At 45.5% G+C, this 144,179-nt stretch overlaps 1 protein-coding gene across 2 annotated transcripts; it reads left to right on the top strand.

Annotated features, from left to right (window-relative positions):
* Positions 1 to 63,988: 63,988 nt before the first annotated feature.
* On the top strand, positions 63,989 to 125,209 carry CDX1 (caudal type homeobox 1). Of its 2 annotated transcripts, XM_075342232.1 has the most exons (4): positions 63,989 to 64,473; positions 77,618 to 77,662; positions 121,575 to 121,720; positions 124,517 to 125,209. In XM_075342232.1, the coding sequence occupies exons 1-4, from the start codon at positions 64,041 to 64,043 to the stop codon at positions 124,727 to 124,729; spliced, it is 837 nt and encodes a 278-aa protein (XP_075198347.1). In that variant the 5' UTR covers positions 63,989 to 64,040; the 3' UTR covers positions 124,730 to 125,209. The 2 variants fall into 2 exon arrangements, with proteins under 2 accessions (XP_075198347.1, XP_075198348.1); XM_075342233.1 differs by lacking the exon at positions 77,618 to 77,662.
* The last annotated feature ends 18,970 nt before the right edge of the window (positions 125,210 to 144,179 follow it).

The following is a 144,179-nucleotide window of genomic DNA, read 5'->3' as shown; positions in this document are numbered from 1 at the left end:
AGAAGAGTACTTAAAAGAACCAACTACCAGGTTTTTGCCTTCTAAACTAGAGGCAGTGCCATAATGGCGCTAGGCTACTGATTAAAATGATACCTTTAGTTGAGAAATCCGAGGCTTTATTGTAGAGCAATCTTTGTCCAAACTTTCCAAAATGATGTCATTAGTACAGTGACTTGAGCATTGGGGTGGGACTTTGTGTGTCGGGTCCTCTGTTATCATTTCTCCTCCTGCCTTGCCTCCTTTTCTTTATTTAAATTTCTATTGTGATGTTGTCTTCAATAAAGTGGCACTGGAATCAACATATGCATCATGCATGTACCATGGTCTCCGGCGGCATTTTACTGAAGACACTGTAGAGATGACTATGAGCAGCAGTGGCACATGCGCCGCCACCACTAATATTCGTATCCACAGGGTGTTGAATAAATTGGTGCCGGAGGTTGCGGTACATGCAACCGAATTTTCCGGCGCAATTATATTGAAGACAATGTCACAATAGCAATGCGCACTTGTCGCCAACAGCAATAATGGCGGCGGTGGCGCGAAATTTAAAAATAAAAAGAAAAGGAGGCAAGGCAGGAGGTGGAATAATAACAGAGGGCCCAACGCACAAAGTCCCGCATCAATGCTCAAGCCATTGCACCAAATGACGTCATTTTCGGATGTTTAGACAAAGATTGCTCTACAATAAAACCTCAGATTTCTAAACTAAAGGTATCATTTTAGTAAGCATTAGGGATGATCAAATAGCACAAATTTTCGGCAATATTCGGCTTCGCGAATATTCGACAAATAGGTCACCGCTATGTGAATATTCGATGAGCAATGTAAGTCTATGGGAAGCCCGAATAGTTGCTATTCGTCAACTATTCAGGTTTCCCATAGACTTACATTGCGCATCGAATATTCGCAAATAGTCGAATAGCGGCGACCTATTCGTCGAATATGGGCGTAGCCAAATATTTGAGGTATTCGATCATCCTTAGTAAGCATCCTAGCACAATTATGGCACTGCCTCTAGTTTATAGGGCAAAAACCTGCTGGTTGGTTCCCTTTAGGCCCTGTGCGCACGCTGCGGATTTACCGCGGATTTTGCCATAGATTTGCCGTGTAATTGCTGCAGAAAATGTGTCTAACATTGCTGCAGTCATTCCCCAGCAAATCCTATGGGTTTTAAAATATGCTATACGCATAGTGCGTTTTTTTATACCCGCGGATTTACCCGGGGATTTTCCGCTGCGGAATTAATGAGCATGTCACTTCTTTTCCGCAGGTATCTGCTGTTTTTGCCATAGATAATGGTAAAAATCCGCGGGGACCAACTTGCGGAAAATCCGTGGTAAATCCGTGGCAAACCGCGGCAAATTGCGGCAAAAACGCGGGTGCGGTTTTACCGCGGTTTTTACCGCAGGTGCGGGATTCTTTCAGAGGGTCCGTTTTTTTCTTAAGAAAAAGTCACTTTCTAGTGTGCACATAGCCTCAAGGGGTTTTATTTTCCCTGAAGAGGTTTTGAATAATGCCTGTTAGAAAAAAAAAATAATTCACTTTTTGAAGGTGATTCTAATGGAAACCGCTCCAAGCTAGGCACCATCCAAAAGTCTGCAAAATATGCTTCATGATAAAAACTTCATCCGAAATGCTTCAAAAACTCTTCAGGAAACACACAAGGAAAAGAAAATCTGCAAAATATCAGTATTTCCTAAAATGGTCTCTGACTTGACGTATCTAAAAGGGATAATTGGGTCTCCCATGTACCAAAACACCTCTTAACCACTCTACTTGAAATAAAGACATAACAACTTTTTGGGCGAATGGCCACAGCTTTTATTTAACAGTATACATGTATCAAAACTTGTGGCTCAGCATGCCACCCTCTTTAAACATAACCGATACATGTATACCCTCCCAACTGGCAAACAACCGATAGGTCCGTCCAAGAAGCCACTAATCATCCTTATCCCCTGGCCGTAACATACCACTGGCCCAGAGGACCACCTCGGCTGTGTCCAACCAACCCAAGGTGTGGGGTACTAACGTTCCATCGTTAAAATACCCCTCCCCAGAACCTGCAGGACCTACGCCCACAAGTTCCCAATCCTGTCTGAAGCCACTACCCCTGAGTGACTTCATACTCCCCACCGACTATCGGTGCTCCCAGCCTCTAGGAACGGACCTATCCCCCCGCTGCGACAAACAAAGAAAACCACCATATAAACCTTTGCAATTTTTTTTTTTTTTTTTTTTTTTGAATTTTTCATTTTTTTTTTTTTTATATAATTTTTACATTCTTTTTTTTTTTTTTTTTTTATTTTTATATTAAGGGCGGGTGGGCGGGCCAAACACGACTGGCACCAACGGCAAAGAGGAGGTACTGCCCCTAACTGCCCCTTATAAACCCCCCCTTTTCTCCCCACCCCTCATGACCTCTGGCCCAATCCTCGCCGCTCACCAAACCACCAATCCCTTAATCCCTTACACAGCCCTATTCCCTCAACATTAACCCCTTCCTACCCTATACCCTCCCGATAGTCATGGGCTCATTCACCCCTATGGGGCTCATTGCCCATCTTGACGTATCTAAAAGGGATAATTGGGTCTCCCATGTACCAAAACACCTCTTAACCACTCTACTTGAAATAAAGACATAACAACTTTTTGGGCGAATGGCCACAGCTTTTATTTAACAGTATACATGTATCAAAACTTGTGGCTCAGCATGCCACCCTCTTTAAACATAACCGATACATGTATACCCTCCCAACTGGCAAACAACCGATAGGTCCGTCCAAGAAGCCACTAATCATCCTTATCCCCTGGCCGTAACATACCACTGGCCCAGAGGACCACCTCGGCTGTGTCCAACCAACCCAAGGTGTGGGGTACTAACGTTCCATCGTTAAAATACCCCTCCCCAGAACCTGCAGGACCTACGCCCACAAGTTCCCAATCCTGTCTGAAGCCACTACCCCTGAGTGACTTCATACTCCCCACCGACTATCGGTGCTCCCAGCCTCTAGGAACGGACCTATCCCCCCGCCACAGACCGGCCGCGTGACTCCTTACGGGGCCCGGGCCCCCCACACCCCTATGGCTTGCTCCAGACCATCCCGCAAACCAAGCATCCACAAGTCCAAGCCGATATCTGTGAGATGCACCCCATCTCTCCTCAAATATTGACCTGCCGACTCCTCCAATTCCTTATGTCGCACCACCAAGCCCCCATTCCGCGCCACAAAACGGCCAATCGCCCTATTCAATTTAATTCGTGCCCTATTAATACGGTCGACCGACCTCCCAAAACGCCAATTTTCCCTAGCCACAATATCCGACCATACGATAATAATACCCGGGAACGCTCTCCACAGGTGCAAAAGATCCAGCTTAATGTCCCTTTTTAGTTCCCTTGCTGTCCTCACCCCTAAATCATTCCCCCCCACATGCAAAATGAGAACATTAGGATCCTGGTCGATCCTACTATAGTAAGCCACCTCTGGCCGAACTCTCCCCCAGGTCATGCCCCGAATCCCGATCCATTTGACCCGTGCATCCGTCCTCGCCACTCCAAGTTGCCGACCGTCGGGACGCACATCCGCCCGCAACGCTCCCCAGTGAACAAAGGAATGCCCGAGAATCCACACCAGGCACACACCTAAAAAATATAAAACCAAGAGTAAACAGCAACTGAACGAAAACCATGCCTCACAATAAACACCTATTAACCCCTGTAATTCCAAACCAGCTGAGTCACTCCCCCTCACCCCTCAGCAGGTGAGGCCGTATGTACAAACGGAACCTGGACGACTCCCATCTCCCAATACGCCGGATACAATCATCACTCAAGCCCCACTTGGCCGCCTCTGTCGCTGCCCCAATCCGAAAGGAGTGTGACCCATAGTCACCTGGCACCTCCCCTACTCGTGCCAACACCGTTTTTAAAACCGCAATAACTGGAATCTGGACAGCGCAGAACCCTCCATGTGTCTCAAGAAAACCCCAGGATAACCTCCCCTTATCTTCAAAAACTCCGTCACCTGCCCAACCGGGCACAATGGGTGTCCAGGTATCCCATACAAAACCACCAGGCGCCCACGCCCCACCTGGTCCGTTTTGGAAAAACGTAATCGACATTCCACTCGATCAACTCCAAGCGTTACGTCTTCCAACAACAAACCTCCTACTACCTGCTTCGCCGGACTAACCAACTCGCCAATCCGAAAGGCCCCGAAAAAGGCCAACACAAATGCCACTGCAAACAGCCTCTGCTCGTAAGGGGACACACATACTTCCCCCAAGCAGCCCACTAAACGCACCAACAATGGTAGCGATATCGGCCGCCTAGAGTCCCGCGACCGCACCCCTCTCCTAAAACCCTTCATGGCCTGCCGTACTAGAAAATCCTTCGTGGCATCCCGCAAACCTTGCAACTTGAATAAAAAGGCCAAGGCTGACAAACGGTAACTCATTACCGATACGGACCGCCCCGCTGAAAAATCGCCACTAATCACCGCCAAAACCCCCACCACTCGGCCATTATAACCCGGCCCCATGAACTCCGATCCGCCTAACTCTTCCCACTCCTTCCACACTGCCTGGTATCGGCACCAAGTAGCCTCAGACACCGATCTCCTAATGCCCTCCCAAGCTACGCCAAGGCTAGATCCCACAACCATTCCGGACATAGTGCTCCATCGTCGTCTGCTCCCGGCACCAGCCTTCTGAACCTGCGAAACTGAAACCGAGACAGCGCATCAGCCACTTCATTCTGAACCCCCGGCACATGCCTCGCCACAACACAAATGTTCAGTGCCAAGCAACGGAGCACAAGATGCCTCAGATACCCCACCACCGGGGGAGATTTTGCTGACAACGAATTGATCGAATGAACCACCGCCATATTATCACAATGCATGCAAACCTTTTTTCCCGAAAATTCAGAGCCCCACAGTTCGAGCGCCACTATGATCGGGAACAATTCCAGCAAAGCCAAATTCTTCACCAGCCCTTTCTCCTTCCATGCTTGTGGCCACTGTGCCACGCACCAATGAGTCTGGAAAATCGCTCCAAAACCCGTCGCCCCTGCCGCATCCGTAAACAGCTCAATCTGACTATTGGACATTGCCTTGCTCATCCACAGTGTCCTACCATTATACTTGTCTAAAAAAGAATCCCAAACCAGCAGATCCCCTTTCATCAACCTCGTCACTCTGACAAAATGATTCGGCGCTGTCACCCCAGCAGTCGCGCTCGCCAATCTCCTATTAAATATGCGCCCCATCGGCATGATGCGACAGGCGAAATTCAATTTTCCCAAAACTGACTGCAGCTCTCTCAGCTTCACCTTTTTAGCCTGGTACAATGACCGCACTGACGCTTTTAAATCCACCAACTTCCCTTCCGGCAAGCGGCATTCCATTGCCATCGTGTCGATTTCTATGCCCAAAAAGCATAAAGCAGTCACTGGCCCTTCCGTTTTGTCTTTCGCCAAAGGAATACCCAAACTCTGCGCTATCCGCTGCAACGTAAACAACAACAATGAACAAACCGAGGACCCTGCCGGCCCAACACAAAGGAAATCGTCCAAGTAATGTATCACGGAGTGCACCCCCGCCATGTCCCGGACTACCCATTCCACAAAAGAACTAAACGCCTCGAAATAAGAACAAGAAATAGAACATCCCATGGGCAGGCATCGGTCCACATAAAACTCTCCCTCCCACATACATCCCAACAGATGCTGACTGTCCGGATGCACTGGGAGCAAGCGAAACGCTGCCTCCACATCCGCTTTTGCCATCAGGGCCCCACGTCCGGCTGCCCGCACCAAATCCAAAGCTCTGTCAAAAGACACATAACAAACCGCTGACAGCTCAGGTGATATCCCATCATTCACCGACAACCCAGCCGGGTAGGATAAATGATGTATGAGCCGAAATTTCTTCGGCTCTTTTTTGGGAATCACCCCCAATGGCGAAATCCGAAGATTGGAAATTGGTGGGTCCTGAAAGGGGCCCGCCATCCTCCCTAATTCAACCTCCTTGTCCAGCTTCTCTTTCACAACCTCCGGATGTTCCCTTGCAGACCTCAAGTTACCCGGGCGAAAAACTGGGGCCCCAGATTCAAACGGAATCCGAAAACCCTCCGTAAAACCCTTCCTCAATAACTCGGCCGCCCGTACATCCGGATACCTACTTAAATAGGGAAGCATCGCCTCTACCCTCACCGGCGTCCTCCCTTTTTCCAGCCCCTTCCCCGGGCTTACCCTTCCCTTTCTTAAAGCACCTGGACACAGGATGGGAACCTCCACATCCGGAACACTCGTGCTTGAAACGGCACGAGGCCCCAAATTTACACTGTCCCTCATTGAATTGCCAGCAAGCTCCCTTTCTCTGACCCGCCGAAGACCCGTTGCTTGTACCCGAACCCCCGGCAGCCCCACGAAAGGGCTGAGCCGGGGCTGTCATTAACCTCATCCACAAGGAGATGTCCTTGTGGTCCCATTTTAGTCCGGCCCGCAAAGCCTTGCGCTGCCGAAACTGTTCATCGTACCTCAACCAACCTAAACCGCCGTACACTCTATACGCCTCCCCAATCGAATCCATATACCCGAAAAGTGCGGAACAATGTTCCGGCTCCTTTTCCCCAATGACACTGGCTAAAATCGCAAAGGCCTGTAACCAGTTGGTAAATGTCCTGGGAATAAGCCTATACCTCCTCTTTTCCTCATCCTCCTTCTCCTTTTTTGAGTCGCTTGGCTTCACCTTATCCAAGTTAAATTTCTCAAGGGGAAGCAGGGAAAAAATTTCCACATACTCCCCTTTCCATATCTTCTCCCTCACCTCCTTTTTTAAATGCACCCCCAGCGGACTCTCGAAGCAAACGTATACCTCGCTCCGCGCCCTATCATCTAGCCGCACCAGCTCATCCTCTTTCTCCTTTTCCTTCTCTTTTCCCCCGTCCTTCACCGCGTCCGACCCGGCCGCTACTCCTGCCACCTGCCCTGCTTCTGTCGCCACTGCAGCTCCCTGCGTAACAACACTCTGCGCCGCCACCCCCGGCGGCACGCCACCCGAGGGACCCACCCAAGCCCCCGCCGGAGAACCCGACCCGCTCGCACCTGCTCGCTCAGCCGACAGCCCCTGCAACACCCCCAATAACTGCCCCCAAAACTCTGCCCCCGGTAACGCCGCCGGCTCCCGAACCCCAGAGCCCTGCGCACTCGCCGACACCGAAGACACCCCCCCCACACTACCCGCAACATTAAGCATACTCGTCGTTCGCTCACCGGGCTGCCTCTGAATCGGATCCGGAACAGCCGTATCACGAGTCTCCTGACGCTCCATCCGTCTCGCTGTGTTGTCGCTTCCGTCCTCGTCACCAGAGTCCGAATCGCCGCTGAGGACCTCAGGGGGGACCAGCAAGGGGACAGCTCGCGATTGGCGGCCGTCAACCCCCACGGTCACCGCACCCTGCTCCTCCAATCGCCTCCTGCTGGACCTTTTTCGTGTCGCCCGACGCGGCGTCCTGCCGCCGTCCACCCACGATGATCCCGAGGTCGGCTGCTGCACTTCGGCTCCACTTGCCATCCCCACTGGTCTCCCTCCCTGCCGACTGCAGGAAGGCCGTCCGGCCTCCGATATCCGCTGAGTCCTCCCCCCAGCACGATCCACGCTGGGGGGGACCGTCACCACCGACAGCCTGCTGTGGCCCTGCCGGCTGCTGGACCCATCCCCCGCAGCCCTGTGTCTGGCGATCTGCAGCTCCTGTGCTGCACTATCCGCATGCCTCCCCTGCCGTCTGCAGGGAGTCCCCGACGCTACCTCGGTCTGCAGGGCTCTGCCCCCGGCCGGCACATCACCGGGGGCTGCCGTTAATCTGGTCCGGGGCCTTGCCGCCCGCGGACCGGAAGTAGGCCGCAAACAAGCTCCGCCCACCTCCGGCCCGCAGGATCTCCGATGAGGATTCCTCCCGGAGGCCGGCAAAGCTCCTGCAGGCTGGTGAGGGCTCCCCTGCCCCGGAGGGTCCCGTAAGGGGCTCCTGGATCTTGCTCCCCTCCCGCTGGGGGAGTAACGCTCCGGCGGCCGCGACCGCCGAGCACGCAGCACAGGTCCGGGTGCTGCAGCCGCAGCCACAGCTGAGGGCACCATCGCTCCGTCCCCACAGGCTGCGCGCAGCTGCTCCCGCACCACATCGACTCCCAGGACTTCAGAGGCTCCACGGACCCACTCCAAAAGCGCAGCTAGGTCAGCCATCCTGGAACCGGCGATGCTGACCAAACACGACTGGCACCAACGGCAAAGAGGAGGTACTGCCCCTAACTGCCCCTTATAAACCCCCCCTTTTCTCCCCACCCCTCATGACCTCTGGCCCAATCCTCGCCGCTCACCAAACCACCAATCCCTTAATCCCTTACACAGCCCTATTCCCTCAACATTAACCCCTTCCTACCCTATACCCTCCCGATAGTCATGGGCTCATTCACCCCTATGGGGCTCATTGCCCATCTATATGCATGTAACAAGTTTTAAACTCAGGCGATCTGGTGGCTTTTTCAAGCAGAAGACGCTCCAGGAATCTTTTGAGATTTTTTCCCTGAAGTGGATTTTGTGTACTTTTTCTTAATTCGTTCCTTGCGCATTTTTCAAATTTTTTTTTTCGGACAGATTTTTCTATGGTTTTTGTAAGTCCTTTTTTTACTGTCATACTCGGGCAGTTATTTTTCACTCTATTTTGGGTTTTTTTAAGCAAAAATGATAAAGAAAGATTCAAAAAAACATCTTATCGTCTTCAAGGTGTTTTTCGAGCTTTCTCATTGACTTGCATTATAAAGTATAGTGGAAAACGTCAAAAGAATGGACAGTGTATTTCTTTTTCACTGCTTGGCATAGTCCTTTTTAGATAGATAAGCTTATGTTCTTTCTTTTGAATATTTTTTAATAGTTTTTCCATGGCTCAGTTCACCTGAAAAAGACGTTGTGTGCACAATGTCCATGCTTAAAAAAAATTAATCGTTTTTGAACACCTCAAAAAATTCCGTATGGACATAACCCTAGAATCTCGTCAATGAAACTCAGTACTTTTCTTTATACCACAATATACTAGAAGGAAAGCCATGAATGGAGGGGATGGGAAATATTTAGCATTTTATGATATAGAGGAAAGCAATTGGCTCTTTGTTTTTATTATTTGACTATCCCAGTTCCTGAAAACCCTGGAACAATAGCAGACAAGCTGCTCAAGAGACGGAGGTGTGAGGTGGAACCAGGGATGAAAGGATGTCCTAGAGGAATAAGGGCTGGACCTCTTTGTCTGCCATGCTAGATTCAGATATCTAGGAGCCTGATAGTCTATGAAGGTGAAACAGCTGGAGGGGGCAGGGGGGTCTTGAGAAAGGTGGAGGTGGGGTGTATTGGCTAGAAAAACAGGATGGACAATAATGCGGCACATGCCAAATCATTCACTTAAGACAGATCAGCATTTGGGATCATTTGTCTTGGGTCTATTCAGTTAAAATGTTCTCTTTTTTGACCCTGTAAATGCATTTAGTGATGCACATGTTATTAAGGCCGGAGTCACACTTGCGAGTGACTCACATTGCATTACCCAGCAGGGCCTGCTGCTCACCTGACAGGAGCGGGTTGACTACATGTTTTTCTATGCAGCCGACCTGCTCCTGTCAGGAGAGTGTGCAGCCGTGCCAAGTGATGCGATGCCTAAGGCCAGGGCCACACGGGGCACTAGTGTGATGCTCGTGTCGCGGGCGGAGGAGGGGACGCTGCGCTCTCCCACTGCTCGGGTCCAGCTGCTGCTGCTGCTCGGTGGTGGCTCGAGCGGTGGGCCGGATCCCGGGGACTCGAGCGGTGTTCCTCGCCCGTGAGTGAAAAGGGGGGGGAATTGATTGTGGGGATTTGATATTGTCCGTGACGCCACCCGCGGTTGTGGTGAGATTGGTGACACCACCGCTGCTCTGGACGGGGATCCCGGGAGCGATGACAGGGAGCAGCCTGGATGTTAGTTCTCCCCTCCGTGGGTAGGGGGTTGGTTGTCCCGGGGCCCGGTGAGGGGGTAGGGATGGATTGCAGGCGGCCCTCGGGGCCTGGTGAGGTGCAGGGTCACGGGGGCAGCGCTGTGCCGCACGGCACAGTGGTACTCACTCAGCCAATGATGTACACAGAGTCTCTGATGAAACAAACGGCTGGATGGACGGGTCCCACTGACGGCTGCGGTGTTTCTCCTCCCGGCAGGTTGATGGTGACTGCCTTTCCCTGCACCTGTGTAGTGTAAACGGTTCCAATGGGTTCCCACCGGTAACCCGCTCCCCAGCTTGGATATGGGCTGAAGTAGCCCCTTTTGCCCGCAGGCTCTGGCCCTGGGAACTTTAGCCTTGGCGGTGACTGTGTTTCCCTATCTCGGTTGGACTGTTGCCAGGAGGTTCCCTTCGCTAACGGATTTGACAAATTGCACGGCAACTCCAAGCCTTGCCGGGGTCCGTAAGCCCCTGCCGGATGGTGCTGGCTTCTCTTTTCGTACCGGTCCGGTACCGCCGGGCCACCGCCCATCCACGGTCCTTACGGCTAGTTCCAATAGGCCACTCCTGCAGTCGGTCACCACCGTCTGCCAACCTTGCTGATCCGTCCGGGCCACACACCCGGACCACTTTCTGTCTGCTCCTTTACCAATTTCCTTCCTCTCACTTTCAACTCTCACTCTCAACTGACTCTTTTCCCGCCTCCAGGACTGTGAACTCCTCGGTCGGCGGGACCAACCACCTGGCCCACCCCCTGGTGTGGACATCAGCCCCTGGAGGAAGGCAACAAGGGTTTTTGTCTGACTTTGGTGTGCCTGACCGGGAGTGTGGGATGTGTTGGTGTAGTTCTTGTGACGTCCTGGCTTGCCCAGGGCGCCACATTCCCCCTTAGTAAAATGCAGACCACATCGGGAGGCATATTTACTTAAACGTTGCTAACGGTAACGGCTTCCGCTCTCTCCCACCCAAGCAACCTGTCCCTGATGCTGCCCTAAGCAAATGGGCAGCACCCCTTGACCCCAGTCCAGCACAAGTTACCCGTGCGGGTTCTGTCCTTTTCAGGGGACCCACGTCCATGGGAACCCCTGAAACCCCCAGAGGATCGCCACCGGTTGCGGTAGTGGCGGGCCTGGGCCATCACTTCCCTCCAGGCCCATCCTCCAAATCAGCCTCTCCGGAGGCGGTAACGGTTTAGCCATAAAACATATTTTTATTTACAGACCACAAGTTCGTGGTTGCCCTGCCAGTTCTCGGGCTTGTCCGTAGTAGTTTCTATGCATAACTTGTAAGGGGTCCCAACGGGGACCAGTTGCCGGCAACGACCGGTTCAATCAAGTTGCAAATCAGGTGAACTTCTTCGGTTAATTATTTTTACTTATCATCTGTTAACACTTTCAAACGGTACTTTTAACACACACACAAAGTTCCCCCTCTAAAGAGTAGTTTCCCTGTACCTAAGTGGGGGTCTACCTAGGTTGGGACGAGTGGACCTCCGGGGCCCGGTGTCAGTGGTGACAGGCAGTGTGGCAGAGGGAACCATCAGTTCCTCTTCTCTGCTATCGTGTGGGGCAGGCGGAGGCATAGGGGAGCTGGGTACAGGTTCATCCCTGGGCACTGGCTCATGGATGACTACTTCCATCACTTCCTCATCCACGGGTTGTGGGAACAGTATCACTGGAAGAATCACCGCGCCGTTCTGCGTAGGCCAGTCCGCTGGAAAATCACCCATCATGGTGTGGATTACCTCTTTTGCCTTCTCTGCCGGTCTGGGCATCGGAACTTCAGCCGCCACCCTCAATGCTGGTGGGCACCTCTTTAGATGGTCCCGGGAAACCGTGGCCAGAGTTCCCCCCTGGTCACGACTGATTTGGTAAGCCTTCCCATTCTCCCATCCTGTGGGCTGTATGACATATGGGGTTTGCTCCCACTGATCATCCAGCTTGTGGGTCCTCCTTTTTCGCTTCAGCACCACATCTCCAGGCTGGAAAGGACCGGCAGACACCTTCTGGTTGAAGCGCTGCTCCTGCTGTTCCCGACTCCGACTCAAGTTCTTTTCAACATACTCCTGGATTTGTCGGTACTGCACCATCCGCCGAGTGTCCCATTCAGCTGTCGAAGGGAGTGCTTCTGGGGCTTCCAACCCCATGTCCAGATCCACCGGTAGCCGGCCGGGGCGAGCCCTCATCAGGTATGCTGGGGTGCATTTCGTTGAGCTGGAAGGGATATTGTTGTACATATCGACCAGGTCAGGTAGCTTTTCTGGCCACAGGTTCTGCTCTTCTAGCGGCAACGTCTTAAGGAGGCCCAGGACCAGGTGGTTCATCTTTTCACACATGCCGTTGTTTTGGGCGTGGTAAGGCGTGGTCCGGATTTTCTTGCAGCCGTACAACTGGCAAAATTCTTGGAATACCTTTGCTTCAAAGGCCGGGCCTTGGTCAGTAAGCACCTTCTCAGGGTATCCATGTGGTCGGCAGAAATAAGCCTGGAACGCTCTAGCGGCGGTACGGCCGGTTAGGTCTTTGACTGGGACAACCACCATGAACCTTGAATAGTGGTCTACAATGATTATAGCGTAGGTGTACCCACTTCGGCTGGGGGTGAGCTTTACACGGTCCAGGGCAACCAGCTCCAGCGGTTGATGTGTAATGATCGGGTGTAGAGGCACCTTCTGGCTGGCCTCGTCCTTCCTTCTCAGCGTGCAAGGGCCACATTCCCGGCACCAGGCTTCTACAGATTCCCGCATTCCACTCCAATAGAACCGCTCTCTCAACAGCATCTCTAGTTTCTTCCATCCGAAGTGTCCAGCACCATCATGGTATGCTTTTAGGACGGTGGGCACATTAGCTTGGGGAATCACCAACTGGCGGATCTTCTCATGGGTCTTTGGGTTAATCAGCTCACGGTACAACTTCCCCTGGTGTAGATACAGCTGGGTCTGTTCTCGCCACAGGCATTGAGCTTCGGCTGGGGCGGCGGGGTCTATCCCAACAGCGCCTTGTTCCACTAGAATCTTGACTAGGCGGACAGCGGGTGCCTGGTCCTGAGCTTCTTGCACTCCTGGCTGGGCAGCGGGTCCAGGTTTACCCGTTGTTGATGGACATGCACCTTCTCAGTTGGCGGCCGATGAAATGCGGGCAACTCAATCTCCTCGAGGTCGTCATCCTCGGGCCCTTCTTCCGACAGGTGGATCATCCAAGAGAGTGCATCGGCATTAACGTTGGCACGGCCGGCCCTGTACTTGATGGTGAAATCGTAATTGGCTAGCCTGGCCACCCACCGCTGCTCCAACGCGCCCAGCTTGGCTGTGTCCAGGTGGGTCAGCGGGTTATTATCCGTGAAAGCGGTGAACTTAGCTGTGGCTAGGTAATAGCGGAACCGCTCGGTGATAGCCCACACCAGTGCCAGGAGCTCAAGCTTGAAAGAGCTGTAGTTCTTAGGGTTCCTCTCAGTCGGTTGGAGCTTTCGGCTAGCATAAGCAATCACTTTTTCTTTTCCGTCTTGGACCTGGGATAGGACTGCCCCCAAGCCTACATTGCTGGCATCGGTGTAGAGGATGAAGGGGTGGCTGTAATCAGGGTAGGCTAGGATTTCTTCTCCGGTCAGGGCCGCTCTCAGCTGGCGGAAGGATTCCTCATGCCTTTCTTCCCACACCAGTGTGGCTCCTAGGGGTTTACCACCTTTGGTCTGTCCCACGAGGAGGTCTTGCATGGGGGCAGCCATCTTCAAGTACCCCTTGATGAAGCGACGGTAATACCCCACCAGGCCCAGGAACTGGCTCACTTCCCTCACCGTGGTCGGCATCGGCCAGTCCTGGATGGCGGTGATTTTCTCAGGGTCAGGGGCGACACCTTCTGCACCAACCACATGCCCTAGGTACTGCACTCTGGGTTTCCGCAGATGACACTTGGAGGGCTTCAACTTCATCCCATATTTAGCAAGGGATGCGAACACCTCGGCTAGGTGCTCCAGGTGGGCTTCATATGTCTGGGAGTACACAATCACATCATCCAGGTACAGCAAGACGGTCTCGAAATTTAGATGCCCCAGACAGCATTCCATCAGCCGTTGGAAGGTTCCAGGGGCATTGCACAACCCGAACGGCATGCTATTAAACTCGCAGAGTCCCATAGGGGTGGCAAATGCAGTCTTCTCTCGGTCTTCTGGTGCCACAGCCACCTGCCAGTACCCACTGGTGAGGTCAAGGGTGGAAAAGTAGTTAGCGGTTCTCAGCGCAGCCAGGGACTCCTCAATGCGGGGCAGAGGGTAAGCGTCCTTATGCGTTATCTGGTTAATTTTTCGGTAATCCACACACATCCACATGGTGCCATCCTTCTTCTTAACCAGTACCAACGGGGCGGCCCAGGGACTACAGCTGTCCCTAATAACCCCTGCCTCCTTCATGTTCCTCAACATGTCCATAGCACATTGGTAGTGTGCAGGGGGAATAGGCCTGTACATCTCTTTGATAGGGTGGTGCTCACCAGTGGGGATATGGTGTTGGACCCCTTTAATCTGCCCAAAGTCTAGGGGGTGTTTGCTAAAAACTCACTCGTACTCCCGTACCACCCGGTATACCCCTTCTTTGTGATGTGTAGGGGTATCGTCAGTGCCTATGTGTAGCTGTCGGCACCACTCGTCTAACTCCCCTGGGGATGGGTGAGTGCTAGCAGTAGGCGGTGAGGTTGGGGAACGGTCTTATGGATGGTGTGAGGATCCAGAGTGAGCAACTTAGCAAGGGTAGCATACCGGGGAAGCCTGACTTCTTCCTCCCCGCAGTTCAGCACCCTTACGGGCACTCTCCCCTTCTTTACGTCTACCACCCCTCGGGCGGCCATTACTGTGGGCCAGTGTTCAGAGGGCATGGGTTCTATCATGGCGGGGTAGTCACGCCCCTGTGGCCCTACCGCTGCCCTGCACCAAATCATCATCTCACTCCGGGGAGGTACAATCAAAGGGGCAACATCCATCACTCTCACCCCACCAATCTCTCCTCCTTTCGAGTTCACATGTTGGCGGTACATCAGGGCTCGGTTCTCACGCTGCACAGCTCTCTGTCAGCTCCCCGCCGCCGTGGCGGCCAGCTGCTGCAGTAGGGTCAGCACGTCACTCATACAGTGCTCCATCACGTTAGTCCCTAGCACTACCTTCGGGTTATGATCACTGGGTTCATTCATTATCACAAACATGCCCTGGTGTTGCAGTTCAGCTCGTCCCACAGTCATGGCCACTTGTTTGTACCCCACTTGGGTCAATGGGAGTCCATCAGCAGCAATCAGTGTTATACTGGCGTCTGGGGGAGCCAGTTCGTCTTTTCCCCAATACCGTTGATACAGTGTGTATGGTATAGTGGTTACCTGTGATCCAGTGTCCAGGAGAGCCATCACCGGTATGCCATCCACGGCCACAGGGATAATGGGCCGGGCCCTGATGTACCGGTCCCGCCAGTCTGGGTGGCCATGGGGTTCTACTCCTGAGGATTGGCCCGTGGCCCCAGGGGTTGCTCGTTTAACGGACACCGTCGGGAGTAGTGGCCGGGTTTGCTGCACCTGTAACAGATTGGGGGTCCATACCGTGAGTAATTGGCCCTTCTCCGCTGCATCCAGGGGACGTCCTCAGGGCTGTCGGCGAGCTGCATCTTCACCGGGGCATGGGATCTGGTCGGAGGCTGGAGTGCGGCGAAGATCTTAGCGAGGTCCCCATCCATGCGGCGAACCTGAGCAGCGAGTTCTTCCATCGTTCCGCTTGGGGCTGCAGGTACTAGAGGTGCTGGTGGGTTAGGGGCCACCACGACGGGAGCAGTCTCAACCGGCCATGGGGCTGGCTCATGGGCTTCAGATGCGGGGGGTTGCAGAGCTTTGATGGCCCATTCTTTTAACACGGCAAAGTCCACATCAGGGTGTTCTAGGGCCCACAGCCGAAGTTGTTTGCGGTCCTCTGAGGACCTCATCCCCTGCACAAACTGCTCACTTAACATTTTGTTACTGTCCGCACTGTTGATGGTGTCCACCCGCTTCAGTGTGCGGAGTGCGGTTTGCAGGCACAAGGCATAGTCTCGAATGCTATCTGCGGGCCGTTGCCGGCATTGATAGAACTGCATCCGCAACTCTGCCTCGGTACGGGTCTCAAAGGCAGTCTGCAGCTTCTCGAAGATGGTGGCTACAGAGGACCGGTCCCCCTCGGCCCAGGTCTCCGCCTCTTGCTCAGCCGCGCCGGTTAGCTGCCCCAGCACTAGTGCTACATGTTGCTTATCAGTCAGGGGGTACAGTTCCAGTAACGGACTAAGCCTCTTCCGGAAGACCTGCAAGGCATCAGGTTTCCCATCGTACTGCGGTAGCCAGGCAGCTCTGGGCACATAGGGCAAGGAGAACGGCATCACGTGAGCGAGAGCTGGGGCCGCGGCGCCCCCCGCCAGCGCGGCCGGGACCTGGGCAGGCCCATTCCCATCTACGGGTGCCCCCGCGACTGCGACCGCCGCGTCTCCAGCGGCTTCGTCGGGCGCAGACATCTTGTTTCCGTCCCCCTTAGTCTCTTTCCGGCTCCTCCTCTACAGAGGCGGGGTTTGGGCCCTCGCGCCTCGAGAAGACGCTCGAGCGGGAACTTTTCGCGCCCAAAATGGCGGCTTCTGCAAATTTTCGGCCGGACACCTCCGGCGGTAACAAGGCGCACCTCTACCAGACGGCAGAGCGGTAAGATCCTGTTCGTGATGCCAAGTTGTCGCGGGCGGAGGAGGGGACGCTGCGCTCTCCCACTGCTCGGGTCCGGCTGCTGCTGCTGCTGCTCAGTGGTGGCTCGAGCGGTGTGCCGGATCCCAGGGACTCGAGCGGCGTTCATCGCCCGTGAGTGAAAAGGGGGGGGAATTGATTGTGGGGATTTGATATTGTCCGTGACGCCACCCACGGTTGTGGTGAGATTGGTGACACCACCGCTGCTCTGGACGGGGATCCCGGGAGCGATGACAGGGAGCAGCCTGGATGTTAGTTCTCCCCTTCGTGGGTAGGGGGTTGGTTGTCCCGGGGCCCGGTGAGGGGGTAGGGATGGATTGCAGGCGACCCTCGGGGCCTGGTGAGGTGCAGGGTCGTGGGGGCAGCGCTGTGCCGCACGGCACAGTGGTACTCACTCAGCCAATGATGTACACAGAGTCTCTGATGAAACAAACGGCTGGATGGACGGGTCCCACTGACGGCTGCGGTGTTTCTCCTCCCGGCAGGTTGATGGTGACTGCCTTTCCCTGCACCTGTGTAGTGTAAATGGTTCCAATGGGTTCCCACCGGTAACCCGCTCCCCAGCTTGGATATGGGCTGAAGGAGCCCCTTTTGCCCGCAGGCTCTGGCCCTGGGAACTTTAGCCTTGGCGGTGACTGTGTTTCCCTATCTCGGTTGGACTGTTGCCTTCTGTCGGGACTTGGCTGCTGGGAAACCCAGGAGATTCCCTTCGCTAACGGATTTGACAAATTGCACGGCGACTCCAAGCCTTGCCGGGGTCCGTAAGCCCCTGCCGGATGGTGCTGGCTTCTCTTTGCGTACCGGTCCGGTACCGCCGGGCCACCGCCTATCCACGGTTTTTACAGCTAGCTCCAATAGGCCACTCCTGCAGACGGTCACCACCGTCTGCCAACCTTGCTGATCCGTCCGGGCCACACACCCGGACCACTTTCTGTCTGCTCCTTTACCACTTTCCTTCCTCTCACTTTCAACTCTCACTCTCAACTGACTCTTTTCCCGCCTCCAGGACTGTGAACTCCTCGGTGGGCAGGACCAACCGCCTGGCACACCCCCTGGTGTGGACATCAGCTTCTGGAGGAAGGCAACAAGGGTTTTTGTCTGACTTTGGTGTGCCTGACTGGGAGTGTGGGGTGTGTTGGTGTAGTTCTTGTGACGTCCTGGCTTGCCCAGGGCGTCACACTCGCATGACACTGGGCTCGCGGTGGCAGCACAGCAGAGCCGAGTGTAATGCTAGTATCCCTGCGACTGCGGTCCGACTGTGTGAGCGGACCTCAGCTGCAGGGGGCAGGCCGGATCTCAGGAGGAGCGGGCCAGCTCTGCGGGGGGGCTGGCTGGCACAGAGGAGGGGAGGGATTTCTCTCCCTCTCTCCTCCGTAGCCGGCTATTGCGATTCTCGCTCTGCACGGGCGGTAAACCGGAGTACCAAGAGTGCAGTACGATTTTTCTCTCGCCCCATTCACTTGAATGGGTGAGAGAGAAAAGAGTCTTGCATTACAATCGCAGCATGCTGCGATTGTTTTCTCGGTCCAATTAGGGCTGAGAAAATAATCGCTTATGGGTGCTGACACAGAGGCTAGAATTGGTCCGAGTGGAATGCGATGTTTTATCGCACTCCACTTGCACTGATTTTCTCGCTGTGTGGCTTAGGCCTTATACTGCAAATCAGAACTAAAAATGTAATGACACTTCCAAAAGTTGGAAACCACAGTGTATTAGGTTGGCTTTCTCGGGCCACGTGCACACCTTGAGTATTGGGTGAGGGTTTTTTTACCTCAGTATTTGTAGCCTAGGAGAGGGTAATAAATACACAAGTGGTGCCAGTGTTTCTATTATACTTTTCCTCTGATTGTTCCACTCCCGGTTTTGGCTACAAATCCTGAGGTAAAAAATTCACCGAATACTCAATGTGTGAATGTGGCCTTATTAGAGCTGTTCTCCATGCTAACCTACACTTTCTCAGATATGTCTGCTGTGTTTACCTAGGCCATGTGCACACATTGAGTATTTAGTGAGTTTTTTAACCTCAGGATTTGTAGCCAAAACCAGGAGTGGGTAAAAAAACAAAAGTGGTGCCCGTGTTTTTGGTTACAAATACTGAGGTAAAAAACTCACCAAATACTCAGTGTGTGCACGTGGCCTAGGTAAACACAGCAGACATATCTGAGAAAGTGTAACTTAGCATGGAGATCAGCTCTAATAAAGCCTTGTGCACACGTTGAGTATTTAGTGAGTTTTTTACCTCAGTATTTGTAGCCAAAACCAGGAGTGGGTGATAAATCCAGCAATGTTGCCCGTGTTTCTATTAGACTTTTCCTCTGATTGGCCCACTCCTGGTTTTGGCTACAAATACTGAGGTAAAAACTCACCAAATACTCAATGTCTGCACGTGGCTTTGAGCTATGTTCACAAGTTGCATTTTTGCTGCCTTTATTGTATAGGTTTTTTTTTTCATTGGTTTTATGTAAATAACTGCAAATTAAGGCTATGTGCGCACGTTGCGTAAATACATGCAGTTACGCTGCGCTTTGTAGCGCAGCATAACTGCATGCGTCCTGCGTCCCCTGCACAGTCTATGGAGATTGTGCAGGGGCCGTGCGCACGTGTCGTTTTAGAGCGCAGCGCTTCGGCTACTGCCGAAGCGCTGCGTAAAAAGAAGTGACATGTCACTTCTTTCCTGCGCTTTGCCGGCAGCTCCTGCTTTGTCTATGGCAGGAGCTGCAGGCAGAGCGCATGGAATCGGCTTCACTACGGATATTTCTGCACCGATTTAAAGTGCACATGTGCTCTTCAGATCGCTGCAGAAATTTCTGCAGTGAACTGTACGCAACGTGCGCACATAAAGCTGTTATTTACAGTACCAGTAAAACCTATGAGATTCCAGAAATATCATGCTCCCAGAGACAATTGCTTTTTTTCCTGACTGAAATGGAAAACTGCTGCCTTTTTTGAAAGAAAGAAAGAAAGAAGCATGTCGATTCTTTCAGCGTTTTTGCTTCTTTTTTCACCATAGAAAGCATTGAGAGTGAAAGAAAAACACAGCTACATTTTTTGTCGTGTTTTTTTGCTGCTTTTGCGTTGAATGAAACTAACTTTATTTAAACATGTAATGTAGACAAACGACACACCAAAAATGTGACAAAAAAATCAGAAAAAAAGCATCAAAAAACGCAGCTTTTTTTTCTGCCAAGAAATCAGGTTTAGCTGCAGAAACAAATTTAGCAAAAAAATGCAACATATGAACATAGCCTTATGGTGCCCATCTAGACGTCAGTTGACTGGTAATTGACCCTACTCCCCCAAACACAGGGGCACATAGACAATTAAGCCATGTTCACACGTTGAGTATTTGGAGAGTTTTTTTTACCTCAGTTTTGTAGCCAAAACAAGGAGTGGGTGATAAATCCAGCAGTGGTGCCCATGTTTTTATTGTACTTTGCCTCTGATTATTCCACTACTGGTTTTGGCTTTAAATACTGAGGTAAAAAACTCACCAAATACTCAACATGTGCACGTGGCCTTAGTACACAAGATGGCGACTAGCACTGTAGGTTTGGACAACTAATGTATAAGGCTCCTTTCACATTGCGTTTCAGTGGGGGCATACATCTGAAATCCCGCCCCTTCCCCCACAAAAAGTGTTTCGGACGTATGCGCCGACAGGGCCATTGAGTATAATGTAGCAGACAGAGCAAGCCAATGCTTTGTCTTGCACCATTTTCGGGTTTATACACTTTTTGCAGGCGGACACCCGAACGTAGTCTGCTACGTCTGGGCATCTGCCTGCAGAAAGCGTATAGACCCGAAAATAGTGCAAGACAGAGCATATGCTTGCTCTGTCTGCTCCATTATACTCAATGGCCCTGTCGGCGCATATGTCCGAAACACGTTTTGTGGGGGTAGGGGCGGGATTTCGGACGTATACCCCGACGGAGCCACTGAAACGCAATGTGAAAGGGGCCTAAGGCTCTATTGGTCCTTTCAGTATATTTTCAGCCTTAATGGAAACTATACAATAAGGCTGACTACCCAGACAATTACGCTGGAGTCACACTTGTGAGAGACTTGTGCATAACTCGCACATGTCTCGCAACGCATCACCCGGGGCAAACGCACACTCTCTGGACATGAGAATCTCAGCTGTATAGAAATACATGCAGCCAACCTGCTCCTGTCAGGAGAGTGTGCGGCCGTGCCGGGTGATGCGTTACGAGACTCGCGCAAGTTATGCAGGAGTCACTCGCAAGTTCAAGTTCAGGTTTAGAAAAAAAATGTGGCTGCTTTCTTCTAATAACAGCGCCACACTCGTCTACAGACGGTGAGCGGTACTGCAGATTAGCCTGAAGGCCGCTTTACACGCAGCGACATCGCTAACGAGATGTTGTTGGGGGTCACGGAATTCTTGACGCACATCCGGCCTCGTTAGCGACGTCGTTGCGTGTAAAACGCACAAACGATCGTTGATGATCAAAAATACTTACCTAATCGTTGATCGTTGACAAGTCATTCCATTCCTGATTATCGTTGCTGTTGCAGAACACAGGTTGTTCATCGTTCCTGCGGCAGCACACATCGCTACGTGTGACACCGCAGGAACGAGGAACATCACCTTACCTGCGGCCGCCCGTAATGAGGAAGGGTTGTTCGTCCCGCTCATCTCCGCCCCTCCGCTTCAATTGGGCGGCCGCTTAGTGATGCCACTGTGACACCGAATGAACCGCTTCCTTAGAAAGGAGGCAGCCACAGCGACGTCTCTAAGCAGGTAAGTACGTGTGAGGGGTGTAAGCGATGTTGTGCGCCACGGGCAAATCGCGATTTGCCCGTAACTCACAACCGATGGGGGCGGGTACGCTCGCTAGCAATATCTTTAGCGATACCGCTGTATGTAAAGTGCCCTTAAGTGAAGGTAATCTGTAATAGCAGACACAACCTTTGGACAGATGTGGCACTTTTTCTGGGAGAGGGAAGCCATGTTTGGATAAATATGGAGCTCAGCTCAGCTTGAAAGATGGTGAAATTCATTGTTCTGTATACAGTATATGGGAGAAAAATAGTGCAAAAAGTTGCACCTATTGAATGGCACAAAAATAACTTGGTCCATTAGTGAATCAAAAAATACAATTACTATGTCCCTGGTAGCACAGGGTACAAGTCTGTGTTGGTCTACTTGTATAAAGGTTCCATTCACACCTTGGAGAAGTGGCCATTTTATCAGGGGGAGGGCAGTGTTTCACCTTCATATTTCTTATTTGTCTTCCAAGAGACATAATGTTTATTTTTCCATAAAAAATATTTTTTTTTCCGTTGTACAGGTTGTAGTTTTAATTGACACCATTGATTTTATTTTATATGTTATGTCATCCTAAAAAAAAATAATAATTCTGACGTACTCTTGGGATTTTTTCATTTTTTTATTTTCCTTTTTTCACCTTTGATATTTCTTATTTGTCTTCTAAAAGAAATAACATTTATTTTTTATTTTTCCATATTTTTTTTTCCATTGGACAGGTTGTAGTTTTGATTGACACCATTTTATCTTAAAATGTACTGAAAAAAAAACAGTAATTCTGACGTACTTTTTTTTTTTTTTTTGTGCACACGTTGGAAAACCATAATACATCACTATTTGATCCATTTCTACAGCCCATAATTCTGACATTGAGACATCAGCTGCATTCACTTTTTAATGATAATTAAAATCATAATAGTTTTTGTAAATTTCTTCAGCTTAAAAAAGAAAATCAGCGACGTCTTAAATTTTTTTTTATGGACAAGGCACAAAAACTTCCTTATTTTTACAAACTGGAATTTCTGGATGGTTGGCAGCCCAGTGATAGAGTTATATAAGGGCTTGGTTTCACCCGCGCAAGCTGTAGTTTTTATATCATTATACAACTTTCCGATCTTACGTCATTTTTTATATTTTTTGGGGAGGGTGGAAACGAGGTGACATGACCAAAAAAAACAGAAATTTTAAGATTTTTTTTTTACATTTCAGCATTCGCTATATGTGATAAAGAATTTTTTTTAACCCCTTCACCATCCGTCAATTTTCCATTTTTCGTTTTTTCCTCCCCTTCTTCCAAGAGCCATAACTATTTTTATTTTTCTGTCAAAATAGCCATATGAGGGCTTGTTTTTTTGCAGGACGACTTGCACTTTGGAATGACTCCATTCATTCTGCCACATATTTTTTATGGAAACCGTGAAAAAAATTCCAAGTGTGGTGAAAATACAAAAACAAAGTGCAATTGCATGATTGTTTTAGGTTTTTTTTATTTCTCATATTCACTATATGGTAAAGCTGTCTTTTCTATATTATTTCCCAAGTCAGTACGAGTTCTTAAATACCAAACATGTAGAATTTTTTTTTTTATTTAAGTGGTGAAAAAAAGTTCAGAAATTAGTCAAAAAAAGCATTGCGCCTTTGTCGCCATTTTCTGAGACCTGAAGGGTTCTCATCTTTAAGGATCTGGGGCTCAGTGATGGCTTATTTTTTGTGTCCTGCCCTGATATTTTTAATTATACAACTTTTTGGTAGATATGTTTTTTAATTGCCTCTTATTGCAATGTCGCAGCGACCATAAAACCGTAAATTTTGGCGTTTTGATTTTTTCTTCTCTAAGCCCTTTACCGATCAGATTAATTTATTTTATATTTTGTGTATTTTTTATTTACTTTTAATGGTTTTATTTTCAATGGGGCAAAAGGCTGGGGTGATTTGAAATTTTGGGCTTGTGTTTTTTTTATTTTTTCACATTTTTTAAAACTTTTATTTTTTCACTTTTTATTGTTTTTACTAGCGCCCTTAGGGGACTTGAAGCTGCAATACTCTGATCACTTCTGCTGTTCATAGCGATGTTTCAGTACAGTACAACAGAGATGCTGCTCTCCCTCTGAATTCCAGTGCTCAGTCGACGTTCACAGGAACTACGCCATGACAGTGACAGGGGTCATCAACTGACACCCAGCTGTCATGATAACTCTTCAGCACCTAGTGATAATGTCATGGGGCCGCCGATGGTGGCATTGAATGACGCACTCCCCACCAGCACGCGTAAATCAAAGACTGACAGTAGTATTTACCTAGTTAACAGGCGTGGGTGGATCTCTGATCCACCTGTGTCTGTTAAGGTGGCTTTACACACTGCAACATCGCAAACGACATCGCTGTAACGTCACCGGTTTTGTGACGTAATAGCGACCTCCCCAGCGACATTGCAGTGTGTGAAACACATCAGCGACCTGGCCCCTGCTGTGAAGTTGCTGATCGCTACAAATCGTTCAGGACTATTCTTTGGTCCTTTGTTTCCCGCTGTGCAGCATGATCGCTAGACAGTCTCAGTGTGTAAAGGGGACTTTACAGCGACTTCGTTAGCGACTTCCCTTTCAAAAAGCTGCTTTACAACGTCCCCAATGACTAGCTAGGTCGTTCTGCAGGTCCGGATCGCTGTTGCGTAGTTTTCCAGGTATGCCTGTTTGACAGCTCACCAGCGACCCACCAGAGACTTTGTAGCGATCCCGGCCAGGTTGGGATCGCTGGTGGGATCGCTAGAAAGTCTCAGTGTGTAAAGGGGCCTTTAGCTAGTTGCACCTGCCAGCTGATCAGATTAGCAAACATGTGCGGGGAAACATGCAGGCTCACCCCATGAGCCAGCATTAAAGGGACATATATGACCTTGGACGTACCAGAACATCCAAGCTCATGAAGGAGTTCATTAATTGCTATTTACATATTGTGAAAAAGTGGCAGATTTGATCATTCATGTTTTTATAATCGCCAGTTTTCTTGAACCTGTGAGCACCATGTACTTGGCCAGCAGAAGTCAGAAGTTGTCATCTAGCTCTAGCCTAAAGACTATTCAGCAGAATATTGCACCTAGTTTACAGTCCTGTATAAATCATTTGAAGCAATCTGTACATAACAAGAGATTTCTTACCTGGAATTTCCCCAATGTTATTTATAGAATTTATGGATCATGATTAAATATTGTATATTGTTCCACTCAAGTTCCACGTGTCATCTATGCTGTCTACACCTGTCTAACCCTTCCTCTATCTGTACAGATACTCCCAGCACTAAAAAGTCCAGCAATTACCGAAAACAAACCGGCGGCTCCACTGATCTATAAGCCATCCTAGCTGCCCTACTTAGCGGAAACGCTGTAAATTTTCCATCTTGATTTATGAGTGAGAAATCCATAACGTATTACAGTAGCAGCAAAGTGGACGATGTTTTATCAAGTCTCATCCACACGTAGTGAAAAAAGTTATCGGCAGAAATTGATGAATTTCACACTGATTGCAACACATGCAGAGTCATTTTGCAGCTTAAAATTTGTATTTGTAAGCGTAGCACACTAAATGTCTTTAAAATGCCAGTGGAGCAGCCAATGTCTTCCAAGGAAAGTTTTTCAGGAAAAAGCCAGTAGTCTTTTCCCTAAATCGGCTTTGTTAACGATCTTGTCGTGTGCAAACTAAGGGTACCGTCACACTTTAGCGACGCTCCAGCGATCCCACCAGCGATCTGACCTGGTCGCTGGTGAGCTGTCAATCAGGAAGATCTAACCAGCGACCAGTGACCAGCCCCCAGCCAGCAGCGACGCGCGGAAGCGATGCTGCGCTTGGTAACTAAGGTAAATATCGGGTAACCAAGCGCTTGGTTAGCCGATATTTACCATGGTTAACAGCGCACACCGCTTAGCGCTGGCTCCCTGCACTCGTAGCCAGAGTACACATCGGGTTAATAAGCAAACCGCTTTGCTTATTTACCCCATGTGTACTCCGGCTACTTGTGCAGGGAGCCGGCACTGACAGCATGAGAGCGGAGGACGCTAGTAACCAAGGTAAATATCGGGTAACCAAGCAAAGGGCTTTGCTTGGTTACCCGATATTTACCTTGGTTACAGCTTACCGCAGGCTGCCAGACGCCAGCTCCCTGCTCCCTGCACATTCAGATCGTTGCTCTCTTGCTGTCAAACACGCCCCGATGTGTGCTTCACAGAGGGAGAGCAACGTCCAAAAAATGAACCAGCACTGTGTGTAACGAGCAGCGATCTCACAGCAGGGGCAGATCGCTGCTATGTGTCACACACAGCGAGATCGCTAATGAGGTCACTGGTGCGTCACAAAAAGTATGACTCAGCAGCGATCTCGCTAGCGATCTCGCTATGTGAGAAGTACCCCTAAGCCACCTGAAGAACAAATATCTTACTTTTTTTAACCACTTCACAGATTCTGAACCTTGAAGCAGTTAAATTAAGTAGCAAAAATCTAAACATATGCACACCAATATATATATATACATATATATATATATATATATATATATATATATATACATACATACAGTATATATTGATCTAAGATCAGACTGTCCGCAATGCATGGACTGACCGGAGGGTCTCCCATAGAGATTATATGAAGCTGTCATGCTCAGGTTGGGAGACCCGCCGGCCAGTTTATGCATTGTGGTCTGATCTTGGACTCATTGTCACTCCTATCTCTCTGTATTATAGGATTAGTGACCCATTCAAGACTTGAGAGTCATTTCCAAGCTCAATATTGGCAGTCGCAAGGTTAATGGCAGTTTAATTTCCAGCAGCTTCTGAATTCCGGTCAGGTGTTTCCGGTTTGGGACCACTCCCAGTCCCTTTATATGCACTCTGCTACCAGCAGAGGGTGCTGGTTATTCTTTGCCATTTGGATGCTTGGCCAAGAGGTGGAAGGAGCTGCTGTAACCCTCTGTTGAAGTTGCTGTGGTGGCTGCAGTCTTGGTGCTGATTTGAGCAGTTCATTGTTGTCTTTTCTCCCTGTCTGTCTTCCTTCCCTGGTGTTTTGTTTTAGTGCAGCGGTGGGGCTAGCATCACTTACCTGCCCACTCACTAGCCAAGACTACTTTAGGGTCACTCATGGCTTCAGGTTCCTGCTCGGAGACAGGCTGGGAGTGCAGGGTACAGTGGCAGCTAAGTGGAGGAGGTGTCTATCTTCCCTCTCACTAGCATCAGAACCCACTATTGTTAAAGTGTCCCTCGTGTACCCCTTGTTTGTCTTGTAACCACTGTCAGTTATGTGTTTGGCCTCACACTGAACCTTCCCTAAGTCTATGCCATGACACTGATTTCATCTGCATGCTCCCTCAATTTCAGGGCCTTGGACACATGAGATGGCTTTGTTAGCTTCAGAGTTTGCTGCAAAACCTTGCTGAATACTAAATGTGTTATATTTGGCTTTTGTCATGAATTTCGCTGTAGCGTTGCCCCAGTTTTCCCCTATACATTTTAGAGTCCAGGCTCAGAACTAATCTGCTGTGGATTTTAAAATCCACACCACGTGTCACTTTCTGTTTGCAATGATTCTTCAATGTGGAAAAAATCTAATCTACATAAGTGATATTGTATTATTCTGCTGATTTTCATCATGGATTTGTGTCCTGAAAATTCAAATATATGCACTTACTTTAAGCTCGGGTTTAGACGAGTGTATGAAAACTTGGCTGAATTTTTTATACAGAAAATTCAGACAATTTTCATGCCAAGGCCATCCACGTGTCCATAATTTACATCTGTATATATGCATCAACGGTTTAAAGGGATTGTCCACTACCAGGACAACTCACATCTGATTCCACTTGTTTACCCCAGTTAAAATAAAAGACCCTGTACTCACCTCTCGTTCTGGTGACATGTCCGCGCTGTCAGTAATCGTGGTTCGAGGCTCACGTGACATTGTGACATCACGTGAGCCCTTCATCCAAATACTGCCGGCTGCTTCTCTAATTAGTGCTCTCCTTGCCCAGGATGTCAGTTTAGGTAGATGGCCATGTCTTTGTAGGTCTGCAGTTGTCTCATATTCCTTCCATTTTTAGATGATATTCAGAGCTTGGACTATATTTTTTATAATCTGACCCTGCTTTACTCTTCTCCACAACTTTATCCCTGACCTGTCTGGTGTGATCTTTGGTTTTCATGATGCTGTTTGGTCCCTAATGTTCTCAAACAAACCTGTGAGGCCTTCACAGAACAAATGTAGTTGTACTGAGAATACATTACACACAGGTGGACCCAAAATACTATGTGACTTCTGGAGGCAATTGATCACTCAGGATTTTATTTTGGGGTATCAGATTACAGGGGGCTGAATACAAATGCACGTCACAACTTTCAGATTCATATTTTTTTAGCATTTAGAAAACCATGTATCATTCCCATTACACATCACAAATACTTGCTACTTAGTGTTGGTATAGCACATAATATCACAATGAAATACATTTTAGTTTGTGGGTGTAATGTGAAAAAAGGTAGAAAAGCTCACGGGGTATAAATACTTTTTTAAGGCACTGTAGCTGCCAGCGGAACCACAGTTTGGATGGCGACCATCTAAAGTGTATGAGGGGCTTTAGAAATTTGCACACAGGGTAATGGCTCATGTGTTCCCTATTCTCTTCAAGGCTGTTGTCATTTTATGCCATTTTATGGCTCGATTATTGCATGGAGCAATTATTATACTGTCCCGTACATAAGTCCGAGAGATGGCAGATCGAGCTGTTGCTATTTCCCGGGGAAACCCTATCTTGGTTCCAAGGAACCCCTGGAGGATGTTATTTTCTTCTCTGGGAATTTCTTTCTTGGTGTTGTATTGTAAAAGTATTACCTGTACTAGCAAAGACAATACTACTAACCATACGACTGATGGTAATAATAGCAGAGTGCAGCCATCGATTTAGGAATCACCGTCTTTTAATAACTTGATCACCATAAATCTCGGAGCAATTATCCCTGTATCTGAAGTCATCCTGTATATTGCACCAATTGTATTGATTAAAGCAAGTCTCTGGTGTTATATTTATGGTTATAGTCAGTAATTATGGCAGTTTATGCTGATGATTCTGATCTTTATGTCATAGAAGAGGAAACGACAAATAAACAAGGGCTATAATTAACTGGAATGATATAATAATAATAATAATAATAATAATAATAATAATAATAATGATAACAATAGTATAATATAATACAATATAAGGATGAATTGTACTGAATTAACTGAAAAACGGCTTCATCTTGAACAAACAGCCTGAAGTGAATATGAGGGGAAATGAGAATGATATAGTATTATTGTGGTTGTTTCTATTATTATTACTATTATTATCATCATCATCAATATTCTTATATTGTTTATTATTATTATCAAAATTTTTATATTGTTTATTATTATTATTATTATTATTATTATTATTATTATTATTATTAAAAAATATATAAAAATATTGATAATAATAATAGAAACAACTACAATAATATTATATCATTCTCATTTCCCCTCATATTCACTTCAGGCTGCTTGTTAAAGATGAAGCCATTTTTCAGTTAATTCAGTACAATTCATCCTTATATGGTATTATATTGTTTTTTATTATTATTATTAATTATTATTATTATTATTATCATCATCATGTTAATAATAATCATAAAATATATTATTATAAAATTTAATAATAACATTCTAATATATTGTTATTATTAATAATATTATTAACAGTAATAATAATATAACAAAATATCTTATAATAAATAAAATAATAAAAATAATAACACTATTATATACTATCAATATTATTATTATTTTTATAATAAGATATTTTGTTATATTATTATTACTATTGTTAATATTATTAATAACACTATTTTCTAATGTTATTATTTTTATTGAATATTATTTCTAACAATAACAATATTATATTTAGCTATTATTACTATTATTATTTTTATTATTTTATATTGTTACTAGTATTGTTCTTATTAATAATAATAATAATAATAACAACACTATTATAGAATTATATTATTATAACTTATTATTATTATTAATAACACTATTTTATCATTTTTTTATTTTTTTATTAATTATTTATAATAATAACAATGTGATATTTTGATATTATTTATTGTTACTATTATCATTGTTAATATTAATAAAAATATTATTAATAAAAATAACAACACTATTATATGATATTGTTATTATTTTTGTTATTTATAATAAGAAGAACAATATGATATATTGTTACTATTATAATTATAATAATTATTATCATTATTATTATTATTATTATTATCATCATCATCATTTTCCGCATTAGTCATTGGGAACAGTGTTCTTTCTTTTCATATTATGGGTCTCATAGATGAACGTCTAAACTGCTGTACCCACTGATATCCAGTGTAGACTCTAATAAAAGGATTGTCCACAATAAGGACTTCACCTTTCTAAACCTGAGGTTTCATACAGATATCGGATTTTCATTTACGCGCTTCATCGTGTTTTGCTCGGATAGAAGATGTGCCCATTATAGTCTGTTGGATTTTTAACATCTGTTCTTTTGCTGACAGATTCACAGATCATACCTGTCTTTTCAAATCCATGTGTCTAAAAAAAAAAAAAAAAGAAAAAGAATACAGGGACCATCCATGTGTCATCCAAGCTTTGTCCGTCTGGTAATATAGATCAAAAATAGATAAAAATCTGTTCCAGCACACTGATGGAAAACGACGCTGAAAAAAATGGATATATGAATGAAAAATGAATTAGTCCCTTTTTGTTGTCCCCAAAAAGTAAATACTACTGCAAAGGGGCCCACCGGAGGATTCTCTGGTTCCCCTGTGGGCCAGTCCGAGCCTGACCGCTCTGGATCTTAGAAGCTAGACATTTATTGCTTTTCTTTTTTCAAAATTTCCCATCCTCAGAATTTTGTGCCCACTTTACTTTGGCGCATTTAAGTCTGGTACCGGAGAAAAATCCTCAATTGTATGGTTGGATTTTCCAGGTTTTAATTCTGTTTTATAAAAAAAATTTTTGGACACTTTTTTTTTTTAACTTTTGCCTCTCGTTTTATTCTAGTCGCATAGGTAAATCGCCTGTATATTATTTGGTCATTATGGGCCTATTATAATTTATAACGCAATGATGCTGCACTAAAGCTTCCTTCGACCTTCATTATTTGCACAGCTCCTCAGAATAGAGGCAGACAGACTCCATACAACACGTAATTTCCATAAAGATGATGTGGTTAAGCCTTTTCACAGATTTTGGAGAATAACTTAATGGGCCGTGTCTTTACTTAGAATGTTTATGGTCAATTTGCACACTTCATGGCGCCACTTTATACTCCGTAGCTCAATAAGCGTACCCTTAATGAGGGCCATATATCAAAGAGATACCAGGTTACAAGTCACTTGGTTTTGGTAGGTGTCACATTTGGACCTTCAGGGTTGTTGGCGGTATTTAAAAAAGCAAAAATGAATTCTGTAGAGTAATTTTTTTTATACATGTGATCTTTTTAGTACAGCTACAAAGTACAATGATATGTACTATCTGAAAGCAAGAAAGCCGTTCACAGCTTATAGTGTAAATGCCCGATTACAACAAGTGATCGTCAATCAGTGATTACAGATTAGCAATATTGTTTGTGCATTGTTCACGTGTGTACAGGAAATATAAGGCGGCCATACACATGAGATAGCTTTTGGCCAAAAGATGCTTCAGCCGATAAGCCAGCCAGAAGCCATTTTGGTCGGCTCTCCCATATACAGGTGCGGTTGTTCGGCCTAATGCTCCTATGTTCTCTAACAGAGAACTATGTCTGGTGGCAATTTAGTGTCACTTTGTGACTATGGGTATAGCAGTGTTCGGGGGTTCATAGACTGGCCTTCAGTCTAGAGGGGGCCTGGCTATCCCTGATCTCAGAGATACCCATGAAGGTGGAGATGTCTGAGCCGCCTACCTGGCCCTGCTCCTGATTAGCCCTGATCTTGTACCAAGGAGGGGACTGGGACAGGAGTGTGATAAAACCAACACAGATAGTTTTGGTTTCCCCTGTATATCTCACAGCACTCTCACATAAAGGTATAAGACAATAAGAGGTTAGGGGGAAAATAAGAGCAGGAAGGAAACAACAAGATGATGAGAGAATTCCACAACAACTCCAAGCACCGCACAATATAATCACCAACAGGACTGGGATACAGCAGCACTCAGACCCACACAGCAGTAAGCTATGGTCGGCATGGGAAGACAGATTCCACCATCTTAAAAAGGTGGGGAGTAAATGTTATTTTCAACAACATGTGATCCTAGAGACTAATGCGGGCATCACACGAGATGATCTATCGTGCGATGCATCGTCGGGGTCATGGTTTTCGTGACGCACATCTGGCATCATTTGCGACACCTCCAAGCGATGCTGAATCGGTCACAAATTGTGAGTCGTGTACACATCGCTTATTTTTTAAAAATCGTTTATTCTTCATGGCGCCACATTGCACACCCCGGGAACGATGAACACAGCTTACCTGTGTCCCGCGGCACCCGCCGGCTATGCGGAAGGAAGGAGGTGGGCGGGATGTTTACGTCCCGCTCATCTCCGCCCTTCCGCTTCTATTGGCCGGCGACTGTGTGACGTCGCTGTGAGGCCGAACCTCACGCCCCCTTCAGGAAGAGGATGTTCGCTGCCCACAGTAAGGTCGCTCAGCAGGTAAGTACGTGTGACGGCGGTTTAACAACTTTGTGCGACACGGGCAGCGATTTGCCCGTGACGCACAAACGACGGGGGCGGGTACGATTGCTCGTGCAATCGCACGATAGATCGTATCGTGTGAAGCCCGCATAACTCTTACTGTCCTGACCATTAATGAGCACACAGCTGATCGATGCCCGAGCCTGCCTGTGTAACACAGAAGCACCAGAGAAACAATAGTGTGGAGTGCCAGAATCTGTGGTGTGAACAGCGTTTGATGCCACCATGGCACTCTGTGAGTTTTGAGCAAAACTCAGTGTGACACTTAGCTTCATGCCAGGTTCAGGGCTCTCATGTATATTAGTGTCAGCCAAACTTGTCTATATAGTCGGGTTCAGTGGATATTTTCTAATGTATATGGGAGCAATTAGGGTGCATGTAACTATTAGCTATATGCAAGCAGATCGGGGGTCATTTATTAGGTGGTTTAGATAGAGCAACTATCATTATTTTCATCAGCATGTGTGTGACGCCCTGGCAAAACCAGGTAGTCACAGATAGGCCCCCGTATAACAGCTCCCTCACCTAGGTGACACACAGCCAACCTGAAACCCTAGTCACCCCCCTTAGGGAAAAATAGGCATACCAGTGGGCGGGACCAGGTGGTTGGACACGCCCACCCCAGGGTCTAGACAGCCCGGGGCGGGAAAACAAGCAGAAAGAGTTTGTAGTTCAAGTTGAGAGGAGTGTGGGCTGGAGCTAGATGTAGCTTCAGCAGAGGAAGTTCAAGTTGAACTGTGCCTGGGTCGGAGCCCTGATGCCTTTGGCTAGGTGGCAGATGGTGGTCTCCGTCAGCAGGAGATGGGAAGATGGCTCCGCAGATCCGAGGTGGACCGGGACAGGGTTGTAGCCTGCCTGTACTTGTGGCGCCCCTGACCTGGTCAGGCACCACTGAGTACTGCACCCATGCTGGGGACAGTACAATACAGGTAATCCAGAAGGCTGACCGGGGTGTGGTACACAGGCGCATAGTGATCAGGTCTCACACATGTACCTATGAGAGGACCCCTGGGGATTCCAGGAGGGGGTGAAGCATGAGCACGGCCTCCATCTCCTCTCAAGGGGTGTGGTAAGAGAGTCTGGTTGCTAGGTGGCGTAGGCAAGAACAGGAGAGGAGGGGCAGTGAGTCAGTTAGAGCAGAACTCCATAGGGCTCAGTGAGGAGCAGACCTGTGGGGCTGTTGCTGTCTAACAGCGCCCGCGCAGTGGCTACTGACGGGGGAGAACGGTCAACTAGGAGTGCTACCCGAAATCCATCTTCAGCTAAAGAGAGGGCACGGAGTGGGAAGTAAGGAGACTGCTAGAGAGTACCAGGCCCAAACGGGCGGCAGATCCCGGAGCGGAGATAGATCCAACTTTCTTTTGCTAAACCTGCCGGTGTGGGGCTCTCAAAGCCCACGCCACAACATTACCAAAAGCCGCAGCCACGTAGCCACAGTTAGGGCCCATAGGTCACAGGAGGCAAGCAGCTGGAGTGGCCTGGTCCAGGCGACAAGCACACGGCAAACGAAGGGGAGAGAGGCTGCAGCATCTTCCCTGGGTGACCCCCATAGGGACTAAAAGTCGGGGTTACCCCAAACCACCAAGGGCTAAGGAAGGCGAGTTAGTAGTCACCCTCACAAGTCAGCCTGAAGGACACCTGGTTCCCACTTGGTTCATCCCAGCTACGCCCGGGTCACTCACCCTGCCATCAACTGTGAGTAAAAACCCTGAAAGACATCCTGCTTGTGTGGAGTCATTCTGCGCCTTGTAGTTCTACACATCTACACAGGGCCCTGGGGCTTGCCTCACTCTCAGGAGGCTACTACATCCGACTGCACCCACCATCAGCCCCAGGCAGCCCTTAACCTGCAGTGGCGGTCCCCACTGACCGCAATTCTGAGAGTGGCGTCACGACAAATAGAAGATTCCCTACCAGTGACGAGATCCAGCTGCGTGGAGTCCCTGAAGGTAATGCACCGACACAATACTTGCGGGGCTTCACATCTGGCGTCACGAACAGGATAAGGACTAGACCTGTTCAGACAGGTGACCATGTGCCTGGGCGGTCCGCTTGAAAAATTGGAAGCGCCGCCATATTGCCACCATGAAAAGCGCGCTGAAAAACAACAGCAGCCCGCGCTGGAAGAAGTTACCGCCCACGAAGAGGTGTGGCTACCCAGAGATCCCCTGCAGGGTTCTGACCTCGCTTGTGAAGAGAGCGGAAGCGTCCGGAGACGGCGGAGCAGAGAAGAAGCCAGTAGCGTGCTAGAAGAAATGGAGTCCAGACACGGATACCCAGAGCCAGGCTCTGCTGCCTGGTGGTGCCGGGAGCTTGCCATCTTCTGCGACCAGCTGGAGGCCAGGATTGTGCGACGGCTCAGAGAAGAACGCAAGGAGCTTCTGGAGATGGCGGCGGCGGTTCGGACCTACGAGGAGGGAGCCGCGCGACGCCTGCCAGACCGAGCGGCGACGACTCAGACCCCGATGGTGCCACCGATGGGTGAGTCCAGAGATGCCCCAGCCAGCGCAAGTGCCCCGACCCCTGCTGCCACGCCCGCGGTCCCAGAAGAGGCGCCCGGCGCGGCGCCACCGAACCCGGCCGCAGCCACGCTAGATGCGGCCCGCCAAATCCAGGCCGCCGCAGCCATGCCCCGCCTGGCCCGCAAAGGTCCGACCACCACTGCGATACTGATCCGTGCCGCAGGTGTGACGCTGACCCAGGCTGCCACCCTGCTGAGCCCAGTCCGCCAAGACCCCACCGCAGCAGCGACGCTCGTCCGCGCCGCAAGTGAGATGCTGAACCAGGCCGCAGCCCCGCCAGGTGCGGCCCGTCAAGCCCCGATCACAGCAGCGACGCCCAGCTCAGCCTGCACAGAGCCCTCTGCAACAGCGACGCTGATCCAGGCCGCCGCCATGCCAGGCGCGGCCCGCCAAGACCAGGCCGCCGCCATGCCAGGCGCGGCCCGCCAAGACCAGGCCGCCGCAGCGATGCCCTGCCCGGCCCGCCAAGACCAGGCCGCCGCCATACAGGGCGCGGCCCGCCAAGAGATTGCATCATCATTTTCCCCGGCCTGCAAGGCCAGAGCAGATACCGCTCCCCGGTCTGAGGAAGTCCCTACTAGGAAATCCCTGATAGGTGAAGACTCCGCATACTGGCAGCTGAAGGCTGACCTGGAGGCCAAGTTCCCACAGGAGATGGTGGATAGATACATGCTCCCTCCGCACACCCCTAAGGCAACCCCTGCAGCAACCATGCTGAAGAGTCCACCGCCTGGGCCAGCTGAGGAACACTCATCCCCAGCGCTGCCACAACCAGAGTGCAGCGAAGAACTAAGGGGGAGAGGAGGCCAGGAAGCTGAGGAGCTGACTCCGGAGCCACCAGCAGTGGATCTATACTCAGAGCCGGAGATGTTGCCCTATTCCCGTTGGGATGAGGAAGACCTGACACCGTCCGCTGACGAAGATCTGCCTAAAAGTCTCACCTGGGAGCTTGCAAGCTGTACCACGCAGAGTTCAGGCCGCAAGACAAGGCGTCGCAACAGAACAACGCTGTCCCTTGCACCGCCATCTCCAGAACAGAGAGAAGTCACGGCCAGAGACCTACAAGAAAAAAGGTTCCTGAGAAGAGCCCAAGCACAGGTCAGAGGACCCCTTTGTAGAGGAGTTGTGGAAGACTTTAACTTGAAAAGCGGATACGGCTTTATTGTGGCACCGGGTATGAAAGAGGGCATTTTCGTTAATAGGAGGGATGTGAGAGCCCACTTGCCCAGAGGACACCCTGGCAGAAACTTGAAAATGGGCGACACAGTGCAGTTCACCATGCACCAAGGAGAAAGAGGCTGGTATGCCTTAGATGTAGCACCATGTCCCAAGGAAGAAAGAAAAGACAGAGATAAAGAAACAGATGCAGCAAAGGAAACAGATGAAGATCAAGAAAGAAAAGACAAGGAACCTACAGATGAGACTACCTCCGACGACGACAAAGAGCAAGAAAGCAGCAGGTGCCGCAGCCCAACAGGCCCAAGCCCTGGTAAAGAGGAGTAAAGGAAAGTAAGAAGTTCAGCAGTTAGAAAGTTAAAGTTTTGAAAAGTTTGTTTTGCAACGTTTACGTTTAAGCATGTGCCCACATAAACTATTGTGAGAAATAAACCTTAAGGCTATGAACTGGCTATAGCCACAAACTCTCGCAGTGTAAATAGTTACACTAGTGGCACCACCACCACCAGAGTCAGCCTGTTTAGGGGCTTGGCTCGTCTGCAACCAGGAGGAGTCCGTCCGTATATAGGGCCTTGGCTCGCCTGCGACCAGAGAGCATGCCTGTTTATGGGGCCTGGCTCTCCACCACAAAGAGGGTACCTGGTCAGCACCAACTGTGGAGGCCGCCTCTGCATCCTGCCAGAAGAGGCTGAAGGCGCGGATCCACCAGGCCAGGTATACCCTGAAAACCACCAGCCCATGAAAGCCGCCTCTACATCCTGCCAGAAGTGGCTGAAGTCGCGGCCAACGGGAGAGGAAGATTGGAGGAAAGGTCTGGGGAAGTGGATGGCCCAGACCTGGTTACCAAAAGAAACCGGTGACCTGCCTCCTGAGAGGGTTTTTGGGTGGGTTAACGGACTTGTGGGTGGAGGGTGGTGATGTATGGTACCTGGTGCTTTTAAATGTTTTACATGTTTTAATGTTTTATGCATTTTAAAATGTTGTCTTGCAGCCCGAGGACGTGCTGGTGATAACTAAGGGGGAATGTGGCGCCCCTGACCTGGTCAGGCACCACTGAGTACTGCACCTATGCTGGGGACAGTACAATACAGGTAATCCAGAAGGCTGACCGGGGTGTGGTACACAGGCGCATAGTGATCAGGTCTCACACATGTACCTATGAGAGGACCCCTGGGGATTCCAGGAGGGGGTGAAGCATGAGCACGGCCTCCATCTCCTCTCAAGGGGTGTGGTAAGAGAGTCTGGTTGCTAGGTGGCGTAGGCAAGAACAGGAGAGGAGGGGCAGTGAGTCAGTTAGAGCAGAACTCCATAGGGCTCAGTGAGGAGCAGACCTGTGGGGCTGTTGCTGTCTAACAGCGCCCGCGCAGTGGCTACTGACGGGGGAGAACGGTCAACTAGGAGTGCTACCCGAAATCCATCTTCAGCTAAAGAGAGGGCACGGAGTGGGAAGTAAGGAGACTGCTAGAGAGTACCAGGCCCAAACGGGCGGCAGATCCCGGAGCGGAGATAGATCCAACTTTCTTTTGCTAAACCTGCCGGTGTGGGGCTCTCAAAGCCCACGCCACAACATTACCAAAAGCCGCAGCCACGTAGCCACAGTTAGGGCCCATAGGTCACAGGAGGCAAGCAGCTGGAGTGGCCTGGTCCAGGCGACAAGCACACGGCAAACGAAGGGGAGAGAGGCTGCAGCATCTTCCCTGGGTGACCCCCATAGGGACTAAAAGTCGGGGTTACCCCAAACCACCAAGGGCTAAGGAAGGCGAGTTAGTAGTCACCCTCACAAGTCAGCCTGAAGGACACCTGGTTCCCACTTGGTTCATCCCAGCTACGCCCGGGTCACTCACCCTGCCATCAACTGTGAGTAAAAACCCTGAAAGACATCCTGCTTGTGTGGAGTCATTCTGCGCCTTGTAGTTCTACACATCTACACAGGGCCCTGGGGCTTGCCTCACTCTCAGGAGGCTACTACATCCGACTGCACCCACCATCAGCCCCAGGCAGCCCTTAACCTGCAGTGGCGGTCCCCACTGACCGCAATTCTGAGAGTGGCGTCACGACAAATAGAAGATTCCCTACCAGTGACGAGATCCAGCTGCGTGGAGTCCCTGAAGGTAATGCACCGACACAATACTTGCGGGGCTTCACATACTGACACGGAGAACTGACCCGGAAACCGTAGCACAGAGGGGGTACTCGGACCCTGAAGCCAGGACCGTAACCAGCGGCCTAGCTAATTAACCGATTGAGGGCAGGATTAAAGGTCCTGTCCCACCCAAAGTCAAAAAAAGAAGACAACAGCCCACCAATAGGGATAAGGCCACTGCCAGGGCCCATAGATCCCATGGGCCAGTGTCTGCGGGCACGGCTCCTTAGGCCACAGCCAGCCGGGAGCGGACTCCTGAATTCCAGACCAGGCAGTCCACCATACACAAAACAAGTGCAGAGGAAAAGGACAATGACCACCAGCCCGGGTGGGGGACCTGAATGCAACCGGCCACGGCGGCCGGCCACTAGCACCTTGGTTTACCAAAAGACTCATGTGATTCCTTTACTGTGAGTAACCAAACGTCCCCCCTGCTTGCTCGGGCACGCTGGTCCTTGCCGTCGCCATACCCTGCACGAAGACACTGGGCCCCGGGGCAACCATCCCTACCCGCGGAGGGGTTAACATCCAGCTGCCACTACATCTCCCCCGGGTGCCCCACAACAGCAGCGGTGGTGTCTCACTTCACCACACACCGTGGCTGGCGTCACGAACTTAAGACGGCCTAGCCCGTACATAAACATCCCCCCTTTTTATTCGGTGTGTCCGTAAGACCCCCGGGTCCAGAGGATCCCTCGAGCCACAGACACACACAGTGGGTCTGGACCCGAGCAGCGGTGGCTGCTGGCATGGGGGCGGCACACCCCGAAACTTGGCGTCACGAAGAGGATGGTTACCCCATCTGGGACCTGGATGACATGCGCCTTGTAATCCGTGAACTGTTTGAAAATTTTGATCCGCCGCCATCTTGCCCGCCATTTTTGGTGCCAAAACAACAGCACAATCATTTTCTTCTCCAAAAATGGCGCAATCCGCCCGGCCGCAACAGAGATGACGTCGGCTCTGGCAGTCCGCCCAGCAGCAACGACGGCAGCACCCATCCTGAAATCTCCCCCAGCTGCACCGCCAGCCGCTCCCAAATGGCCCGTCCCGGGTGTGGGACAGTGGGAGTGCACCTGCCGAGAGGAGGAGCAGGCCACTGAGCGTTGGGGCTCTCGGCAGTTAGCGAGGCCAGTTGAAGACAGTGCCGAGGGCATCCGAGTGGGCCTGGCTTCTAAGAAGGAGGCAGAGCACGGAACCCGTGCCCCATACTGGGAGTGGCGGCAGCAGTGGTAGCGGAACATGGACAGCTACCCGCAAGTTTAAAGAATGACTGTTTTATGGACTGTTGCCCCTGTTGAATGTCCTCATGTTCCCGGAGGAGGCCATCTGCACAGCAGGTGGGGGGTGGCAAGACAGTTAAAGGTTAAGCAAAAGTACCTCCCGATGTGGGAAGATGTATGATTGGGATGTGTTAACTTTTTCTTTTCCCGTTAAAAAAAACGTCAGTGGCCGGACAGCCCGCGGACTGGCTGTATTCAACCAAGGGGGAATGTGATGCCCTGGCAAAACCAGGTAGTCACAGAAAAAGTTAATTCTCCTTAGCAGCTACACAATCCCCACACAGATGTACACCAGCCAATCAGGCCCTACTCACCCCCTCCCCAGGAAAAAGGGAGGGGGCAAGAGAAGTTAAGTTCAGTTTGTGCTGTAGTCAGGAGATAGCTGACAGGGGAAGCTTGGAGCTCCCTGGAGAAAGTGGTAGTCGGGGTTGGAGCCCTGGACTACCAGGCTAGGTGGCAGTGAGGGCCACAGGCGATGGAGATCCGGTCGCAGGGAAACTGAGGTGACTGGGACAGGGTTGTAGCCCGCTGGTGCCGGGAGAGGGGACCCAGTCCGGAGGCTATTCAAGCGGACTAGTCCAGACACGAGGGAGACAGACAGAAAGAGTGGAAGGAAGGGCCCTGGCTGTACATCTGGCTGTGGGACCCGAAGACACCCACCAAAGGTGACCGGCCATTTGGCAAGTTGGTTGACAAAACAGACTGTGTGTTTACTGACCCTCCACATCAATACAGCCTCATCCAGCACCACGACTACCAACTGTAAGTGCTCTACTTCCTGCCTTCTAAAGACTGCTCCCTGCATCCTCTCACATTACCCTGGGCCCCGGGACTACACCTCCCCTACCCGTGGAGGTGATCCCACCTTGCTGCCCTGCTCCATCAGCACCGGGCACCCCCATATCTAGGCAGCGGCGGTGTCACCATCCATCACCGCAATCCACGGGTGGCATCACAGACAATTTCCCTTGTAAATAACCTCTTTTCACTTGTGGGTGGTGGACCGCTGCTCGAGCCCGGGTCCGGTTCCCACTCGAGCCACAGTAAAGCCCCGGATCCGAGCATGCCCGAGCAGCCCCTTACCTATGGTCTGGCCCTCGCCCGCAACATGTGTACTTTTCAAACAGGATGATTTGCTGCCGAGAACCATAATTTTGAGGCAGGATAATTTTTAAGTTTAGACAACCTCCTTCTCGACTATTGTTTTTTTTTTCTTTTTTCCCCCATGCCTTCAATTAGCTTAAAACGGGTTCTGCTGAGCCCCATCTTGAGTGGAGCGGAGGAGTGTATGCTCAACCTCACCCTCCACTCTATTAATTATCTACGGGACAAACAGAAAAAGCCAAGTACAGTTCCATAGACAATGAATGTAGTGGAGATCGAGCATCCCAGTTTCCAGAGCCCCATTTTTATGACTGTTGGGGTTTTAAGCTGTTGGACCCAAAACGATTCAATGTAAAGGGGAAAATGTACTATTTTGGGGAATAACTAACATTATAAGCTAAGAACATTGCTTTGCAGGGAATAGTGCCTTCATAAAATTCACACTTTTATGTTATAACTGCAGTCTTCATTTTCCATAAAATGAAGTTTAAACAAATATGCTAATTAAGATGCTTGGTGCCACCTTGACACAGCCAACAGACTCAGTGCTCAGTGGTGAATAGGATGCTTGGTGCACCCTGGGTGTGGCCAAGTGGTTCAGTGCACCATTCCAGTGCACCCTTCTGTTCACTCTTTCATGCCTTCGCGTTTCTCACTGATGATTGACACCACTGGCTGGTCTGCAGAGAGCATTTTTATCAGTGAGGGACGCGCAAACAAAAGTAGTTGGCAGAGTGGTGCACGAATCTCTTGGCCACACCAAGGGTGCACTGAGCAGACTAATTAGCATATTTGATTAAACTTCAGGGTTTTACAGAATGGACTCAGCAACTGGAACACTAAAAGTGTTATTTTTCTTGCAAGAGTTATATCCTGTACAGTGTTGTGTACTTAGTTTATACCAACAGTTTGGGCTGCAGCTGCTTTTTAAATGGAATCTACACCAGATTTTTGCTCCCCCATCTAAGAGCAGCATAATATAGAGACAGACACCCTGATTCCAGCGATGTGTCACTTACTGAGCTCTTTGATGCCATTTTGATAAAAACAATGTTTTCTCTGCTGCACATCTAGCAGTTATACAGAGCTCATGAATATGCTGGACTACCTGCAGCACGCCAAGTAGTCCTGTAATGATAATTTCCTGCTGATTAAACTATGATTATTTTCAAAACGACACTAAGCAGCCCAGTAAGTGACACATCACTGGAATCAGGGTCTCCACCCCTACATTATGCTCCTCTCAGATTAGGTGGCAAAATCCTGGTGACAGATTCCCTTTAGTTAAAAAAATAATAATTTTCAGACAAAAATGTTGATGTAGAAAGTATTACTACGAGTAAATTTATCTTACCCAGTGACTGGCATATTATTGTAGCCTCAGTCCCTCCTCTTAGTCATGTACATACTGTACGGATTTGCAGTTCCTTTTATTATTATATTTTTGTACATCGTGTACATATATTGTACTTTGGACTGACCAATGTTACATAAATCCAAGTAGACATTGAGCAATGCAGCTACAGATGACTTGATGTCCTTTGTTCTTCAATCTGCCCACATGTTGGAGACCAAATGGGACTGGATCCCTCCTTTCACAAGTGGTCAGATCTCTGCTGGCTCCCAGTAGTCTGCAGTTGACCATGCAGATATCTCCATTAAGCAAACCGAATTTTCCAAAAGAGGCGTAACTTCAAGCAGCTGGGACCAAAATCAAAGTCTAACCAGAGCCCCCACCTCCTATGTGTTATTTATATCACTATCACATAGGAATCTTCTTTCCTATTATTCTTTTTTCATTATTTCTTATAAAGCACCATTAATCCCAGGGAGCTTTACATGTGAAGGAGAAAGAAGTACAATAATTATGAACTAACACTATACTTACAATATAGAAGCTATAGGGGAAGGAATCATCTCAGGTAATAAGGTGGCAGCGGTGATGTTGAAGGTTGCGAGCATTTACAAAGAGCTTCCCTTATTTTTTCGTTTTATAAGACGCATCGGATTATAAGACGCACCCCAAATTTAGAGTTAGAAAAAAGGTAAAAAAAAAATATGGGGTTCGTTTTATAATCTGGTAGAGTCTTACCGGGAAGGTGGGACAGCAGCGGAGGTCACAGCAGGCAGGGTCGGTATAAAGGTCCAGTCACACTAAGCAATTTACCAGCGATCCCAACAACGATAGGGATCGCTGGTAAGTTGCTAGGAGGTTGCTGGTGAGATGTCACACTGCGACGCTCCAGCGATCCCACCAGCAACCTGACCTGGCAGGGATCGCTGGAGCGTGGCTACACGAGTTGCTGGTGAGCTCACCAGCAACCAGTGACCAGCCCCCAGTCTCCTAGTTACAGCACACATCAGGTTAATTAACCCGATGTGTGCTGCAGCTAAATGTGCACAGAGCAGGGAGCAGCGCACACTGCTTAGTGCTGGCTCCTTGCTCTCCTAGTTACAGCACACATCGGGTTAATTACCTGATGTGTGCTGCAGCTATCTGTGCACAGAGCAGGAGCCGGCAGCACAGGCAGTGAGAGCGGAGGAGGCTGGTATCAAAGGTAAATATCGGGTAACCAAGGACAGGGCTTCTTGGTTACCCGATGTTTACATTAGTTACCAGTCTCAGCAGAAGCTGGCTCCCTGCTCACTGCACATTAGTTGTTGCTGTCTCGCTGTCACACACAGCGATCTGCGCTTCACAGCGGGGGAGCAACAACTAAAAAATGGCCCAGGACATTCAGCAACAACCAACGACCTCACAGCAGGGGCCAGGTTGTTGCTGGATGTCACACACAGCAACATCGCTAGCAACGTCACAAAAGTTGTTCGTTACCAGCGATGTTGCTAGCGATGTTGCTTAGTGTGACGGGGCCTTTAGAGTACGGCGGCAATTATATCGCGGTGCAGAGGGGGGCCCAGATACTCACTGTGGGCTGCAGCGCTGCACGGTGCTGATGCTCACTGCGAGAGGTGAGGCACTACCATTCTGAAGATGTCAGCAGTGAAAGCTTCTAAGAAATGATGGCCACAGTTGGCGTGTGTGCAGATGAGAGCTTGAACTTGATTTCCATCTGCGCACGTGCCTACTCTGAGCACCATTATTTGAAAGCCCTGGCCCTTGGCCGCCGCACAAAGCCTCGCAGAACAGACCAGGCCGCCGGCCGTCGAAAGAGCCCCGCAGAGTAGGGCCGCCCGCTGCCGCAGAGAGCCTCGCAGAGCAGGGCCGCCCGCTGCCACACAGCGCCTCACAGAGCAGGGCCGACCTACGCTGACCCCTCTCCACCACCTCCTGGTAAGCTACATTCAGATTTTATGATGCACCCCTCATTTTTGTCCCAACTTTTTGGGAGGAAAAGTGCGTCTTATAATCCAAAAAATACGGTAGTTTTCATGTTGCATTTGAGAGCTTTAATCATTGCGGATGGAGAAGCACAGGAGAAATTTGGGAGATTGTTTAAAGCACCACTCCAGCATTTTTTTTCAGTGCACCGCCCTAAATCCCTTGCCCACGTCATAATCTCACCTTTCGACGACTTCACCTTTTAACGCCATCGTTGGTCTTGGCAATTTGTGACCTGCCAGCTGCCCTAGTGTTACATGAAGAGTGCCGTAGGTCACAACCTAAATACAAGTCTATGAGAGCCTCGTTCTGGCTCTCATAGACTTGCATAGAGCACTTGTGAGTAACTTCTGTCTCCCGCACGGTTATAAGGCCCAAGATGGCGCCACAGAATAGGAGTGGCGTTGGTAATAGGTGAAGATAAAGACATAAATAGATTTCTTATGCAACACAGGAGTATCCACAATGCCCCTCTCCCATCAGCCTAATGTTCCTGCTTACTTCTGTTCTCCCTAAAGCCAGTGCCCAGTTTCCATCTTGTCAGTAACCTTATTCATTTATTATGCATTGCTTATATAACACCATCATATTCCACATCAATTTACAAATATTATCATCACCGTCCTCATTGGGGCTAACAGTCTAAATGCCCTATCAGTATGTTTTTAGAGGAAACTTGGTGAACCCAGAGGAAACCCATGCAAACAAGGGGAGAATATGCAAACTCTTTGCAGATGTTGTTCTTGGTGGGATTTGATCCCTGAACCACAGTGCTGCAAACACAACAGTGCTAACCACTGAGCCACCATTAATACTCCTCAGTGAATGCTATAGAATATGGGCTTTTGAAGTCAACATCATTTTTGAAGAACATCAAATTTATTTGCTAACTGAAAATTGGGAGTTATATGGGGAAATATAGTCTCTTTTAGCAATCAAAAGAGCTCAGCTGTGAGGATACTTAAAGCGCACCAATCATGAGGATTTTCTTATATAACCTAAAGCCAGTGCTTTAGTAACAAAATGTTGCTTCCTGGTATCAGCTATGTTGGCTGAGGCCCCGCCCCTTCTGGTCACATGGGTATGACATCAGCACAGGTCCTTTTAGTCACAAAGTAAATTGATTAAATAATATAATTAGCATAAATAATAGGGGGAGGGGATAACTATGAATCCCCACCCCATCTATCAGATAATTGGCAACTGCTGTCATTCAAGAACCTGCTGATTTTACAAACTTAACTTGTTTGTGTTTCAAAGCCTATACATCCGAGCTGACCACTAAAGGTATGTATGGAATCAGCATGATAGCGCCAGTATAGCACTGGCTTTAGCTTATATAGGAAAATCCTGGTGATTGGTGTGCTTTAATCCTTCCTATCTGTAATATGTGAAGGAGAAATCTTACCTTATGCCTGTGGCTCAGTGAGTAACACTGTTGCTTTGTAGTGTGCCGCCCCACGACAGCTGACGGGCTGCTCGGATCCGGATCACAGTGGCTCGAGGGGTCTCCGGACACGAGGCGGGTTCGCGTGGCCGCTCGAAATGAAAAGGGGGGCAAAAGATATTTACAAAAGGGGGTAAAAGAATTGGATAGTGTTCGTGACGCCATCCAATGGGTTGTGGTAAGGCGGGATACCACCGCTGCTGCGTTTGGGGGAGAGCACCCGGGAGCGATAGGATGGCAGCTTGTGATGTAAACCCCTCCGTGGGCAGGGGGATGGTGTCCCGGAGCTCGGTGAGGGTTGGCTGGGAACCTGTCGGGAGTACAGGGACACAATGTAGTCACACAGTCCAGAAATGCTGACACTGACACCGGGTAAACCAAAGTCCTGGATGCCTTGCAACCTTTGGGTGAGCACGCTGGGTCCATGCCCTTTTGGCATTGCTGGTTGGTCTGAAGCCTTGTCCCTTGGCACTGTGTTTCCTTCTGTGTGGATCCCTTTTGCCTAAAACTACTCAGGTCCCGCTCACCTGCGTGGCTAGCAGGGTGAGCTTGCTCTCAGGGTTCACGCTTGGGATTTTCTGGACGGATTTGGGAAGTCCTATCCCCCTCGTTGTGCTAGTAACCCGATTTTGGAGCGGGTGGAGAACGGTTCATGAAGATTCCGTCCTCATCGGGTGAATTATTGGGCTGCATAAAGCTCCTTCCCAGCCTAGGGTCTGCGTACCCCGCCGTGCCCTGGCCCCAACCCGATTGTAGCACAAGGCCGCCGGTCTGCCGTCCGTGGCAGTACCGTGCCCCCTGTCACTACCCCCTGTGACCACGGTTCCAGCTCCTTCCAGGCCAGGCCAACATCTGGCACCTGGGACGGGTACAGGAGCCCAGCTCCGCAGCATGACCTTGTCCTGTCACGGCTCACTGACACTCTCTGACTACTCTGACACTTCTGGCCCTCCTTCTACCATCCCCCCAACTGGGTGGCCCTATTCCCCTCAGGCCGCCCAATGGGTGTCTGGTGGGTGTGGTGCAGTGTGTTCCTCAGGATTTGTGTTCACCTGTTCTTAGCAACACCAAAGGGACAGGACCCGTAACCAAGGAGGAGCGGGTACCATGCAGAAGGGCAGATTGCAGGGCACCCTTGTGATGACCTGATAGGCCAGGGCGTCACAGTATCACCAGGGTACTGTGTTCAAACACAAACAAGTAACTGCAAAGAGTATGTTTGTTCATGTGTAGAAAATATCTAAAATAAAAATAAAAATGCTCAAACATAGAGAGGCATATTGGATACATACTCTGCAGACCCTGGAGCCCAGGGGACTGAATAGGGAATATGAGACCTTTCATTGAGACACGATTGATTGATTTTCCGCTCATGTCAGATCGCGGTTTACTTTTTGTCCTTATCTAACTTGTTTCATTTTACAGATATATGGTTGCTCCTTTAACAGATGCCTCTCATGATCAGTAAATATTGCAGTATTTATATCTCCTATGTTTTGTAAAGCTGGTATATTGCCAAACACATATCATGATCATATGCTGCTTACATATTTTTACTAAATCTTGTTTTTTCTCCTTTTAGGCCCATCCTTCTTGATTTCATCTCTTCACGTCACGTATCACCAGCACGCAGTTTATCTTGTTCTTGATGTCGCACGTACCGCCTCCACCAGTTCTCCTAATGTCTCACATTGGTCTCTTGCATGCACTATGATGGTTTACTTTTGTACATGCATTGCCAATCACTTGGTGATGCATGCATGAGACTTTTTCCATCCATCCATTCATCTCCTTTTCATATCCCATTCATATACACACAGCGAGTGAGCTGCCTTCTGCGCACGCGTTGTCTGATAACCAGACAGGGCCTGCGCATGACGCACTCATCCCCTGTTCCCCTTCTCACATGCCGAGTGATGTGCCCGATGCGCATGCGCCGCCCGACAGGGGCGGCGCATGCGCGATGTGCGCCTCGCTCGGTAAACACTCTCCTCACAGTGACACCTGGTCCAGCCTGCCGCGCATGCGCCCTCCGGATGCCACGGGGGGCGCTTGCGCGTCATGCGCTCCAGGCCTCGCTTCCACATACACACCAGGAAATGCACTAGACGCACGCCGGCCTCCTTATTAACCCTAGAGTATATATAACTCATTAGCGGCAGTCACCAGTCACCACCAGGCACCTGTGGGCACCACGTTTTTCAGGGCAGTCATAAGGTATGTGTTTGGACCGGACTCCCTAATCTTTGTGTACTTTATACACTAAATCCCCTTATTTTATTTCGTATAACAGGCCCCACCTGCATACCTAGGATTTTCCCCATTATTTCACATTGTGGGTAAGCTCTCTTTCATCCCTGTTTTTGATATAATATTTAGTCCATACCTTTACACTATGTCCTGCTTTTACCTAGGTGCTTTGTCACGCCTATTCAACTGAATCCAGATCAGCCCTCAATAGGTGCCACACATAGGCAAGCTAACTACAGGTGACCCTGTCAATTTGTTCACTTCTGCTATTTTGATGCAGATAACCCTAGTATACTGATGTGTTTTTTTGGTAATATGGCAGCTACTCATGCTTATATGACGGTTTTCTCTTTATACGTTTTAGATCATGAGCTATAGGTATATACACCTGTGGATCTTTAATTAAATTGCTGACTCTCCCATGAGTGCAACCATTTTTGACATATTCTATGAGGAATATTACTTTCTCCTGCCTTGGATTGTTAGATGACCAGGCACGTAAGGGAATTCTTTCACATCCTGTATGACAACATTCAGCGTGTCTTTAATGTTGTTTATACACACATATGTCTTACATTTATTCTATATGTCATAGATTATACAGCTTTTTCTGTCAAACCTAATCCAGAAAAGAGGACGCTAGTCATCCTATCTACTTAAGTGAGGGTACTAAGGTAACTATACTTATTTCCCATAGGGACATTGTCCTTTCTGATAACCTACATGACTTCATTTTTCGGTATACATTCAATCATATTCCTATATGGTCACTGATTTGTCCCTCTTTTGGTCTTAGGCTATAAGAGTAACATAAAATACACGAAAGTGAATATCTCATATGATGCATACCATACTATAACCTTTGAGGTTGGTGTTACTCTGTAAACTTCCTTTGTTATTTGTTCTTCATTATTTTTTCATTGAAAATCTGATGTATACCACTGTAATGAAATACTACTGTTGTTTTACATAAATTGTGAATTCTTGTGAAGAAATTCAGCATAATCCCTGTTTTTCTATTCCCATTGGGATACATGTTTTTTTATGTTTTTTCATTTATTTTTTTCCCCTTTCATGAAAAATCATGTAATTAGCTTCCCACGTAATTATGTATTCTAATTTTACCCTATGAAAATTGTCCTTTCTGATATATTGTTTTTTGTTCCATAGTCCTTGAAAAAGACCATATGTTTTGGTCGAAACGTTGGACTTGTACACACATTACGCTTTTGATATCCTCACAAGAACAATAAAATCATTGAAACGAAATACCACCTTGGAAATCATTTTTATTGAGTGTGCCGGATTCTTTACATTTACTGGACATATATATTTTTCCGAGCACCTTAGGCTTTTCATTAAAAAGTGAGCCAGGCATCTCTATTACATTGTTCATGTGTAGAGGCTGGCAGGGCTCTCCTCTCCCTCAACAGACTGAACCTATTTGTGTGTTCCCAAGATAAGATGCGTGTGTTTCGCTCCAGACAAGGACAAGGGGTGCAAATGTGTCGCCCTGGGCAAGCCAGGGGACACAGGTCACAACACCACCACACCCCACACTCCAGGTAGGCACATCAATGCTAACCAGAAATCCTTGTTGCCTTCCTCCAGAGGTTGATGATGCACACCAGGGGGTGGGCCAGGCGGTTGGCTCCGCCCACCAAGGAGCTCACAGCTCTGGAGGCAGGAAGAAACCAGGCAGTCTAGTCAGGGAGGAGGAAGTGGAAGGAGTGGAGGAGTAGTCTAGACAGGGCAAAAGTAAACAACTAAGTGAAAGTAAGGAAGGAAAGTAGTAAAGGAGGAAAGCAAGTAAAGTAACAGAAGAGAAAGACAGCCTGAAGGGTCCAGCTTTGTGAGGGCCAGAACAGCAAGGTCAGCAACGGCGGTGACTGTCTGGAGGGGGACCGTTTGGAAGTTCCTGGAAGGACCCCGTTGGCTGTGTGCCCGGTGGTCTGGAGCAGTGTTCCGAAGGACAGTCAGCACCAGGGCAGGGGCCTCTCGGACCCCGGCAAGGCTAGGAGTCGCCAGATTTGCCAAATCCGTCAGTGACGGGGACGCAGATCCCCCAACAACCAAGTCCCGATTGAAGGCAACAGCCCAACCCGTATTGGAATGACACCGCCACCGCCACGGCACAAGTTTCTCAGGGCCAGCGCCTGCGGGCAAAGTGTAGAGCTCCTCCGGCCCAGATTGCAGCCGGGGAGCAGGTAACCGGAGGGAATCCACCGCTACCATCAGTCAACACAGGTGCAAGGAAGAGGGACATCACCGTCACCTACCGGGAGTGCAGGTGCAGCCGTCTGTGGGACCGTCCTACCAGCCGTTGGTTTACCGTACAAACTGTGTCCGTGTGTCAGGCTGAGTGAGTACCATAGTGCCGCAAGGCACAGCGCTGCCCCCGCGTCCCTGCACCCTCCAGGCCCTACACTTTACATCTCATCACCGGGCCCCGGGATCACCAACCCCTACCCACGGAGGGGCAACACAACACCTGGCTGCTCCGCATCACCATCCCCGGGACCCCCACACTGAGCAGCGGTGGTGCAATCACCACAACCGTGGGTGGCGTCACGAACTATAACAATCCCTTCACCCAACAAACACCCCCTTTCACTCACGGGCGAGGAGTGTCGCTCGAGACACCCCGGGATCCGGCCCACCGCTCGAGCCACCACTGAGCAGCTGCCGGACCCGAGCAGAAGGGGTGAGCGCGGTGTGCTGACACCCTCCTCCCCGCCCGCGACAACTTGGCGTCACGAACAGGATCTTACCGCTCTGCCGTCAGGTAGAGGTGCGCCTTGTTACCGCCGGAGGCATCCGGCAGAAAAATTTCAGAAGCCGCCATCTTTGGCGCGAAAAGTTCCCGCTCGAGCGTCTTCTCGAGCAGTAGAGGCGCGAAGGCCAAAACCCCGCCCCGAGAGAGGAGGGGCCGGAAAGAGCTAAGGGGGACGCGATGGCGGCTGGACGCATGTAGCTGCGGCTATAAATGCAGGGACGCCAGGACCTTGCAAGAATACCGTTCCTGGAAGCAACCAGTGAAGACACCATGTGGATGCCGTCCCGCGACACCGTACCCCCCGCGCCTGGAACCGCGGCGTGGGTGGAGATCCGGACCGCGCAGCTCTATCAACGGCTGCAGGTCAAGATGCAGCTCCTCATGGAGGAGTGGAAGGCCAACATGGCGGACGTTGTAGCCACCGTGCGGAGACGCGAGGAGGAGGCGGAGAAAGGGAGGGTGAGTGACCCACGTCCCAATGCCCTTGCAGGGCCGGTCATCGCAGCTGTGGGGCCCGGTCCAAGCCCTCTCCCCCCGTTGCCTCCCTCGCCACCCGTCTCGGAGGCCGTGACCCCGCCACTAGGCCCGCTACCACCGCAACCGGTAGCGATACCCAGCCCGTCCGCCCCAGCGGACCGACCTGTAGCCGGAGCCCGCAACAAACCGGAGGCATTACTATGGAAGGCCCCGAAGATTGTGCCAGAGACCGTCCCCGAGCAGTTTCCCGAGCCGGAGCCGACGACCCGCTCCGAGCCGAAGGCCCGGCTGCGGAAAGCCCCTGTGCCCATCCCCCACACCTCGGCTGAGGTGGCGCCGGGTTGTTGCTGCAAGGCAGCGCCCAAGGCCATGACACCGCGGGATACGCTACCCACCTTCCTGACAGTGGGTAACGTGCTGGATGTCCCGCGGGGCTCAACCCGTGCGCCGGAGCAGGTAGCAGCGCCATACTGGGACAGGGAGCCGACAAAGCTGGGCCTGGAGATCGCGGAGAGGGAGAGAAGGAAAGCCGAGCTGGTGGCCCGAGCCATTCGGGAAAAAGAAAACTTGCGGCAAGCGACCTTCCGTGCCTGGGGCCCGTTCTACGAGGGACAGGTGAGGCGATTCGATATCCGCCGGGGCTACGGATTCATATACGAACCGGGCCTGGAGGCCGAGGTGTTTGTGGCCCGGCGGGACGTGCATGCCCATCTGCCCGAGGAGCATCCTGGCCGCAATCTCATACCAGGGGACATGGTGCGTTACACCCGGCACTGCGGAGAGAGGGGGTGGTTTGCCCTGGACGTAAAGCTGAGGGGCAGCCCGGAGAGCAAGGTGTGCTCTGCATCCCCTCCCTCGGATGAAGCAGAAAAAGGACCGGAGTAGGGCAGCGGATGCCCGTTGCACCGTCCCCGTTGGGACCACCACTGAGTTGCTTGTTAGCTGTGTGTTGTTTGAAAAAGTTCTGCAAATGATGAGAAGAAAATGATTATACCGAGTTTTTCACCTGATTTGCTTTGTTGATTTGCAACCGGCAGGAGCCGGCACCGTTGTCCCCGTGGGGACCGTTTAAAGTTTAAAAAGCATGGGAACTATCCATGGACAAGCCCGTGAACTAGCAGGGCACCACAAACGTTAAGTGGCTTGTAAATATGTTGGGTACCGTTACCGTTTCCGCTATACCGTCTCCGGAGAGGCAGGTTGGAGGGAGGGCCCTGAGCAGAGCAGGCTAGGGCCCAGCCACCAAAGGAACCGGTGGCCACCCTCTGGAGGGCAAGGACAGATCCCGCTCGGGTAACTTGTGCTGGACTGTGGGTCAAGGGGTGCTGCCTGGGTTTTAGGGGCAGCATCAGGGCCAGGTTGCTTGGGTGGGCGAGAGCGGAAACCGTGACCGTAAACCGTTGCAACGTTTAAGTAAATGTGCCTCCCGTCTTGGGAAGAGTTTTTGATTAAAAATGTATTTGTTTGCTTAACCCTGTTATCCCCTTTTTACAGAAAAATAAAACCGGTGTAGGACGGCAGCCCGCGGACGGTCTGCATTTTGCTAAGGGGGAATGTGTCGCCCTGGGCAAGCCAGGGGACACAGGTCACAACACCACCACACCCCACACTCCAGGTAGGCACATCAATGCTAACCAGAAATCCTTGTTGCCTTCCTCCAGAGGTTGATGATGCACACCAGGGGGTGGGCCAGGCGGTTGGCTCCGCCCACCAAGGAGCTCACAGCTCTGGAGGCAGGAAGAAACCAGGCAGTCTAGTCAGGGAGGAGGAAGTGGAAGGAGTGGAGGAGTAGTCTAGACAGGGCAAAAGTAAACAACTAAGTGAAAGTAAGGAAGGAAAGTAGTAAAGGAGGAAAGCAAGTAAAGTAACAGAAGAGAAAGACAGCCTGAAGGGTCCAGCTTTGTGAGGGCCAGAACAGCAAGGTCAGCAACGGCGGTGACTGTCTGGAGGGGGACCGTTTGGAAGTTCCTGGAAGGACCCCGTTGGCTGTGTGCCCGGTGGTCTGGAGCAGTGTTCCGAAGGACAGTCAGCACCAGGGCAGGGGCCTCTCGGACCCCGGCAAGGCTAGGAGTCGCCAGATTTGCCAAATCCGTCAGTGACGGGGACGCAGATCCCCCAACAACCAAGTCCCGATTGAAGGCAACAGCCCAACCCGTATTGGAGAGACACCGCCACCGCCACGGCACAAGTTTCTCAGGGCCAGCGCCTGCGGGCAAAGTGTAGAGCTCCTCCGGCCCAGATTGCAGCCGGGGAGCGGGTAACCGGAGGGAATCCACCGCTACCATCAGTCAACACAGGTGCAAGGAAGAGGGACATCACCGTCACCTACCGGGAGTGCAGGTGCAGCCGTCTGTGGGACCGTCCTACCAGCCGTTGGTTTACCGTACAAACTGTGTCCGTGTGTCAGGCTGAGTGAGTACCATAGTGCCGCAAGGCACAGCGCTGCCCCCGCGTCCCTGCACCCTCCAGGCCCTACACTTTACATCTCATCACCGGGCCCCGGGATCACCAACCCCTACCCACGGAGGGGCAACACAACACCTGGCTGCTCCGCATCACCATCCCCGGGACCCCCACACTGAGCAGCGGTGGTGCAATCACCACAACCGTGGGTGGCGTCACGAACTATAACAATCCCTTCACCCAACAAACACCCCCTTTCACTCACGGGCGAGGAGTGTCGCTCGAGACACCCCGGGATCCGGCCCACCGCTTGAGCCACCACTGAGCAGCTGCCGGACCCGAGCAGAAGGGGTGAGCGCGGTGTGCTGACACCCTCCTCCCCGCCCGCGACACAACACTTACTTCAAGGGTGCGTCAACCTCCCCACAGGCGGTCACCGTCATTGACATAGCAAGGCAACATATCCCACAGAGAGTCTCTTTACAAAACAACAACTTATTTATTCATTCTAAAATCTTCTGGACAGACATGGCCATTGCAATCCTGTTCTACTGCCACTGTTCTTTTGGGTAGTTTTCTGTTTAGCCCTCGCCCTGGGTATCAGCTTTCTAGCTGCAGAGTCTAAACTTCTACTTTTCCCCATTTCCTTGTCTTCCGGCTTCTCATGTCCAATTGCTGCCTCGGATGGCTATATTATTCCATTACGAGGGGAGCCATAGGCTCTGGACACAACAGAGGATATCTCTTGGCTCCCTGACGGGCCCAAGTTACCAAGCTCCGTCCGCACACCTGGAACCTGTCTGCAGAACTAACTCTCTCCCTGGCCTATCTCACCAGCCAACCCTCTGCTCTCTGACTCTCCTCCCATCTTGGCTCTCCATTCTTCGGCAACCAGGAAGTATCTAAACCACTGTTCATATTACAACCTTGGCTTGCTCTAAGGGTATGTGCACACCATCAGGACACACTGTGTCTTGGACGCAGGGGGTCCTGACCTGCGGGGCCGTCAGTCTCCTCTGCAGCGGAACGCAGGAGACTGCAGCTGCTTGTACCCACAATCAGGGTTCGGTTCGCCCGCCCCAGGGCGTTAGGTGACTCAGTGTCGGGCCGGACTAGTCAGGGGTAATCAGCGGTGGTGGGGCCCGGCTCTGTGACCCTGGCAGAGTCAATTAATGTGGCTGATGGGGGAGGTGTTGATGGGGGTTGTAGTTTATTGAAATTCGTGATGCCACCTATGGAATTGTGAGGCTATGAAGCCACGGCTGCTGGAAGGGACCTGCGGGGCTGATGTTGTGGCAGCTGAGGTGTTTCTGGCTCCCCACAGGTGGAGCGGGTACCCCGGGGCAACCTTTGGAAAAGTCTATGGTTTTTATTGATGAGGTGCAGGACAAAGCAGATGACACAGGGCTTGCAGTCAAGATGTTTACTCACTGTTAGTCTCACAGGTGCGCTGACCGGTTACCCGTGGTATGCGAAGATATGCTGTCGTGGGCCTCCGCCGATCCCGAATAGTTCAAGGGTCAGTACCGGTGCACCCCTCAATATGTCCTTTCTGGCTGTCTTGCTAGCGCTGAACTGCACCAGGCTTTCCTACGGAGCAGAAAAAATAAGCAGAGGCCCACATGACAGGGGTTGGTCCATGAAGGAATGTGAGGGGAGTGGTAGAGGACACAGGGCAAAAGGTTATGGGGGAGGTGTGATGGAGATGAAGGGGTATATAAAGAAAAAGTGCAGGGAAAAGGGGCCATTTTGAGGTGCCCAAAGACTGAAGTCCCACCCACCGGCCCTCTTTTTGGTGTCTGGAAGTGTTATATTAAAAAAAAAGGAAAAAGAGGTGTGGGAGTTCTTTGGTCACGGTTGGGTTTTTTTTCTGGGGTACCTCAAGTCACAGTGGTCGTAGCTGTGGGGTGGGTTCTTGAGTTGATAAAGTTGGCGTTAGGGTCAGATTAATATGGATAATTCCCTTCTGGATAGGATTGAGCCAAGAGTTTGTGTATGGGGTGTTACAAGAGAGAGCTGTTGCCAAACTTGTTTGGACAGCTATGTAATGTGTATGGCCACATTTAGGACTTGTGCACACCAGCATGGAGTCTGTAGGGCAGTGTATAGCACTGTTCAGCCCCCATGCACTACCGTACAGTCTCTTTTAGGGGGCTACATCCATCTCTAAAACACGTGGAATTGTACATTATGATGAACTATTGGACTGCGAAGGGCCCATATACTATTCTTACACAGGGGCCCTTTTTAGCCTGTGTCCACCGGTGCACTGTGCCAAGCAGAGCCATAATACAGCCCTATATATGAGTCTTTATGGCCAATCATGTTCTTTTTATTTCTATATTTCTGTACCATATAAAAGAAGGCCGAATGGCATATTACCTGCAATATAAATATGTTTCAATCCCCACTATAAAAAAATATAATGGCATGAAATTAGATAGGGAAAGGGATAAAGGGTAGGGCTATGACAGTAATGGTCCATATTTAAGCACTCTGTAAGACCACGAATGCAAATAGATGAGAAGCTGGTGGTGATTTCTCCAAGATTAACTTTTAAAAAATCCACATTAATGGAAATACTTGGGTAAATAGAACAATATAAATATGGATTGGTGTGTGGACTGGACTACCCTGCATTCGAGGAAGCTGGTGATACATGTACTGGACTGGACCACAGATACATGGACTGTACTGAACTACATGTGCATGGGCAGGACTATGGACTACACTGAACTTCATTTACATGGACCACAGTAAACACTGGACTGAATCATAGGTGCATGGGCAAGACTATGGACTGGACTGATCCTCTGGTGCATGGACTGGACCAAGCCACAGGTGTAGGCATTAGACTCAACTACATGTACATATACCGGACTGAACACTAGACAGGTTCATGGACTGGACTGAGCCACAGGTATAAGCACAGGACTGAACTACATGTACATGGACCGAACTGCACCGAATTATATGTACATGGATAGGACTATGGACTGGAAAGGGCTAATGACCGGTTCATTGACTGGACTGAACCACAGGTATATGCACTGGACTGAATTACATTTACATGGACCGGACTGAACAAAGGACTAAGTCATAGGTGCATAGACAAGACTATGGCCTGGACTGAGCCACTGGGGCATGACTGGACCATGACCGGACCAAGCCACAGGTATATGCACAGGACTAAACTACATGTTCATGGAGCGGACTGAACTGAACTACATGTGCATGAATAGAACTATGGACTGCACAGGGCCACCGATGTATGGACTGGACTAAACTGAACTACATGTGAATGGCCAGGACTAATGACTGGTGCATTGACTATACTGAATTACATGTACATGGACAGGACTAAACACTGGACTTAATCACAGGTGCATGGATTGGACCAAGATACAGATACAGCATATGCACTGGACTGAACTATATGTGCATTGACCATAGTGACTACTAGACTGAATTACAGGTGCATGGACAGAGGTGAACCACATGTATATGGACTGGACTGGACTCAACCTCATCTCGTGGACTGGAGTGAGTTTCTGGACTAAAAAGTAAATGGACTGACAATCTGTATGGTAATTGACTGAAGCAAACAACTGGTAAATGAACTACAGTGAACCACAAATATATGGACTGTACTGAACTACAGGTACGTGGACCAGACTGTATGACAGATACATTGACTGTATTGCACCACTAGTTTGTTTATAGCCACTTTACTTGTTGAAGGTTCATTACATTAATCTGGTGTCAATCCTAAACCCATACCGATCTACAGATCTGGTTTGGACAATTCCTTCCAAATTACAGGTCCTTCCACAATAATCTTCCTTAGGCTGGAGTCACACTTGCGTATGACTCGTGCGAGTCTGGCATCGGTATCACCCGGCACGGCCGCACACTCTCCGGACACGAGCCTCAGCTGCATGGAAATACATGCAGCCGACCACTCCTGTCAGGAGAGTGTGCGCCGTGCCGAGTGATACGATGCCAGACTCGCACGACCGTACCCTTGCAGAGGCTCCCACTTCTAAAATCCCACAGATTAGCTGTCACTTGATGAGCAATCAACATCAAACCCATTGTAAAGTGCACCATGATAGATCCACTTGGAAATTATGATATTTTCTGCGGCTTTTTAGATATTAGATAGGAATAGAAGCAACAAAACATCAAACGCCTTCTAATTGTTAAAAATGAAGTAAACCAATTCTGTAGTGGCCACGCTCCCCGTAGTAATGATTTTAAAACCTCTTGTCCACAAATGGAATTTATTACTCAAACATACGGAAATAAAAAACGGATACAACGCGTTTTGGCGGGAACAACCGCCTTCCTCAGGTATCTAAAATAAAAATGCATCTCACTCTTTATAGATAAAAAAATAAATACAATTTACCTGGAATTCAAATAAGGGTGTGGATATAACCACAGCTGTATGATCAGTCTCTTAGTTCACTTCAACTCTAGTGGTTCATTAAAAACAAATTCACAAACAACAAATCACTAAAAAAATCATAAAACTGAAAGCACTGTGAGCATTTATCAATAAAATTACTGTCAATAAGATTTATTAAGTAAAAGGTAGTACAAACAAAAAAAAAAAGATAATAAATAAATAAAAATTCTTTAAAAAACAAAATAAAAACTTTCTTTTTTTCTTCTTTCCCTTTTTCCCTTATATTTAGACAGGGATGTATACTATATACTTTCCACAATATCATTAAGGCCATTGGGATGCAATGTTTGAAGGCGGTAAATCCAATGTTTCTTTGCGATTGAGCAAAGAATTTCTATTGATAGTTTCCATAGGTATCTGTTCTAGAGGTGTCACCCTTATATTAAAATTCTTATCATGCTTGAGTAGTATATGTCTTGATAAACTATGTTTTAACCCCTTTACGACCATGGACGGATATATCCGTCATGGAGCGTGTCCCATTAAGCCCCGCCCCCTGCCGCAGGCAGGCGGCAGCGGTCAGCACACATATCAGCTGTTTTCAACAGCTGACATGTGTGCCTGCATGTTGCGAGTGGAATCGCTTCCACTCGCAACATTTAACCCCTTAAATCTCGCTGCCAAAGTCTGGCAGCAAGATCTATATGCACGCGGCCATGTTTTTTACTTACCGCCGCCCCCACCGGAAGTCACGTGCGTGATCACGTGACTTTCGGTGGTTGCCATCGTAGCACAGGGTCATGTGATGAAGCCTGCAGCTATGAAGTTTCACTTTCGTTTTCCCTCTGCCGCGAGCAGAGAGAAACAGAAAGTGACTGAATCTGCTGTTTACAGCTGTATAGCTGTGATCAGCAGATAGATAAGAGCGATCGGATTGCTGTTCGCTATAGCCCCCTAGGGGACTAGTAAAATAAAAAAAAAAGTAAAAAAAAGTTTTAAAAAATAAAAAAACAAACCAAAAACTAAAAGTTCAAATCATCCCCCTTTCCCCCCATTGAAAATTAAAGGGTTAAAAAATAAATAAATATACACATATTTGGTATCGCCGCGTTCAGAAATGTTGATCTATCAAAATATAAAATCAATTAATCTGATTGGTAAACGGCATAGTGACAAAAAAATTCCAAACGCCAAAATTACGTTTTTTGGTCCCAGCAAGTTTTACGCAAAATGCAATAACAGGCGATCAAAACGTAGCATCTGCGCAAAAATGGTACCATTAGAAACGACAGCTCGAGACGCAAAAAATAAGCTGTCACTGAGCCATAGATCCCAAAAAATGAGAACTCTACGTGTTTTGGAAAATGGCGCAAAACGTGCGCCACTTTTATTGGAGAAGCTTGTGAATTTTTTTCAACCCCTTAGATACAAGTAAACCCATACATGTTTGGTGTCTACAAACTCACACCGACCTCAGGCATCATACCCACACATCAGTTTTACCATATAATGAACACCGTGAATAAAACATCCCAAAAACTATTGTGCTATCACACTTTTTTGCAGTTTTTCCACACTTGGAATTTTTTTGCTGTTTTCCAGTACACCATATGGTAAAACTTATGGTTTCATTTAAAAGTACAACTTGTCCCACAAAAAACAAGCCCTCATATGGCAATATTGACGGAAAAATAAAAAAGTTACGTCTCTCGGAAGAAGCGGAGCAAAAAACAAAAACGCAAAAACGGAAAGTGCCCTGGGGCTGAAGGGGTTAAAAACCCTTTTTTTTTCTCTATTTTTGTGCCCGTTCATACGAGTACGTAACGTCTGTGTCATGCGTCCCACGTACTGTAGCCCACAGCTACAGTCGATAACATAAATAATATAATCGCTATCGCAATTCAGATTTTGTTTTATTTTAATTAATTCGCCCGTACTGTTACTTGTAATCTGTTTTGCTCCAGGGTTTATAATTCCACACGTATGACATTTCCTAGAACTACATCTAAAAACTCCAATCACCTGATCTTCATTTTTTTCTATCCTTGCTGATTTTGTTTTTTATTTTTTCTTAATCTACTTGGGGCTATTAAGCGTTTTATCGTTTTCCCCCTCCTAAATGTTATATTTGGTTCCTCAGGCAAATATTTTCCCAAAATCAGATCCCGTTTTAGAATATACCAATATTTTTTCAGAATCATACGTATCATCTTATTCCCTCTATTATAGGTCGTAATAAAATTAAATTTCCACCTGCCTCCTTCTCGGTCATTTGTTTTTTTACACATCACCTCATTTTTTTTCCTTTCTTTTTTACTCAAAAAATCCTCCTGTTTTTTTACTCTTTTTTTCATATGCGGCATGAACCAATTTTTTGGGATATTTCTTTTCCTTAAATCTTTTCTTTAAAATGTCAGCCTGGGTTTCATAGTCTTTATCTTCAGTACAGTTTTTCCTGATGCAAAAGAACTGAATGTATGAATTTTTTCTTTCCATTTTTTTTTTATTATAATGGGCACTTCTAAAATCCAAAAATTCGTTGGAATCAACTTTCTTAAAATGCGTTTTTGCTATGATACCAGTCACTATACCTACAACGGCTCAGGACCGCGATAGGGACTCGGGTCGCACCAAGTTTCGCAAATCTTTTTATGGGGCGATTTGAGTCCTCATCAATTTTAAGTAAGCTGGAAAATATAAAGAAAATATATAAAGAATATAAAGAAAATAGTTCTGGAATGGTACAAAAGCAGAAGCAATAGAAATGATAAATACGTTGAATAAAAGCGATTGGGGTATTTCATTTACCTCAGAAATAAATAATGAAAAAATAGTGTTTTTAGATTTGGAAATTAGCCATAAGGGGACTGGTATCATCCCAAAAAACACATTTTAAGAAAGTTGATTCCAACGGATTTTTGGATTTCAGAAGTGCCCATTATAAAAAATGGAAAGAAAACATTCCATACAGTTCTTTTGCATCAGGAAAAACTGTACTGAAGAAAAAGACTATGAAACCCAGGCTGACATTTTAAAGAAAAGATTTAAGGAAAAGACATATCCCAAAAAATTGGTTCATGCCGCATATGAAAAAAAACAGAGTAAAAAAACAGGAGGATTTTTTGAGTAAAAAAGAAAGGAAAAAAAATGAGGTGATGTGTAAAAAAACAAATGACAGAGAAAGAGGCAGGTGGAAATTTAATTTTATTACGACCTATAATAGAGGGAATAAGATGATACGTATGATTCTGAAAAAATATTTATTGGTATATTCTAAAACGGGATCTGATTTTGGGAAAATATTTGCCTGAGGAACCAAATATAACATTTAGGAGGGGGGAAAACGATAAAACGCTTAATAGCCCCAAGTAGATTAAGAGAAAATAAAAAAAAATCAGCAAGGATAGAAAAAAATGAAGATCACATGATTGGAGTTTTTAGATGTAGTTCTAGGAAATGTCATATGTGTGGAATTATAAACTATGGAGCTAAACAGATTACAAATAAAAGTACAGGCGAATTAATTAAAATAAAACAAAAGTTGCGATAGCGATTATATTATTTATGTTATCGACTGTAGCTGTGGGCTACAGTATGTGGGACGCACGACACAGACGTTACGTACTCGTATGAACGGGCACAGAAATAGAGCAAAAAATGGGTTTTTAAAACATAGTTTATCAAGACATATACTACTCAAGCATGATAAGAATTTTAATATAAGGGTGACACCTCTAGAACAGATACCTATGGAAACGATCAATAGAAATTCTTTGCTCAATCGCAAAGAAACATATTGGATTTACCGCCTTCAAACATTGCATCCTAATGGCCTTAATGATATTGTGTAAAGAATATAGTATACATCCCTGTCTAAATATAAGGGAAAAAAGGGAAAGAACAAAAAAAAAGAAAAAGTTTTTATTTTGTTTTTTGAAGAATTTTTTTTATTTATTTATTTTTTTTGTTTGTACTACATTTTATTTGATAAATCTTATTGATAGTAATTTTATTGATAAATGCTCACAGTGCTTTTAGTTTTATGATTTTTTTAAGTGATTTGTTGTTTGTGAATTTGTTTTTAATGAACCACTAGAGTTGAAGTGAACTAAGAGACTGATCATACAGCTGTGGTTATATCCACACCCTTATTTGAATTCCAGGTAAATTGTATTTATTTTTTTATCTATGAAATAGAGTGAGATGCATTTTTATTTAGATACCTGAGGAAGGCAGTTGTTCCCGCCGAAACGCATTGTATCTGGTTTTTATTTCCGTATGTTTGAGTAATAAATTCCATTTGTGGACAAGAGGTTCTAAAATCATTACTACGGGGAGCGTGGCCACTACAGAATTGGTTTACTTCATTTTTAACTTTTTTCACCTGTGGGAATCCGTGGCAGGACCAAACACAGGATCAATTCAAGGCAAGCAGCAGACCCGGATAAGGAGACTTTGGAAATGTCATATATGCATGAAGTTTTGTGGCAAAAGGTGAGTGCATAAAACTTCAGTAAAAAGGACACCAGAGAGCCGCTTTGATAACGCGCTGAGATCGGCGCCACGTGTTTGTTCTTTATTATATACCCTGCAGGGAATCGCCTGCCTTCTAATTGTTGTAATCAATTTCAAACCTCAATCATGTCTTTACATTTTTGGATTAAAACTGTTGACGTAATAATACTGTAAAGTAGTTTTTAAACTATTTTGCATAATTTTACCCTACTTATCACTCAATTTGCATAACAAGAATGATCTAACATTGATCCCCTTCCTCTTGACGTGTTTTTGATTTCTGGATATAAATTCAATGAGCAGCAGCACTCAATGCCAAGCAGCAGCTGCAAAAGCAAAAAATATTTAAGGGTGTATAAAATGAGAGATTAGATCCCGTGATCCCAATGTATTGTTACCCCTCTATAAATCACTTGTAAGGCCACATCTGGAATATGGGATCCAGTTTTGGGCTCCACATTTTAAAAAGGACATTCAGAAGATAGAGTCAGTTCAAAGGCGGCAACTAGATTATTACACGGAATAGAGAGGGGGGGGTGGAAAAGTTAGATATGTTTTAGCTTAGAAAAAAGACGTCCCCAGGAGTTCCAATTTATATGTATAAATACATGTGTGGTCAATATAAAGGTCTGGCACATGACTTATTCCTTCCAAAGACAATACTAAGGACCAGGGGGCACTCACTGCGAGTGGAAGAAAAGCGATTCCGACAGCTAAATAGGAAAGGGTTCTTTACAGGTAGAGCAGTCAGATTGTAGAATGCCCTACCACAAGAGATGGCAGATACAATAACAGCTTTTAAAAAAGGGCTGGATAATTTCCTCAGTACACAACATTGTTGGTTATAAATGATTTAGTGACAAAATGTAGAATTGGTGGAGGAAAGTTGAACTAGATGGACCTAGGTCTTTTTTTTTCAACCTATGTAACTATATAAGGACTAGATACAGCGCCACTCTTATCCATAGGCTGAGTCCAGTATTGCAGTTTATCCCTATGAAAGTAAATAGGGATGAGTTTGATTACCATGACAAGTGAGTGACAAGAATTGTTTGTAAGATTATACTTATAATCCTCCGCGTACTATAACCTTTGGCCACTTCAATGCGTAGGCACATGACATAAACAGCTCTAATCTGGATGTATGTTACCGCACACACAAATAACGTGCACCGTCCACATACAATTGTAAGACCGAATTTTTATATTTTACATAGCTGATCTGACCTGAGTAAGATAAGATAAAACCAAAAATTGTGACCAACAAATTCAAGAGCGTAAGAAGAAGCCACAAAGTGATACTACAATATATTCCTCCAGACTTTTCAGAAGTCGACATGTACAATTTACAACTTCCTTCTGACAGCGGAGTTGGTATTTCAAGGGCAACGTTCACCTGTTCTTCTGTATACGACTTATCTAGTCCCGGTGAACCCTGGACGGTCTTGTAAGTTTAACATAGTAAAAAGTTTTCAGTGTTTGAGTTGGATTTCGAGTGCTTTGGTTTGTTAATTGAGTTTGGAGTATTGTCCTTGGGATGATTTTTTTTTTTTTCTTCTTCTTCTTGAGAATCACACACTGACAACACATCGGGGCTATCTGTTAAGCAATTTGTACTATTTGAAGTCACCTAGTGGTTTCCACTTTGATTCTTGCACTTGAGTCTCTTTGAAATGCAAAGCTGTCTTTCAATGCAAATCGTAGGCCTACTGGCCCAATAAAAAGGGTTTAGACAGGGAGGTGCCTATCCAAGTGAGCTGCCAAGGAAAGTGAAGGGAACAAGAGTCAACCAGGAAGAAGTAGAGCAGAGTTGAGAAGAAAACTCATGATACAGCTGGGAGGCACATTATGTGCACTGGACTAATCTTGGAAAATGTACGTCGGTTATCTTTTGGATAAGGACAACAATATGTACCCCAACCCTGTAAGACATCCTGGTCTGAATCTCAACCCCCAAAATTATGTTCCTGCGCCTCCTCCGTATTCTGATTTTGCCAGCTATCACCATGTCCCTGGGATTAACAGCGATCCACATCATGGGCAACCAGGAGGCACTTGGAGTTCCCCCTATGCGCCTAGCAGAGATGACTGGCATTCTTATGGACCCGGACCACCAGCGTCTTCTGCCAACCCAGGACAAATTGGATTCAGCCCATCTGATTTTAACACTGTTCAACCACCAGGCTCTGGACTTTTGCCACCGTCTATGAACAGCACTGCGCCTCCTTTGTCACCTAATACACAAAGGCGCAATCCTTACGAATGGATGAGGCGGAGCGGAGTGCCGCAAAGTAACCCCAGTAATGGTGAGTTCAATGTATTTGTAATTAACTGGGTAGAAGGGGGACTGTCAAGTTATATATACCAGTAGCCGATAGACTTCAATTTTTTAGCATCTTTTTCTATTTTAATTTTTTTTGTACTTTATTTTATTGGAATTGTGAGTAGCAAACGTACATACCTGGGTATTGCTTGTAGCTTTGTGAACATGTCATTGAATTTAACCATTATTTTGAATGATCCACGTTTGCTTTGTTGGCTGCTCCTGTTTTTGGCTAGAAATTCTGGTGCCAAGCTTTTTAGACAAAATTTATTAAACACTTCAAAAAGATTGAGCCTGTGAGTCATGCTCAAATTAGTGGTTGCGACTAATTGAAGTTTGATTTATACAAAAGATTTTATTGGGATACACTTTTTTTTTTTTTTGTGGTCCAGATGTTAGCACATCACACATTTTGATTATAATAAATTAGATGCATCTTCTGACTGAAGATTATCTATAGATGGTCTAAAGCGACATCATTCAAAAATTTACGTATTAATTTGACATCATCAATCTCACAATTTCCATGAAAACATGGGGTGAACATCCCTGCAGATGTTGTCCTTGGTGGGATTTGAATCCAGGACCCCAGCGCTGCAAGGAAACAGCGCTAATTACTGGGCCACCATCTTGGGTTCATTGCTTGAAATACAGTATATATACAGAGATATTAGAGATATATATGTGTGTGTGTGTGTGTGTGTGTATGTGTGTATATATATCTATATGTGTATAATATAATATATATATATATATATATTATATTATACATTTCTCCAGAGAGACATATGAAAAATAGCTCTACATTAGAGTAGATAAAGGGTCAGGATAAATAACAAGGGGCCCAACATAATGTAGATGTTGTGTAACTATATAATATAAACAATGGAATCGATCCAGCAAGAAATTCCGAAGTCCAGGTGGCAGTAAAAAATTCTTATTATACTTTATTGAGCATCACTAAAAATAATTGAGAGCTCTTGACATGTAATATATGCAAGACGCATGCATAAACGGACGCGGCGTTTCGACGGTGCAATCCACCTTTCTCTCGGTCCAAGCCAACACTGACTGACGCTAATATATATTATACAACATCTACATTATGTCGGGCTCCTTGTTACTTGTTCTGACCCTTTATTTACTCTAATGCAGAGCTATTTTTCATATTCTCTCTTCATAATGTTGTGACTGTTGCTGTATGAAATTTATATCAAAGCACAAACTTCTAAGCCTGTTTTTAATTCAGCATATTAAACATGATTTCTTAGTGGGGTTTTTTCTGTGATTTATAGCCAGGCCTTTTATAGGATGATAACTAGGGATGATCGAATACCTCAAATATTCGGCTTCGCGAATATCCGATGAATAGGTCGCCGCTATGCGAATATTCGATACGTATTGTAAGTCTATGGGAAGCCCGACTAGTTCTGAATAGTTGTTATTTGGATTTCCCATAGACTTACATTGCACATCGAATATTCACGAATAGTCGAATAGCGGCGACCTATTCAGCAAATATTCGCAAAGCCGAATATTTGAGGTATTCGATCATCCCTAATGATAACATTTAAAGACACCAATATAAAAACGTAATACAAAAGTAAATACCAAAAAATCCAATATGCTTGAAAAATGCAATACATTTTTATGAGAGAATATCCCAGCAGTTAGTTGCTCCTGACATTTATTATGGCGGGCAATTTTTATTTTTAGAATTTATAAGTATAGAAATTTTTAGTTAGACTAAACATCCCCCATACACTTTAGATGGCTGCTGGCTGACCGCTATTTCTCCCGATTTGCCCATTCACAGGGACACTCGAGGTTGTCTGAGAGAGCTGCTACCTGACTTTTCTAGTTGTGGCTTATCTCTGAGCTGAATCATTGAAATTGAAGAGGCTGTATCCTTCTCTTGACTGAAAGTTAGGAGGCCACAATACACCTCAGATGGTCGTTCAATCCAGCCGAAATGGGTGGGATCGGATGATTTTTATCTAATGTGTATTAAGGCCTTATGGCTGGAGGTGCTTATAAACATTAGATAACAGCCAGCCGAAAAATATTTCTCCCCGATGCCCCCCCATGTACATACATGCTCTGCTTGGCCATAAATGTATTGTGGAGTACGCCTCTGATAGACTCCACTAGCGATGGCTTATCTCCTCCAGGAAAAAAAGGATTTGTAAAAATAATTTAACTAGGCTGATCCTTGTAATAGATCATAGAATGGTAGAGTTGGAAGGGACCTCAAGTGCTATTGGGTCCAACTCCATACAAGGATGCAGTGCAGGTTTTCCTAAATCATCCCAGCTATATGTTCTCTCCCCAAACATCATCTGTCGAGGGACATTGAGGAGACCTCCCCCTCCATACACTTTAGATGGTTATCTAGTTACAGCCAAAATCGGCAGTTCGGCCTATCAATTACCCCTATATGTATGACTTCGTGATACAGTATGTTATGGGTAGGTCATATTGCTATAAGATTGGACCAAACCAGTGGACTAATTTGAGGCCATTGTTTAGGGGTTCGTTGTCCACATTTATTTTATGTGTTATACTATATCTTGAAGGGGTTTTATTTTTGGACAAAAACCCAAACATAAGAAAGGCTCTTTGATCAATATAGGCCCTTATGGGCAGCTCGGTGGCTCAGTTGTAGCTGCTGTTTCATCTTGTGGTCCTGGGTTCAACTCCCACAAAGGACAATTTCTCCAAGGACTTTGTATGTTCTCTACATGTTTGCGTGAGTTTCCACCGACACACAAAGACATCCTGAGGGTAAATTTACACAATGCCTTTAAAACCCTGCCAAAATGTTAGCACCATATAAGCAAGCGTAATAAATAAGTCAATGTCCCTTATACTCTCCAAAGCACAGGTATTTTTTTGGACCTGTGGTTCTAACAAACAGAGGGGAGGCTTGAGTGGATGACTTCCCATAAAACCCTTAGGCCATGTGCCCACGGGCGCTCGTACCTGCGGATATATTCGCAGGTACGGCCGCATGTTTCCCGCAGCTGCCCGCCGGCATCCACAGCTATTTTTAGCTGCGAGTTTCCAGCGGAATAGCTGTGGGAAACATGCGGACTTTCACGCGATTTACCTGCGGACGTCCCGGCCTCTATCTCCATAGTGGAGGGCCAGGATCTCCGCAAGTAAATCCACATGAATAATTGACATGCAGTTAGGTGCGGCTGAGGGATCTCCGCAGGAGATGCCGCACTTTCCGCAGCGTGAACACAGACACTCCCCATGTCCCATAGGGTAACATGGGGAGTGCCTGTACATGCTAGAACCTGCGGATTTATCTGGAAAATCCAGAAAAATCCGCAGGTTTTCCACGGTTTTCCACTCCGCAGCAAAAATCTCCCGTGGGCACATGGCCTTAACATGTCCTCCTCATAGGACATATAGTATGTAAAGGATTGTGTAAGCCCCGGACATTGGGTATGGTGAAGTGCACCCTTGTTGCACACCATAGAAGGAAAATTATACAGCTGCTATCTCATCTAATATACTGTATACAGATGTAGGTGAATTTTACACATAGTCCTTTACCTCTATTGGCGAGCAGAGACAAGTGGCTTCCTAATTGGTCTGGGGCCACTTAATCCTTAACGCGTATATTATGTACAGTCCAATATGGATGTGAATTGGGATATAATGAGGTAATTAAAATATTGGCCTACCACTTTTTGATAAAGTTAGATTGTAATCTGTAGTAAATGTATAAAGAGTTTGGCTTCCATCTCCGTGTTACACCTTTGCACCCCACAATACCAGAAGAATTTTTCTTTGGAAGATCTCTGGGATCATTGGTTACTGATATTTTATTGCAGTTGGCTGAACAAACTATATTTCCCAACTGACTCATAAACACACGATTATACTGGGTATTGATGATAAGCGGTGAATAGACGCCACTTATCTCCCTGATGATCATAGGATCGGACTCCGTAAAACCTAACATGCACCCACTCGTTTGTTGGGTTGTGTCCATACCCTGGATCTCATTAAAATCATGATGCATAAAGTGTATGGCCGGCTTTTGTTCTGTTGTTCATTGGTATTTTGACTTTTTTATTGACTGTTTGCTTTAATTGCATAGTAAAAAAAATCATAAGTCACCTTAGGCCAGAAATGTGTTTTTGTTCCATCATTACATAGTCTTTTCTTACAAGTCAATATGATGCACAGTAGTACTATCCTTACAGTAAAGCATTGGTTTGTAATATTACTGTCAAGTTTTGCTGTAGTATAGTAATTGTATTTATTACTGATACTAAATACTCCAATATGAGTATAATAATGATAGAGAGCCAGAGATAAACAGATCACTGTTTGGAGGTAGCTATCTAATTTATGGCGTCCGGGCCTTAGAAATACATATTAATACATTGTGTTTTTTGGGGTTTTTTTTTTTGTGTGTGTATATGTGTGTGTGTGTGTATATATATATATATATATATATATATATATATATATATATATATATATATATATATATATATATATATATATATATATATATATATATATATATATATATATATATATATATATAATATGTGTGTGTGTATAAAAGCCATAAAATAAAAAAAACTTTTTTTTTTTATTGTGATTTAGTTTTGTCATTGCTTATGATATATAATATATATGCAAAAATACATTAGAAGAATATAAATTATAGTATAATGTGTATATATAAAATTTTTTCTATATATAATTTATATTACAATGTATTTTTGCACATATAAAAAAGGTTGTTTTTTTTTTTTTGTTTTTGTTTTTTTTTTTTAATTTTATGGCTTTTATAATAACTGTTTAAAAGAACCGAAGTCCTCAGTGGTTGATACCTTTTTAATGGCTAACTGAAAAGATGGTAATAATAGCAAGCTTTCGAGACTACTCGGGTCTCTTCATCAGGCATTGTGTGTGTAATAAATATATATAATATTTATATATAATGTGCACACAGACATTTGTATTATTTAATATTATGGCACCACTTATTCCATGGCACTTTACATGTGAAAAAAAGGGGAATACATAGACAAGTACAATAATCATGAACATTTCAAGGACCAGACTGGTACAGGAGGAGAGAGGTCCCTGCCTGCAAGGCTCACAGTCTACAGGGTAGTGATTGAGGATACAGTAGGTGAGGGTGGAGAATGTCATATATGTATATATATAAATTTTATTTGTGGGGAAAAAAATGAAAAACGCAGGAAAGACTTGACATGTCCATTTTTTTTTTTTTTTTAATTTTTTTTTAAGCTCAAAAACGCAGCTTAAAAAAAAATGAAAACTGATAGACTTTGCTGAGGAAGCAAAGTCATGCAGTTTTGAGGCCAAAAACACACCCGAAAACGCGCAAAAACGCACTGTGTGCACATAGCCTTTTAGAGGAAATTGCGCCAGATAGACCTTGAGTGTATTGTATCTCTTATCATTATGGAAATTCTGATTTGAGGAGTACAATAGAGGCCCATTCACATTAGGCTAAAGTTGGGTAGATGCAGCGATATCGGCAGGACCGTCTGACTATCTAATTTGTATGGGATCTTCATGACTCACCAATGATTTTCGTCTGCCGATGATTTTGTTATCCGATAGATAAGTCGCTGTTGGAGGAGTCTTGACAGTGGCTCATCCATAGAGAACTCCGGAGATTTTAGAAAGATTAAGCCTTCCTGTGTATGGTGGAGTCGGGGGGGGGGGAGATGGAGCTTAGCTGACATTTTATAATAGTTCATAGTTTCATAGTGTTTCAGGTTGAAGGTAGACTTAAGTCCATCGAGTTCAACCCATCAAGTTCAATACATAAATAAAAGGAACTAGTAAAGAAAAGCTACTGATGATGATAAATAGGTCGATCAACAAGGTATCAAATCTAATTAGTTTTACAATGTCCATAACTTTTCAGGATAATAGTCAATAGCATCAATGCACAGATTAGTAAGTGGCAAATGAAAAAAGGTCATTTTACTAGTTTGGAAAACAAACAAACATAAAAAACTAAAAACTTAAGTATTACAGTAAAGCATATTATTATTATTATTATTAATTATTATTATGGTAAAAACAGGGTCATTAAGTTATTACAGATTGACACTAAATTATGAGTAGTATATTACTAATAATTTGCACTAATTATTACAATAGATCTTAAATTACATTGAAATATTTTTTAAGTTATAAATGTTATAATATCTATTACGGTAATTTTTTAAATAATGTAGTCACTTATTAGCCTAAATTGTAGTAAATAGTTGATAATATTGAAATAGAAATACTCCTTAAGTTTTCATGTTCTGCATACAGTTATTTGCCCTGCAACCAGGTGATTTTATATGGCTATACTTTTTAAAGGCACTTGTAAGATATATACTTTACACCATTTATTTGTCAATGGTCATTAAAGGCCAATCGTAAATCATGCTTGTAACGTTTAAAGAGCAGCGCTGACACTTTACAGCTTCTTACAGTATTGTAAGAAACAATGGGTGCTGATATTACAGAAAAGGTCAATACGTAAATGTGATTTTCATAGCGCAATGGCAATAATGTACGATGAATAGGACAGATGGATGCATAATAGATGGATATGCAGTATAGAAAGACAGTAACAGTTCTGAAATTCACAAAGGACACTATAATGTATACTATGTCGGCTGATTATATATATATATATATATATATATATCTAAAAAAATTTTAATTTAAATTTTTAATTAAAAATTTTAATCGAAATACTCGGATTCGCGATACTCCTAACGGAGTATCCTGCTGTCTAATACTTGTGTATGCATTCCAAATAGTGTGTGCAATGCAAGTCAATGGGGAATACTCACAATGTAATGAGTAACCCGAATGCCGCACTATTTGCTACTCGCACGAATAGTACAGCACCTCCTGTATTCCTTTGCTGGCGTATAAAGGAATGACCTATTCTCCTCTGCTTATAGAAGGGAATGTCTCAGTAAGGGTACACCTACACGAGCGTATAAATCGGACGAGTGCAATGTGAGAAAATCTCGCATTGCACTCGGCCCCATGTAAGTCAACGCTGCAACTCAGATCTGCGTATTTTTCCTCAGCCCTAAATGGACTGAGGAAAAAATCACAGCATGCTGCGATTTTCTACGAGAGCCGTATCACTCGCACCCATTCAAATCAATGGGTGCGAGAGAAACATCAGACTGCACTCGGATGTTATCCCAGTGCATTGCGATAATCGCACAGGCTGACAATGGAAGAGATGGGGCATTAACCCCTCCCTCTCCTCTGCAGCGCCCGCACTCAGCTTCGCAACTGTTACCCGATCGCAAGATCCGGTCACAGTCGCTTGACATTCGGCTTATGCTCGCCGCAGAGCCTGAGCCTGAGGGACATTAGCATATCGCATCCATTGCTCTCGTATTGGATGCCGTACGCTAATGTGTCTGCAGCATCATAGGGCTCATTCAGACGTCTGGTTTGCTCACGTATGAGAAAAAGCAGTGATTTTTCAGAACAAACCTTGCTCAGCGTGTGGTTTGAGTGTCATCAGTTTTTTTTCTTGTACATAGAGAAAAATTAACAGGTTTCTCCACCTTCTCCATTCTGATGTCATCCAAGTGCAGTGCAATTTTTTTTCCACTAGCCCACAGACTTGCGTTGGATTAAAATCAGACATGTCTGTGATTTTTTTTCCGCAGACCAACTCAGTCACAGAAAAATCACAGATATGTGAATGGGCCCATAGACTTTAACAGGTACGAGTGCCATTCGTGAAAATCATGGACACCACTCATACGGGGAAACCGGACATCTGAATGAGCCCTAAGGCTAGGTTCGCACACTGCGTCTTTTTGACGCTGCGTTTTTGTGCGTTTTTGGCCGCTAAAAACGCACAAAAACGCACCTGCGTCGAAAAAAACGCATCATAAAACGCATGCGTTTTTGCCGCGATTTGGTGCGTTTTTGGCTGCGTTTTGCTGCGTTTTTCAAATGCATTGCATGGGCGGAAAACGCAGAAAAACGCAGGAAAGAACTGACATGTCCATTTTTTTTTTAACTCAAAAACGCAGGTAAAAAAAACAGATGTGTGCGGACAGCAAAAATGAGAACTCATAGACTTTGCTGGGGAAGCAAAGTCCTGCAGTTTTGAGGCCAAAAACGTACCCGAAAAACGCACTGTGCGCACATAGCCTTACAGTACCATACAAAGGTACAATTTAGGGTGCCCATAGCTCAGTAGTATAGGGCTGCATGGACTCCCGTCAGCCACCATATATCTGTGAACCCTCTCCACCAAATCAGACGTAATAAAAATATGATATAGCTCCTGACTAATACAATTAATTAATACTGATTCTGAAAGTTCTGGATTGTGTCAATCAATATAAGCAGAATTCAGACCTGAGTGATTGGGATTTTTCATCTGAAGGTTTGAAAGTCCTTGTTCACTTTTATTATTTAAATTCTGTCATGTCTACTATTTATAATTTTAATGTTTTTTTACTCCAAATAATTTAAGCATTTTTGAAACAATCATAATTGTTTCCCTAATTTATAAAAGTCATTGAATTCATATAGTAATATTGGCCTCTGTGCTCGAAATTGTTTTGATACCATCAAAAACTAAGTGTCGATAGGTCCTTCCTTATCTTAACTCCTGGCTCAAGAAATCCCATGGTATGAAATAACCAGCTGTTAATAAACACCTCCCAACGTTTTGATCCTCACATTGTCTGACATACTAATGAAAAACATTACTTTTCGAAAGCAGGACCTTGCGTCACTTTTCTTGAGATTTTTTTTCGTGTTTAGAGGAAAGGCAAGGAAAGAACCATAGGCAACATCCTTCAAAAGAGGAATTCTTATGTTATTAAATTAATTGAAAACCAACATGTTCGGCCCTTCCTTACACATGGGTTGGATGAAAGTGTTCACTGGCTCTCCTGAAACGAGCCGGTTGACCGAACATTTAACCTTGTATATCATAGTATACCATATACTGTATAATATAACATTCATCTGACACACAGCTCCCGACACCCCAATGTATATAAGTACATTAGTCAGTATAACTGCTCAATTCTTTTCTCCGACATCATGTTTTGGGAGGGTTGGCAAGCTCCCTTACACATCCATTCGTCAACCAGTCCCACCAACATTAACAGGTTCAGCTAGCATCACACGCAATGACATATCTAATGATATATCTCACCGGGGTCACATCCGGCATCGTTAACGTCATCGTTGCGTGTGACACGTACGAGCGACCATTAACGGTGGAAAATACGCACCAAATAGTCCATCGTTGACACGTCATTCATTTTCAAAAAATCGTTGATTGTGGAGGTCGCAGGTTGTTCGTTGTTCCCGATGCAGCACACATCGCTACGTGTGACACCGCGGGGATGACGAACTACAGCTTACCTGTGCCTGCCGGCAATGAGAAAGGAAGTAGGTGGGCGGGATGTTACGGCCGCTCATCTCCTCCCCTCCGCTTCTATGGGGCGGCCTCTTAGTGATGCCACTGTGACGCCGCACAAACCGCCCCCTTAGAAAGGAGGCGGTTCGCCAGCCACAACGACGTCGCTAGGCAGGTCAGTCCGTGTGACAGGTCCTAACGTTATTGTGCGCCTCGGGCAGCGATTTGCCTGTGACGCACAAACGACGGGGCAGGGTACGCTCGCAAGCGATATCGCTAGCGATATCACTGCGTGTGACAGGGCCTTTAAAGGGACTGTTAACTAGTAGGAAAAACCCTTTCTGATTCAACATGTTTCCCCCAGGTAAAATAATAAAGCCTATGCTCCTCTCATGTACTGGTGCCGTTGGCTCATGTAATGTCACTGAAGCCTAGATTCCAATCAGTGCCGGCTTCTTTCTCCTCACCTTTGGACCAAATGAGTTAATCAACAAGGGGTGAGCACGTTGAAGATCCCCATACACATTAGACTAATATGGGCTGAACCTGTTGACAAAAATGGGTTTGACCGATGGTCTAATGTGTATGGGGTGCCAGTCGTCTGATGGTAGGGAAAGATGTTGATCATGCATGTCTGTTTTCGGACTTTCAGTCACATGGTTCTCCTTGAGATGACGTGTCAGCCAACAACTTTCTCATGGAGCACTCGAACAAGAGAGCACTCCTGGTTATGGGAGTGTCAACTGAAATGAATGTCTGCTGGACGGTCAGATGACCAACAATTGACTTATAGCCATCTAATGTGTATGGCCCACCTAATCTTTCTTAATTTTTGCCCTTTAAGGCTCACATTTTTTTTTTTATGCCCTCTATATTTTCTGACTTGACCCTAAAGGCCCTTTTAAACAAAGGGATGGTCACCTGTAGGAGCAATCTTTGCTCAGTTTAAGCCTGACCTAAAATCAAACAAGAAAATGCTTGTTTGTCTTTGATATCTTTTATGTGAGCAGAAACCAACTAGTTGTTCGAGAGCATTCTCCTTGTTGTAAATACGGGATGTGCTGGTGACAAAACGTCAGTGGGAACAGATGATCATATGAAGGACTGCTCAATGTCACATGAAAATGAAAGTTAATGAGTATTGATCGTCTTCCAATATCATTAGTACTCAGTTAAAGCAGTCTGTCCATGTAGAGGAACCCTACACGACTAATACCAGAATTCAGTCTGTGGTTATGGTGGATTGCTGCATGGTAGCTCAGGGGTTAGCACTGGGGTTCTTAGTTCAACTAACATCAAGAACAACTTCTGCAAGCAGTTTGTATGTTCTCCCTGTGTTTGCGTGGATTTCCTCCGGGGTCTCTGGTTTCCTCCCACACTCCAAACACCTACTAATAGGGAATTTAGATTGTGAGCCCCAATAGGGAAAGTGATGATCATGTCTGTAAAGCTATGTGGAATTAATAGGGACTTAAAAGGGACTAAAATAAAAAAAAATGGCTGGGTTGTAACTTTTGTGAGCGTCACTACAATACATAAACTTCTAGGATATTTTATAATTTTTGCAGGAAATATAATTCTTGTAGCAAGGTACCGTATTTTTCAGATTGTAAGATTCACTTTTTAAACCTGCGGTAAATTTGGGGCGCATCTTGCAATGCGGTTATGGCTTACCGAGGCGGCAGTGGTGGAGCGGGAGTCATAGGAGGCAGGGTCAGCGATTCTGAGGGTGTTACTGCAGTGTCGTGGCGAGCGCCTGATCGGACTGCGGACTCTATTGAATTGCCCGCAATTGACACAATGAACTTCAAGAAAATGGCTGCAGAGGCCTTTCTGTGCACTTACCGCCTCAACCACGGGCGATCCAGTGGAGCCTGCCATCAGGTCAGGTGTTCGCTGCCGCAGCGACACCCCAACACCCTATCCTGAGACCCTCCTGAGTTGCTCCACTCCAGTGAAAACCCAGCCCACCGCGTCACTCTGAGGCTTCACTATTGCTTACCCTCCATCCACTGACCCTCCTGAGATGCAACTCCCCCTCCTCTGAGCCCACAAAATCGCTAACCTTGCTTGCCTATGACCTTCCTGAGCCTCTACACCACCACCGCTCCCCCTGGTAAGCATTAGGATTAAGACACACTAGGATTATAAAACGGACCCTCATTTTAACAATAAAAATTATTTTTTCCTATTTTCCTCCTCTAAATTTGGGGGTCATCTTATAAACCGAAAAATATGGTACATTTCAGCCATTCTCCCTTCTTTACAAATCGCAGATGGTGTTTATAGTTGTTAGATTTTATTTAATCCGAGACTAATAGGACCAATTGTTTTGCTCATTTAGGCTTGATGTTTCCACTAATAGTAGTAATTTTAGGTTAGTTACATCTGAAAATCTTACCTAGGGTCTGTTCATATTACGTCAATACATGATAGCCTACATACAATTAAAGTTAGGCTACATTTACACTGGAACATTATCACGAGCGAGCTTTCCTAGGAACGCTCCTTATTTCACGATAATCTTGCAGTGTAAACAGTTTGGTGATCACTTAATGACATGTAAAATGTTCGTAAGTCGGACAAAAATATTTTAAATCATCATTGTCGCCAGTATATCGTCCTATCTGAATGGCACTCGTGCTGCCATGAACAGTTGTAGAGTTTATACACTGAATGATCTATTACGGATCGCTCAGTGCACATCATTTAGAGTGGTCTGCCTATTTAAACAGGCTATTAAAGGGAACCTGTCACCAGATTTGGGGCCTATAAGCTGCGGCCACCACCAGTGGGCTCTTGTATACAGCATTCTAACATGATGTATATAAGAGCTCAGGCTGCTGTGTAGAACATAAAATTCTCTTTTATAATCCTCACCTAGGAGGTCGCTCCGGTGCAGACTGGTCAAATGGGTGGCACCTTTCTCCAGGACCAGCGCCTCCTCTTTTGGTTATCTTAGTCCTCCTTCTACTGAAGCCGGTGTGCATGCCGCATCCTACGTCATACACACTCGCCGCCACTGAGGTCCTGCGCAGGCACACTTTGTTCTGCCTTGCTCAGGACAGATCAAAGTATTGTAGTGCGCCTTTGCAGAACCTCAATACTGGCCTGTGTGCATGGCATAGGATGCATCATGCACGCCGACTTCAGAAGAAGGAGGACCAAGATGGCTGAAAGAGAAGGTGCCGGTCCCGGAGAACGGCGCCACCCATTTGACCAGTCTGCATCAGAGCGACCTCTTAGGTGAGTATTATAAAGTGTTTTTGGTTTTTTTTTTTTATGTTATACCCCCGGCCTGGGCTCTTATATACAGTATGTTAGAATGCTGTATATAAGAGCCCACTGGTGGTGGCCGCAGCTTATAGGCGCCAAATCTGGTGACAGGTTCCTTTTTAAGTATTTACCAAATGGCATTCGTGAAGTACCGCCTGTCGGTCCGTATAAACAGACCCTTAGTTTTAATGAAGGGAAACTTGTGTGTTTATTAGTGCCTGCTTTCACTATTATCACTATGCATCGCTAATCCACCTGCACAAATCGTAACGTCACTGGACTTTTGTATTGTACGTATATAACGTATTTGCTTTTTTTTTTTTTTTTCATTTGTTTTCTTTTGCAATGATAATATTCCATATTCCTAGCTTCCAGGACCAAAAAAATTGTGTGATTACATATAATTTCTATTGTCTCATAGAAAATCTTGTATTGATCCCAGGCAAAGGTGAGGAGCACGGACAAGGTAGGACTGATTTTCAATTTTTTTTTTTTTTCCTTAGAAAGTGGAAGCAAGTCCCCATGAAAAACCAAATAAGCATGTTTTGCAAATTGCAGTTCAAAGGCTGCCTGGGTAGCAATTGAAAGGAGGCAATGGTTTAACCTTGTTGTTACAATAGACCTATTGTCTTTGCGGGTCGTTAACATTAGCTTTGTAGTGTCAAAAGAGGTTAGAAACAGCTTTTACTTTTTCTTTTAACAGTTTCGCTTTTGGCAACTAATAAAAAGAAACCCAAAAAATATATAAAAACAAAATTTAAAAATTCCCTTCACGTGATCACTGATCACTTCTAAACTTTGGACATTTAACACCTTTTCATCCAGAGAGTCAGTGTGATATTTCAATAGATATGGTCAGCACATACACATGTGATAAGATCGCCGATACTGTGGACAACTTCTAGACACTCAGATGTCTACCGGCTTCTATAATTTCATTAAGGTTGGGTTTTATCACTGGACAAAACAAATGGGTACAAATTAAAGATGTCTGATCCTTGGTTACCTCCCATACCAAAGCACCGTCCCAGTAGATCCCAAGAAATTAGAAAAATATATAATCTGTGTAGTCAACAGCGTGACTGGAAACTATTTTACACATTGAAGGGTCTTTGAACCTCAATTTACAGTATAGGGTTACAATTGAACTGCAAATTAAAGGGAACCTGTCACCAGATTTGCCCCTATATGCTGTGGCCACCACCAGTGAGCACTTATATACAGCATTCCAGAATACTGTACATAAGAGCCCAACCTGCTCTGCGGAACGTAAAAGACATTTATAATACTCACCTAGGGGGCGGCCTGATCTGATGGGCGTCACTGCTCTCCGGTCCAGCGCCTCCTCTCTGCAGCTCACGCCATCCTCCTTTTGAGGCCTGAGTGCATGAGGCATCCTACATCATCCACGCAGGCCAGCATCGAGGTCCTGCGCAGGCGCACTTTGATCAGCCCTGCTGAGGGCAGATCAAAGTATTGTAGGGCACATGCGTGGGCGGTCTTTGACCTTTTCCTTGCGCCTGTGTATTACAGTAGTTTGATCTGCCCCCAGCAGGGCAGATAAAAGTGCGCTTGCGCAGGACCGCAATGTGTGGATGATGTAGGACGCGTCAACGGTACGAGGTTCAGAAGGAGGAGCGCGATCGCAGCAGAGAGGCAGTGTCGGACCGAGAGCAGTGACACACATCAGATTGGACCGCCCTCTAGGTGAGTATTATAAAGCTGGCTTTTTTTTACATTATACAGAGCGGCCTGGGCTCTTGTATACAGCATTCTGGAATGCTTTAAATAAGAGATCACTGGTGGTGGATGCAGCTCATAAGAGAAAAACTGGGTGACAGGTTCCCTTTTATAATAATGTACTTTATAAAAGGTAAGGTTTTCATGGGACCATGGAGACCATCAAGACCACTGCCGATTAGCTACTTGTTTGCCGATCGGTGTTTGTTTACTGGCTGGTTTACATACGCTAACCACACTTCAGATGCCTACAAAGCCATGATCTCTTGGGTGTTGTGCTCTTGGGTGTTGTGCTTGTTTGTTGGGTGGTCACTAGCTTGTTCATACGGTACCATTATCATGAAAAAGGTGTTCCTTGGATTCGCCGGTTCATGATAATCGTACAGTGCAAATGCACCTTTAAAAATTGGCCATAAACACACAATTGTTCTTACTCAAGCAGACACTATTCATTAGAACCCTAAGGGAATAATTTTCCTAAAGTTGCCTTCACTGTTGCAAATATCCATCCCGTGTTAAGACCAAAAACTAATTAAATGTTCAGGACCGCAGCAAATTTGAAAGTCAAAAAGAAATACCGTAGCTGTTCTAAGTAATGTAACAAATATCCAGTTGTCAGAACCAATTGATTTTGGGCTAGAGGCGACAGAAAGACCATCTTCGATTAGCACCGTCTTTGGTTACCCTTTTGAGACTTCTGCATACTAATTGTACTTATATGTACCATTTTTGTACTTTTTTTTTTTTTTTTTTTCAAAACTTTTGTAAAACTTAATATGTATAGTGATTTTTTTTTTCTTTCTTTCTTGTGAATTAGTGGTTTACACGCTGCGATCTCGCTAGCGTGCGTACCCGCCCACATCGTTTGTGCGACACAGGCAAATCGTTGCCCGTGGCGCACAAAATCGCGCGGACCCGTCACACCACTTACCTGCCTAGCGATGTCGCTGTGACCGGTGAACCACCTCCTTTCTAAGGGGGCGGTTCGTTCGGCATCACAGCGACGTCCCTAAGCGGCCGCACAATCAAAGTGGAGGGGCGAAGATGAGTGGGACGTAAACATCCCGCCCACCTCCTTCCTTCCTCATTGGCGGCGGACACAGGTAAAGTGAGGTTCCTCATTCCTGCGGTGTCACACGTAGCAATTTTGTAAATTATTATTATTATTATTTTTTACATATTGTTTAAAGTTTTCAAGATGATTATTTGAATCTATTAAGTCATACTATGAAAATACCGGATGGAAAGAGGAACTTAGCTACAGGTATTATCAGCTTGGAAACACTGGTATCATTATTTTTTTTTTTTTTTTTTTTTCCCTCAAAGTCCAGATTTTAAACAGCTGACATCAACACCAAAACCCCGGCAGTGGTGAGGCCTCCCACTCCACAAATCTACCAGTGTAGATTTTGTGTTTTAAGGTTATTTGTCTGAACATTATAACTGCTAGCAATCAGATTTCACAAGGTCATTGTTATGCCGGCGTCACACGCTATGATATATCATACGATATGTCGTCGGGGTCACGTCGTTAGTGACGCACATCCGGCATCGTTTCACATATCGTAGCGTGTGACAGCTACGAGCGACTGTTAACGAGCAAAAATACTCCCCTCGTTGACACGTCACTCATTTTCATAAAATCGTTCCTCCTTCTGCGCGCTGGTTGTTCAATGTTCCAGAGGCAGCACACGTCGTTCTGTGTGATACCCCGGGAACGACAAACTGCAGCTTACCTGCGGCCGCCGGCAATGCGGAAGGAAGGAGGTGGGCGGGATGTTACGTCCCACTCATCTCCGCCCCTCCGCTTCTATTGGGCGGCCGCTGTGTGACGTCGCTGTGACGCCGAACATCCATCCCACTTCAGGAAGAGTGATGGGGGTTAATGACTTTGTGGGCCACGCCGGCCTTATATCTTATAGCTAAATGGATAGACTTAACTGTATGAATACTCACCAGATGAAGACTTGTAGGCGAAACTGGAGTTGGGCAAGCATTCAAGATAGAAACGTTCAAGATCTCCCATTATGCTGAATTCTGTTTGTTTGAGGTTTGCTATTAGTAGCTTAATGGTTTATAAACAGATAAACATAACTCTATGAATACTCCCCAGATGAAGCTTTATTGGCGAAACTAGAGTTGGTCAAGCGTTCAAGATATATTCAAGATAGATGCGTTCAGGATAGTTATCTCCCATTAAGTTGGATTCTGATGTTTATGTTTGAGGTTTCCTATTTGTAGCTTAATGGTTTATAAATGGATAGACTTAACTGCAGAAATACTCCCCAGATGAAGCCTTGTAGGCGAAACTTGAGATGGGGAAACGTTCAAGATATATTCCAGATAGATACGCTCAAGATTGTTATCTACCATTAAGTTGGATTCTGATGTTTGTTTGGGGTTTGCTATTTGTAGCTTAATAGTTTTATAAACGGATAGACCTACCTGCATGAATACTCCCCAGATGGAGCCGTGTAGGTGAAACTTAAGTTGGGTAAACGTTCGAGACACATTTTTTTGAACTACTACTTTTTTATTGTTATTTTTTTATATTTTCTGAGTATAATAAATGCATTTGGGGCAAAATACCTTATTAAATAGCTTCACGATTCTGTTTTTTTCTTTTTTTGCTTTCCTCTACACCTGTAGATTTGTGGCATGTGAGGCAGGCCACGGCCTGGAATTTGGTAATGCTGTTAGTTGTTCAAAATCTGGACATCGGGTAAAAAAAGATACTGGTATTTCCAAGCGAGTTGCTTTTCGTCTCCAGCTAAGTTCATCTTTCTGTATGGTATTTCCGTAATTTGACTTGGTAAAATTGGGTACTGGCCAACACCTTTCTCCGACTTCTGCGATATCTTATAACATTTTTGGTATTTGTCTATAGGATTCTTACTATTGGTTTTATGTGAATCTATTAGGTCAACCATTTATCGAATATATTTTCACACATTGCTTTTTTTATTTTTTTTTTTTTTTTTACTTCTTAAAGCACATTCTTGACAGTTATGGTCTAACCACCGAAAATGTCATCATGGATGACCAGCTGTGCATTGTACTTCTGGAGGTCAAGATGAGGGGAGTCCTAGTTGAAGCTGGAAGTGGTTCTCTTTAGAAATCTCAAAATGTTACAAGCCCTTAGGTTTTTTGTATGCAAATCGAGTATGGTGAAATCTTGGAGAGACTTGTTTGCAGGAAGTGGGAGGAGAGAGACAGGAGACTCCTCATAGATACCATTGTTATTGGGCTTTGTCTTAAATTGTTCTGGGTGGAGAAACAAAAGTAAAAAGCCTTTGATCTTTCACACAATTCTTACATTTTAAATTCAGAAGCTTCTTCTAGCTTCTAGAAGGAGGAAAAGTTGCATGAGAAAGTTCACATAGCTCCATCTTACCGGCCAAGACTACAAGACTTCCTCTCGCTGCAAAAGAGCAAACTCTTCTAAGACCATATAACATATCAATGGATTAGCTAGCAAACAACATTTTGCCTGCTCCATAGTAGAAGATGTTTTGACATGTTTTATATTTTGTGGTAAATTTGTTTTTTAATGACCATTTCCACTCTAAAAAAAAAAAATGTATATAGACCATGAGAATATTTTCTTTTTTTTTATTTGCTTCTTCGTTAATTTTTTTTCTTTTTTTTTATTTTTGTGGTTCCATTTTTTTGGTACTCCCTTGTTTCATGAGTTATAACAAATTTTTTTTTTTATTTCTCCATTGACCTTGCCATATGAGGGCTTGTTTTTTATGGAACAAGATGTAGTTTTTCATTATACAATACAATGTACTGGAAAACAAGAAGAAATTCTGTGAAATGGAAAAAATACCCCTTAATTTTGCCTTTTTTTTTTTTTTTTTTTTTTTTTTTTTGTGTTTGTTTTATTTTACAGTGTTCATTTCTGCAATAAAAATGGCCTGGCAATATAATTTTCCAGGTCAGTACGATTACGGTGATACCAAACGTTTAGGGTTTTTTTGTTTAGGAACTAAAAATAACTTTAGTCTGTGACACCATTTTCTGCAACCCTTGCCTTTTTTTATTTTTCCATCGATGGAGTGGTGTGTGGGCTTTTTTTTTTTTTTTTCTTTGCACTGCTTTTTTTCAAGCTTTTTGCTGATACTATTTTGAAGTACATGATTGTCTCTTCAGGGAGGAAGGAGACACACTCTAGTGCCACCTATTGATAATATCAATCCTAAAGCTGGTGTCACACATAACGACGACGACAACGACGTCGCTGCTACGTCACCATTTTCTGTGACGTTGCAGCGACGTCGCTGTCGCTGTGTGTGACATCCAGCAACGACCTGGCCCCTGCTGTGAGGTCGCCGGTCGTTGCTGAATGTCCAGCTTCATTTTTTGGTCGTCACTCTCCCGCTGTGACACACACATCGCTGTGTGTGACAGCGAGAGAGCGACGAAATGAAGCGATCAGGAGCCGGCACTGGCAGCTGCGGTAAGCTGTAACCAGCGTAAACATCGGGTAACCAAGGGAAGACCGTTCCCTGGTTACCCGATGTTTACGCTGGTTACCAGCCTCCGCTCTTGCTGCCAGTGCCGGCTCCTGCACTGTGACATGTGGCTGCAGTATGCATCGGGTAATTAACCCGATGTATACTGTAGCAAGGAGAGCAAGGAGCCAGCGCTAAGCAGTGCGCGCGGCTCCTTGCTCTCTGCACTGTGACATGTAGCTGCAGCACACATCGGGTTAATTAACCCGATGTGTACTGTACCTAGGAGAGCAAGGAGCCAGCGCTAAGCGCGGCTCCCTGCTCTCTGCACATGTAGCACAGCGACGTTATGATCGCTGCTTCTGCTGTGTTTGACAGCTAAGCAGCGATCATAACAGCGACTTACAAGGTCGCTGTTACGTCACCGAAAATGGTGACGTAACAGCGACGTCGTTGTCGCTGTCGCTTAGTGTGACACCAGCTTTAGGCTGTGTCCGCACTTTCCGTTTTCACCTGCTTTTCAGCTGCTTTTTAGGTCCATTTTGAACTGCAGCGTTTTCATGCCAAAAGGCATGCGTTTTGATTTTCCAGCAAAGTCTATTGAAAATAAGAATTTCTTGTCCGCACTTTGCGTTTTCAAATGCTGCGTTTAATTTGCATAATTTTGGGCAAAAAACATGCGCTCAAAGAAGCAGCATGTCAATTGTTTTTGCCATTTTGGCTGCGTTCTACACCCATTGAAATCAATGAGTTGTAGTAAATTGCTGCCAAAATGTTAAGCAGTGCCCTTGCATTGCAATTTTATTGCGATCCACATGTTTTTACTTACCATAACAAAGGCTGGTCTTTCGGTCTCTCTCGGTCGGTCTCTCTCTGTCCATGTCGGTCTCTCCCTCCCACCCACTCTCTCATACTCACCGATCCATGATCGCCGGCGCGGCGCTGCACTTCTGTCACACTGCACTGGCGACTTCTTCTCTTTTGAAAATACCGGCCGCTCATTAATCCATCTCATATTCCCTGCTTCCGGCGCCTATGATTAGTTGCAGTCAGACACGCCCTCACACTGAGTGACAGCTGTCTCACTGCAACCAATCACAGCCACCGGTGTGCGTGTCTGTATCGAGCAGTAAAAAAAATTAACAAATGAAGAAAAAATGACGTGTGGTCCCCCCATTTGGATACCAGCCAGGGTAAAGCCACACGGCTGAAGGCTGGTATTCTCAGGATGGGGAGCTCCACGTTATGGGGAGCTCCCCAGCCTAACTATCAGCCAGCAGCCTACCGGAATTGCCGCATCCATTAGATGTGACAGTCCCGGGACTTTACCGGCTCATCCCGAATTGCCCTGGTGAGGTGACAAACGGGGTAATAAAGAGTTAATGGCAGCAGCCCATAGCTGCCACTAAGTCCTAGGTTAATCATGGCAGGCGTTTCCCCGACATACCTTCCATGATGAACCTGTAAGTTAAAGTAAATAAACACACACATCCAAAAAATCATTTATTTGTAATGAAAGACAAACACCCTCTTTCACCACTTTATTAATCCCTCAAAAACACCTCCAGGTCCGACGTAATCCACGCAAGGTCCCACGATGCTTCCAGCTCTGCTACATCGGAAGCTGACATGAGCGGCACTAGAACACCGCCGCTCCTGTGAGCTCCATGCAGCAACTGAAGTGAGTCGCGCGATCAGCTGTGCTGTCACTGAGGTTACTTGCGGCCACCGCTCTCCGGTGGAGGACTGCAGCTGTGACCGCGAGTAACCTGAGTGAAAGCACAGCTGATTGCGTGGCTGCAGTGACTCAGGGGATTTTCGATCACAGGTGAGTCCTTCACGTGTGACCACAAATCAAGCCGCGCCACACCCACAGAGCCGTGCGATCACAATGAAGTTGGGTGAAGTTCATCCGAGTTCATTCTGATCGCGTGGCACTGTCCCGCAGCCAGCCATGACAGTGACCGTGCGGTCCCACTCGGCTCTGCTGCGAGTCTATGGGGATGCAGCAGAGCTGAGTGGGTGCGTACTGTGAAAAATGTGCGTTCTGGATGCTTTTCCCACTCTGTCTATGACAGAGAAAGCATCCAGAATGCATGAATTCTCTCCAGGAATGTCCGCACTTTGCGTTCTGCCAAATGCGTCTCAGAACGCAGCTTTTTCGGCTGCGTTCTGAGACGCACACGCAGTGACTTACACGCTGCAGAATTGAACTGCAAAGTGCGGACACAGCCTAAAAGTCAAAAGTGGCTCTTTAACGAGCCTTTTCATATGACCTAGGATTTATGCCAGATCAGAACCTCAATTTGCAAACACGGTTGGGATGTTTGTTCCTCATCAGTGCAAAGTATGAGATCTGATCTGGCTGTATGAGAAGCTAAAGTGGGGTCTAAGTGGAGAACGTTTCTCCTTGCGGAGACTGACAAACCAATCTGGCTGTCAGTGGTGAGGAGTTTTATAGCTGCAATGCTCCTCTGGGATATATTCAAATTGTCTCTTATGGAAGGAAAGAGACGAACTCTAGTGCCACTATTGGAAGTTGATGTTCTGATCACTTTTCATGCATTTTTTTCAGTAACCTACGGCAACCAAAATGTGAAATTTCAGCATTTATTTATTTTTTTTGTTATTTAAAGCACCGGTTGATCCATTTTATATTTTGATAAAGAGGACTTTTACAGATTATAGCCATACCAAACATGTTTTTTTATTTTTTTTTCTCAAAAAAAACTGTGCATGGAAGAGATTTTTGCATTTTTAAATATTTTTTTTTTTAAATTTCGAACCTCCAATCATCTGATCATGGTACTGCAGTATATAGTTAAAGTGATATTCACAAATGACGCACAGCCACAGATTAGGCTTTTGTCACGGTGAAACTGTAGGATAGCAAGGGACAAGGGCTCCTATACTGCCCCTCATGCTAAGGGACCCTACGCTATACCTAACCTCAGGATTAACCCGGATGGTAGAGATACCGGAGATCCATGCCTTACTGTTCTCCTGACCCTTCCCACCAGGGAGGGAAGGGGCAGGATTGAGATGGTAACACAGATAAAGACAGACAGGGAAAAAAAACAAACTCAGACACACTGTACACTCACAGGAACAAAACAGTATGATACAAAGGAGATAAGCAAGAGCAGGAAGGCAGCAAAAAAAAGACAATAAGGGTTAAGGGTATGTGCGCACGTTGCGTCGTGTTACTGCAGAAATTTCTGCAGCGATTTGACAGTCCATGTGCGCATCTAATCGCTGCAGAAACACTGCGTAATGATGCAGTAAAAAAGCCGATTTCATGTGCTCTGGATGCAGCCTCTCCCATAGACAGAGCGGGATCTGCATCCAAAGCACACGGAATAAGTGACATGTTGCTTTTTAGAACGCAGTGATTTGGTAGCATGCAGATTGCTGAGTTCTAAAATGCAACATGCGCATGGATTATGCACAATCTTCATAGATTGTGCTGGGGACGCAGGACGCATGAAGTCACGCTGCAGTGCAAAACGCAGCGTAACTGCATGCAAATACACAACGTGGGCACAGAGCCCAACACCACAACCAATCACAATAACAAAGTAAAACAACCACCAGTAAGTCTGGATCACAACACCTCACCTGACCAGTATAGGTAAACTATAGCTGGCATTAAAGGAATCAGATCAGATCTCATACTTTGCATTGACTAGGGACAATGATCCTGAAACGCCGTGTCTACAAATTGAGATTCTGATCTGGCATAAATCCTAAGTCATATGACAAAGTTCTTTAAAGGGTCACTTTTGAATTTTAGGAAAGCTACCTCCAATAGGTGGCACTAGAATCTGTCTACTTCCTCACTGAAGAGAATATTTGCATATTTCCCAGAGGAGCATTGTGGCTTAAAGTCTCCTCGCCACTGGCATGCTGGATTGTGTGTCAGTCTCCGCAAGGAGAATAGCTTCCCCTTTAGACCCCATCTTAGACTCTCATACAGTCATATCAGATCTCATACTTTGCACTGATGAGGGACAACCATCCTGAAACAGTGTCTGCAAATTGAGGTTCTGATCTGGCATAAATCCTAAGTCATATGACAAGGTTCATTAAAGGGTCCCTTTTGACTTTTAGTATTGCAAGCTCCAATAGATGGCGCTAGAGTCAGTCTACTTCCTCACTGAAGAGACAATTTGCATATTTCCCAGAGGAGCATTGTGGCTTAAAGTCTCCTCACCACTGGCATGCTGGATTGGTGTGTCAGTCTCCGCAGGGAGAATAGCTTCCCCTTTAGAAACCGTATTAGCCTCTCATATAGCCAGATCAGATCTCATACTTTGCACTGAAAGGGACAACCATCCTGAAACAGTGTCTGCAAATTGCGGTTCTGATCCTTTTCAATGTTTTTGTTTATTAAGTTTTCAACATAAATAACATAACATTTCTCATTGTTACCTATGCGTATCTCATCAGTATGAATATTAGCGAAGAAACAGTGACAGCATATATTGTTTCAGACAATGGCCATCATTAGTTTGGTATTGAAAAATCTCAAAAATGGCCTTTAGTATATTCCTAGATCAATTATCAACCAAATAATCAATTCAGTAAAACTTCACAGAAGACAAAGGGAAAAAGAGGGATGGGTAGGGTACGGGAATAAGAGATGGGTAGACTCTGAGAGCATTCAGTGAGAAAGAAGATGTTTGGTCAGGAAAGGTACGGCTTATCATCCATGAACATCACCTGAGTGTTTCCTCTTCTGCCGCAATTATTGAAAGATATTCTGCGGATTTCCTAAAGGTCATCCAAGGGTTCCAAACCTTGTGGAAGGGATCTGAGCTAAGTTGAGAGAGGGAGGCCAGTTCCTCAGTGCGAATTGAGGTTCTGATCTGTCATAAATCCGAAGTTATATGACAAGGCTCATTAAAGGGTCCCTTTTGACTTTTAGGATCTCTACCTCCAATACGTGGCACTAGAGTTTGTCTACTTCCTCACTGAAGAGACAATTTGCATATTTCCCAGGGGAGCATTGCAGCTTAAAGTTTCCTCACCACTGGCATGCTGGAAAGATGTGTCAATCACCACAAGAATAGCTTCCCCCTTTGGGATAAGTGTTGCTGAAATGTCCTCCCTTATTTAATCTTCATCATCTTGGTAGATGCAGCAGAATTTTATGAAGAATGTCTCGGTTTGTCCATTCACCCTTTCCTTCAAATAAGTATTTCATAGGCTTGTCTAAATCTTGTTGAGCAATTTTTAAAAGCGCTTCAACATGTTTTTGTTCAGCAATGGAGTCTTGCATGGTGAGCGGGTGTATAGGCCATGGAGGCTACTTATTGTTTTCTTTGAAACAATTGTACCCGCTGATTCCAGGTCTTTTTGTAGCTCTCTATGGGAGGTTCAAGGTTCTTGGACAACTCTTCTGATAATTCTTTTCACTCCTTTGTTTGAAATCTTGTGGGGAGCACCAGGATGTGGCCAGATTATGGTAAAATTATATTCTTTCTACGTACAGATTTTGGCCCTAAAGGTACCGTCACACTAAGCAACTTACCAGCGATCCCAACAACGATAGGGATCGCTGGTAAGTTGCTAGGAGGTTGCTGGTGAGATGTCACACTGCGACGCTCCAGCGATCCCACCAGCAACCTGACCTGGCAGGGTTCGCTGGAGCGTGGCTACACGAGTTGCTGGTGAGCTCACCAGCAACCAGTGACCAGCCCCCAGCGCCGCGTGGAAGATGCTGCGCTTGGTAACTAAGGTAAATATCGGTAACCAACCCGATATTTACCTTGGTTACCACCGCACGGAGCTACACGTGCAGAGAGCAGGGAGCAGCGCACACTGAGCGCTGGCTCCTTGCTCTCCTAGCTACAGCACACATCGGGTTAATTACCCGATGTATGCTGCAGCTAAATGTGCACAGAGCAGGGAACAGCGCACACCGCTTAGCGCTGGCTCCCTGCTCTCCTAGCTACAGCACACATCGGGTTAATTAACCCGATGTGTCCTGCAGCTAGCTACATGTGCACAGAGCAGGAGCCGGCACTGACAGTGAGAGCGGCGGAGGCTGGTATCGAAGGTAAATATCGGGTAACCAAGGACAGGGCTTCTTGGTTACCCGATGTTTACATTGGTTACCAGCCTCTGCAGAAGCCGGCTCCTGCTGCCTGCACATTTAGTTGTTGCTGTCTCGCTGTCACACACAGCGATCTGTGCTTCACAGCGGGACAGCAACAACTAAAAAATGGCCCAGGACATTCAGCAACAACCAATGACCTCACAGCAGGGGCCAGGTTGTTGCTGGATGTCACACACAGCAACATCGCTAGCAACGTCACAAAAGTTGTTCGTTAGCAGCGATGTTGCTAGCGATGTTGCTTAGTGTGACGGGGCCTTAAGGCTATGTGCCCACGCTGCGGAAAATGCGCGGATTTTGCCGCGGATTTCTCGCGGAAAAGCCGCGGATTTTCCAGAAATCTGCAGCACAGCTACTCCCCAGCCATTTCTATGGCATTTGGGAAATGCTGTGCCCACGCTGCGGATTTTTCCGCAGCGGAAATCGTGCGGATTTTCGTGCCGGAAAATCTGCAGCATGTCAATTTATTGTTGCGGATTTCTCCGCAGCGTTCCATATACTTACCTGCCTTGATAGAGACCCGAGTCACTTTCCCCGTCTGGTGTAGCGGCAGCAGCGCGGTGGATCCAGCCATGTACAGGAAGGAAGAGGTGGGCGGGGCCTGCACGAGCTCCGGTCATGTGACAGCCGGAGCTATTTCAGGCCCGCCTACCTCCAGCACAGTGCACCAGACGCTGACCATGACCCGGCCGCCAGAAAGCGAGGTGCTGCATGATGGAGGTAAGTATGAGCACCCCGATCACTGCAGCACTTGTTCTGCATTGAGGATGCAGTGCCGAAGCCATGGTACTGTATCCTCAATGCAGAATGTCCGCACCATATCCGCAGGACATTCCGCTGTATATCCGCAGCATTGAAACAGAGAAAGTTCTGTTGCGGATTTCTGGGAGCACCTGCGGAATGTCCTGCGGATATATCCGCAGGATACTGTCCCCGTGGGCACATAGCCTAACCGTGCTCAAAGGGACCTTCAGTAGTTTAGACTTTCTTCTATAACCAATGCCATCAGTATGATTTGCAACAATAAGGTTGTGAAGGTCTTGAGAGAGCTCACTCTTTTTTCCCATCATGAAATGTTTCTTGTGACACTTTGGTAATGAGTTGAACCAGCTGACATTTTTCACTAAGTGGCAAATTGCTTTCTAATTACTGATAGAGTTCAGGTGGTGTCATGACTTTCCATGGCTTTTTGCGCCTGTCTTTCTTCATGTGTTCAATATTTTTTCCCTTTGCTATTTCTCGTTATTACACATAATTTATGGATATTTATGGTTTGCTTTCTTTGTCTGTGTGGATTGGATGAGTTATCGACATCTGGTAAGAAATTCATGTCAATTGGACCTTTAGAAATATATTTAATTAGAAAATTAAATGGGTACACCCCAACAAAGTTAGCAGAAAACCATTTTCTATGGGATACCATATTACAAAATACACACAAATGTGGATGATTAATTGCAAATAAAATTAATTTTGCACACCCCAAAAATAAGTTTCCTAAAAAATTAATTAAAGATCATGCAACAAAAATATACACATGTAAACTAGCGCGAGGCAGTAGTCAAAGGTGAGTGAGTGAGTGACTCTGGAAGCCCTGACACGCTATAAGAAATACCTGATCTTGGCTCGGCTTGGTGTGTGGACTTCGGCCATGTAGGCTGCGAACCCATGTTGGCTGCATACTGCCGCTGGTGTCAGCTGGCTAGGACTAGATGGCAACTCGCACAAGAAGACTACCTGTACACTTTAAACCACAACACTTTACTAGATGATTCATTGTCATTACAACTTTACACTCCAGATAGGTTGGTTGACTATATCACACACCAGTAGAGGTTAACCTTGTACTTTGACAGTTAAGGGGCCATTAGAGTCCTTCACCAGTAAAAGTTATTTAGTACCTTGACGGTTAAGCTGCCAGGATATTGGGGTTCTGTCCTCTGGTTCCCACAGTCTTGGACCTCTTGAGAATCAGTCTTTAGTTACAACGCTGTTTGCCCCCCTTATCTCTGGCCTGTCTCAAGATTCATACTATCTTAACTTCTGTCTCCTTTGCTCCATAGCCACAATCCATCCACTGTATGCAACCTTGATGACTATCAACTATACATTTGTCATGTACTCTCACTAGGCCTTCACTGACTCTTTGTGGAATCATCCGTCCTTTTCCTATCAGCTGGCCCCTACAAGAGTGGACTAGTCCCAACACTTCACTGTTTCTTAGTGAACACTTAAGCTGGTGTCACACTAAACGACAGCGACAACGACGTCGCTGTTACGTCACCATTTTCGGTGACGTAACAGCGACCTTGTAAGTCGCTGTTATGATCGCTGCTTAGCTGTCAAACACAGCAAAAGCAGCGATCATAAGGTCGCTGTGCTACATGTTCAGAGAGCAGGGAGCCGCGCTTAGCGCTGGCTCCTTGCTCTCCTGCGGCACACATCGGGTTAATTAACCCGATGTGTGCTGCAGCTACATGTCACAGTTCAGAGAGCAGGGAGCCGCGCTTAGCGCTGGCTCCTTGCTCTCCTGCAGCACACATCGGGTTAATTAACCCGATGTGTGCTGCAGCTACATGTCACAGTGCAGAGAGCAGGGAGCCGCGCGCACTGCTTAGCGCTGGCTCCTTGCTCTCCTTGCTACAGTATACATCGGGTTAATTACCCGATGCATACTGCAGCCACATGTCACAGTGCAGGAGCCGGCGCTGGCAGCAAGAGCGGAGGCTGGTAACCAGCGTAAACATCGGGTAACCAGGGAAAGGTCTTCCCTTGGTTACCCGATGTTTACGCTGGTTACAGCTTACCGCAGCTGCCAGTGCCGGCTCCTGATCGCTTCATTTCGTCGCTCTCTCGCTGTCACACACAGCGATGTGTGTGTCACAGCGGGAGAGTGACGACCAAAAAATGAAGCTGGACATTCAGCAACGACCGGCGACCTCACAGCAGGGGCCAGGTCGTTGCTGGATGTCACACACAGCGACAGCGACGGGACGTCGCTGCAACGTCACAGAAAATGGTGACGTAGCAGCGACGTCGTTGTCGTCGTCGTTATGTGTGACACCAGCTTTAGACCTTTGTAGTAATTTCAAGTCTATGGATCAGTTCATTGCGTGGATCCTTGACCATAGTTTCTGCGCGCCGTACATACTGCAATTGCTGCTGCAGTCTATCTAAGGCTGTGTTCGCACGTAAATGCTGAAATTTCTGCAGCGATTTGACAGCACATGTGCACTTCAAATCGCTGTAGAAACGCTGCATAATGGATGCAGTTTTTTTGTAGAAAAAAGCAAATTTCATGCGCTATGGATGCTGCCCCCACCATAGACAGAGTGGGAGCTGCATTCAAAGCACACGGAATAAATGACATGCTGCCTTTTATGAACGCACGGATTTGGGTAAAAATTTTAGCATCCAAATCGCTGCGTTCAAAAAAGCAACGTGCGCACGTATCATGCACAATCTACATAGATTGTGCAGTGGACGCATGCATTTACGCTGCAGTGCTAAACGCGCATGAGCCCCAAGCGTTCACCAAGCTGCTGTGGGGCCCCGTGGCTCGGTGTCGGTGCAGCGGTGCATTACCTTCAGGGACTCCACGTGGCTGGATCTTGTTACAGGTAGGAAATCCTCTATTTTGATTGTCGTGACGCCACTCTCAGAATTGCGGTCAGTGGGGACCGCCACTGCAGGTTAGGGGTGCCTGGGGCTGATGGTAGGTGCAGTCAGTTGTAATCGCCTCCTGAGAGTGAGGCATGCCCCAGGGTCCCGTGTAGGTGTTGTCTTGGGGGTGTAAAGTGCCCCCTCATGCAGGTTTGGCAAAGGAAAGGTAAATCTATCCCTGCACTGGGACCTGCTACCCGTTTGGGCCTGGCATCTCCCTGACAGTCTCCTTACTTTCCACTCCGTTGCTCTCTCTTTAGCTGTGTGTGGATTTCGGGCAGCACTCCCAGGTGACCGTTCTCCCCCGTCGGTAGTCACTGCGCGTACGTTGTCAGCCTTGTGTAGAGCTACAGGGTCTGCTTCTGCCCTCCCTGAACTTCACCACTCAACTGTCCTCGGCTCACTCTTCCCTCCTCTCCTGTTCTTGCCTACGTCACCTAGCAACCAGGCTCTCTACCACACCCCTCGAGTGGAGATGGAGGCTTCGCCCCCTCCTGGGATCCCCAGGGGTCCTCTCAAAGGTACATGTGTGAGACCTGATCACTATGCGCCTGTGTAGTCACACACCTCGGTCAGCCTTCTGGATTACCTGTTTTGTACTGTCCCCAGCATGGGTGCAGTACTCAGTGGTGCCTGACCAGGTCAGGGGCGCCACACTGCCACTGAATAGCAATCTGTTGCACCAAAATCAATGGCCATGGCTATTCTTTAGCCCATCCATACCAGCAGCTGAGTTCACATGTCCTGTAATCATCTGTTAAAACGGATCCTCAAAAATTATTTCTGCCAGTTTCGTTTGTTTAACATGAGTCTACAGAAGATGGATGCATTAATAGATTGCTATTTATCTTCCATTTGTAACGGATTCCGTAAGGAAAAAACGGAACCAATACAAATGTAAGTAAAACGGATGGATAAATGGTAATCCATTCGGATCTGGCAGACATCAGTTACTTACCAACGGACAAAAAAGTAGTGTTTACAGAACTTTTTTGTCAATGGATCTCTGCAGGATTCGTTGTAATGGATGATTAGTGGACATGTGAACTCATCGCCTAAGGATGCATGCCCATGATCAGGGTTCACGTCGTTTTGGATGCAGTGTGTTTTCGCTGAGTCAAAAACGCTGTGTTCTGCAGAAAAAGTACAGTGGATGGGATTTCTAGAAATCCCGTGCCCACTGCGCTTTTTTTTCCTGCAATGAAAACTGACCTTCCCGAGGTGCGGCATATCAATTCATAGCTGTGGAGTCACAAGCGTTCTCCGTATGGGGAACACAGCGAGAGACGGTAACTGCCTGAGCCTGGATCATGGGCACGGGCCGCTGCGGTCTCCTGCAGAGGAGACTCATGGCCCCACAGGTAGGGACCCACCGCACCCAGGACGCAAGCGGGTCCTGATCGTGTGCACATACCCTAAAAGACAAGTGCTGTCATGGTTTCCGCTTACTTGCCCTCGCTGGCAGGAGTTGAATGGAGGTTAGCAAAATTTTAAAGGAGTTCTCCACTTTTGCCAAACCCTACCAAAGAGACAAATTAATGACAGTGTAAACAGCTGTGAAGACTCATCAGCTGTATCCAAAATTTACCAGCAATTGTTTAAATCCCTTACAGAGCTGCCATAAGAGAAATAAAGCACATCTTGGTGTAGTGGATGGACATCAGTTCTCCAGACAGAGTAACTTTTTGGTCTTTACTTAAGGTTTGCTTACATTGACTAAGCAACGGCACGATACAACTGCCGATCGGTAAAGTTTTACCGATTAGCGGTTATTTGAATGCCTATTTACACTGGCAAACCAAAGTAAACAGTGGGCACTGAGTGATCTTTATTAGATCATTCAGTGCAGATAGACTGCAGGAGCTCTTGGCAGTGCAAGTCCTGTTCATAAGCACAATGTGCTGACGGGACTGATTTTTTTTTTTTGCGCTGAACTTAGATCATTTCACCTGATGAATGCACAATGGGTGATCAACAGCCAGTTTATACTGCAATATAATTGTGCAATTTAATATTTTTAACAAGGCTCATTCATGATTATTTTGTAGTGTAAATGCCCCTTCAGGTTAATACATAAAGGTCCTGAATGGAGGAGCCCCTTCCTCAATTTCCTTAGAATTCCATAGTATGGAATGTAAAAATACGTTTTCAAGGGCAGAAAACCCTATTAAGGTATCCATGTCTTTACTTCTTTTTCAAATACAGTTGTTGGACCAGAACAGTCCTCAGTTCTCTAAACACCCCATACACATTCAAGTAAAGTTGGATAAACCCTACATATATTGATGGGTTTGGTCAACAGTCAAATTTGTTTGAGAGCATTGGATAACTGATCATCAGGGAAGATGTCAATTGGGCATATCAATTTCTGACTACCAATCACAATATTCTACTGGAGATAAGCTGCCATCAGACTTGTCTGATGATGGCTTTCTTATAGAGAACACAAGAACGCTGGGCCGAATGAACTGTTTTGTATGTGAGAGCCAGCCAAGATAGCAGTCAGGTGAATGATCTACTGACAGCCATCTCTTGTGTATAGCAGACTTAACCTCTTCACGACCAATGACAAACCTAATAGTTATTGGTCTTGTATGGCCCTTTTAATGAGAGCCCGCGCGGCAAGCCTGAATTATTCCCCGCACATTCTGCTGATCTGATCAGCAGACATGTGCAGCTAAGAGGAGCGGAAGTTCGGAAATCTGCCCGTTAACCCAAAAGTCTGACGGCGCAATCTAAAACTCTGCTCCCCGCTGCCGTCGGCGGCCCCGTGACATGATCACGGGGCACAAATGGGCTTGCATGACAGTGCGAGGTCAGATGGTGACCCCTTTTGCTGCCATGATGTGTTTTGCTGCCATGAATGCTAAAACAATGGGAATAAAAGAGATTCGGGTTTAATGCTGCGCTAGAAACCAGATGAATTCAAAGGTGTATGATGAAATCCTTTTTTCTTCATTTCTGCAGGTCAACGCGTTTCAAAGACATATCTGTCTTCTTCAGGACAAAAGAAACAATATATTGATATATTGTTTCTTTTGTCCTGATGAAGACAGATATGTCTTTGAAACGCGTTGACCTGCAGAAATAAAGAAAAAAGGATTTCATCATACACCTTTTGGATTCATGTGTTTTCTAGCGCAGCATTAAACCCAGATCTCTCTTATTCCCATTGTTTTAACCCTTTCTTCGGGGCTGCTGCTGACCACCATTTGATATGTGTATACAGGAGTTGTGCCTGACACAACTTCTGCAGGTGAGTGTGCTTTTGTCACCTTATTTGTGAAATCTCATACTTGGTAAGACCCTATGTGCGCTTTCTCTTCCACAGACCTATAATTCCGTGAATGCTGGCAGAGTGCTGAAGCATCTCTCTCATCAGAAGAAGCGATTGGAGTGGGCAGGCATAAATTCCCCTGGGAGGGAAGTAGTAAAATAATTAAAAATGATCACTTTTTTTTTTCTTTTTTTTTTTTTTAAAGTATGAAACTCCCCCAAAACCTAAAAGTTCAAATCACTCCATTTTTGCCTCAGTAAAAATAAAACAATCATAGTAAAAATATACATATTTGGTATCGCCGTGTTTAGAAATGCCCTATCTATCAAAATATAAAATCAATTAATCTCATTGGTACACTGTGTAGTGAGAACATAAATTAAAACACCAGAATTACAGAATTATGTTTTTTTGTTTGTCGCAACATTGTACTAAAATGCAATAATAGGCGATCAAGGCCTCGCATCTATTCAAAAATTGTAGAATTAAAAAAATCAGCTCAAGACGCAAAAAATAAGCCATAACTGAGCCCCAGATCCCAAAAAAATGGTAACAAAAGCGCAATTCTTCTTTTTTTTTTTTTTTTTTTTTTTTTTCTCTCTACGAACTCGTACTGACCTTCAGAATCATACTGACAGCTCAGTTTTGCTGTATAGTGAACAGGGTAAATAAAATATCCCAAAAAACAATAGTGCAATTGCAGTTTTTGCAATTTCACAGCACTTGGAATTTTTTTTTCCTGTTTTTTAGTACAATATGGGGCAGAATAAATGGTGTTGTTCAAAAGTACAACTCATCCTACAAAAAAAAAGCCCTCATAGGGCTATATTGATGGAAAAATAAAAAAGTTATGGCTCTTTGAAGCAATAAGGGAAAAAGCAAAATATGAAAAAAAGGAAAATGGCTCGGGGTTAAAGGTTAAAGTGGTTGTTATATAGGTAAAAAAAAGTAATTTCTCACCAAGTGGAGGTAATGTCCTTCTTGGTTGTTATATACTCAGACAATCCCTTCTCGGTCACTATGTTTCTCCCTTGTAAAATAATAACTCCTGTACTCGGCACTGGCTCCCTGGGGCTTGAGGGACATTGTGATATTTAGCGATTTTTGTGGCCAATCAGTGACCACTTCACTGTCCCCTCTTTTGAACATAATTGACATCCAGAGGAAGTGAGAGCTATGGCTGCTCTCTGACTTCCTCTGTATCTCAATTTGTCTGAAGGAGGGGAAGACGAGCCCTGGAAGAGCAAGTGGAATGGCGCCAGCACCGGAGGTAAGTATGGTGTTTTCAGTTTACAAGGGTGAAAAATACTGTTTGCGAAGGGGTTGTCCAAGTAGTGAAGTCTTTCCATCTCCTTTTGACTGTCTCAAAACCTTTTATATACATTAGATGAATGTTCTAATTTTAGGAGGACTAAAGCTGGTGTCACACTAAACGACAGCGACAACGACGTCGCTGTTACGTCACCATTTTCGGTGACGTAACAGCGACCTTGTAAGTCGCTGTTATGATCGCTGCTTAGCTGTCAAACACAGCAGAAGCAGCGATCATAACGTCGCTGTGCTACATGTTCAGAGAGCAGGGAGCCGCGCTTAGCGCTGGCTCCTTGCTCTCCTGCAGCACACATCGGGTTAATTAACCCGATGTGTGCTGCAGCTACATGTCACAGTTCAGAGAGCAGGGAGCCGCGCTTAGCGCTGGCTCCTTGCTCTCCTGCAGCACACATCGGGTTAATTAACCCGATGTGTGCTGCAGCTACATGTCACAGTTCAGAGAGCAGGGAGCCGCGCTTAGCGCTGGCTCCTTGCTCTCCTGCAGCACACATCGGGTTAATTAACCCGATGTGTGCTGCAGCTACATGTCATAGTGCAGAGAGCAGGGAGCCGCGCGCACTGCTTAGCGCTGGCTCCTTGCTCTCCTTGCTACAGTATGCATCGGGTTAATTACCCGATGCATTCTGCAGCCACATGTCACAGTGCAGGAGCCGGCGCTGGCAGCAAGAGCGGAGGCTGGTAACCAGCGTAAACATCGGGTAACCAGGGAAAGGTCTTCCCTTGGTTACCCGATGTTTACGCTGGTTACAGCTTACCGCAGCTGCCAGTGCCGGCTCCTGATCGCTTCATTTCGTCGCTCTCTCGCTGTCACACACAGCGATGTGTGTGTCACAGCGGGAGAGTGACGACCAAAAAATGAAGCTGGACATTCAGCAACGACCGGCGACCTCACAGCAGGGGCCAGGTCGTTGCTGGATGTCACACACAGCGACAGCGACGGGACGTCGCTGCAACGTCACAGAAAATGGTGACGTAGCAGCGACGTCGTTGTCGTCGTCGTTATGTGTGACACCAGCTTAACTGACCATCTGATGTCTAAAGGGTCCTTTCATCTCTCCTCCACCTAGAAATTTCAAATCCCAATGCTTTTATTTTCAAGGGAGGCAAGCTGCTGACTGAGGAGTCTGGCAAGAGTTTTCTCTTTTCTCCTTGTTGACCAAACTGAGCGTTCATTTATATGGAATGGGACAAATTTTGATAGAGATAGTTTGGTTGACCGATAACATTTGTCCAACAGATACCTCGTGTAGCTGTTGGAGAACCACAATACATACAAATTAGCATGCACCTATTCTGACTCCCATATCAGGAACAAGTCCTACTCAACAATGTCTTTGTAAACTGAAAAATATATATTCAAACTGCTGCCCACCAATTTACGGTGGCGAAACGCCACCCCACACCCTGCCTAGATAAAATAAGAACGACCCCATGGTCATGAGCCTCTTGCCAGACCAGTCAAGTAATTATCTCTGATCAAATTATCAGAAATTCAGGGAAGAATGTAGAAAAGCTTTCAGCATCAGTACACATCATGATAATCGATTCTGTGACATTTAAGACCACTTTAGGCATCTGATACTCTCCAGTTGAATTTAATACTTTTGTAATCCATGTTCCTCATTCCAGCTTGCTGGGCTGACCTAAACATTCCGTATTTTTCGCTTTTATAAGATGCACCAGATTATAAGACACACCTCCAAATTTAGGGATAAAAAAGGTAAAAAAAAAAAAAAGGTCCGTCTTATACTCTGGTGTTGTCTTACCGGAGGGGGGCGGCAGCTGTGGTGGCGCGGGATCACAGGAGGCAGAGGCTGTGCTAGCAGCGGCAGCGGGTCAGTGCTGACAGGGGCAGATGCGGCTGGTCTGTGCTGGCTGCGTAAGCTGTGGTGGAGCAGGCCGGTGAGACGAGTGTCCCAGACGCTATGTTGGTGGTCCGGACTTCAAAGAAATGGCGCCCGAAGCGCCACGTGTGCAGATGGAGCTCTCATCCAAGAGCTCCATCTGCACATGCGCTGACTCCGGGTGCCATTATTTGAAGGCTGGACCGCGGACAAAGACCATTTGAGACACCCACCGCAGCTTCCGCTGCCAGCACAGCCAGCGCAGTCCGTATAGCCAGCCGGCCTCTGGCACAGAGTGGCAGAAACCAGGCCGCCCACCCACCTGCACAAAAGAGGCACCTGGCTGCCTGCACAGAGAGCCACACAGACAGCCCCCCACCAATTCTCCACCTCCCGGTAAGCTATATTCGGATTTTAAGACACAACTCTCATTTTCTTCCCAAATTTTTGGGAGAAAAAGTGCGCCTTATAATACAAAAAATATATATGTATGAATGTCCCAAAAGTCACACTGAGGGCTGAACTGCACCTGAAAATGATAAACTGGTTAAATCAAATTAGGTCTACTATATTTGGCAAAACACTCAGAACACCAAAACCATGCACGTCTCCTTCACATAAGCCCACTCTATCTGCTTCCTTTGGCTTGTCAATAGGGAAAGAACTTGATCCGCACTCATTTGGATACTTCCCCCGACTCACTCAAACCACAGCATCAAACCAGCTAAAACTAGCATGTGGTGAGAGGAGAACCATCCTCGTGAGACAGAAAGTAATTACTGCTAAGCCTAATAACAAATCTTTAATGATCTTCACTGGATAAATTAATTCTGAGATTGTAAAAATCAGGATGCATAAGTGTGACGCCCCTGACCTTATCAGGTTTGCCACAGTGAACTGCACTTCTTTCTCTAATGGTGCAGAACTCATCCTCCATGGTTCTGGGATCCTAACTCTGGTATTGTTCCCATCAGCACACAAATCCTAGCCCCACCTCACACCACACCCTGTCAGGCACACCAGTGAGTGGTCTAGCTGCAAAAGGGCCACCCGCCTAGGGGTCAGGCAGACTGGTGGGAGGGACAGTTCGAGTATCTCTGAGAGTGAGGAGCTGAGGGAGTTGTAGATCCCTGGGAGACTTTGGTTAGGTCACAGACGGTCATCTGGGACTGGAGGAGTCGGGGACCAATCACAGGGTATTGGAGGAGGGTGCCCAGACTTAGTTTTGGAGAACGGTTGGCATCGGAAAGTCCAGTAACTAGACCGGTACCGACCACGGCAGGGTACAGGACCCTAGATCAGGGAGTAGCTTCACGCAACCTGGTAATTCACCTGTGGAGGATAGTCTCTTTATGAACTTTTCTCAAGCGCTCAGAGATCGAAGGCATCAACACAACGAGGGGGAATGGGCTTTCCAGTTTATGCGACCTATCCCCCTCATTGTGTTGGTGCCTTCGAGAAATCCCAAGTGTCAGCCATCGAGGGCACATCTCCCCTATTTAAAGATAGGGAGTGGGACCCCGACAGCTTCAGGCCATGGGGTCACTCAGAAACATCTACCTACAAGTGCATGGAGGCAGGTTCCATTTCACCAGACAATACCAGTAGGGACGGATTTCCGGACGAGCTCCCCAGAGTGGCAGCGGCACCCAGAGACTTGGTTTACTTCTGTGTCAGAGTTTGCTTCATGGTTGCACCAACATCCACACAGCTCGAGTGAGTACACTGCTCTCCTTGCGTCCTGCCTGCCGACACAGTCCGCACCACGCCATCCTCTCACCTATCCTCCAGAGTCTCGGGGTCTCCCCTACCCGTGGAGGGAACATCACCTGGCTGCCCCGCTCCATCTCCCCCGGGTACTCCCATCGGCAGTGGCGGTACTCCCCTTACCATGAACCACGGGTGGCGTCACAAACTCTCCCTTGTAAATATCCCCCTTTTACACTTCGAAGTGGCCACAAGCCCCCGGGTCCAAAGACCCTCGAGCCACAGCAACCCTGGATCCGAGCAGTTTGACTGCTGCAGGGCGGTACATAAGACCTCATCAGAAACTATGACACCATTCCAGAGCAAACCGCCATTTAAATGTTGAAAAAAGCTTGGAAAACGCAACGCTACATAAAAATACTAAAAGTTACCAATAATAATGCAAACTCGTAGGAAAAAGGCTCGATTAATTGGCTGCAGAAAATTCAGGGCCCCATTAGTTGGTAAAAAAATGTCTCTCTGCATTCCTTGCTGCCTTGCACCCATTTCCAAACATACTGAACTTGACTCACTATGACATTTTTTGTAACATACTCCCAACCCAACACCTGGAAATAAAATGCTAAACTTTTGCTGGATTGAGAAACTTGAGATACCAATATTGCATAATTGAAGAAGATATATCCTGAGCACTGGGTCTGTTCCTCACCAGAATGCACCCCCCTCCCACATCTTACTGTACGCTTGTTATTAGAGATGAGCGAACCCGTTGAAATTTGGTTTGTCAAGTTCAGTCGAACCCTAGATAAAGTTTGGGTTTTGGACCCAGACTTGACCTGAACCCCAATAGAAGTCACTGATTGGGCAGTTTGAGTCACCACTCACATGCAGCCAGCCATAAAAAGAGCATTTCCATGGGCAGATGGGAGGGCTTTTTCCATCTTTTTTTGGTGCACACTGCATCCAAAAACGCTCGTTACCCCGAACTCCGAACTCTAACACTGATTTTTTTTTTTATAAAGTCCAATACGAACACCAAACTTTACTGTTCAGGTTGGCACATCTCTACTTGCTACGTAACAGGAGCCACTGAAGACTGAACCAAGGAAATCAACTGTTTGCCACTAGGTCCCAGATGATTGATAGGCAAAGGAATCCATCGGTCTGCAAATTGTTAAGAATGTCCTATAAACCTGCTAATTAAAACATGAAAAAGTATCAGCCAAACAATTCCCAACTTTACAGACTAAAACCCTCTATTAGATAAGTAAACCTGTCTACCTTATAATGTGGTAGGTGAAAAACCATCGCAACCATTTCATTCTCGATGCCAAGAAAAAACAAAATAACAGGATCTTCAGTTTCATCAACCAATTCTTGGATGCCTTACCATTTTCTGAAAAATTTTAAAGTTTCTAACCAAAACTGACATTTCTTGTACCATTGGGGCTCACGAAAAAATCATACAAGTACCGTATTTTTCGCTTTATAAGATGCACCTGATTATAAGACGCACCCCCAAATTTGGTGAAGGAATAGAGAATTTTTTTAATAAATGGGGTCCATCTTATAATGCCAGTGTCCGTCTAACAAATAATATAGGGTATATGTCCCTCATAGCCCCCTCATCCTAAAATTAGCCACCTTAATCTGGATATGGCCACCTTATATTGAACACGTCCCCCAGTAAGGCCCACAGGCCCACTGTGGCAGGCCCACAGGCCCACTGTTTGCAGGCACACAGGCCCACTGTTTGCAGGCACACAGGCCCACTGTTTGCAGGCACACAGGCCCACTGTTTGCAGGCACACAGGCCCACTGTTTGCAGGCACACAGGCCCACTGTTTGCAGGCACACAGGCCCACTGTTTGCAGGCACACAGGCCCACTGTTTGCAGGCACACAGGCCCACTGTTTGCAGGCACACAGGCCCACTGTTTGCAGGCACACAGGCCCACTGTTTGCAGGCACACAGGCCCACTGTTTGCAGGCACACAGGCCCACTGTTTGCAGGCACACAGGCCCACTGTTTGCAGGCACACAGGCCCACTGTTTGCAGGCACACAGGCCCACTGTTAGATATCGCCCCCATGTTGCTGCTTTTAGTAAAATAAACTCCTTACCTTCTGCAGCAGTGTCCTGTCTGGTGTCACCCTCCTCGGGGTTGAGCTCCTCCAGTGTCTCCTGCACTTCCTACTTCCTGGTTCTAGTGCCAGTCATGTGATCGGGACAGCAGAGAGAGATATCTCTGCGTGCAAGATCACAGCAGCAGGAGGGAGACCGGGCAGACACGCTGGAGGAGGTGAGTAAAGAGTTTATTATTTTACTATGGGCAGCAGCATGGGGGCCATAGCTAACACAGGTGGAGGGGGCATGTGCGATCAAAGGTAAGCACAGGCAGATAATATGCGCAGCTCCCCCAGCCTATCGCCGCGGTGCAGTTTCAGCACCATGGTGGTTGACAGCGGCTGTGCATATTATATGAGCAGGTGCAGGAGATCAAAGGCTGCCGCCCGCAGCTTCACAAGCCTCTACCAGCCCCCCCAGCACCCCTCCTGAGCGGCCTCCACCTCCCCTGGACCCTGCAGTATATAATCTGTATATTCGGTTTATAAGACGCACCCCCTACTTTCCCCCAAAATTTGGGGGAACAAAAGTGTGTCTTATAAAGCGAAAAATACGGTAATGAATTGCAGAATTAACACCCGCCTAATAATTAACCACCCAAGAAGAGCTGAGCAATTCAAAGTGATGGTAAAGAATGGAACATCCCATGAGCAAACGTGTCATAATAACCATCCACACTATATCCCAATACGTGAAAACGATCCGGATGAACAAACAAAAGGGTGAATGCCAACTCAATATTGGATTTTTCTGAAATAGCCTCAGTCTGCTTCTCTGCCCTGTCAAACATCATGTATGACATGAAGACATCTTCAAATGAAATTCCATCATTGACGGCCCTTTAAAGTATAACAGATTGTATTTCTCTAGAATTGCTTGGTTTCTTTTTTGGGACAACACCAAGGGGGTGGAGGAGGACCTGCAGGAAGAGCTAGTGAAGGGACCCATAAACCTGCCCAATACAACTTCCTTGGACACCTTGTACCTAAGTAACTCAGCATTTGCGCTAGCTGATTATAAGTTGTTGGAACTTTTAAACCTAAAGAGAATGGGGAAAAAAAGGAAAAGCCAAAATGCAGATGACCACCAGCATCCTTATTGGGGTACAGGTCGATACAAGGGCTCATGGTGACCACGCTTACAGTAGTATTTTTGATCTGTATTTCCGGAAAGCTTGGCTAGCAATTTTGCAGCACGGCAGGAGAAATTAAATAGTGGCCCCTCCATTGATGTAGAACTACTCAAATCACTCCCAAAAACTCAGTCTTTGAGCAGGGAAGAGAGACAAAAGTGGATGATATACGGAGCAACTGAGCTGGGTGGCAGTAGATGGCATGGCTTAAACTGGAGAACATCAAGGTCTACTGTGTCTGCTATACCGAGTATAGTGGGGACTAGGGCAAAGCCTTGGAGGGAGTTCCTTGTGTTGGCTGCCTGCCTCCAATAATGACTTCAGTAACATTGGGGTGAAGGTGAGGAGTTGAGCTCTGCAAGCAGCCGGCTCAGCCATCATTCGTCCTCCAGCACAACTTGTGAACCCAGTACTGCAATGATATGTTCTTCCTTCACCAGTCTCTCACCAGACAGTGAAAAATTAACTCTTTACCTTGAAGATGGTCAGGGAGATAGAGGACCAGAATGGGGCACCTTATAAAAACTAGCAGGTGTGAAAAAAAAAACAGGTTAGGAAAACCCCTGCGATTGGACAGGCAGATGAGGGAAGTAGAAATTAGACCAAAATACTCACGGGTTAAGGGTGTAATAAAATGTAGGGTGCAAACTGGGATGTCATCGGTTGGCAATTGCAAAGGGAGCTGCTAGCAGCGTTTTTTGATGATTTGTGTGCCCAATTACATTTAGTGTGACAACCTTCCTCAGGCAAACCCGTATATTTCTGTGCGTGGATCTCGTACGCTAACCAATTTTGTTTCCATTTTTCTTTCATCATTTGCATATCATTTATATGTTTATTGATCCAGTGATTTTCTGAATTCTGAAACTTATTACTCCTCATATTTTCAATGTGGAGGAGTGTAAATCTCTCACCGAGCATTGTGTCAGTGAAACATTTAATAATTTATGGTCAATTTCAAAAATCTAGAAAAAGACAGCATTGGTAAGTAGGGGTGTAACTACACAAGGTGCAGGGGTTGCAATCGCTTCCGGGATCTTGAAACGAGTTGGACCCAAAAGGACCCTTTTATCACATATGAAAAGACTATTTCTATCAAACATCTGTTAGTTGAGGGCCCTGATGGAGATTCTGCATTGGGGCCCACAAGCTTCTGTTGGTAAGGTTGGTCATGGTAATTTACCAGTAGAAAATATAGACTCTCTACCTCTCAATGTTCTCACTTGACATAATTAGTGATAGGGTTAATGTGCCACTGATTATTACTGTAGCTTCTGTGGAAATCAATAAAGGTGGGTCTTCGAAAGCTGCCCAGATTAGACCGTTGTCTGCAGCCGGGAAAGGAAATTAATACCTTATCACACAGACAGTTATAAATCATCATACATCAGAGGAATATGAATGAAGTGGCTCATTGATGCTGATAAACAGACGGCATACGTGGATACTATTGTGACAATGGCTCAAAGGTGCAGTCCCTTTCTTTTACTAAAAATCTATAGGAAACAAATGACCCTTTACTCCGCATTTGTATATGGAGGTAATTGCTGTAATTATATACATGTATATCAAGGCTATGGCTATATAGGTTGCAGTTTTAGTAGACTGATTTGCTATCTGATGGCTATTGGAATCCAAAGGCTCTCCAGTTTTATGAATGGGGGCCTTTTATAAGGAATTCATAAAGAGGCCTTGGATCTCAGCGTTGTGCCTCTGGCACGTACATCACCCAAAGCAATGAGCAATAAATCGCATCCGAAGCCTATTAAAACTTATAGTTTGTTTCAACCACCACTTGTGACACCTTCAACCCCTGGCATTGCTGGAGGCTTAGAAGATCAGGGGCACAAACCACCACCCTCATACCAATTGAAATAAAACCTATATATACTGTATGCTATCGTATCCCACTGCTGATGTTATACCAGGATTACATTTTACCTACATTCAAAAAACTCTATTCAAAGACCAGTATTACCAAAATTGCAGATGCTGTTCTTTCTTATTGGGATCATTAACTTTTTTTTTTTTATGTTCTCTGTTTGGCCCAGACCCACATGACTACACCTTCCAGCCATAACTCACTAAGACACATTTGACTTCTCAAATTTTCGTAATCATTACCTCCTATTCCCAATCTACACAAACTCCCAATACCCCCAGTTCTGTGCCTACACATATAAAATGGAATAGTCACCCCAATAGTTCAAATTGTTATAATTACTCCATCACTGGCAGACACAGACAGAAAAGGGCCTCTGTGCAAGAACAATATATGGGCCCTTTGCAGCCAAAGAGCTCATAAAAATGCTAAATTCAACCTCCTTAGGAGGAGCCCGGGAGTGATGGTATGGAGCAGCCAGTTGTTGATTTGCCCCTCCGTGGGTAGGGGGGTTTGGTGGTCCCGGGGCCCAGTGATGGGGTTGGTATGGTGGACAGGCGGGTATGGGGGCCTGTGGAGGTGCAGGGGCACAGGGGCAGCACTGTGCCACACGGCACGGAGGTACTCACTCAGCCAGTAAACACGACACAGTTCTCGGTAAACAAACGGCTGGTTGGACGGGTCCCTCGGACGGTTACGGTGCTACTGTTCCCTGCAGTTAGTGGTGACTGTCTCTTCCCTGCACCTATGTAAAGTCTTTTTGGTAGCGATGGGTTCCCACCGGTTACCCACTCCTCGGCTTCAATCTGGGCCGAAGGAGCCCTACTTTGCCAGCAGGCGCTGGCCCTGGGAAACTGGTGCCTTGGCGGTGGCGGTGTCTCCCCTTAACGGTCGGGCTGTTGCCTTCAATCGGGACTTGGTTGTTAGGAGACAGAGGTCCCCTTCACTGACTGATTTGGCAAATTATGGCGACTCCTAGCCTTGCCGGGATCCGAAAGGCCCCTGCCCTGGTGCTGACTGTTCTTCGTATACTGCTCCGGTACCGCCGGGTCACCACCCGTCCGCGGTCCTTCCAGCAACCTCCAAGCAGTCCCCCTGCAGACTATCACCGCCGTCTGCTGACCTTGCTGTCTTAGTCCGGGGCACACACCCGGACCAACTTCAGGCTTTACAACTGTCACTTTTCTGTCGCTCTAACTCTCCACTTCACCTCCTTCTACTTCCTCCTCCTAAACTCATCTGCCTGGTTCTCCCGCCTCCAGGGCTGTGAACTCCTCGGTGGGCGGCACCAACCGCCTGGCCCACCCCCTGGTGTGGACATCAGCCCCTGGAGGAAGGAAACAAGGATTTTAGGTTAGCCTTGGTGTACCTGCCGGGAATGTGGTGTGCATGTGATGTTGTGATCTGTGACCCCTGGCTTGCCCAGGGCGTCACACTATTATTACCATCTTTTCAGTTAGCCATTAAAAGGTATTAACTACTGAGGACTCTCAGTTCTTTTAAGATCATGGGACACACACAAAAAACTTAAAACCACTGAACACTGTGGTCTGTCCTGTCTTGAATATTCTATACAATCATTCTAGCTGCCAAACATTTTTAATCCCCATTTGGGCTTACTACTCTCATATCCACAGTATAGATACGCATGTATTGTTCCTATTGTTAATGACCACAGCATTCGCTGTTTAAAATTCAACCAGTAGCCTCCACAACATGTTTCACCACACTGGCATCATCAGGGGGCAAAGGCTAATACTGAAATATTCTTTATAATAAACGGACCTTTTAAGGCCTTGGTCATGACATCACGTGTTTAATGGCCAATAAACACCCTCATAACAAAGCTCCAAAAAGGGAACACTAGGCGTATAGAAACAATCATTATAGGGGAAGTATACATTGTCATATTCGTCACGCATCTGTTATTCGTTCTCAGGTCTAGCTCTCATATATAGCTATGTGTATTGGATGAACTCGCCGCTCTCATAATCCACTCCCAACCTCCATGATCCAATCTGGGCCTTTTCATTCTGTTCAGTGAAAATGTTTCTATCTCCGCACTGTGTTGTTTCTGGGTCACAGCCTGTGATGTCATCACGTATGCGTCAGGCAGGTCAATTCCTCTGCGCCTGCTCCCGCACTTAGAAGAAATAAGGAATGATAGCAGTGCCCATGCGTTAGGACTTGGTTTATCTCATAGCCTTTCATCATACAGCGCATGCTCATGGACGTAGACCATTCAGTCTCTCTTTATCCCTAAAACGCATGCGTACAGACTTTGTTATTCTTGCTACTATGCAATAGTAATGCGCTTGCGTCAACACTTAGCTCATTATAGCCTAAAGAGTGGACCTCATACTCATACACAGTGTAATTTTACCCATTTTATATACCGTATTTTTCGCTTTATAAGACGCACCTGATTATAAGACGCACCCCCAAATTTGGTGAAGGAAAAGACATTTTTAATGTTAAATGGGGTCCGTCTTATAATGCTAGTGTCCGTCTAACAAATCATATAGGGTATATGTCCCTCATAGCCCCCCCATCTTAAAATTAGCCCCCTTAATCTGGATATGGCCCCCTTATATTGAATATAGCCCCCTTGTGCTGGCACATGTCCCCCAGTGATGCCAGATGTTCCCCATTGATGACACACATCCCCTATTGCTGGCACATGTCCCCTATAGCTGGCACACGTATCCTACAGCTGGTACAGGTCTCCTATAGATGGCACACGTCCCCCTGTGCTGCCCATAGGAAAATAAAAAACTCCTTACTTTCTCCAGCGCTGTCCTCACTCATGTCTCCCTCCATGCTGCTGAGCTCCTGCCCTTCATGGTTCTCGGTGCCAGTCATGCAATCTGCACAGCAGAGTGACATCATTTCTGCGTGCCTTATCACAGCGGCAGCAGGGAGACCAGGGAGACACGCTGTAGGAGGTAAGTAAAGAGTTTTTTTTATTTTACTATGGGCAGCAGGATGGGGGCCGTATCTAACACAGGGGGGCCATGTGCCATCAAAGGGGGGGGGGTGCAGGCACATATAATATGCGCCACTCCCCCAGCCCATCACCACGGTGCAGTTTCAGCACCACGGTGATGGACAGCGACAGTGCATATTATATGAGCGGGAGCAGGAGATCTCTTGCTGCCTCCTGCATCCTTCACAAGCCTGCCTCAGCCTCCAGCACCACTCCAGAGCTGCCCCTACCTCCCCTGGGCCCTGCAGTATATAATCCGTATATTTGGATTATAAGACGCACCCCCTACTTTCCCCCAAAATATGAGGGAACAAAAGTGCATCTTATAAAGCGAAAAATACGGTATATGACATATATGATAGTTTATTCTCCATATTAGTTCATTTAACAGCCAATTTAAAAGCTGAATAGATATTTATACGTGGTTGGTGTTATTAGCTTAATATTTACAATGAGCCATATATACTGTACGCAGAATTATTAGTCAAATGAGTATTTTGATCACATGATGATTTTTATACATGTTGTCCTACTCAAAGCTGTATAGGGGAGCCAACTACCAATTAAGTAAATCAGGTGATGTGTATCTCTGTAATGAGGAGGGGTGTAGTGTAATGACATCAACACCCTATATAAGGTGTGCTTAATTATTAGGCAACTTCCTTTCCTTTGGCAAAATCGGTCAGAAGAGAGATCTGACGGGCTCTGAAAAGTCCAATATTGTGAGATGTCTTGCAGAGGGATGCAGCAGTCTTGAAATTGTCAAACTTTTGAAGCGTGATCACCGAACAATCAAGCGTTTCATGGCAAATAGCCAACAGGGTCGCAAGACGCGTGTTGGGCAAAAAAGGTGCAAAATAACTGCCCATGAATTGAGGAAAATCAAGCGTGAAGCTGCCAAGATGCCATTTATCACCAGTTTGGCCATATTTCAGAGCTGCAACGTTACTGGAGTATCAAAAAGCACAAGGTGTGCCATAATCAGGGACATGGCCAAGGTAAGGAAGGCTGAAAAATGACCACCTTTGAACAAGAAACATAAGATAAAACGTCAAGACTGGGCCAAGAAATATCTTAAGACTGATTTTTCAAATGTTTTATGGACTGATGAAATGAGTGACTCTTGATGGGCCAGATGGATGAGCCAGAGGCTGGATCAGTAAAGGGCAGAGAGCTCCACTCCGACTCAGACGCCAGCAAGGTGGAGGTGGGGTACTGGTATGGGCTGGTATCATCAAAGATGAACTTGTGGGACCTTTTTGGGTTGAGGATGGAGTGAAGCTCAACTCCCAGACCTACTGCCAGTTTCTGGAAGACAACTTCTTCAAGCAGTGGTACAGGAAGAAGTCAGTATCGTTCAAGAAAAACATGATTTTCATGCAGGGCAATGCTCCATCACATGCATCCAACTACTCCACAGCGTGGCCGGCCAGTAAAGGTCTAAAAGATGAAAAAATAATGACATGGCCCCCTTGTTCACTTGATCTGGACCCCGTAGAGAACCTGTGGTCCCTCATAAAATGTGAGATCTACAGGGAGGGAAAACAGTACACCTCTCGTAACAGTGTCTGGGAGACTGTGGTGTCTGCTGCGTACAATGTTGATCGTAAACAGATCAAGCAACTGACAGAATCTATGGATGGTAGGTTGTTGAGTGCCATCATAAAGAAAGGTGGCTATATTGGGCACTAATTTTTTGGGGTTTTGTTTCTGCATGTCAAATGTTTATTTCTAAATTTTGTGCAGTTATATTGGTTTACCTGGTGAAAATAAACAAGTGAGATGGGAATATATTTGGCTTTTATTAAGTTGCCTAATAATTCTGCACAGTAACAGTTACCTGCACAAACAGATATCCTCCTAAGATAGCCAAATCTAAAAAAAAAAACACTCCAACTTCCAAAAATATTAAGCTTTGATATTTGAGTTTTTTTGGGTTGATTGAGAACATAGTTGTTGATCAATAATAAAAAAAATCCTCTAAAATACAACTTGCCTAATAATTCTGCACATGGTGTATAGTATAATAGTGACTCCTCCACAAATCATCATGGATGGTATAATCCTAATAGTACAAGCTGACTAGTGTTTAAATACTGATACTGTTTTTTATACAGGAATGACATATACACAGTAATAATTTCCTTATAAATAATTATATGATATGCATATATATTTTAATCTTCTTATATAGAGAATGGCCCTGCTTATCTGGTTATGATGGATATCAGCTCACGAATAATAAACTCCTATTGATACACTATATTAGTTGGTCTTCAAAAATATAATTTAATTTATATAGTGGAGTTTCTTCAGAAGAAAATTAAAAATGTATTGAGGGATTAAATATCTTTATATGTAGGTCCTATTAAATTTCAAAAACATCAAAAAGATCTATTTATTTTTATGCATATTCCGCATGGAGGCTAAAACTGTCAAAAACCATAAATTTAATCTGAAACACATTCAAATAAATGGCGTATATGTGAAACCTTCATTCAGACCATTAGGACTCATGGAATTTAGTCTGAAAATCCACCCTGCCTCGTTATTTAATAGCATTTTGTTCAAATTGCCCTCTTCTCTTAAAAAATGAATTAAAAGTTTTATATATTATTTGATTAGTTTTTAGTTTAGGGATTTAGTTTTCTTAAATTCAGGCACCCAGAACTGTACACAGTTTTCCAGGTGGGGTCTGACCACGGCAGAGTATAGGGGAATAATGACCTCTCTTGATCTAGATCAGGGGTGGGCAATTAATTTTCCCATGGGGCCACATGAGAAATTGGGATTGGTTTAGTGGGCCGGACTAATATAATTACCTCAGTTCTACCCAATATACTACATCACTACACCCCCTCCATATACTACACCTGTAATATACTACATCACTACACCCCCCATATACTAGACCTGTATTATACTACACTCCCTCCATATAACTGTAATATACTACACCCCCATATACACCTGTATTATACTGCACCACTATATAATACACCTCCGATATACTACATCATTACACCCCTATATACTACACCTGTAATATACTACATCACTACACCCCATATACTACACCTGTAATATAGTACACCTCCAATATACTACACCTCCATATAGCACACCTGTAATATACTACACCTCCATATAGTACACCTGTAATATACTACATCACTACACCCCATATACTACACCTGTAATATACTACACCTCCATATAGCACACCTGTAATATACTACAACTCCATATAGTACACCTTTAATATACTACATCACTACACCCCATATACTACACCTGTAATATAGTACACCCCCATATAGCACACCTGTAATATACTACACCTCCATATAGCACACCTGTAATATACTACACCTTCATATAGCACACCTGTAATATACTACACCTTCATATAGCACACCTGTAATATACTAAATCACTACACCCCTATATAGCACACCTGTAATATACTACACCTCCATATAGCACACCTGTAATATACTACATCACTATACCCCCATATACTACACCACTATATACACCTCCATATAGCACACCTGTAATATACTACACCCCCATATGTCACACACCCTGCTCCCCATACAGCCTGCACCCCCATATCACACACACTACACCCCATACAGCCTGCACCCCCATATCACACACACTACACCCCCATATGTCACGCACCCTGCCCACATATCTCACCCTGCCTGTACCCCAACTTACCCCTCTCAAACACTCTGCACCCCTTCACATCCTTCTGTCAGTCTGCAGCCCTCATATGCCACTCACCCTGCAACTCCATCTTCCCTCATATGCCACTCACCCTGCAACTCCATCTTCCCTCATATGCCACTCACCCTGCAACTCCATCTTCCCTCATATGCCACTCACCCTGCAACTTCATCTTCCCTCATATGCCACTCACCCTGCAACTCCATCTTCCCTCATATGCCACTCACCCTGCAACTCCATCTTCCCACATATGCCACTCACCCTGCAACTCCATCTTCCCTCATATGCCACTCACCCTGCAACTCCATCTTCCCACATATGCCACTCACCCTGCAGCTCCATCTTCCCTCATATGCCACTCACCCTGCAGCCCCCCTCCCCCTCATGTCCCCTCTTTTCTTATTACCAGTCATCATGTGTCCACATCTCCTTCAGGATTCAGTATCTTTGCTTTCTGCCCGGCATCCTGTGTCTCCTCCCACACAGTCACATGGGCGTGACATCATCGCAGGTCCTGCAAGATGAATTATTCAGTCTGCTGTGCTGCTTCTCCTGCCAGGCGGGAACTTTTGAAATGACACACGCAGCGTAGTACTGACAACGTCAGAGCGCGCGCGTGTGTCACTGACAATTAGTGCTGGCAGGGAACAAAGGAAAGACTCCTGCGTTCCGCTGCCTGCACTGACTGTGCGGACCTGCACAGGATCTCTCCCTGCTCGGCACGCTGCAGCCCGGCTCCACTGCACCGGCTGAAGACGGGTGGGCCGGTCACAGAGAGCAGGCGGGCCGGATGTGGCCCGTGGGCCGCCCCTTGCCCAGGTCTGATCTAGATACATCCTAGAATTTTGTCCTCCCTTTTCCAAACTCCTGTTATTTTCCAACAATGCCTTATTATCCCATCAAAACTACCCCCTTAAATATACTTCCACCAAGGTGTGGATGCTAACTAGAGTTGAGCGGATTGCTAATAATCCGGGTCCGGCGGATCCGTCGCAGGTTTTCACAGAAGTCCGGATCCGATCCGGAATCCGGCACAATGCAAGTCAATGGGGGAGCGGATCCGGGGACGAGGGAGAAAGACCCGAACCCGGATCGTGCAGCCGGATTCCTGGGTCCCGATCGGACCCGGATCGGACGCTGAAACCGCGCGGATCTGGACTTTTCAAGTTCGGGTCCGATCAACACTAGTGCTAACTTTTATCTCAAAGTCTATTTTAATGTTGTTTGGGAATTCACTGGTGTATTCCTGTTCCGGTAGTCTGCAAGCAAAAGTTGGACCTGTTGGTCCTGACAATTATTACTTGGGAGCTAAGCATGCAGACTGGCTGCAGGAGGCACTTGTCAATTCCTTCAAACAATAGTGATACTTGAGCTATTTATTATCAAAAGTCAATGGATTGGAAAATAGCTTGCCAATTACGCTCTTTCCATCTGTGAGCTCTTTTGGCCATTCAGAAGAGTTAAGCGGGCTTTACACGCTACGATATATCTAATGAGATGTTGCCGGGGTCATGTCATACGTGACGCACATCCGGCCTCAATAGTGATATTGTAGCGTGTGACAGCGGTGAACGAGCAGAAATACTCACCTTCCCGTTCATCGCTGACATGTAGCTCATTTTCTAAAAATTGAACGTCCGATTGTTCATCGTACCCGGGGCAGCGCACATCGCTCCGTGTGACACCCCGAGAACGATGAACACCGCTTACCTGCATCCCGCCGGCAATGCGGAAGGAAGGAGGTGGGCGGGATGTTTGTCCCGCTCATCTCTGCCCCTCCGCTTCTATTGGGCGGCTGCTGTGTGACGTCGCTGTGACGCCGAACGTCCCTCCCCTTCAGGAAGAGTATGTTCGCCACCCACAGCGAGGTCGTTTGGAAGGTAAGTACGTGTGACGGAGGTTTACTAGTTTGTGCGACATGGGCAGCAAATTGCCCGTGCCACATAAACGATGGGGGCGGGTGTGATCGCAAATGCGATCGCACAAGTAATTGAAAGGTGTAAAGCAGCCTTTAGAAAGGTGTCACATGCGTCTCTGAAGCCCTAAGTGTTTTGATACCCAAAAAAGCCAACTTGACCCAGGTGGGAGCATTTCTTTTACTAGCCTCCTGATTAGTGGCTCTAGGATGGTTGGGAGGATTTTGGGCCATAGTCACACCCTGTAGTTCAGCTTTTTCATGGCATTGTACAGATGATATTTTCTAGTACATTCCTTTAAAACCACAAGAGTTTATTTTGTTCTTTTTGTAAAACAAGATATTCAAGAAGAAGAGTGTCACAACCAGGGCGGTAGATCTTAAGTTATTGATTTTAGCAAATGTAGTGATTTAGATATGTATGTAGACAGCAAGCCTCCATATTTAAAACGGGCGCGCTAATATCTGTTGACAATGAGGAAAAATCAATAATTGAGGGTTAGACAAACTTTACATGGTCCTTTGATCTTAAAAGGTGACAAATGACACCTGAAGGTTGAAATGGATTAACGTGGAAATTCAAGTTAGCCAAATCAAATCACTAAATGAGCAGCATTGGTAGCCAAAAATCCAAGCTTGCTAAGTGAACAGCATTGGTAGCCAAACTCTGTTGGCAATTAAAAAGTAAATCAATAATTAAATGTTAGACAAACTTTACATGCGCTTTGATCTTAAAGAATGTCAATTAACCTTCTTCAACCCTAAAAGGTATCAACGTGAAAATCCAAGTGGGTCACTAAGTGAACAGCATTGGGTGCCAAAACCTTTATTATGATGAAAACTAAAGAATGAACATTAAAATCCGCATCTATGTCAGCATTTAACTTTTCTTGTCTTGGTATCTTGACCATGTTATTGTTTCAAATATTGGGATTTACTCGAGCTTCCATAGCTGTTCACTAGATCCTGTATTTGTGTGGATACTTAAGGGTACTTTACACGCTGTGATATCGGTACCGATATCGCTAGCGAGCATACCCGCCCCCGTCTGTTGTGTGTCACGGACAAATTGCTGCCCGTGGCGCACATCATCGCTAACACCCGTCACACGGACTTACCTTCCCTGCGACGTCGCTCTGGCTGGCGAACCACCTCCTTTCTAAGGGGGGCGTTTTGTGTGGCGTCACAGCGACGTCACATGGCAGCCGTCCAATAGCAGAGGAGGGGCGGAGATGAGCAGCTGGAACATGCCGCCCACCTCCTTTCTTCCTCGTTGCCGGTGAACGCAGGTAAGGAGATGTTCGTCGTTCCTGCGGTGTCACCCATAGCGATGTGTGCTGCCGCAGGAACGACGAACATCGTACCTGCAGCAGCAACGATATTTAGAAAAGGAGCGACGTGTCAACGAGCAACGATTTTTCACATTTTTGCGCTAGTTGATTGTCGCTGTTTGGTGTCACACTGCGATGTCGCTAACAGCGCCGAATGTGTGTCACTAACGGTGTGACCCCCGACGGTATATCGTTAGCGATGTCGCAGTGTGTAAAGCACCCTTTAGACCTTTTGAATCCAAACCAACCTTCTTCCCAAGTTAGAGATGGGGAAAGAGCATGATCTTTTAATTGAGAAAAGGTGCTGGTAGACGTTTACAAGTCCAGTGATCATCCGTTAGCACTGATCCAGGTGACAGAAAAGCATTCATTGACAAAAAAAAAAAAAGTGCAGACACAAATTTTTTTGCCCAACGAAAAAATATTATTTCAACTACAGTGGAACCTTGGTTTAAGAGTAACTTGGTTTGAGAGCGTTTTGCAAGACAAGCAAAGCTTTATACAAATTTGTAACTTGGTTTAAGAGCAATGCTTTGCAAGAAGAGCAAATACTCACCGTGCACACTTCCGGTTCCGTCCTTTCACCGCGCTCTGACCCGCTCTGGAGGTAACTTTCTGTACATATGTACTGTATGCAGTATACCATTGTGCAGTACAGTATATACTGTGTAGCATGTCTATCAATTTGCATTTGTGGATACAGTATTGCACTTTCTTATTGATAACCAGTGCAGCACATTGCTTACTGTATGCTTACTTGCTTAATGCTTACTGTACCTCTCGCACACCAACAATTTTATTGTAAACTAAAGTGCAGTTTAATTTGTTTTTTTACTGTACAGTATTGTGTATTAGTGTACTGTAATAATTTTATATGAATATAGTACATTATCTTGTATTACTGTAATAAGTTTCTATAAATACAGTAAATATTTTTGGGTTGTGGAGCGAATTGTCTGTTTCAATTATTTTCTATGGGAAAATTTGCTTTAATAGAAGAGTAACTTGGTTTAAGGGCGCACTCCCAAAACAATTTATGCTCGTAATCCAAGGTTCCATTGTACATCTGTTTTTTAGCCTTGAAGTCAATGGAAAACTGATCAGTTAAAAAAACATCAGTTTTTTTTCATTCTTCCATTTAAGACTGATGTAGTAAGGAAGAAAAGGATCCTTCCACCCCCCCCACCCCCCAAAAAAAAACGGATGGCAATTTAAAGGATCCATTTTCCATAGACTTTAACGTTAAAAAGTGTGCGCCTGTGATGAACCGCGAAACTCGCGCGAGATACACGCGAGTCAGTCGCAAGTGGGACACCAGCCTAACAAGCATTTTGGTGCTCGTTACTCATTTACCGAGTATATTGTAAGTCTGTATGTATCCATTTACCATGGACTTTAATGTTAATAAAAAAAAAGATCCAGTTGCAATCAATTTTTTTTAACTGGGAAAATATGTCTGTACAACTTTTTTTGGCCTGCAAAGATAACTGATTGCAGCTGGATCCATTTCAAACTGTTGATTATTGGACATGTGAACTTAGCTTAAAGGGAACCTGTCACCACTTTTTTGGCGTATAAGCTGCGGCCACCACCACCGGGCTCTTATATACAGCATTCTAACATGTTGTATATAAGAGCCCAGGCCGCTGAGGGAACATAAAAAACACTATATAATACTTACCTAACGGTCGCGCGGTTGGCCATATGGGCGTCTTCGTCCTCCGGTGCCGTCTCCTCCTCTTTCGGCCATCTTCGTCCTCTTTCTGAAGCCTATATGCATGACGCGTCTATGTCATACACACTCGCCGGTCCTGCGCAGGCGCACTACAACACTTTGATCTGCCCTGCTCAGAGCAGATAAAAGTGCGCCTGCTCAGTACCTGAATGCCGGCGAGTGTGGATGACATCGGACGCGTCATGCACTCCTGCTAGAGAAGAAGAACAAAGATGGCCAAAAGAGGCAGCACCGGAGACGCCCATATGGCCAACCGTTAGGTAAGTATTATAAAGTGTTTTTTTATGTCCTCACAGCAGCCTGGGCTCTTATATACAGCATGTTAGAATGCTGTATATAAGAGCCCAGTGGTGGTGGCCGCAGCCTATACGCCAAAACAGTGGTGACAGGTTCCCTTTAACTCTACTTGTTAAATAAGAAAAAAGGACAGGAACAGTTAAATATTTAAAGCCTCTCATACTGTCCTGATAAAATTGTTTGGCAATTTAGTTGGCCAGAAGCTATCATTCCCGACTCCTCCATACACAGACAGAGCGAGTGCTCCTCTGCCCTCTATAAGAAAGCTGCTTCGAGACATCACTGGCTCTTTGGAAACAAAAGGATTGGCATTCTAAATTTGGACATGTCCCCTGACATCATGTAGTGTAGTGAGGGAGTAGTGATGGGGTAATAGTAACTATTCATGTTCAGATAATGCTTGCTAAATACCGAGTACTATTCCAGTATTCGTCACGGCAAGAAAAATGCTTGGGTTCCCCATTGACTTGCATTAGGTTCGTTATTCGTGACAAATACTGGAATAGTACTTTGGGATTTGTTACGAATAATCTGAACATGTACAGTTACTATTCGTCCATCACCAACCGGAAGGCCTTCCCATTCTCTTGGCGGAATCCATCAATATCAGCGGAATCAGCTGACAATATTTCAATGTGTATAGGAGCTTTTACCCTTACTTTTCCCAACAAGAGACATATGAGCTTCCCTTATCCGTATTCGATTAATGCTGGATTCCATAAAAATAGCCAGGATTTAGATATAGTTAAATTAGAAAAACATAGCAGCTTCTACAGTGTTTTTTTTTTTTTTTTTTTTTTTAGGTGAACCACAGACATATAGCAGCCATCCATGGAAAAGGGTTCGGTGCAGGAAATATTTATAGGGTGGTGGTAGCAGGGTATCATGTCAAAGCCAGGTTTTGAGTCTTGTTGGGAATGACCATTCTATAGGGTACTGGATAAACATGTGGACTCTTCTGGGTAGACTGACTCTAGCAGGGAAGGAATATATACACAAGGTATAGAGTTAATAAATTATAAGGCGAATAAGAGGATATCTGGCAGCACAAAACTGGAGCATCATTACCAGTAATGGTGATTGTAAGATGGTTATCGACATTTTATGTATGAGAAATGAAAGCAAAAGTGTTTTGTGTAATATAACCAAAGTGAGAGGATGTAAACCGTGCAATCATAATGCAGAACAATGTGTGGATAGCGAAGCCATATTCAAGAGCGTGGAGCATAAAATACTATACCTGTAAATGTTATATTGACCATAATCCACTTATGTTTGGCCATATAGTTATAAGGCACCCGCCATTTCCCTGGAAGGAAGATAAACAAAGGTTTTATATGGCCTGTTATACAGAAATGAAAACCATATATAGAGTATATAGAGTCTTAAAAGGTAAATACAGGCATAAATGATAATTGTTATGCTGTGATTAAAACTTTGGCAGCATGGCTGGAGATAGTTTGGTTGTAATTAGGGATGATCGAATACCTCAAATATTTGGCTTCGTGAATATTTTCCGAATAGGTTGCCGCTATGTGCATATTCGATGCGCAATGTCAGTCTATGGGAAACCCGAATAACAACTATTCGGGCTTCTTATAGACTTTCATTGCGCATCGAATATTCGCATAGCAGCGAGTTATTCATTGAATATTCGCGAAGCCGAATATTTGAGGTATTCGATCATGCCTAGTTGTAATGAAAATTTCAGTTTTTGGTAAAGAGTTTGGCCAAGCAAAGCTGTTCATTTAAAGCAGAACGATCATTTTGGAAAAATTTTAATATATGCACTCCATAGTTTTTCTGATAGGTGGTGATCTGGGCTTTGTAACCCCCACCAATCGGCTAAAACATTGCTCTGAAGTCTGTAGCTCCTTCATAAGCTGTGTGCACAGAGTGATGTACCGGCTGAAAAGTAAGGCTATGGGCTTATACATTAATTCTCACATATCTGGACAGAGCAATAAACCTACAATTGAACTCGTACACTGCTTTGGAGAACAGGAGTTGAGCACTTCAGAGCCATGTTTTGACCAATCAGTGGGGGGGAGGGGTCTCTCCGGTATTACCAGCAAGAGTGTGCAGTAATTTGACCGCAAAGATGCAATTTGAATACTTTAGCTCTCATTATGACTAGACATGATTGAGAAACAATGAGCACATCTGGTCGCATAGCTCACAACCGTCTTGGATTCAGTGGGACTGTCCCGATTTGAGGGCTCAGTCCTCCTGTCCTAGCAGTCAGGTCTTTTGTCCTGACTTCGGCTCTGTAGTTCCTCCTCGACGAGCAGTGCCAGCAGCTCACTGACTGAGAATAAATTTAATTATTAATAATTCTCCTCTCCTCTGTTCTCCCAAGGACACAAACTCACTACCTCCCATTCATATGCCACAGCTCTACTAATGAGAGCCACAGCCCACACTGTAAGAAACAGTAGAATTGGGTAATCTTGAGCTGCAGTGCAGGCGAGGAACCTACAAGCAGATTATACAGGTACATAGAGATACATCTGTGCATAAGTGTATTTATATTTCTATGTACTTGTATACTAGAGGTGAAGAAAAAGTCAGAATTTTTTCCCTATATAAATTCCATAAAATAATGAAAAACAATTGAGATATATTTTTTTTAGTCTAAAGCCACAGGTTCTGATGGTGTCACAGGGAGAATTTTGTATGTTTGAAGCTGCATTTCCGACTCTGACTCCACAGGCAAATTATACAGGTACATAGAGATACATTGTACAAGGCAGTGTATTTCTATGTGGGCATCTGATGAAGGTCCCTCACTGCCAAATGAGTGTGTCCTAATTATCCTAATTATTTCAGTAGCATACTTGTGATCACAAGACTGTCCACTCCTCTGACTGGTAATACTAGAGAATCCTGACATTGTGTGCACCACACGCTGTCAGGATTCAGAAGTCTACAGTCACATAGACTTCAGACTTCCATCCCATTTCTGGATTAGAGACATATCCATAGAAGTTGGTGCTTCATCTTAAAATCCAAAATTATTATAGCAGAAAGAGATAGGTGAAAAAAAAAAAAAGCAAAGTCTTTTTGGAGACTTTTTACATATCTCTTGTGTTTCCTTCTAGGTAAGACGAGAACAAAAGATAAGTACCGTGTTGTATACACAGACCATCAACGTCTTGAGTTGGAGAAAGAATTCCACTACAGCCGCTACATTACAATACGCAGAAAAGCAGAATTGGCAGCCACATTGTCACTAACAGAGCGACAGGTAGTGTTTTTTTTGCAATATATCTTTAAAGGAGTTCTCTGCTATTTTTAATTTAGAACCTTTGGAAAGGTTCATGTATACTCTTATTTTTTTAAGGAATTTTTGGGGAATAGTAATATTGTGAAATACACCACAGCATACTATGTGACCAAAGTATTCTACTCTATATCCAGCATAAGTAAGATCAAAGCGTAGGGTCTTCCAAGACCTAACAAAGTCATTTTAAGATGCCTATGCTACTTTCGACATTACTTTTTGGTACAATTTCACATTAAATTGAGGATCTTCAGTAGCAGTCAGTGGATGTTCACAATCCAAAGGGCCATTTATCCCTTTTCCCGACTAGGCATGTTTTTGAGTTGTTTTTTTTTTTTTGTACATGAGGTTTAATAAAATGTAAAAGATTAATCTCCTTCAAATAATCATTGCATCTTCCTTTCCAGATACATGGGACCTAATTTTTAAGATTATTTTCATACACTTCTCCTCCTCTTCCCCCCCCCCCCCCCCCCAATATCCGGCAATATTTGCGGGAACATAAAATGAATATACGTCTGTTGTTCACTTTTTTTTCAATAAATACAAAGGATGACTAAAATGCATTTTCAAATTTGACCCCTTTTTTGTAACAATTACTTTTATACCGTGAACACATTATTTTTTACCTACTCTATCAATTTTTTATTTGTTTTTTATTTATTTTGCATAGTCAGCCCCCGGTAATATCATAGAAGACCTTTTTGAGGGGCATTTCAACATTGAAATACTTTTTTTTCATCTGATTTCCCTTGTACCTGGGGTTGGTATATTATCCCCAGTTACAGTGGAATCGCACCATTTTGGCTATATGGCAGGGCTGACTGGGTCTCTTAGAACCCAGCAGCTTTTGCTTCCTCCCCACTTCAAAAGATCACATGACAACTGAGTCAGAAGGACGTGTCATAGTGCTTCCTATTACTGTATACATAAAGCTTGTCTAGCACAGTGTATACAGCAATTGAAAAGGCAGAGAAAGTTATACTCATTGTGCTTTCTCTATGCAGAACTTGGCTATGTCTTGCCAACTGGCACCCCGATCTGCCAACTGCACCATCGTGTGCAATGCTCTACTATGCAGTAACGTTTTAGAGAATCACAGCAAAATAGGACTCTGACCGCCCAGAAGTTTAAAGGGGTTAACCAGTCTAAAGCCACAAGTCTGTAGTCATTCTATGTGACACAGAGTGCATTGAGAGAGGCCGCGCCCCGCTAGTTGGATTTTGGCCGGAATAAGCATATTGCATACTCTGGGCCACGTGACTACTGTTCCCAGCTCTGACTCCAGAGAATCGTCAACGCACACAGAGTGCAATGTGAGAATTCACAAGTCTGCAGTCACAGAGTGATATATAGAGTGACTGTAGACTTGGGGCTTTATAAATGACAACCCCTTTAAAGTCTATGGGCTGTCTGGAAGTGGTTAACATTCTTGCACATATCTGGAGCTTTTTATGATCCTCTGCAAGCTCATTATTTTATAGGATTATACTTTGTAAACAATAAAGGGAATCTGTCACCCTTTTGAGGTTTTTGAGTTATTAATATGGGAATACATGTTGTATAATGCTGAAATTAATCATACCTGTATGCCTCCTGGATGATAGCTTGTTCTGTAAAATTCATTTTTTATAGCTTTGATCTTCCAGGATATGCGCTGCCCAGAAATAATCCTGCATCTGCCTCTGTCTTCATGATGAAATATTTCTCCTCCCCTTCTCTTCCTTAGTAACCTTGTGAGTGATGCCAGGTGCACGGCCCCCCCAACCTAAAAATAGCAGCCTACAGCCGCCCAGGATTGTTGCATCCATTAGATATGACAATCCCAGAACTTTACCCGGCTCTTCCTGATTGCCCCGGTGCAGTAGTGGCAATTGGGGTAATAAGGGCTTAGTAACAGCTCTCAGCTGCCACTAAGCCCTAGATTAGTAATGGGAGGCGTCTATGAGACCCCACATTACTAATCTGAAAGTGAAAAGAAATAAACACAAACACTGAAAAAATACTTTATTTGAAATAAGATACAAAAAAATACCCTCTTTCACACATTTATTAACCACGAAAGCACCCAGGTCTGACATAATCGACACGAGATCCCATGATTCCAGCTCTGCTGCATCTGAAGTTACAGCGAGCAGCCATAGAACATGACCACCCGCTGTGGGCTTCAGGCAGAGAATGAATGAGCTGCAGCGATGAGTGGTGACGTTACTCAGGTTAGTTGCGGTCACTGCTGGAGGTTCCCACGGTCCTCCACCTCTGATCGCAGATAACCTAACCTCAGTTGATTAAGTTCACAGGCCTGCATCTCCTGGTAAAAAAAATGGGTTTTTTTTTGCCAAGAGATGGAAATATGATGCTGAAATTTCTACAGCAGGTTCCTGCACCCAATCTACAGCTCCTGGCAAAAAAATTACACATTACTAACGCATGCAGCAGTGAAGCTTTTTTTTGCCAGGAGGTGTAGATTGGGCGCAAGGATATGGTGTAAAAAGTTCATTACCAGATTTGTATCTCTTGGCCCATAAATGCGAAAACACCCCACTTTTGACGTTGTTTCGATGTGGTTTTCTGCCAGGAGGTGCAAGTTTGGTGCTAAAATCTGGTTCAGACATTTCAGCACTAAATTTACACCTCCTGGCAGAAAACCAGTATAAATAAATACATATTTACAACAAGATAAAAGTCTTCTTTAAGGTTAATGAGCACTGTGATTTTTATTTTTCATGTAGAGAACATATATTTTTCACTTTTCTACAGGTAAAAATCTGGTTCCAAAATCGAAGGGCAAAAGAAAGAAAAGTAAACAAGAAGAAGATGCAGCAGCAGAGTCAACAGGCCACCACCACCACACCGACACCGCCTACTGTTGGCACCACTGCAGGGATGGGAGGCATTTGCAGTAGCAGTAGTAGTAACAGTAACATGGTATCACCAACAGCACTGACTATCAAGGAAGAATATCTCTCATGAATGAGACTTTCCGACACCAGGACTATGGAAAAGGCCTTCCCTATGTGTGATCCACACAATGAAGCTTCTAAGGAAATATGTAAATGGGGCTCACACATTTTGTTGCCAGAACCCTTTACTTTTTCAAAGAACTGGTAACATATGTTCCACCACAAAAAGAAGTTATCAGTGCTTGCTTCTGGACTATATCTCAAAAATGTATGTGTAACTGTATATTTAAAGAAGGAATGTACAATCTACATCTGGATTTTTTTTTTATTATGTATATTTTTTTTTCTAGTTTCTGCAATGAGTGTTTATGCTGTAAAAAAGATTTTAAAACTTTGTCCTACTCTAAAGACGGAGAAAAGATGTGATAGAAATCACACAACCTGATTGTTCTTTTTCTATAAATTAAGGTCATTGTCATCCCAATTGTCTATAATACACAATATTTTGTATGTTTTTAACTTTTAATTAAATTTCTTGCTACTATTTTATGCAGGTAAAAGTTTGCACAAAGTTTATTCTGTCTTTTGTTTTAGTGATAGAATAAACGTTATTCAAAGGTAGAATGGAACGTTCGCACTCACCCGTTAAGGTTGTCAATTTTTTCTACATTTCTTACAAGTAGGTAGAGGTCCTGGTGGGGCATGTGCCCTGGGTGCTGGCCATCTAACTACAAATTTTGGCTTTAAAACTAGAAAGAGTAAAGTCCATGACCTGCTGGGAACTTGTATCTACCTGGGGTGTTACTGTAAGAGGTGGCAATACCGCCTTCCCCTCTACTGTTTTACGCGATCTAAGTATGTTGTAAATGTATTTGGTAACTTTATTACTGCTTTTGAAGTGCGGGTCCCCGATGTAGCAAAGCTGGGACCCATGTAGCAGCCGGCACCACCTAGCTGTTGGGCGAGAGCAGAGGTAGATTAGTTGTTAGATAAGATAGGGGAGGATTGAGAGATGGCCAGTGGGTTGGTTAGAGAGACTGGCCTTATGAGGTGGAGTTCTGCAGAAGGGTTTGAGGAGTAAAGTCGTGGCCCGGTGTCAGGAACCAGTCATGGTACCCTGAAGTAGCCTCTTAAGGTTCGGAGCCTATGGCTCACCCCGTCGGGCTCATGGAAGTCATGCAACTAGACAGCCATCGGGGATCAGAAGTGGACAGCAGTGAGAAGAAGTGTGGGGGAATGGAGACACAGGTGCCCGACAGCTTGCAGACAGGATTCAAGTTAGCAGGATAGGTTGAGTGAGAGTACCCCAAAATACACAACAGCAGATTCGTCAGATAACCTATCTGTTATAGCGGTGGAAAGAATGAACTGTTTAAGTCTGGTTTGCCAAAAGAACTCACGTCACAGTGTCACATGTTGACTACTGCGTCAACGATGGGGACCGGCTGCAGGGTGATGGACACCAGACTGAAGAAAACAGTAAGTGCCGCATAGCCCACCCAAAGTCATACACACACTGACTCTCTCTAGTGAAGGAGCGTGGAGCCCTCACAGCCCGGTGTCCGTACTATCCTTACCATTTCGGTCCCCAAGGGGTAATTAATTCTGTTGAATGTTTAACAGCTAAACAGATCTGATAGACAAATTATAGATCTTGCTCTAAGGCACTGGTGGACACAGACAGAAAAGGGCAAAAAGAGTCCAAAAAAGGGGTCTAGTACTATAAACCATCAACATTTATTTCATGCTTTTTAAAAAAAATAGAAAGTACATAGATCGGTAAAATCCACCATAGTCCTGGTTTATGTGTTTCGAGCCTGCATGCCGATTAGTCATAACCAGACAGAAAAGGGCCCCAGTGCAAGAAAAATATGTGGGCCCTTGCAGCCAAAGAGCTTTTTATGATGCATAATTTCACCCACAATTTCACAGGTTGCACTAATGATATATCCTCTATACTGCGCATATTTTTATTCTTGGATGTCAAACAATGTGTACAGTTCTTATCATAGGCAAGCTTCTATTAGGTCTCTACTATAAATAGGAATATCCTACCTTTTGAGGCTAAAGGCCCCCATACATACTAGATAGTTGATTGTTTAACCAACAGCTATCTTTGACTGACTCAGCAAAGTATACTTGTGGTCTCTGAGAAAGCTGATGCCAAAGTTTTGTGGCAGCAGGTTATCTCTGGGGAGAACAAAAGTATGTGCTGTCTGAAATGTAAAGTGACCATCTTTCTCTCAAACAAACATTATCTGTCAGAAGTCCTCCTTGCATATTAGGGGTGCTTCACACATAGCGACAGCGACAACGACGTCGCTGTTACGTCACCATTTTCTGTGACGTAACAGCGACCTGGTAAGTCGCTGTTATGATCGCTGCTTAGCTGTCAAACAGCGACGCAGCAGCGATCATAACATCGCTACATGTGCAGAGAGCAGGGAGCCGCGCACACTGCTTAGTGCTAGCTCCTTGCTCTCCTAGCTACAGTACACATCGGGTTAATTAACCCGATGTGTACAGCAGCTACATGTGCAGAGAGCCGGAGCCGGCAGCACAGGCAGCGTGAGAGCTGCGGAGGCTGGTAACTAAGGTAAATATCGGGTAACCACCTTGGTTACCCGATGTTTACCCTGGTTACAGCTTACCGCAGCTGCCAGATGCCGGCTCCTGCTCCCTGCTCGCTTCATTTCGTCGCTCTCTCGCTGTCACACACAGCGATCTGTGTGTCACAGCGGGAGAGCGCCTTTGAAGAAAACGAACCAGGGCTGTGTGTAACGAGCAGCGATCTCGCAGCAGGGGCCAGATCGCTGCTCAGTGTCACACACAGCGAGATCGCTAATGAGGTCACTGTTGCGTCACCAAAACCGTGCCATAGCAGCGATTTCGGTAGCGATCTCGCTATGTGTGAAGCACCCCTTAGACTGTGAGTTTATTCCACAGATATCAGTGGGTAAGTTGAGACTACTGTGTATGCATAGGAATGAATAATGACCCCCATAACACTAGACCTGTGATCTCAACCTTTGTAACCTTGAGGACCACATTCAGCTCTCAGAGAGGGTCATGAGCTACATCCATAGGCCCTCGAGTATTGATATCCAACTCCTGTCTAAACAGAGCCCTCATTATCAGTATAATGACACCCAAAGCTTCCCGATAGAAATCAGTATGCTTACACCCATTAGTTGCCACCTTACCTCCACTTGATATTCTCAGATCGGGAACTCCACTTCATTGTTGCATCCAGCTTCAAGCAAACATTTACCTAGCGGCACCATCCTATCTCCAGTTTACCATACTTAATTTATCTCTCCAACACCTAGGCCAGTATATGTGCATCCAGATCTGCTCTTTGTGTGAGGCTACTCCCAAAAGTCAAAATCTGGAGACACGATCTTCATAGCTGTTTGTTAAACTTGATACAGTACTAAAGGCCCCGTCACACTAAGCAACATCGCTGCTAACGAACAACTTTTGTGACGTTGCTAGCGATGTTGCTGTGTGTGACATCCAGCAACAACCTGGCCCCTGCTGTGAGGTCGTTGGTTGTTGCTGAATGTCCTGGGCCATTTTTTAGTTGTTGCTGTCCCGCTGTGAAGCACAGATCGCTGTGTGTGACAGCAACAACTAAATGTGCAGGCAGCAGGAGCCGGCTTCTGCGGAGGCTGGTAACCAATGTAAACATCGGGTAACCAAGAAGCCCTGTCCTTGGTTACCCGATATTTACCTTTGTTACCAGCCTCCGCCGCTCTCACTGTCAGTGCCGGCTCCTGCTCTGTGCACATGTAGCTGCAGGACACATCGGGTTAATTAACCCGATGTGTGCTGTAACTAGGAGAGCAAGGAGCCAGCGCTCAGTGTGCGCTGCTCCCTGCTCTGTGCACGTGTAGCTCCGTGCGGTGGTAATCAAGGTAAATATCGGGTTGGTTACCCGATATTTACCTTAGTTACCAAGCGCAGCATCTTCCACGCGGCGCTGGGGGCTGGTCACTGGTTGCTGGTGAGCTCACCAGCAATTCGTGTAGCCACGCTCCAGCGATCCCTGCCAGGTCAGGTTGCTGGTGGGATCGCTGGAGCGTCGCAGTGTGACATCTCACCAGCAACCTCCTAGCAACTTACCAGCGATCCCTATCGTTGTTGGGATCGCTGGTAAGTTGCTTAGTGTGACTGGACCTTAACCCACCAAGTTGCTCGCGGGCCACACATCAAGGGCTCATGACCCACAGGTTTTGGAGATTGGCATTAGACAATTAGAAAATGCGTGGTTTAATGAGGAGAATAGAGTATAGATTAGGTGGATAAATATCCCAAAATTGGTTGCATCAGATGTATCTTGTTTGTTCCCAACTTCAGGTATTTGATGCAGTTTTTAAAACGAAAACCCAAGAGTAGGTTCAAGATGAAGATGAGTCTGACTTCAAAAACTGCATACAAATCTGTGGGGTGAAGTGTATTAGTCAGATAAGCTTTAGAGTAGGACATGGTTGTAACAGAGGTAGCAGAGTGGGAATGTAGTGTAAGGTTAAGTTATATGGACTTTGTTAGCAATAGAAACAGTTAGGGGGGGCTTTACATGTTGCGACATCGCTACCGATATATCGTCGGGGACATGTCGTTAGTGACGCACATCTGGCGCCGGTAGCGACATCGCAACGTGTAAATCCTAAGTGCGACGATGAACGAGCACAGAAGCGTAAAAAATCACTGATCTGTGTAACGTCGTTCATTTCCATAATGTCGCTACATCAGGAGATACGATGTTTGTCGCTCCTGCGGTGGCACACATCGCTGTGTGTGAAGCCGTAGGAACGATAAACATCTCCTTACCTGCGTCCACCAGCAATGCGGAAGGAAGGAGGTGGGCGGGATGTTATGTCCCACTCATCTCCGCCCCTCCGCTTCTATTGGCCGGCCGCTTAGTGACATCGCAGTGACGCCGAACGCACCTCCCCCTTGAAGGAGGGATTGTTTGGCGGTCACAGCGACGTCGCCGACCAGGTATGTGCGTGTGACGCTGCCGTAGCGATAATGTTCGCTACGGCAGCAATCATAAGATATCGCATGTACGATGGGGGCGGGTGCTATCGCGCTGGACATAGCTAGCAAATGCTAGCGATGTCGCAACGTGTAAAGCACCCCTTAATGTTAGGTACAGCTCACTGGACTCTGCAACTAGTGTTGAGCAGAGTGAAACAGTTCCTGGTTAATAAAGCTTCATTGTCAGTCTAGAAGTGGGCTCAAGTGTGAGAAGACGTGGTCTCAGTGCGAGGACCAGTCAGGTTATCCGAGGTAACCTCTGGAGGTCCAGAGCCTGCGTCTCACCCCGGCGGGCTTAGAGAGCTTTTGACTAGCGAGCCGTTGGGGCCCAGTATCGGATGTAGCTATGAGGAAGAGGCGGAAAGGAGACACAGACCCTGGAGCGTAAGGACGAGGTCCAAGATAGCGGTGGACAGGTCCAGAGTAGTACCCCACATGGAGAAGAAGGGAAGAAAGGAATGCCATGTCTGTCATAAGTGTGAAGAATAAAAGTGAACTACTCTGGTTGGCTGTGTGAACTCTGGTGTTCTGTGAGTTACTGACTGTCCATGACGGTGACTGCCAGCGGAGTGATGGACACCAGCCTGGAGAAACCAGTAAGTGTCATGCACCCCATGTGGAGCGGGGCAGGCACCTTCCTTTACAGCAATGAAATAAATACAGGAAACTTTGTAGATAAAAACATAGTGAGTCCACATAAACAAAGTATATACTGAAATGTTATTGACCTTTTTATAGACAATATAGACATTGATGATAGTATTAAACATGTAATACAAACATCACAAATATACCTCCCCTTCCTTATTTGCTATTTTGGGTTACTGTCAGGTTTCAAAGTGTTTTTTTTTTTTTTTTTTATCATGAAACCATTTTTAAATATAAAATCACATAGAGCTTTCTCTTGAATGGTAATATAAGTGGCTTGATTTGTCCACCAGAATAGCCAGAGCAGTACTTAAGATACCTGTCCTAGAATATCAAAAGGGCAGGAGCCTGTATGTGGTAATAGAAAATGAGTGGGACTCAGCACCAATATAGATGAATAAAAATCTTCAAGCTTTATTTGAGAAGTTTAAAAATAAAGGAAGGGTCACAAATCATCCAAAATCGCCATGCGACTTGCCGTGCGGCTTGACGCGTTTCGGACACAAAAGGGGGAATTTAAAAACAGTCCTTAATCATAAGCCATGTAGGATGGGAGGCAAGAAATATATATAGCACCTTAAGAAGCAATGAAATACAAGAGCAAGATGGAAAACAGGAAGGGAGTCCACCCGAAAACATGCAAATTAGTAAGAGGGTTGGTATATCATTGGATTCTTTTAACCCCATATGCGTATGTATATCTACTGGGGAATTCAATGAAAAGCAATTCATAGGTTACAAAAAGACCTCAAAATAAGGTCAATGCAAACATACATGTGTATGTGTGCGCCATTCCACCCACCCATATGTTTCGTATAGCAATTATTTTACCAAGGAAACAAGATTATTTCATTGGTCTGTGAAAAGATGTTCATACAGATATTATAATAAGTGGATATGTCTTATATAGGTGGTATGTGCACGCATACACTTGCATGTAAATGCATGTGCTCTGTGGGTGCAGGGCAAAGAAAAAAATAGAAATACATGTATGTGGACTAGATATTATATCGTTTCCAGTATAGGATTTTATATATTATGGACATATGGAAAGAAAAAAAAAAAAAAAAAGGTGCTATATATATTTCTTGCCTCCCATCCTACATGGCTTATGATTAAGGACTGTTTTTAAATTCCCCCTTTTGTGTCCGAAACGCGTCAAGCCGCACGGCAAGTCGCATGGCGATTTTGGATGATTTGTGACCCTTCCTTTATTTTTAAACTTCTCAAATAAAGCTTGAAGATTTTTATTCATCTATATTGGTGCTGAGTCCCACTCATTTTCTATTACCGTTTACTCTGAAGCCGGACCTGCCTGTCCGCAGGACTACGTGCATCAACTGCAGACTGGAAGACCTTATATGGGTGAGCTGAATACCCTTTTTTTCTCTACCTGCCTGTGAGTATGTGCAATGGTTGACCGTTATTGGAATAGGTTATATATCTTCAACACGACCATGCAAAAGACAAATATTTTACAAACGTGTGAAGGGGGTCTTAATCTGATAAAACACTGTTTTCATTGAAACTACAGCAAACAGCCCTGAAATCAGGGTCTCGTGCCATATATTATGCTACTCTCAAATTGAAGCTGAAGTCATACTTGCGTGTGATTCGCGTAATGATTGCATAACACTGCCCAGACTGGTCGCCGGCTCTCCTGATAGGAGCGAGTCAGCTGCATGTATTTCAATGCACCTGACCCGCTCCAGTCAGGAGAGCTAGCTGCCGGTACAAGCAATGCAATCGTCACGCGAGTCATACGCAAGTGTGATTCCAGCCTAAATAGAAAAACCTGCTGACAGATTTCCTTTAATGGGTTCCCATACCCTAAAAAGAAATACATAATTTTTCTCATAAGCATAAATGGTCACCAAATAAACACCTTTTATTTAAAGATCAGTCAACCAGTTCCTTCATAAATCCAAATCAATAAAGGAAAACACTTTAGCCCGGGAGACATACTTGGGAATATGCAGATGAGATGTGGCTGTAGACTTTTTATGCCTCCATAAACTGCAGAGATTTACAACTGAATTGCCCAAGTTATTGTCCTTACTTCATGACTTACAGTTTTCCATGATAACAATTGGTTTTACCTATTAATGACAGCAAATAAGTTAATATTGGGTGTAAATTCCAGACTCCCAAGAAGCCTTGGGGTCCTAACAATGAAATATTACTTTTCAATTCTTATTTAAAGGAATTATCCATTTTTTCAATCCCTTTTATTAGAAAGGTCCATGACTACAAACAGATTACAGGGTGTCCAGCTGCTACAGTGATCATCTGTAATTAGTAAGAAAATGTACAGCACCCCCGAAGGTGATATGAAGCATAACATGCTGCCTAATAAAATACTAGAAATACTTATTCACCTTTTTCACTATAAGTGATGGCATATTCATAGGTATTATTTTATTTTTTCCCATATTTAGTTCCAGCATTTAATTATAGGTCTTCTTCAATGGTACAACATTGATAATATTGTTAGACGATTGGTGGTTGATGTACAACGGTATATTTCTTGCTGGTCTTGATGAGGAGGTATGCAGTAGTTAGACGTTCCTTTGGGAATCAGGAGTATCTGGTAAGTGGTGTGCATGTTTGTGTACACCTGGAGTAAGATTTGTGGCCTAGCGAATGCCACCGCTTGTTATAAATTTGATGAGCGATGGTTGCCACATCATTGTCCAACCCAGATCTGCCCATTTTGTTGGAACTCAGCGAAAATGGCCTGAGATGGCCAAAAGTTGCAACATTTTAGTGCATCCTCAAATTGTGCCACAATTGTGAAACTTTTCGAAGCTTTACACATGTAAAAGCATTGATGAATCCGGCCCATAGTGTCATTAAGCTAACCAGAGGACAGATTTGAATGCATGATGCCCATGTGATTGTAGAATCATCAGAAGACATTCCACCCACTATGGTTCTGTCACAGAATTCTGTGCCCACTCTTGTCCTACCAAATCTTACATAGTCCCTCCAACTCATGTCAGCAAGAAGAGCTTTAACTGTCTATTTTTGCAATTGATGTCTCTTCCAAAATGATCTGTAGTCATGTCCTCAGTTGGGCATTATTGCTAGTACAGGAGTCCTTGAGTTTGACGATCATGCGGAAAATGGAACTCTGTATCAACATAATTGATTCTTCGGTTAACTTGTTCCATTTGTGTGTCACATGTCCTTGATTGTCACGCGTGGATTTCATTTTTTCCTTTGCAGTCCAATCAGAGAAAATATAAACTAAAACGTACCTGGATGTAAATTTTGATTTGAGATAGTGACTACGTCTCATCAGTACCATGGTTCCTGTATGGTGTGCAGTAGATGATGACTGATAACAACTCCCAGAAGCTACTTACCATTATTTAGGACATATTGGTAGTTGTACGTTCATGTGATACAAATGTATGTTGGGCTGACCTGACATTACAATTGATTTATCATGTACTGATGGTGATTCTGGTGCTGAATTCATTTATGAATGGTCATCCTAGTAATGTATTTATTTACAGATGATGGTTCTGGTTATTTAAGTACCAATGACAGTCCTGGTGATGCATTTATGTACTGATGATGATTATGGTGATTTGTTCATGTAACGTCGGTGGTCCTGGTGATGTATTTCGGTGCTAATGTGGTCTGGTGATGTATTTGTGTGCTGTTAGTGGTTCTGATTATGTATTTGTGTACTGATGAGGGCTGTGATGCTGTTTGTATGTACTGATGGGGTTTCTAGTAAGGCATTTCTGTACTGCTGCTGGTTATGATGATGTATTCTTGTGCTTTCATTTGTTCAGACCCTGTACACATGTAAAAATAGTACAATTATATGATACATGGCTATGTTGAGAAAGGGTCATGCCTGCTGAGAAGTTAAGGGTTATTGTGCTTTTATTTATGTTAGGAGCATTAAAGAGGATTGCTCCAGCAATCATCAGATGATGCCTATCATACTTATGATCACGTGACGACTAGCTTTTCTTATTTCTTCTCCCAATGAAGCAGGGACTGTAGCTTTTCACTGTATATTTAGAAAAATAGGAAGAGCAGCTAGTCGATAGGTGACTGTAAGTAAGCAAATTGCATTTGGCCGGTCACATGGTGACTACTCAAACCGCTTGGGGGAAGGGCGCCACACTGAATTGTTATCCCAGGTGCTGGTAAACCTAAAACACCTCTGCACAAATGGAACATACACAATATTATTAATATATAATATATGCTGGTGATCTTCTATGCCACAAAATTTGAAGTAATGTGATCACTATATAGAGGTGGTTGTGCCCCTACACTGTTTTATGCTATATGTTGTCCACTTATACTGCAAAAGGTGTTTTATTCTAAGAATATTATAAATGGTGTTGATTTAACATGTAAATGCTCCTGGTGGAGGGTAGATTCCCGATGTAGCAGAGCAGGGGCTATTTATCAGCAGGCTCCACCTAGTGGGCAGGTGAGAGCAGCAGTATATTAGCTATCAGATAGGACAGGATTAAGTCGAGATAGAGGAGAAGTGACAGGTGGCAAGATGGTTGTGTGAGGTGCCAGTTCTGGATAGGTTTTGAGTAAGAGAAGACGTAGCCATGATGTCAAGGGCAGTCAGGGAACGCTGAGGTAACCTCAAGATGCACAGAGCCTACAGCTCACCTTAGTGGGCTTAGAGATTTGCACCACTAGAGAGCCGTTGGGCCCAGAAGCAGGAGTGAGGAAGAGGGGGAATGGAGGCACAGTCCAGGCAGCCGAGTTCAAAGATAGCGGGGGACAGATCAATAAAGAGTACCCCAGAAACAGTAGAAACAGAACAGTAAGGAGTGAGGCCATGTTGGTCATAACAGTGTGAAGAATAAACTCAACAAGTTTGGTTGCCAAGTGAATTTTGGTGTTGCGTATGTTACTATTTCATCTACGACAAGGACTGACAGCAGGGTGATGGATATCAGCCTGAAGTTACCAGTAAGTGCCATGCACCCCACCTGAAGCCACACCCGTACATGGAGTCTCCTTGGCAAAGGAGCACATTGCCCGTACAGCCCGGTGTCAGTGCCTTCCTTCAACTAGATGATTCTGCATAAACCCTGAAATGCTTTCCTGTACAAAGAAATGTCTAAGGCAGCAACACAACATAACATTCAAGCTGTGACTCTTATAATGTGCATGGGTTAAAAAAAATTAAGCATGCTTCAAGTCTGCAAGGTCAAAGTTGATTACATCCTTGAAGGGTTCTTACTCACGTTGAAGCACCACTTTCATGAGGGCAAAACTTTTTGAACATCATGCAATGGTTGACTCTACCAACCAGTGTGCTCCCTGCAAAATTTTAGAAGTTCATGAAATTCTAAATTTTAAATAATCAAAAACGATGGACATTTAAGTGGTTTATCTCCCAAGAAAAGGGATTGGGAATTTAAATATAAAAAGATAGTCTCACCCCGACCATCAGGAGAAAGTCAGGAGGCCCCCATACCGATTAAATTGTTGTCTGTTCCCGCAGATTTGATTGACACTACACTAACATAAATGTAGGCCTGGTGTATGCACCACTTCCCCCCACCTGATTTATTTTCACCGAATTATCGTTATTTAATTTAATGTTCCATTTTGTACTTGGCATCTATAATAATAAGCATCTTGACTTTTATGTTTGTACTAGCTGTTTTAATTAATGCAAACTGATTGGCTTCATGTTGCTACTTGGTTACCGCTCAGGCAATGTTCCTTTATGCCATGACAAAGGACACATTTGATGTCTAAAATACGTCAGTGGGACACGATTTTCCTTGATGTTAATGATGAATTTTTATTACACTTTATGAATAAAGCCTGAAAAGTTTTTAATGCATAGTAGGATGATGAAACTTAATTAATGATTATCTAAATTTGCTGGTAAATGGCTCACATACTGTTCATGTCTACATCTTGGTCTTTTGAACTGAATCCATGTGTGTCTCTGTTACCTAACAAAGGATTCTATGAACCCAAAAACGCGTTTGATGGTCAAAAGACTGTAAAGAAAATATATCTGTCCGGTCTGTCAGAGGCCACAGACTCAAAAAGGCTACCTCAGACAGACTTGGCACAAGCCACTCCATATGGCAGATTCCAGATCAATTCAAGCTTTTACCCTTTAATCACTATAACAGGATCTGGTCTTACAACAGGGTTCAGTGGATTGTTTTCACAAAAGGGTTGCTAGTTGGAAGAGTGATCCAGTGGCAAGATAGGTCAATAACAAGAAGGCACGCCAAGGACAAAATCAGGAGGAAGGTGGGTGGTCAAAATTCAAGCCAAGGTCAGACAATGGGATATAAAGTACAAAGATACAAAGTAGAAAAGTTTCAGAAAGACCATGGCTTGCTAAACTAAATACACACAAACTTGCTGTTCATGTCTAGCCTGGTCTTCTCAATAGTTCTAACTGAATGAAACAGGACTGTAGGTGCAGGTTCAGGTAAAAGAGTGCACATACATGATGTTCATGTCTAACCTGGTCTTTTCAAAGTTCTAACTGAATGAAACAGGACTGTAGGTCCAGGTTCAGGTAAAGGAGCACACATACTTAATGTCTATGTCTAGCCTGATTTTCTCAATGGTTCCAACTGAATAAATCAGGGCTGTAGATCCAGGTTCAGGTAAAGGAGAGCATGGACTTGATGTTCATGTCTAGCCTGGCCTTCTCAATATTTCTAACTATATAAATCAGCACTGTAGGTCAAGGTTCAGGTAAAAGAGCGCACATACTTAATGTCTATGTCTAATCTGGTCTTCTCAATGTTTCCAACTGAATGAACCAGGGCTGTAGGTCCAAGTTCAGGTAAAGGAGGGCATAAACTTGATGTTCATGTCTGGCCTGATCTTTTCAATCGTTCTAATTGAATGAACAAGAAATGTAGGTCGAGGTTCAGGTAAAGGTGCTCACATATTTGATGTTCATGTCTAGTCTAGCCTTCTCAATGGTTCTATTTGAATGAACCAGGACTATAGGTCCAGGTTCAGGTAAAGGAGCACACATGCTTAATGTTTATGTCAAATCTGGTCTTGTCAATGGTTCCAACTGAATGAACCAGGGCTGTAGGTCCAAGTTCAGGTAAAGTAGAACATAAACTTAATGTTCATGTCTAGCCTGGTCTTCTGAATAGTTCTACCTGACTAAACCAGGGCTGTAGGTCCAGGTTAAAGTAAAGGATAGCATAAACTTGATGTTCATGTCATGTCTAGCTTGTTCTTCTTAATAGTCTAACTGAATAAAACAGGACAGTAGATCCAGCTTTAAGTAAAGGAGCACATATACTTGATGTCTACATCTAGCCTGGTCTTCTCAAAGGTTCCGACTAGATGACCAAGATCAGAATCAGGATAGGGGCTCACGTAATGTGATGTCTATGTCTAGCCTGATCATCTCAATGAGTCCAACAGAATGAACCAGAAGAGCATGTATATGAAAAAAAAAGCAAATAAATCTAATTAAAGCACTTGGAAGAGTGGGTGAAATTTAAAAAACAAAAATTTTAGAAGGTGTAGAAAAGGTTAACTGGATAATTAACTAGTGAAAGGTGTATAACTCATAAGACAGGTGTGATGGGAGAGATAGAAAAAAAAACACAAAAGGAGGTCAAAGAACAAGGCCAAGCCTTTATAAAATCTTTGGATTCTGACCAGCATCCCAGAATCTGGTCTAATCAGTGTTTATGACTTACAACAAACTGAAAATCCCAACGCCATAAACTTGAAACATTCTGAGATATCGGTGGGAGCAGCTGGCAGAGGAGAGAGCAGACGACAGGTAAGGGCCTCAAGTTAAAAAGGTCATTGCCCTGAACAAAGAAAAAAAACATAAAATTAATTATTTACATGTTGGAAATGTGTAAAACAGGAAACTCATTCATGTAAAATTATTCGCGTGAAGCATAAAAATCTCTTGGCAGAGCGAGGTTATCATTACGCGTGGGGGGTTTGTTCTTTTCTACCAAGTATATGTAGTGGTCAGGCCTATGCAGCCCATTTAAAGCCTGTGCATCCCTCCTGTAATAATGAGGCCACACACAGCAGCTTTTATTAACCACTTCATTTTCTGGGATTTTTTCGGTTTAATTTTTTCCTCGCCTCCTTCCAAGAGCCATAACTATTTTATTTTTCCAGCCGTAAACCCACATAAGGGTTTGTTTTTTTGCGGGACAAGTTGTACTTTTGCATGACATCATTCACTCTGCCACATATTGTATTGGAAATGGGGAAAAGAGTCCAAGTGTAATGAAATTGCAAAAAGAGTGCAATTTTACAATATATATAAATATATATATATATATATATATATATATATATATATATATACTAGCTGTACTACCCGGCTTCGCCCGGGTTAATAACTGCTGTTGCTGTTAACAGAATAGAATGTATTAACAAAAATGTATTCTGCACACAAAAACCACAAAACAAATACCGTAGATAGGAATGTAATTATTAAAAGGCAAAAACTAAGCTAATAGAAGCATTTCACAACATATATTTCAACACCACAGATATTCCACACAGATTTAACTAAATTGGCCAAGTAATGTGCCCCGTCTGTCTCTTTCCAGGTCTGACTCTTTCCAGGTCTGTCTCTGTCTGTCTCTTTCACCGTTTGTCTCTGTCTGTCTCTTTCCCTGTCTGTCGCTATCTCTCTGTCTCTTTCCTGTCTGTCTCTTTCCTGTCTGTCTCTCTGTCGATCTCTCTGTCTGTCTCTCTCTGTCTCTCTCTATCCGTCTCCCCACCGACATCTTAATACCTCACATATAAGCTTCTTAAACTATGAATGTCTTTTGTTCCTATAGCAACCACTCACAGCTCCTACTAATAACCTGTAGTTCCAGGCTCCATTTACTTTAATGAAGACATGTTTTTTGGAGAGTAACTGTAAAGCGCGGGGTTAAATTTTCCTGTCAAAACATAGTCTTCGCCTGGGTTAATAACTGCTGTTAACAAAATACAATTATTAACAAAAATGTATTCTGCACATAAAAACCACAAAACAAATAGATATAAATGTAATTATTAAAAGGCAAAAACTAAGCTAATAGAAGCATTTCACAACATATATTTCAACACCACAGATATTCCACATAGATTTAACTAAATTGGCCAAGTAATGTGCTCCATCTGTCTCTTTCCCAGTCTGTCTCTTTCCCCGTCTGTCTCTTTTCCAGGCTGTCTCTTTCCCAGGTCTGTTTCTTCCCCCATCTATCTTTGTCTGTCTCTCTAGCTGTCTCCTCCTTCCCTGTCTCAGACATGCAGACAGGGACAGTCTGTCTCTTTCCCCATCTGTCTCTTTACAGGTCTTTCTCTGTCTGTCTCTTTCCCCATCTGTCTCTGTCTGTCTTTTTCACCGTCTGTCTCTTTCCAGGTCTTTCCCCATCTGTCTCTTTCCAGGTCTTTCTCTTTCTGTCTCTTTCCCCGTCTGTCTCTGCCTGTATTTTCCACCGTCTGTCTCTGTCTGTGTCTCTCTATCCGTCTCTCCACTGACATCTTATTACCTCACATATAAGCCTCTTATACTATGAATGTCTTTTGTTCCTATAGCAACCACTCGCAGCTCCTACTAATAACCTGTAGTTCCAGGCTCCATTTACTTTAATGAAGGCATGTTTTTTGGAGAGTAACTGTAAAGCACGGGGTTAAATTTCCTGTCAAAACATAGTCTACGACGTTCCCTGGGTCACATGAGGTGTCTGTGCAAAATTTTGTGATTGTAAATGCAACAGTGCGGATACACTTTTCGTTTCACTTTTTCCCCATTATGTAGATAGGGGCAAAATTGATTGTTAAATTGGAACGCGCGGGGTTAAAATTTCGCCTCACAACATAGCCTATGACGCTCTTGGGGTCCAGACGTGTAAGTGTGCAAAATTTTGTGGCTGTAGCTGCGACGGTGCAGATGCCAATCCTAGAGAGATAGAGAGATAGATAGAGAGAGAGATAGAGAGAGATATAGAGATAGAGAGAGATTTTTTTTTTTTTATTTTTTTTTGTTTTTTTCTATTTACCAAGTTCCATATATGATAAAACTGACCAGGTAGTATAATTTCTCAAGTCAGTACGAGTACACAGATACCAAACTGTAAAGTTTCTTTTTTTTTTTTGGTGAAAAAATTCAGAAATTTGTATACATTTTTTTTTTTTGCTTTTGTGGCCATTTTCCAAGATCCATAATATTCTAATTTTTCCGGATCTGGGGCTATGTGAGGGCTTAATTTTTGCACCCTGAGTTGACATTTTGCTGATACCATCCTGGGGTAGATTTGATGTTTTGATCGCCTTTTATTGCAATATTGCGGTGACCAAAAAAAAAGTTATTTTGGCGTTTTGATTTTTTTTTCTCATTGCATCGTTTACCAGTCAGATTAATTTCTTTTATATTTTGATATAGCGGATATTTTTTAATGCAGTGACACCAAATATGTGCATTGTAAAGCGCTTCGGATTATGTTGGCGCTATAGAAATAAAGATTATTATTATTATTATTTTTCAAGTTTTTTAACTGTTTTATTTTTAATAGGGCAAAAAGTGTTGATTTGAACTTTTCTAGTTATAAATCTTTTTTTTAGTTATTACTGTAGTCACTAGTCCACTTAGGAGACTTGAAGATGCTATTGTCCAGTCCTTTGCTATACTTAGCAGTGCATCAGCACTGCTTTGTATAACATATATGAGAAAAATACTCCACAATACATTGGAAAACATAGTTGCTAATGGCTGCCAGGGTGAAGCTGTTTCATAGCAAACACAAACTCCATAGATACTGTAAAAAAAAACTGTAGGATAGGAGTTAAGTGTGCAAAAATAGTATAAACTTTATTAAATACTGATTATCAAAGTGGTGAACAGAAATAATACCACCATTAAAAGCAAGAATGAAGGGGCAATGGTATATCAGATTTTTTGTATAACATATATAACATATATGAATCACGATTTTCTATGAACGCATAGGGGTCATCAGCAAACCCTCAGCTGTCATGACAACCCATTGGGGCCCTGCGATCACTTCACAATCACTCTGATAGGTGGGAACAATGTCGCGCTTCCTGTCTGTGGCGTGTTAAATATCGCTGTCAGTGATTGAGAGCGGCATTTAACTGGTCAGCTGAGACTGTTAGAGGCACTTGTTCGTTGATGAAATTCGCCATCAAGTGTGGGGAAAGATGCAGGCTCAATGTGTGAGCCCGCTTCAAAGGCAGAGACTCGGTCGATGACGTAAATATATGTCATTGGTCGTGAAGAGGTTAAATACACAACAAAAATATCAACAATCCCTAAATGAACCCCCATCTTCTTTTCAAATAGAAAGGGGATAGTTCTCCAAGGCCCTCACACAATAGTATGCAAATTATATATATATACTGTATGTGACGCCCTGGACTAGTCAGGTCGTCACAGGGTTCTGTACAATCTTTCTCTCCCCATGCAGGGCTCAAGCCCCCATGGTTCTGGGTCTCTATCCTGCAGTACTGCCTCCACCAGCATTCAAGAATTCACAAATCCTAGATACACTTTGCACCACACCCTGTCAGGCACACCAGTGGGCTGCTTAAGCTGGAATAGGGCCGCGAGCTATGAGAAGCTCAGAGGAAGCTGTGAGTTGTAGCTCCCAGGGGAGGCAGACTAGGTTGCAGACGGTGGTCTGGACCTAGAGGAGTCAGACCCCCGCTCGCAGGGGATTGAGGCTAGGTGCCTGGGACCTGTCTTGGAGGACGGTCAGCAGCCTGAACCTAATCACCGGTCCGGGACCGAAGGCATGACGGGTACACGGATCCTAGGTCAGGGAGAAGCTTCAAGCAACCCGGCAATTAACCTGCGGAGGACAGGGCCTATATGGACTGTTCCTCAGAGATCGGGGGCCCTAATGCAACGAGGGGGAGAGGGGTTTCCAAACAAGCTTGAGCTCCTGAGAGCAGGTTCTTCTACTTAGCCACAGTGGGGAGCAGGGCCCGGAAAGCTCCAAGCTGACGGACCACAAAGGACACTCTAAAAATACTATGCCAGGAGGCAGGTCACGGACCTCCAGGCAGTGCTGCAAGGGACGGGACCCGGATGAGCTCCCTCAAGAGGGCAGCGGCACCCAGAGACTTGGTTTACCGTGTTGTCAGCGTCTGCTTTATTGCTGAGTGGGTACCTGAATAACCCCTGCAACCAGCGAGCCTGCACTCCCCCCTGCATCCCATCCCACCATCCGGGGTCCCGGGGCCTTTCTCTACTTGTGGAGGGTAAAATCATCTTGCTGCCCCTGCCCCACTCCATGAACCCGGGTACTTCCAATGGAAGCGACGGTACTCCCTATTACCGCACACTACGGGTGGCGTCACAAACTATATCTCCCCTGTAAATACCCCCTTCTTTATTCGGGTGCAACCCTTAGCCCCCGGGTCCGGAGACCCTATTGCCACGAGTAGCGGCGTTCGGATACGAGCGGTTCGACCGCTGCTGGGGCGTTACATATATATAGGGCAGAGTCCAACTAGATGGGTGCGGCCTCTCTCAGTGCAAATGTATTTTAAAAACTGCATCCTTCAAGGTATTCAAAACCACATTTAGGAAATGTGTTAATGACGCGTCCACGGGGTCCTATGGGGGTTACTCATCGCATAGGAGAGAGATGTCATAGTGGCCTGACCCGGTTCTGTGACCCCGGTGGTGTCAATAAATGGGGGATGATGGGGATAGTAGTTATTCGTGATGCCACCTGTGGTGTGCAGCTATAATGGGAGCCGTTGCTGCGGGAGCTTTCCTCTGGGGGCAGATGGTAGTGCAGCTAGGTTGGTACAGCTCTTCACAGGCAGAGCTCAGGCCCACAGGGAGGTTGGGAGTTGTAGTCCACTGCTACTGTGCAGCTATGGCGCAGGAAGGATTGGACGACACAGGGGTTGCAGTTAAAGTTCTTTACTCACTGAGATGTCGCCGCCTTTGGACTGCCGGACTTCGCTGTGATGGGCTCCAGCCAATCCCGGATAGTTCGGAGGTCAGAACCAGTGTTTCTTTCTGTGAGTGCTTCCTCCCTGCGCTTTGTTGTGTGAGTTCCTGCGGCTTGAAGCTACGCTGGGATCCGAGTCCTTGGATTGGCTCCGTTCCTGTCCCATATGTCAGGCAACGCGAGTCCTTTACTGGTGCCGCTCTGTGTCACGACTCCTGGCTCTATATACTGCTGTGTTCCAGGCACTTGTGTTGCTAGCTAACCGCCAGTGACTGACTGTGTGTATTTGTGTGTCGCCTTACTCCCCATGTGTAGCTCTACCACCCAGGTTGCTGAACTAGTGTGTGGGAGGTCCCATACGTTGTGATGACCGTCCTAATGACCCTACCCTAGCCCAGTCTCGGTGAGAGGGCCACTAACTATATGTTGTGTCAGTTGTGGTTTACCGACAATGACCTCCTCCTTACCCGGGATGAATACTGCACCTCTGGTGACTGAAGCCTCAGGGGCGCCACATTCAGGTGCTTCACAGGAATTAAAATAAAGTGCAAACAAAAAATCAATCACTTGTTTTTTCCACAAAAATGTTGCTTTAGCCCAAAATTTTTCATTTTTACAAGAATAACTGGATAAAATAGACCATATAATTTATTTTGTGCAATTTCTCCTGAGCATGTCAATGCCCCATATGTGGTGGAAAACGACTCTTTGGGCTAAGAAGGGAAGGAACCATATTTGAATTTTGTAGCACAATTTTGCGGGTACCATGTAGCATTTGCCAAGCCCCAGAGGTACCAAAACAGTAGAAACCTCCCACAACTGACACTATTTTGGAAACTACACCCCTCAAGAAATTCAACAAGGTGTGTGGTGTCC

Source organism: Anomaloglossus baeobatrachus, chromosome 4 (genome assembly GCF_048569485.1).
Source record: "Anomaloglossus baeobatrachus isolate aAnoBae1 chromosome 4, aAnoBae1.hap1, whole genome shotgun sequence".
NCBI classification, from domain to species: domain Eukaryota; kingdom Metazoa; phylum Chordata; class Amphibia; order Anura; family Aromobatidae; genus Anomaloglossus; species Anomaloglossus baeobatrachus.
Note: the sequence above shows the minus strand (reverse complement) of the source record. Positions and strands in the feature narration are given on the sequence as shown.

Excerpts from the sequence above, each read along its gene's own strand:
- CDX1 (XM_075342232.1), top strand. The coding sequence starts at position 64,041 with ATGTACGTCGGTTATCTTTTGGATAAGGACAACAATATGTACCCCAAC. Across the intron at positions 64,474-77,617 it reads GCAAAGTAACCCCAGTAATG|AAAATCTTGTATTGATCCCA; the intron begins GTGAGTTCAATG and ends ATTGTCTCATAG. Across the intron at positions 121,721-124,516 it reads TGTCACTAACAGAGCGACAG|GTAAAAATCTGGTTCCAAAA; the intron begins GTAGTGTTTTTT and ends ACTTTTCTACAG.